Below are 129521 nucleotides of genomic sequence, written 5' to 3'. Positions count from 1 at the left end.
AGAATATGGGATATTTACAAAGTTTCAATCACGAAGAATTTAAATATCTGTAAATATCCCATATCCTTATCTATCTATCTATCTATCTATCTATCTATCTATCTATCTATCTATCTATCTATCTATCTATCTATCAGATAGATAGATAGATAGATAGATAGATAGATAGATAGATAGATAGATAGATAGATAGATAGAATAGGATATGGGATATTTGCAGATATTTTCTTTCTATCTATAGACAGACAGACAGACAGACACAGATAGATAGATAGATAGATAGATAGATAGATAGATAGATAGATAGATAGATAGATAGATAGATAGATAGAGACAAACAAATATAGATAGATAGATAGATAGATAGATAGATAGATAGATAGATAGATAGATAGATAGAATATGGGATATTTACAAAGTTTCAATCACGAAGAATTTAAATATCTGTAAATATCCCATATCCTTATCTATCTATCTATCTATCTATCTATCTATCTATCTATCTATCTATCTATCTATCTATCTATCTATCTATCTATCTATCTATCTATCTATCTATATTTGTTTGTCTCTATCTATCTATCTATCTATCTATCTATCTATCTATCTATATTTGTTTGTCTCTATCTATCTATCTATCTATCTATCTATCTATCTATCTATCTATCTATATTTGTTTGTCTCTATCTATCTATCTATCTATCTATCTATCTATCTATCTATCTATCTATCTATCTATATTTGTTTGTCTCTATCTATCTATCTATCTATCTGATAGATAGATAGATAGATAGATAGATAGATAGATAGATAGATAGATAGATAGATAGATAGAGACAAACAAATATAGATAGATAGATAGATAGATAGATAGATAGATAGATAGAGACAAACAGAGATAGATAGATAGATAGATAGATAGATAGATAGATAGATAGATAGATAGATTAGGATATGGGATATTTACAAAGTTTCAATCATGAAGAATTTAAATATCTGTAAATATCCCATATCCTATTCTATCTATCTATCTATCTATCTATCTATCTATCTATCTATCTATCTATCTATCTATCTATCTATCTATATTTGTTTGTCTCTATCTATCTATCTATCTATCTATCTATCTATCTATCTATCTGATAGATAGATAGATAGATAGATAGATAGATAGATAGATAGATAGATAGATAGATAGATAGATAGATAGATAGGATATGGGATATTTACAAAGTTTCAATCACGAAGAATTTAAATATCTGTAAATATCCCATATCCTTATCTATCTATCTATCTATCTATCTATCTATCTATCTATCTATCTATCTATCTATCTATCTATCTATATTTGTTTCTATCTATCTATCTATCTATCTATCTATCTATCTATCTATCTATCTATCTATCTATCTATCTATCTATCTATATTTGTTTGTCTCTATCTATCTATCTATCTATCTATCTATCTATCTATCTATCTATCTATATTTGTTTGTCTCTATCTATCTATCTATCTATCTATCTATCTATCTATCTATCTATCTATATTTGTTTGTCTCTATCTATCTATCTATCTATCTATCTATCTATCTATCTATCTATCTATATTTGTTTGTCTCTATCTATCTATCTATCTATCTATCTATCTATCTATCTATCTATCTATCTATCTATCTATCTATATTTGTTTGTCTCTATCTATCTATCTATCTATCTATCTATCTATCTATCTATCTATCTATCTATATTTGTTTGTCTCTATCTATCTATCTATCTATCTATCTGATAGATAGATAGATAGATAGATAGATAGATAGATAGATAGATAGATAGATAGAGACAAACAAATATAGATAGATAGATAGATAGATAGATAGATAGATAGATAGATAGATAGATAGATAGAGACAAACAGAGATAGATAGATAGATAGATAGATAGATAGATAGATAGATAGATAGATAGATAGATAGATAGATTAGGATATGGGATATTTACAAAGTTTCAATCATGAAGAATTTAAATATCTGTAAATATCCCATATCCTATTCTATCTATCTATCTATCTATCTATCTATCTATCTATCTATCTATCTATCTATCTATCTATATTTGTTTGTCTCTATCTATCTATCTATCTATCTATCTATCTATCTATCTATCTATCTATCTGATAGATAGATAGATAGATAGATAGATAGATAGATAGATAGATAGATAGATAGATAGGATATGGGATATTTACAAAGTTTCAATCACGAAGAATTTAAATATCTGTAAATATCCCATATCCTTATCTATCTATCTATCTATCTATCTATCTATCTATCTATCTATCTATCTATCTATCTATATTTGTTTCTATCTATCTATCTATCTATCTATCTATCTATCTATCTATCTATCTATCTATCTATCTATCTATCTATCTATATTTGTTTGTCTCTATCTATCTATCTATCTATCTATCTATCTATCTATCTGATAGATAGATAGATAGATAGATAGATAGATAGATAGATAGATAGATAGATAGAGACAAAGAAATAGATAGATAGATAGATAGATAGATAGATAGATAGATAGATAGATAGATAGATAGATAGATAGATAGATAGAATAGGATATGGGATATTTGCAGATATTTTCTTTCTATCTATAGACAGACAGACATAGATAGATAGATAGATAGATAGATAGATAGATAGATAGATAGATAGATAGATAGATAGATAGATAGATAGAGACAAACAGAGATAGATAGATAGATAGATAGATAGATAGATAGATAGATAGATAGATAGATAGATAGATAGATAGATTAGGATATGGGATATTTACAAAGTTTCAATCATGAAGAATTTAAATATCTGTAAATATCCCATATCCTATTCTATCTATCTATCTATCTATCTATCTATCTATCTATCTATCTATCTATCTATCTATCTATCTATCTATCTGATAGATAGATAGATAGATAGATAGATAGATAGATAGATAGATAGATAGATAGATAGAGACAAACAAATATATAGATAGATAGATAGATAGATAGATAGATAGATAGATAGATAGATAGATAGAGACAAACAGAGATAGATAGATAGATAGATAGATAGATAGATAGATAGATAGATAGAGACAAACAAATATAGATAGATAGATAGATAGATAGATAGATAGATAGATAGATAGATAGATAGATAGATAGATAGATTAGGATATGGGATATTTACAAAGTTTCAATCACGAAGAATTTAAATATCTGTAAATATCCCATATCCTATTCTATCTATCTATCTATCTATCTATCTATCTATCTATCTATCTATCTATCTATCTTGCTCTGGGTATGTGTGTGTGCTCATTGCTCACGTGTGTGTGTTCACTGCTTCAGATGGGTTCAATGCAGAGAGGAATTTCACAAGTGTGTGATTAAAGTTGTGCTTTCTTTCTTTCTTTCTTTCCTTCTTTCTTTCTTTGTCTTATCTATCTATGCCTGTCTGTCTATCTATCTATGTCTACATAGATAGATAGACAGACAGACAGATAGACTGCATAAGGTTGTCTCTTTCTTTGTGTACTGTGAGCTATTCTGTGTAAATATCCCCTGCAGTGGGTTTATTGCTGATCGGTTTGCAGTGTAGTAACCGGATTAAATCACCTAATAAAGTCCCTGTTTAACCTGCTGGGCAAATTAATCTATCACTAATCAACACTGTGTGTGTGTATGAGCCCATTCTGAATGACTCACCAACCTGACACTGTTTAAATACAATAATGGCTTGTTACGTATTGTAAAATATACATTCTTTGACACAAAAGCTCAGGAGAGGGATTGCTCTCGACCTGTCCTGTCTCCCAGCCCTGCTCGCCGCCGCCCTTCTTTGTCTGAGATTTTGCTGCAGCGCGCTGACGTCACCAAGCTGCAGTGTGTCACGTGACCGGCTCTTCTCAGCAGTTGCTGATGCACACGCCTGAGCCTTTACAGTCCAGTAATGCCGGAGTAATATTTAATCTCCCGCTGAGTTGAACGAGAACCTGATGGACTTTCTCAGATGGATAGCACACCTTTAAATAGACCCAATTTTTATGATGAGACACTCTTAAACAGGGTGAGGGTTCACATCGGAGAGAAATACAGAATCTTTAATCCTGAGAAAACACCACAGCAGCTGCTGAGCTTTACAGCACTCTTAAACAAATAGGATTAGGATTCACATCGTATTGCATATTTAATGACAGACTGCAGGGTTTGGAAAATAAATAAATAAATAAAAAGCCTTTTGCTCTGATCATATTATAATTGTTCACATGTATGTATAAGAGAGAGAACGACAAAGGGATTATTTTGCCCGAATGACTGAACCATTTCAGCATATTTATTCACTTAAATATTTATAAATCATTTCCAGTGTAATAGGGTTTCCGAAAAGAAAATAAAAACCCTTTTAAAATGACTAATTTCACAGAATTAGAAAAACGTGCTGCAGAAGCAGAACACAGGGTTGCCAGATTGTGCTGTTTCCACATCAATATTCGATTTTCAAGCACGTCCTGAGCTAAAACCGGCCTCCTCTGTGAGCTGAGCTCCTCATCTCATCTCATCATCTCTAGCCGCTTTATCCTGTTCTACAGGGTCGCAGGCAAGCTGGAGTCTATCCCAGCTGACTATGGGCGAAAGGCGGGGTACACCCTGGACAAGTCGCCAGGTCATCGCAGGGCTGACACATAGACACAGACAACCATTCACACTCACATTCACACCTACGGTCAATTTAGAGTCACCAGTTAACCTAACCTGCATGTCTTTGGACTGTGGGGGAAACCGGAGCACCCGGAGGAAACCCACGCGGACACGGGGAGAACATGCAAACTCTGCACAGAAAGGCCCTTGCCGGCCACGGGGCTCGAACCCGGACCTTCTTGCTGTGAGGCGACAGCGCTAACCACTACACCACCGTGGCGCCCGAGCTGAGGTCCTGTCACATAAAAAAAAAATAATGTACAGTGTCAGTCAACAGTTTGGACACACTTTCTAATTCAGTGGGGGTATTTTTTCTTTATTTTTATTAATTAAAAGACACTTTGGGTCTTAATGATGAATGTTGTTTCTCTTCTACTTTGTTGTTCAGTTCCTGACATAATATGGATTACTACAGTTGTGGAATAGGAATATTTACTGTATTGTATTATTTACCATTTACTCTTTGATCTCAAACACATTACAAAGGCAAGAAATTCCATTATTTAACTTTTGACGAGACGTACCTGTTAATTGAAGAGCATTCCAGGTGACAACCGAACAACATAAATGACTTGCTAAACAGTGGCTACACAACTTGGGAACAGGTCACACATTAGAAAGGCTCTCCTTTGGTAGAAATTGTGTCATTTGCGAGGACCATTTTGACCTTGATTGGTTTGAAAGTAACCTACAGGCCGAGCTCTTGGGCTATACCAGGGGCGTGTTTAGCCTATTTTTGGGGGTGCTCAAGCACCCCCAAAAACGAGCTCAGCACCCCCTAGCTCAGCACCCTCAAAACACTGCTTTTGGACGTAATTTTCAAAAATAAGTGCCCTTGGGCACTGCGCAATGAATGTGTGCGCGGGTGTGTGTGTGTTCTTGAATTCATCCGTTACGTGATAGTTCTATGAGCAGTAAAATCCCTCTCCTCCTTGCGTCCCCTCTGATTGGGCTGCCTGTCCGCGCGAGTGCTTGCTACGACATGGTGTTTTTTTTTTAACTGGATTCCACGCCGATGAGGAACTAACGTGGAAATAAACGCGGAATAAACGTGGAAACACTATAGTTCAAGCCAGGTGCCTCTGTCAGCTCTGGGGGCTAAGCACCCCCAAAGATCAGATGCTAGAATCGCCCCTGGGCTATACAGGTCAAGTTAGACTCAAACCCAATGCTGTACCAACAGAGTACAGGTGGATGGGTGTTATAACTTATGCAACATACATGTACATGCATGCATTTTCACTGATAAAACGTAAAAGGCTAATTAAATAATCATATGAACTGAGACGATCACATTCTGAAGCAAATTAAATCATCTTATACCGGTAACTTAAACACACCATACAAGTTACATGTATTAATCTAAATGCAGGTAAACAACGGGGTTTTTTTTTTATCCAAATGAGAGTCGGCGCTTACCCGTCTGTGTTCTCGCTGCTTGAAGGCCGATCTTGTGGCGAATTGTTTTTGAAGCAATCTGACTTTCAGTTGTTCGTTCAGTTCTCCGTTCATTTGCTTCTTCCACATAAGGGCGAGATGGCAGCAATATCCAGTTTAGAAATAAGACGGCTGCTCCATTCATTCTCTATTTTCTTCATACTGAGTACTCCGCCATTACTGCTCAGCTCAGGCAATTACTAAAACCCGAGACGGAACGGAACGTCACTGGTTTTAGCAACAACTGCGGGGAGGTCACTGCCCGACCGATATGTCCCGTCCCGTTCCATCCTGGGTTTTAGCAACAACCCTCGGTTCACTCCGGGAAGACTGGTGCAACTGAACTTTGCTTTAAAATAAATAAATACTTTCCTTTTCTTGTAGTTTTCTTTTTCTTTAATTGTTGATACTGTACTCTCTTTCAATACGGACTCATAGCCAACACTTCTCAACAGATCAGAGGTCTCGTACGAGTCTTCAGTAAAATGTGCAGAGCAGAAGAGGAGAGACCACTTCGTAGCTGCCCAATGTGTCCGTGAACAACTTGCAAAACGCATCCAAATCTTTGCAGTTTGAACATTCTTGGGCCATGAATGCAACGTAAATCCAGCTTCTGTCGTGTTGCTGCACCCGCCATCTATCGCCATGCATCTACAAGGCATGGTGATAAATTAGCTCAAAATGGAGGATCGGAGTTGCTCTGTGTTTTAGTATAGCGGAAATGCTGATGAGACCGATAGCCTTCCTGCAGTGACGTTACGGACGTCAAGGTCATTCACTTGGACTGCTACCAGTGGTGCTTTTGTGGCTGGGGACTGCAGTTGACTTACTGACTTTGGGACTGCGGTTGTCGTGAACGGTTTTGCACTCGGTTTCCGTCGGTGGGGGGTTTATAGTATCAATAAAGCTGACTTTATGTTAGGACTGTTAATGTTATAGTCATGTTGTCTGTTGTTGCCCAAATGAGGATGGGTTCCCTTTTGAGTCTGGTACCTCTTGAGGTTTCTTCCTGATGTCGTCTGAGGGAGTTTTTCCTTGCCACTGTCGCCACCGTCGTGCTCATTGGGGATAGATTAGGGATAAAATTAGCCCAGATTTTAAGTCTTCAAACTCTGTAAAGCTGCTTTGCGACAATGTTTATTGTTAAAAGCGCTATACAAATAAACTTGACTATATGAGTCACTTTAATTGTAAAAATTACAATAATAGATTTAATGCTGGGCGACACGGTGGTGTAGTGGTTAGCGCTGTCGCCTCACAGCAAGAAGGTCCGGGTTCGAGCCCCGTGGCCGGCGAGGGCCTTTCTGTGCGGAGTTTGCGTGTTCTCGCCGTGTCCGCGTGGGTTTCCTCCGGGTGCTCCGGTTTCCCCCACAGTCCAAAGACATGCAGGTTAGGTTAACTGGTGACTCTAAATTGAGCGTAGGTGTGAATGTGAGTGTGAATGGTTGTCTGTGTCTATGTGTCAGCCCTGTGATGACCTGGCGACTTGTCCAGGGTGTACCCTGCCTTTCACCCGTGAGATAATGAGGTCCATGCGGATGAAGAAGAAGGGATTAAAAGTGAGGATTTGGCAACCTGTACAAAAACCCAGGACGGATTATTTATTCATGAGATCCACCCCTTCGGCACCACGAGCCTTTATAAACAGGGCCTGCAGGAGGACGGGACTGTAGTTACTACATCGACTCTTAACGGTCGTGCAGAGTAACGAACTTCACCGGCGCGTGACCCAACCAACCAATCAGGCTTTGCTTTCTTTCTTCGAGCTGATTATTTTTTTAACGTGCCAAAATGGTGAGTAGCGTTTAGAACCTAAAAGTGTGAATTCTGGGCAGTTATTTATTTTAAACAGAGCCGTGTGCGGACTCGCTAGCGTTTGTGATTAAACTGTGAGTGTGTGAGGCGCAGGTGCTGTCCGCGCGCTGGGTTATTGTGAGCCGGAGTGGACAGACGGCGCTGTGGGGCGGCTCTTTCTCCTCGTGTTCGGCGGTTTTGGAAGGGAGGAGAAAGGGGGAAATGAACCGAAATAAAACCCACAGAGCGGCAGCGAAACTCCTAAACAACAAACTAGCGTCAGGTTAATTACATTTCCAGCCGCTTGTGTGTCAAAAACGACCAAGATGACGTCGGCAGAATAGCGTTCTTGTATCGGCGCGCGCTTCCCGCCTTTGTCTCAGTGACGTTGCAGGAATTGAAATTCTCATGGCTTCCGTTATTCAGAGAGAGATAATAATTCCGCTCTAGCAGGTCTGAGAACAGTGCGCGCACTGCCTGCCTGTATCTCTGCTACACTGAGGTTGTTTCTATAACTGATCTCGACACATCAGAGACCTGAGGCAAGGTTTCAGCACGCGCGCGCGCCTGCCGCCATTATGGCTAATATAGATTTCGATACGTCAAGGACAAAGGCGGGAAGCGCGCGCCGGTACCAGACCTACATTTCGCTTACGTCATTCTCAACAGAAAAAAAATGGCCATAAATCCGATTTAAAGAAAGCGGAAACAGCAATTTAACACGACGATCTTCATGTTGAGGTATAACTTCGGTTCCTACCTCCACTAAAGAGAATTATAATTGACCAGTTGTTGTAATGTAAATGTGTGGTTTTCCTGGTTCCGCCATCAGATTTGTATATAAATCTGATTAGCATGTATGCTAGTTCCTTCTAGATAAATGAGCGATAGTGTCAGTATTGTCCCAGACAGAAAATCACCCCAAAGTGCGCTTTGTCACTGAACCGAGAGGAGGCTGGGTGTTCTGGTGTTTCTAACAGGATGTACCAGCCGTGGAAAATTCCGAATAAACGTTGGCTGTTTGCTAGTTCAGTCCATTTGAATCCGAAATCTTGTTGCTAGGCAACAGCACGACCCCTGGGAAGAAATGTGCAAATCCCACAGCAACAGCCGGGTGGAGTCAAAGATGGAGAGACTGGGGGAGGACGAGAGAGGGAGGTGTGAGGGGATAAGTGGCGTGATCGAGGCTAGACCAGCCCTCTGCGGCACATTCAGGGATCCATGCTCGCCTTTCATGAGCTTGGACCTACTTCTGGTGTAACTGCACCACACACTGGTTCTGATTTTTAATGGACAAATTATGGCTTGCGTGATAAATTCGTTCCCCAGAATAAAAAGCCCTTTGGGAGCGGCGGCGTTGTTAATGGGTCAGTTTGATCTGTGTAATATTCATGGAATATTAATATGCATCTGGTTTCAGCATTTCTCAAGCATATGAGTTATATTCATCACTAAAGGTGTGATTCAGCTTGTAACTTTAATATTCATGCCGTAGCACTTGAATATAAATTATATTTCAGGCTCTACAGTCTCAGTTCTGAAATTGTGCTTGCAGAGTACAAACAAGGATGTGGGTTTTCTGGGCACTGCCTTTTTCATTTGCCAGTTTCAAAAGGTGTGGCAGGTCTAAAGAGCCTTGCCTGTACTGACTAGGTGTGGTTTGACGTGATTTTTTTTTTTTTTTTTCCCTCCCCCCTCTCTTTACCGACAGCGTGAGTGTATCTCCATCCACGTTGGTCAGGCTGGTGTTCAGATTGGAAATGCTTGCTGGGAGCTGTACTGTCTCGAGCACGGTATTCAGCCTGATGGCCAGATGCCGAGTGACAAGACCATCGGTGGAGGTGACGATTCTTTCAACACCTTTTTCAGTGAGACAGGAGCTGGCAAGCATGTCCCAAGGGCAGTGTTTGTGGATCTGGAGCCCACTGTGATCGGTAAGTGGAGTATTGTAACTCCATTCTTTCTTAGTCCTTCAGTTGATAACGCCAATGAGAAGTTGCTGATTCATCATCTTTATTGTTCTTCAGATGAGGTTCGCACTGGCACTTACCGCCAGCTCTTCCATCCTGAGCAGCTGATCACTGGAAAAGAGGATGCAGCCAACAACTATGCTCGTGGGCATTACACCATCGGCAAGGAGATCATCGACCTGGTGCTTGACAGAATCCGTAAACTGGTGAGGAGCTGGAACTATATTTTAGACGTGCTATGTTGCAAAATCATACACGATGCCATTTATTTGAACCATCTTTAATTGTCTCTTCTCTGCAGGCTGACCAGTGCACTGGTCTCCAGGGCTTCCTGGTCTTCCACAGCTTTGGAGGTGGAACTGGATCTGGTTTCACCTCCTTGCTGATGGAGCGTCTCTCCGTTGACTATGGCAAGAAGTCTAAGCTGGAGTTCTCCATCTACCCAGCTCCACAGGTGTCCACCGCAGTGGTGGAACCCTATAACTCGATCCTTACCACTCACACCACTCTTGAGCACTCTGACTGTGCTTTCATGGTCGATAACGAGGCCATCTATGACATCTGCCGTAGAAACCTTGATATTGAACGTCCTACCTACACCAACCTTAACAGGTTAATCAGCCAGATCGTTTCCTCCATCACCGCCTCCCTCCGATTTGATGGCGCCCTGAATGTTGATCTGACTGAGTTCCAGACCAACTTGGTGCCCTACCCTCGCATCCACTTCCCTCTGGCCACCTATGCCCCAGTGATCTCGGCTGAGAAAGCTTACCACGAGCAGCTTTCAGTGGCTGAGATCACTAATGCTTGCTTTGAGCCAGCCAATCAGATGGTTAAATGTGACCCACGTCATGGCAAGTACATGGCCTGCTGCTTGCTGTACCGTGGTGACGTTGTACCTAAAGATGTCAATGCTGCCATTGCCACCATTAAAACAAAGCGTACCATCCAGTTTGTGGACTGGTGCCCAACTGGTTTTAAAGTTGGTATTAACTACCAGCCACCCACTGTGGTGCCCGGTGGAGACCTTGCCAAGGTCCAGAGAGCTGTGTGCATGCTGAGCAACACCACAGCTATTGCAGAGGCTTGGGCCAGGCTCGACCACAAGTTCGACCTGATGTATGCCAAGCGTGCCTTTGTGCACTGGTATGTAGGAGAGGGTATGGAGGAGGGAGAGTTCTCTGAGGCCCGAGAGGACATGGCTGCCCTGGAGAAGGATTATGAGGAAGTTGGTGTCGACTCCATTGAGGGAGAAGGAGAGGAGGAAGGAGAGGAGTATTGAGCTTCCTTCTATTAAGTATCAAGTTGCATAAAGAAAAAATGGCTCTCTCACAAGCATAGAATTCAAAGTTGAAGTTTGTTAGATTGTTCGTGTAGGTTTAGTTTCCTTGTTGAAGTCTGGCAATGTCTTGAATAAACATGGCGCCATACTTAATGGTACGTTCCTGCACTCTTAAGAACCACATTCCATTTTCTGTCTGTGATGCGCAATAAATTATTGAATCAGTTCATGTGTCTTGTCCACTTACTCAATGAAAATAATATCGGCAGTATTTAAGAACAATGTTTGCTTAACAGTCTGTGCATTAAATTGCTACTTTTCCATGTGAATTAATGTAATGTGACTAAACGTACTAAAGAAAAATCAAAGTAGGTCTTGAACAAGGCATAACTGGTTTAATTCTAATTAAGATTAGACTAAGTATTAGGATTTTAATGGGGATCATCATATCGTATTGATATTAAATTGGCTGTATGAAAGTGTGCTTGTATTTTATTTTTTTCCCCTCTCATTATACAAAAGTCACAAAGGTAGGCAGAGGTGGAGCTAAATTACCCCTAGATGTGAATACTGCCATGTAATTGACTCATTAGATTAAGTGTAGTGTTATATTAAACATACTTTATACTGGAATCTTATTCAGATTCATAACACCCACTGGGCTAAATGGTTACCAGAAGCAAGATTCCCCCAGGATTTGACTGTATAAGAGCAATTCCAGCGTTATGGACGTGACACTTGAACTCAAAATGGCAACAAATGACCCAGTGCATGTTTTGTCTCCCAGTATTTAAACAGGTGTTGCATATTTTAAGGCTGTACCATACTGGAGAAGTGATAGAACAAGAACAATTCCCATAGTATATCTGGGGCATGCCAGAAAATGCCAATAAAAGATGCGTTATGGATGTGACAGAAAAAGTATCACTTTTCTTGGGTGACTGTACATTTTTATCAAACTCTGTGAAATTGTAAACCTAATGTCGAAATGGAGATATCCGTTTGATAGAGGGGTCCAAGGTGAATATTAAAAAATCTTTGTTTAAAATATTTTGTATTTCATGCAGAGTTTCGGAAGGAAAAGTCAGCGTTCTGGATGTGACGTGTCTGACATCGACATCGCATATGTTTAGAAAATCAGCAATTTAACCACCATAACCCTTTGAAAAACTCTCTAAATATCAGCTAAAACTATCAAAGTTCTTAAATAATATTTAGGATGGCTATTGTTTTGCTGTTTTGTGGATTTTAGCATACATTTCTGTGGCTTGTGGCAATAATATAGAATTGTACATGATCAAAGTTGATTTTAGCTTGGGTTTTACATTATAAGAAAGAAAGACTGACAGTGACATATTAGGTTGGTTACAAATTGGTTCAACTTATTCACATCTGTAAAATACAGGCCTAGGTGATATCTCTGGGAGTGGTTTTGATGTATTACGTTGCTTTATTTTTGCATGGTGAGGTTGACATTTACATGGAATTGCCCATAAACAGGCAAATGCTTGTTTAAACAAAAACTCTCCAAATGCTTGTTGGTGTCCTGTGTGGCCCCTAAAAGCATACTTCCATTTTGCCTGTCCGGTAAGGGGAGGAGAGGAAGACAGTACATACTGTTATGGAAAATAATCTACAATGGAGTGATGCAATATGGCTGAACATAAAGTGGCTTAATTTTCCTATAACAGCATGGCCAAAAGTATTTTTATTCCTCAGCATTGCATTTGAAAATTGCTAATTTATAAACATTGATTTTTGCAATACATGTTAATCTCCATCACTTAAATGTAAGGTGTTTGTTTTTTTGGCACACTGAGAAACATACTGAAGCGGAACAGATCCCCCACCCCCCAAAATAAACCAACAAAAATACATATTTAAAAACTTCTTATAAAAAGAGAGAAGATAAATGAATGAACAAATGAATGTGAGAATATATATATTTTTAATTATGAAAAAGTACATAAAGATAATTTGAGTGTTCAACAACCAGTCAAGCAGAGCCAGTGGCTGTCCCATAGTTAGGTGTTCTCTTTCAGCTCTAATTTTTCTTCTGTGTATCTCAGAAAAGGCTGCCAAATCTTATAGAATTTGCCAGATGAATCTTGCGGTGTATGTTTAATTTATTCCAGTCTCATATAATATAAAATGCTCCTGGTCGGGCGGCACGGTGGTGTAGTGGTTAGCGCTGTCGCCTCACAGCAAGAAGGTCCGGGTTCGAGCCCCGTGGCCGGCGAGGGCCTTTCTGTGCGGAGTTTGCATGTTCTCCCCGTGTGTTTCCTCCGGGTGCTCCGGTTTCCCCCACAGTCCAAAGACATGCAGGTTAGGTTAACTGGTGACTCTAAATTGACCGTAGGTGTGAATGTGAGTGTGAATGGTTGTCTGTGTCTATGTGTCAGCCCTGTGATGACCTGGCGACTTGTCCAGGGTGTACCCCGCCTTTCGCCCGTAGTCAGCTGGGATAGGCTCCAGCTTGCCTGCGACCCTGTAGAACAGGATAAAGCGGCTAGAGATGAGATGGAGGGATGGTATCTTTCTATTTCAGAAAGATTAGGGTAGCGAGCAAGCAGTGTACAGAAAGCCAGGAAGTCACGCTGAGATTTGTTTAAAGTGTAAACATCAGAAGGTACTCCAAAAAGGGCTTTGATGGGACAGGGGGCTATAGTAACCTCTAAGACCTCCGAGAGCATTTTAAAGACCCACTGACAGTCATTTCGTATTAATTTTTAAACAAACAATATATGACTCCAAAGATACATTCTGGTTTTAATTCTTGGTTTAACTGTCCGTTTTAAACATCAGAAGTAATTTTAAATTTCGCGCTGGGAGATTGACCTGGATAAGAACTGGGCTCATTCAGAGATGCCGGAAGTGACGTCACATCAGTGTGTCGTTTTTGTGATATTAAGCTGTGGTTTTGTTGTGATTTCCTTGCGTGAAAAAGTTAAATGGCGTCTAACCGAAAAGGGATTATATGTGTGGCTTACGGGTGTTCTAACACCACGTCGGAAGGAGTGAAACTCCATTCCTTTCCTTGGAAAAAACACCCTGAAATAGCAAAAGAGTGGGAAAGAAACGTTTCCAAAACAGGTGCGAACTGGAAGTCAACAAAATGGTCACATCTCTGTTCAGCACATTTCGAGGAGCACTGTTTCACTTTGTCGTCCAGAACTCGAAGAACGTTTGATCCAACTTATCCACTGGTGTTGGAGGAGTCAGCTGTGCCGACGTTGTTTGACAGGCCCGGGCCGAATCAATCTGTCAAAAGAGAAACAGATGACAGCAGACCCCCCGAAGGGGCGGTCAAAAAGCGAAAGTCCGGTGGTGCCTTTGCCAAAAGAGAACGAGCCAGGGTACATGGCTGTGTGTTGTTATTCAATACATGTATGTTGTTTAAAATTTGTTGTAACGTCACAAATGTGTCTTATACCATTGCATATTACTTATCAATAGGCCAAAGCAGCTAATACCAGTAATGTACAACAACTGAAAGGCCAATACCTTGTTTCATATATTTCAGGGATGCAAACAGCGCGCCTTTTGGCGGATGGCGCCTTTTTCACGGCTGAATCGCGCAGATCCGAATTTTTTTTAGGGGGGGGGGGCGTTGGAGTGTCTGATTATAATTTCAAAGTAAATTCTGTATTAAAATTACTAAATAAGCAAATCCGTTACAGTCCATGAAACAGGAAGGATGAGGAAAAAACAGTTTAAATCAGGAAGCTGCGCACATTTGCGCAGTCCTGCTGCTCAGGCTGCACAAATGTGCGCAGCTTCCCGATTTAAACTGTTTTTTTTTTTTTGAAATTTGAAATTATAATCAGACACTCCAACGCCCCCCCCCTAAAAAAAATTCTGCGCGATTCAGCCGTGAAAAAGGCGCCATCCGCCAAAAGGCACGCTGTTTGCATCCCTGATATTTAGTTAGGATGATATACATGATATATGTGTGGAGTGATAGATACAAGATGTCATCCGGCATGTTTTGAAAGTTTGTGAACCCTTTAGAGTTTTTGATATTTCTGCATAAATATGACCTTAACTTCTGGTAGCTACTGTATCTAGCATGATCTAACAGGAGCTTAGACATGATGTTTTTTAGAGTGGGACCAATAGTGTGACGTGACCAGGACCACATGTTTAAGACATTATGCTGTTTAAACAGAATCTTTAATAGACGTGAGGGCAGACAATCTCGATAGCTTCCCTGCTTCATGTTTTGTTTTCATGCAATCCAGAACGACATACACTGATGTGACGTCACTCGCCCTAGCGGCAAAAACGGGCAAATGGCTCATGGCGCTTGTAGAAGCCAGGGCAAAAAACACAAAATCGGCTCTGAAATTCTTGATTTTCTACAAAGACGACCCTTTATTCAAGTTGAGTTTTGGATATTTTATTTCACAATACAGCAATAAAACAATAAATACACATATTACGTGGTGTAAAAAGTTGTGTCAGTGGGTCTTTAAACAGAGTTCCAGTAAGTTGTCAGCTTGAAACATTTCCAAAACGTATGTAGCTATGAAGATTTTACAACGATTGTACACTGGATCAATGTCTGGGAATTTCTCTGACAACTCCTCTTTGGTCCAGTGAGCCCGGTGTAGCCTGGGTCTTGCACAGATAGAGGATGTGTGGACTCTTAATATTGCATCCCAAGTTTTATCTGGCATAACCTCACCTAAATCCTGCTCCCATCTGCGTCTAATAGTGGCAAGAGATGAGTTTTTTTTGGGGCCGATAGTGTAGTATACAGGTTAGATATTATACCTTTAAATGATTGGACAGGTGTTAATAGAGAGTCAATATCAGAATCCGGAGGAGAAAGCGAGGCTGCTGTTTTCTGATGAAATCTTGCACCTGTAAGTATCAAAAGAAGTGTGCAGTTGTTGAAAAGAGACCGCCTATGAATATAAAGAGTTCCTGCAGTGTCTGCAGGCCCCTATTCTGCCATTGTAGAAACATAGTGTCCCGAAGAGAGGGGGCAAACATATGGTTTTCATGGATTGGGGATTTCATCGAGTCTATGCCATCCATAGTGCTGCCAGACCTGCTTCCATATTCTAACTGTTGATTTGACTAGAATATTTTTTGTAGATGGGGCACTGTCTGAAGAAGTAGATGCATAGATTAATACGGACAATGAAGAGGAAGCACAAGCTCTAGCTTCAGGAATGCACCACGAGGGGGCATCAGCACCTGGATCCTCATATAGCCAATGGAGAACAGGTTAGCTTCCCAACAGTACATCTGAAAATTTGGTAGTGCCAAACCACCTAGGACCTCTGGACGTTGTAAATGAGCTCTGCTCAAGCGCGGGCATTTATTATCCCAGATGAAGCTGGATATTATTGTGTCTAGATGTTTAAAAAAATGACATGGGGATATACACTGGTAGACATTGAAAGGGATAGCTAAATTTGGGCAACACATTCATTTTGATAGCATTTATTCTGCCAGCAAGAGACAGGTGGAGAAGCATCCAGCGTTTAAGATTCTGCTCTAGCTTAGCTACTAGTGGGTCGAAATTCTCATCTCATCTCATTATCTCTAGCCGCTTTATCCTTCTACAGGGTCGCAGGCAAGCTGGAGCCTATCCCAGCTGACTATGGGCGAAAGGCGGGGTACACCCTGGACAAGTCGCCAGGTCATCACAGGGCTGACACATAGACACAGACAACCATTCACACTCACATTCACACCTACGGTCAATTTAGAGTCACCAGTTAACCTAACCTGCATGTCTTTGGACTGTGGGGGAAACCGGAGCACCCGGAGGAAACCCACGCGGACACGGGGAGAACATGCAAACTCCACACAGAAAGGCCCTCGCCGGCCCCGGGGCTCGAACCCAGGACCTTCTTGCTGTGAGGCGACAGCGCTAACCACTACACCACCGTGCCGCCGGGTCGAAATTTTCCTTAAAAAAAAAAGTCTACATATATGAACTGTGTGAACTGACCTTGAGTAACCTTAAAGGGAAATGCATCAAGAGGATAAGGCCAGGCTGAGGAGTTAATAAGGAACACCACTTTTCTGGAGATTTAATTTATATCCTGAAATGTTACCAAAGGTCTCGAGGATGGAGAGGACCCCGAGTATGGAGCTGTCTGGCTGCGAAATGTACAGCATCATATCATCTGCATAGAATGATATTCTTTTCTCTAACTCCTCCCTGAATATGCCAATTAAATGTAGTATCCTGCCTGATTGCAATGAGTAAAGGTTCGACGGCCAACGCAAAAAGTAATGGCGATAGGGGGCAGCCTTGCCTTGTTCCACGGGAGATTGTAAAATGCTCAGAATACAGTGGTGCTTGAAAGTTTGTGAACCCTTTAGAATTTTCTATATTTCTGCATAAATATGACCTAAAACATCATCAGATTTTCACACAAGTCCTAAAAGTAGATAAAGAGAACCCAGTTAAACAAATGAGACAAAATAATAATACTTGGTCATTTATTTATCGAGGAAAATGATTCAATATTACATATCTGAGTGGCAAAAGTATGTGAACCTCTAGGATTAGGAGTTAATTTGAAGGTGAAATTAGAGTTGGGTGTTTTCAATCAATGGGATGACAATCAGGTGTGAGTGGGCACCCTGTTTTATTTAAAGAACAGGGATCTATCAAAGCCTGATCTTCACAACACATCTTTGTGGAAGTGTATCATGGCACGAACAAAGGAGATTTCTGAGGACCTCAGAAAAAGCGTTGTTGATGCTCATCAGGCTGGAAAAGGTTACAAAACCATCTCTAAAGAGTTTGGACTCCACCAATCCACAGTCAGACAGATTGTGTACAAATGGAGGAAATTCAAGACCATTGTTACCCTCCCCAGGAGTAGTTGACCAACAAAGAGCAAGGTGTGTAATAGTCAGCGAGGTCACAAAGGACCCCAGGGTAACTTCTAAGCAACTAAAGGCCTCTCTCACATTGGCTAATGTTAATGTTCGTGAGTCCACCATCAGGAGAACACTGAACAACAATGGTGTGCATGGCAGGGTTGCAAGGAGAAAGCCACTGCTCTCCAAAAAGAACATTGCTGCTTGTCTGCAGTTTGCTAAAGATCACGTGGACAAACCAGAAGGCTATTGGAAAAATGTTTTGTGGACGTATGAGACCAAAATAGAACTTTTTGGTTTAAATGAGAAGCGTTATATTTGGAGAAAGGAAAACACTGCATTCCAGCATAAGAACCTTATCCCATCTGTGAAACATGGTGGTGGTAGTATCATGGTTTGGGCCTGTTTTGCTGCATCTGGGCCAGGACGGCTTGCCATCATTGATGGAACAATGAATTCTGAATTATACCAGTGAATTCTAAAGGACAATGTCAGGACATCTGTCCATGAACTGAATCTCAAGAGAAGGTGGGTCATGCAGCAAGACAACGACCCTAAGCACACAAGTCGTTCTACCAAAGAATGGTTAAAGAAGAATAAAGTTAATGTTTTGGAATGGCCAAGTCAAAGTCCTGACCTTAATCCAATCGAAATGTTGTGGAAGGACCTGAAGCGAGTAGTTCATGTGAGGAAACCCACCAACATCCCAGAGTTGAAGCTGTTCTGTATGGAGGAATGGGCTAAAATTCCTCCAAGCCGGTGTGCAGGACTGATCAACAGTTACCGCAAACATTTAGCTGCAGTTATTGCTGCACAAGCAGGTCACACCAGATACTGAAAGCAAAGATTCACATACTTCTGCCACTCACAGATATGTAATATTGGATTATTTTCCTCACTAAATAAATGACCAAATATAATATTTTTGTCTCATTTGTTTAACTGGGTTCTCTTTATCTACTTTTAGGGCTTGTGTGAAAATCTGATGATGTTTTAGGTCATATTTATGCAGAAATATAGAAAATTCTAAAGGCTTCACAAACTTTCAAGCACCACTGTACATCCCATTTATACAGACTGATGCTAGTGGTGTGGTATACAATAATCTAATCCAGTTCATAAATTGTGTCTCAAAACCAAACTTATTTAAATGTATAAAACAAACTCTCCCACTCCATCTGGTCAAATGCTTTTTCAGCATCCATGGACATAACGAGCTCTGGAGTGGCCAGATCTGAATGATGATAAATTGCATTTAACATTCATCTGATATTTAAAAAAAAAAAAAAAAAAAGAGAATTTTTTTTTTTATAAATCCTGTTTGGTCAGGGGAAATTATTTGGGGTAAAAATCTTTCTAATCTTCGTGCTAACACTTTGGCTAAAATCTTAACATCTACATTCAGCAGTGAGATTGGACGGTAGGATTCGCAGTAGCTAGGATCTTTATTCTTTTTCAGGATGAGGGATATAAAATGCCTCCCTTAACGTTTGGGGTAGTACACCTGGCTCAAGGGATTCATTATTCATGTTAAGCATGTGAGGAATTAATTGGGCTGAAAATTTCTTGAACTCAGATGGGAACCCATCCGGCCCGGACTTTCCCCACTCTGAAGCGATTTGATTGCCACGTTCAGTTCTTCAGTGGTAACTGGATTTTCTAAAATATTTTTGGACCCTTCACTAACAGGGAGCATGTTCAGATTTTGAAAGAAGCTGTCCAATTTGGGATGAGAAGCATGCTCAGACGCATAAAGCGATCTGTAGAAATCCCTGAACATCCATCCATTAGCCATAACTGCTTATCCTGCGCAGGGTTGCGGGCAAGCTGGAGCCTATCCCAGCTGACTATGGGCGAGAAGTGGGGTACACCCTGGACTAGTCGCCAGGTCATCGCAGGGCTGACACATAGACAAACAACCATTCACACTCACATTCACACCTACGGTCAATTTAGAGTCACCAGTTAACCTAACCTGCATGTCTTTGGACTGTGGGGGAAACCGGAGCACCCGGAGGAAACCCACAGAAAGAACATGCAAACTCCACACAGAAAGGCCCTCATTGGCCGCTGGACTCGAACCCAGAACCTCCTTGCTGTGAGGCGACTGTGCTAACCACTACACCACCGTGCCACCATCCCTGAACATATATTATCATATGTACACCCCTCAGCTGTTTGGATAAGCTGTGAGGTAGCCTCCGTTGATGGAGAAGAAACTTATTGGCTTTATCGCCAAATTCATAAAATGTATGTCAGGACCTCCAGAGCATTTTCTCTGCTTCACTGGATGATAAGATGCCAAATTTATTTTTCTCAATCAGTAGCTCTTTCAATAAGTCAGGTGAGGGCAAGTTTGCGTATGCTAATCCTAATTGCGCAATGCGGGCTGTTACGTCTGACAGTTTTTGATTAGCTTGCCTTTTATTATAAGATATATATTAAGTTATTTGACCTCTCAGGTATTTTTTTTTATTTTTATTTACATTTTTTTTTTAATTTTACATAACTTTATCCATAGCATATAAGAGCTTGGCTCCAAATTAAGTGCACCCTAACCCTAAGGTAAGCTTTTAATGACTCCCACAAGGTACTACATGAGATGTCTTGGGTGGAGTTAACTTCACTTAAAAAAAAAAAAATCAATTTGGTCAGCTACAAATTGAACAAATTCCTCATGGGACAAGACAATGGAGCCAAGTCTCCAACGAGGTCTAAGAGTGTGTTGTGCGCAAACCTAAAAGTAGCTGGAACGGGGGAGTGGTCTGATATGACTATGGCATTGTATAAGCAGGCTTCAGCTGAAGTGAGTAATCGATCTGAGAAAATATCTGAGGTCCGTGGGAGAAAAAGGAGTAAATCCACACAGTAGGGTTCTGGCTTCGCCATAGGTCTGAAACAGCATAGTCTTTAAGAAAGGTATTAATTACTTGGGCAGATTTAGATAATTTGGAAATGTTAGTAGAGGACCTGTCCAATACTGGATCGAGGCAGCAGTTAAAATCGCCACCTAAAATTAAAAAGTGGGAGTCTAAGGCTACGTTTACATTAGACCGTATCTGTCTCGTTTTCTTCGCGGATGCACTGTCCGTTTACATTAAACCGCCTGGAAACGCCGGGAAACGGGAATCCGCCAGCATCCACGTATTCAATCCAGATCGTGTCAGCTCCGGTGCTGTGTAAACATTCAGAATACGCGGATACGCTGTGCTGAGCTCTAGCTGGCGTCTCATTGGACAACGTCACTGTGACATCCACCTTCCTGATTCGCTGGCGTTGGTCATGTGACGCGACTGCTGAAAAACGGCACGGACTTCCGCCTTGTATCACCTTTCATTAAAGAGTATAAAAGTATGAAAATACTGATGCAAATACTGCCCATTGTGTAGTTATGATTGTCTTTAGGCTTGCCATCCTTCCACTTGCAAGTGGTAAGTGATGTGCGCTGGGATCACACACACAGCGGCTCAGTCCTGAATCACAGCTTGTGCACTTCACTCGCGTGCTCTGTGAGCTGCGCAAGGCCGGAGTGCGCACCCTCCAGAGGGCACTCGCTGTTCAGGGCGGAGTGATTTGGAGCGCAGGATGCCTGCGGAGCCGAGCGTATCCGTGTATTGGTGTTGCTGTGTGCAGACGAATCGTGTATTGGTGTTGCTGTGTGCACACTAATCGTTTTAAAAACGTTAATCTGATGATCCGCTGATACGGTCTAATGTAAACATGGGCTCAATTAGGTAAACTGTATAACAAATCAGAGAAAAATTTATCATTATCCCAATTGGGTGCATGTAAATTGGCGGTGTATTAATAATACAACCTGTAACAATTACGTAGCGGCCCTGAGGGTCTGCAATGACTTCTGAAGGGGTGAACTGCAGAGGTTTATGATTAATATAGCTGTGCCTCTTGTCCTGCTATTGAAGAGAGAACGATACGATTGTGCTACCTAGCGTCTGCGTATCTTCACATGATACTTTTTTTTTTTTAAAATGTGTTTCCTGCAAATATGCAACTTTTATTCCCAAGCTATCAAGGTGAGAGAGAACCTTATTCAGCTTAGTGGGTTTCCCCAGCCCACAGACGGTCCAGCTAGCAAACGTTATTGATGTTCCAATGAGACTTTGTAACTTACTGGATGAGGTCATAGAATGAAGCTGTTGAATAACATTTCTTACTACCTGTGCATAGTTTGACTCCTGCCCGAGTACTCTGGAAAGTCATCACAGCAGATGTACTTTGCAATATATCAAACAGAAAAGGAAAAATAAGCAAAATTACCAAACAGGAAAAACAAAACACAAACATGACCCACCCTTACACCTCCAAAAAAAACAACCCAGACACTTTCAGAAACTGAGAACGCCAAGAGTTGTGTTTATTACTGAACTAAGTACTCTGAAAAGTAAATATATATCCCCATTGTAGATAACTAACACAAATGGTTCACCTATCCTGATGATTAAGCTTGGTTTTGATGCAAAGCATGTAAAGCTATTATTATAATGCTAGATATAAAAACACTCAAACTCACCCCTTTTTGGTTCCTAAACACAAGGCAAGGCAAGGCAAGTTTATTTATATAGCACATTTCATACACAATGGCAGTTCAATGTGCTTTACAGAAGTAAAAACAAAAACAGTAAACAATAGAGAAATAAAATTACATAAAATAATTTTTTATTCTAAAATAATTAATTAAAAGAATTAAAAGAAAATAAGAATTAAACAATAGTAGAAATAAAATATTAAAATGCCAAAAAGAAAAAGGAGAAAAAGAAAAAGAGAAAAAAAACCTAGCAGAATAAAATAGAATAAAGTTAAAATAAATTTAAAACATGCAGAGAAAAAGATTATAAAAAATGTAAAAATATTAATTATTTAACAGAAAGCATCTGAAAACAGCTTGGTCTTTAACCTAGATTTGAAGCTGCCAACAGCAGGAGCATTTTTGATGTCCTCTGGCAGTTGGTTCCATAACTGTACTGCATAGTAGCTAAAAGCTGCTTCACCACACTTTGTTTTAACAACAGGTTTTACCAGTAAATTTTGCTGCTGCGATCTGGTAGATCTGATTGGGTTAGGCCGCTGCAACATATCAGAGAGGTAATTGGGCCCTGTACCATTTAGAGATTTGTACACCAGCAGCAATGCTTTAAAGTCAATTCTGTAGCTTACTGGAAGCCAGTGAAGGGACCTTAGAATTGGAGTAATGTGCTCTGTTCTTTTTGTTCGTGTGAGAACCCTAGCCGCTGCATTTTGAACCAGCTGAAGTTGTTTGATGGTCTTTTTTGGCAGGCCTGTGAAAAGGCCATTGCAGTAATCAACCCTACTAGAGATGAAGGCATGTATTAGTTTTTCCAGATCATGTTTTGACACAAGTCCTCTTAGTTTGGAAATGTTTTTTAGGTGATAAAATGCCGTTTTAGTGATTGCTTTCATGTGACTGTCAAAGTTTAGCTCGCTGTCAATGAAAACACCAAGATTTTTAACCATTTCTTTAGTTTTAATCCCTTTTGTGTCAAGAATAGTGGTAATCCTGAGTCTTTCATCTTTTTTTCCAAATAGAATTATTTCTGTTTTATCTGTGTTCAGCTGAAGAAAATTTTGTGACATCCAGCTATTGATTTGATCGATACACTGGTAGAGACATTCAAGGGGGGCATAATCATTTGGTGATAGAGCAAAATAAATTTGGGTATCATCTGCATAGCAGTGATACAAAATTGAATTTTTATTGATAATTTGCCCAAGTGGGAGCATATAAAGGTTGAAAAGTAATGGTCCAAGAATCGACCCCTGGGGGACACCACAGGTCAAGGGCATTGACGTTGAGGAACAATTTCCCAGGGTAACAAAGAAGCTTCTATCTTTTAAGTATGATTTTAACCAATTGATAACTTTACCAGTCAATCCAACCCAGTGTTCAAGTCGATATAGCAGTATGTTGTGATCAACAGTATCAAAAGCTGCACTGAGGTCCAGTAATACCAGGACCGATGTTTTGCCTGCATCAGTATTAAGACGTAAACACAGATAGAACATATGTTGGTTATGTGTATATGCAGTATTGTACAAGTCTTATTCACCTAATTTTTGATACTAAATATTAACCTAACCACCATACCCATGTGCCTGTTGAACATCCCATTTCAGGCTACATCCCCACGGCAACAGCAACAAGATTTTTTTTTTTTTAAATAATATCGCGTCCACATGGGCAACGGATCAGTAAAATTTCAGGTACATATGGCAACGCAACGCTTGCTGAAAACGATGCAATACACATGCCACACCTCTACGTGTGCTGTAAGACGGTCCCATCGGAGACACCAGAACAATAGAAGTAGACGCATGCGCATAAACCCCTTCTTCTGTAGCATCAGCCACATAAAGTTTTGATTATTAATCAGTAGTGTAAAACGAAAGACGCGGAAAGAGGAATGAATGGGGGTAGATGGAAGCCGGTACGCCAACATTCTGATATCCTCCAGAATTCTTTAATGGTCCGGAATAAATTGAATGCTACACGTTGATGGATTACTTTGTTCTTCTACGCCCTTTTTGAGGAATGTATTGTTGGACTTTAACCAACATCTGAAGAGGTAAGATTGCTCCTTTTTTTTTTTTCCTATTTTTGCTGGCAGGATTGTTTTTGGAAAGCGCACGGGCGGTGCGTGGTTTGGTACTGCTTCCGCAGTGTTTGGACTAAAGACTCTGCCCTAAGGGCTATTCTCTCACTCTCTCTCTCACTTTGCACCATTACACAATAAATATTCACAGTGAAAATATTTTGTAAGCGCGTTTCATGAACCAAGTTATAGGATTTGTTGACAACTCGCATAGAGTTCGTTGCACTTCTGCCCGGCGTGAAGCACCGACAGTCACGTGGTTGTGACGTCATCATAAACAAATCCGTTCTACTCATCCAGACGACTTCGCAACGGCGCCGTTGCCAGATTTTTCCACTCTGGAACCCGTTCTCAAAAGATTTCGTTTTGGGGCACCCAAAACGCCGGTGCTGTGTGGACGCCAGGCCAAAACGATAAACAATTTTATCAGATTCACCTGAATCCGTTGCCGTGTGAACAGGGCCTCAGATTTAGTCCCCTCTTTGCTGTTATGATAGCCTCCACTCTTCTGGGAAGGCTTTCCACTAGATTTTGGCATCGATGCGCACGTGTTTGCTCATTCAGCCACAAGAGCATTCGTGAGGTCAGGCACTGATGTTGGGCGTGGAGGTCTGGGGCGGAGTTGCCATTAACAGGTGTTGAGAGGAGCTGAGGTCAGGGCTCTGTGCAGGACACTCACAAATTCTTCCACTCCAACTTCCAGCAAAGGGAAATTACAATTCTATAGCACACAAAGACATTCTAGACCAGACCTGGGCATTTTACGGCCCGCGGGCCGCATTTGGACCGGCCCGCGTAAGGTTAATTAGAAATTACAAAATAAACGTATTTTCTAATTTTACCTCATGCATGGACTGAATGTGCATTGCTTTTATTTTGAAGTTGTGTTCAACAAAAACGCAATGCGCGCGACATGAACATGACATGAAACCCCACGAAACCTAATCCCACGAGAACTACTCCCGTAATTTGTCCAGACCAACCACAAACTCGTACGTCATCCTTCAAATGGTCCAGCCAATCACATAGTGTGACGTCACCAGCAGGCGCCGGAGCCCGAACCGATCTGTAGATCTGATACCTACACCGAATCGACGTTGTTGGGAGCAGGTCACAAGAAGACTTTAGCCCCCAAAAAGAAGAAAGGTAGATGCCAAATGCAGGGCTTTCAACAAAACATGGACTGCTAAGTATTTATTTACTGAAGTCAGAGGTAAAGCCGTGTGTTTAGTTTGCGGAGAGCAGATCCGAAAAACACCAAATGAGGTGATTAGACTACAAATGTGGGCATCGTTATTATAATATGATGTATCTTGCTTGACATTTGGAGTAGAAAGACAATATTGTGATGTCTTTATTGTGTTTTGGGGTGAATGTGACTGGAAAAAAAAAAAAGTACAAACGTTCATATTTTGTTAACCATTGTTTTGGGAAATTTGATTGAATAAATGACATTTTTTGTAAAGCAACCTCGTTTTTTCCATACTCTTACCAGTCTTAGCAGCTTGTAAAAACAAATGTTATTTACTGCTTTATATAAAGAAATACAATTAATATTATGCAGAATTTAGTTCAGCCTTTTGGTCTGGCCCGCCACAAAATTTTCTGTTTCTCATGTGGCCCCATGGAAAAAAAAAAAAAAAAAATTGCCCACCCCTGTTCTAGACAACTGTGGACTTCCAACTTTGTGGCAAACATTTAGCGAAGGCCCACATTTGGGTGTGATGGTCAGGTATCCACACTTTGGGCTATATAGTGTAAAGTCGTATAGGAAAGAAGTCCTACAGTACAGCATACATGGAAAATGTCAGAAGAGAGAATATCCATATTCTTTTTAGTTCCTAAAATATTTGACACTTAAAGACACCAGGCACTTCAGACATATGCTATAAACATTTATTTCCGTATTCTGCAGAGATGGCCAATTTCACTTGACATTTATATTTGGGAAACACATTAGGTGATTTAGAAGGGAGGTTGAATGCCATTTAAACACAAGTGAGAAGGATTTCGTCGAGTTTTATGCAGTAGCTATTTAGATAGCCTTCCTGTCACTAGCAAAGAGCTGACAGTTACGTACAAAAGCCTTAAATGTACCGTACAGATGCATATGAAGAAAACTGGCAAAGATAAGCTGAAAAATGAGGCAAGAAGCAAAGGAAATAAGATATCCTACTCTAAAACAGTCAACACAAAATATATAAAGTTGTGACTGTAATGTTAGTTGTAAACTCAAAACCTCCAGCTTTGTGGCCTATTCATTGTATGATGTTATTACTAAGCTAAAATCAGCACTTCAAGCTGCCATAGTGGACCACCAACATTTAGAGTCAAGTAACATGGGGCGTTTGTTTTCCTGAATAAAAGGTTCACTTTAGGTTTTCATCCAAATTCATCCTCATTTTACTTTCACCCTGACTCGATGCCAAGCGTTGCTAAGAACCCCTCTCAAGTTCCAAATAGGTTGCACAGTGTCTGGTTGGGTATTGTAACTACTGTCAACTGCTTTGCAAACAACCTCCAGCTCCTGAGCGCCGTCTGGTAACGGAATTGTTATTTCCCAAAGTTTCCAGGCCCAAGCTCGACCAGGTGGAGGAGAAGGTGCAGAAGTTTCTCCTTCCTCACCGCCTTGAAGTTTGGCTACATGCCATGTCTTCCCTCCATCCAATGAGACGTCAACCCTCACCACCTCCCTCCCTCCACCGCTCCAGGCATAACCTTTAACGGTCACGTCCTCCATATCTCGGTCTACTGAGGAGCCATCGGCCAGATTTGTGATGGCTGACTGAACAGGAAGCTCCTGGATAGCGGGAGCTGATTTAAAGTCCACTGTGTCCCAATCAGTGTTTGGTGAAAAGCCTTTGTAGTCATTCTGCTGCCAGTGACTCTGGCTTTCCTTGTCGCTAATGATTATCTTGCTGAGCCACTTGATGTTTCGGGCTCCAACAATTCCAGGAACAATGACACGGACTGGGAAGCCATGATCCGCTGGGAGATCCTCGCCGTTCATTTCATATGCTAACAGGACATCTCCCTCTTCACTCATGGCCTTGTTTAATGGAATTGATGCTCCATATGCTGTACCTGTTATATCAGTGTCTAAACCTTCAAACTGCATGTGTTGCGCTTTAGCTGCCACTTCTGGGCTAAAGCCGTAATGGTACAGGACATCTCTTAGATAAACACCTGACCATGTAGCATTACCAATTGTTGCAATTCCCCAGTTTAGACCTTTAACCTGCTTTACTTTGTTCATCTCAGAACGACGGTTCCCAGCACACTGGATCGTTGCCATTACTGTATGTTTAGGAAAACGCAACTTAAGATCATCCAAAGTTAGAGACACAGTACCTCCAGGGAGGCCCTCAATTTTCAGCCTGTATGTTTCAGGATCCACACGGGGAACAGGAAGGTGGTTTCGCTTGAAAAAGAGGGCAGAAGGGGTGACGTAACTATCTGTAAGAAGGGCAGGTGGTGGTTCAGCATTAAAGGGTTTTAAACTGTTCACAATGAGAGCAGGATGACGATCAGGGTCAGTAGAATAAGGATCTACAGATTTAACATCCTCCTTCATGTGGTCCTCTGCTTGAAGAATGCCAACTTTATACTCGGACAGAATTTCCAGAACATGCTCTTGCCCATGAACGGCATAAAGTTCCCAAAAGGGTTCTAAAGCCTTACCCGCAGCTAGAAGGATTTTGTCACCGCCAGGATGGATGGCCACGAAGTCAGTGATATCATATATGTCTCCTTTGTACGTAACCCATACACCCTTTTCAATGGAGCAGTGTTTTCTAACTTCTTCCTGGCTATAAACTGGTAGAGAATTTGTCTGAGTCACTGGAACCACTGGTTGCTCAGCCTAGAGAATGAATCGAGAAAGACAAAATGAGAAATTATTTGACAAAATTGAGGCACCACTTTGACAGAAATTACACATGACTCAGTAGTTTGACTTTTTTTTTTTTTTATACTACTACAGTTATTTTTGGTTACAAGTTCATTGCAGTAGAGTCATATTCTTTATATATATATCTCACACATTAAATTTAATGTTATGCTACAAGGTCTCATGAAATTTTCACTCTGTAACCCATTAATGATGAATAATGTGGACAATGATGTACAGTAGCAAGAGAAGCATTCTTGAATATGGGAGGAAAGTTGGATTGTGTGTGTGCCTCCCTCTCATTTGTCATGCTCTTCATGGTTCATTAGATTTCATAACATTAGTTACACTTATGACAGTACAGCAGCATTTAAACCACGGGTTTTCAAAGTGTGGGAGAGTCAGCCCCCCCCCCCAGAGAGCAAATAGACAACAGCGCCCCCTACAGTTTTTGTTGTTGCTATACTTAATGTTCCATTCGTAGTTTAAAAAAAAAATGGTGGTTGTACACATTTAATTTTTTTCTTTTACACATTTTAAACATCTGTGCTTTTTGAAAACAACTTTTTTTACACATTTAAAACATGAGCTTTTTTAAAACCTCTTTTTTTTTTTTTTTACACATTTTAAACATCAGGGCGGCACAGTGGCGTAGTGGTTAGCGCTGTCGCCTCACAGCAAGAAGGTCCGGGTTCGAGCCCCGTGGCCGGCGAGGGCCTTTCTGTGTGGAGTTTGCATGGAAGAAGCGAATGAACAGAGAAGTGAACGAACAACTGAAAGTCAGATCATTTCAAAACAATCGGCTACAAGGTTAGCCTTCAAGAAGCGAGAACACAGATGGGTAAGCTCCGACTCTCATTTGGATATAAAACAAAAACATGTTGTTTACCTGCATTTAGATTAATACATGTAACTTGTATTGTGTGTTTAAGTTACTGGTATAAGATTATTAAATTTGCTTCAGAATGTGATTGTCTCAGTTCATCTGATTATTTAATTCGCCTTTGACGTTTTATCAGTGAAAATGCATGCATGTACATGTACGTTGCGCAATTTATAACACCTATCCTGTTTTAATGAGAGTCAACCCACAATCAATGAAGTCAAATCAGTCTTAGTTGAGTAAGTCGGTAACGGTATTTCTTATTTTCACCATAAATTTTTATTTATATGACTTTGATCTATAGCTGTCAAAGGCCTCGGCCTTAAAAGCGGTTACCGCAGTGACGTCACGCACTCGGGGCTGGCTGGCTCAGCAGGGCAGCTCAAATGCCAACTTTGCGGTCGAGTGTAAATCTCAAAAACAAATATTTTTTTATTCCCATTTATGCAGCATACAAGAGTCAAGGATGGAGATACTATCCACTCAGAAATTAATTTAAAAATAAAGGTTCTGTGTATCTACTTTAACTCTGACAAGACAGAAGTACTTGTACTAGGATCACATGCAGCTAGTAGGTTTTCTGATTACACAGTAACTCTGGACGGCCATTTTGTTTCTTCATGTGCAGCGGTAAAAGACCTCGGGTGATTATTGACCCAAGTCTTTCACTTGAAACTCATACACACACAGTGTTTATGAGGTAAAGGTGTAGATCTGGACGGTCCTCAGACAGAGTGTTTTGGTAAACTGGGATGTATGGATGCTGTCAGTCCCCCACTCACTTGTTCACTCTAGTTTGTTGACAGTGTAGTGGCTGGCTGCTTTATGTCCCGGGGCTCCATCATGCCGGTGTTACTTTCTGGCTCTCCCCTTTTAGTTATGCTGTCATAGTTAGTTTTGCCGGAGTCCCGGCTTGCACTCAACACAAAATGTATACTGTTCCTACTCATCAGGTGACACTGGGCATACCCAACAACCTGTTTTCTCTCTCTTTCTCCCCACCCCTCTCTTTCTGTCCCTCCAAGTTACATGTCAATCCTGAGATCGAGATGCTGACCTCTTCTGCTCCTCGGACCTGCCCGATCCATCCTGATGCCCTGTGTCTGGCTGGAGTCTCATCGCATCGCTCCTGTGGAGGACGGCCCCATGTGGACAGTTGAAAGTCACACTTGGAGGACGCTCTGGACACTTACAGTAATGCTTTTATGTCTGAGGACTACATTTGGCTTGCTAACTTTAGGGCTGCAGTTGTCATGAACAGTTTTGCACTCAAGTTTCCATCAATGAACAGTTTATAACGTCAACAAAACAGACTTCATGTTAAAACTGTTATCATCATGTTGTCTGTGATCACCCAAATGAGGATGGGTTCCCTTTTGAGTCTGGTTCCTCTCGAGGTTTCTTCCTCATGTCGTCTGAGGGTTTTTTTCCTTGCCACTGTCGCCACAGGCTTGCTCATTGGGGATAGATTAGGGATAAAATTGGCTCATGTTAAAGGTCATTAAAATTCCGTAAAGCTGCTTTGCGACAATGTCTATTGTTAAAAGCGCTACAAAAATAAACTTGACTTGACTCTCTCAGGCATTTGACGTTGCTGTGACCTTGACCATTTGGATAAATTCCAAAATCAGTTTGAAACCATGAAAATGTGACACCGTAACTGCCCTAGTGAGAAGAAAGAACAAGGACATTACCACGCAATAATGTTACTGATTAACAGTATATTCCACAAGCCCCACATGCTTGGTGATGTGGCCAAAAGACCGATGGATTACAAAGAAATGTTTCTTTTTTAGTAAATTGATACTAATAAATCATACAAAATATCACCTGGTAAATCCAAAAATTTCACTTTCAGTTTGTGTTTTTAGTTATTGGAATATTAGAGCATGTGTGTTTTGAATTAGTCTCCGAAACGTTTATTTGAACGCACGTTAGGCAGTTTGACTTTATAAAGCATTGTTTTGAGAAGTGGAGGACACGTGTTCATCCTTGAGCCAAATAAAAGCCATTTCTGAATAAAAACTACTTAGGCTGCAGTCTCTCCCCCCCCCCCCCCACTCATTCACTCCTGTGAACATTCCAGATGCTATCAATTATGCTGGTTTAGTGGTTATAGTTTTGAGTTTTAAAATCCCAAGTCTATACGCTGATCTTCCTTGATTGGATTCTGTATTACCTACAAGTAGCTTTTGATTTTTTTTTTTGGTGGGGGGAGGGGGGAATCCAAAAACTCTCTAATAAGAAATTGAGTTCCACTGCGGGCGGCACGGTGGTGTAGTGTTTAGCGCTGTTGCCTCACAGCAAGGTGGTCCAGGTTCGAGCCCCGTGGCCGGCGAGGGCCTTTCTGTGTGGAGTTTGCATGTTCTCCCCGTGTCCGCGTGGGTTTCCTCCGGGTGCTCCGGTTTCCCCCACAGTCCAAAGACATGCAGGTTAGGTTAACTGGTGACTCTAAATTGACCGTAGGTGTGAATGTGAGTGTGAATGGTTGTCTATGTGTCAGCCCTGTGATGACCTGGTGACTTGTCCAGGGTGTACCCCGCCTTTCGACCGTAGTCAGCTGGGATAGGCTCCAGCTTGCCTGCGACCCTGTAGAACAGGATAAGCGGCTACAGATAACAAGATGAGTTCCACTGCCTTTCTCGCATGTGATGGCAGTTCCTTCTAGGGCCTCTTATTACCAGAAAAAAACTAAGATGGAACATTCAGTATGTACACTATATTCAAAAAACACTATTTTCAGAACCATAAGAGCTCAGACAAAAGAACCAAGGATGGACAAATGATAATCATTAACTAGTTCACAGGGTCTGTGGTCACTCCAATGTGTTTGCTCATGGGTATGCTTTGGTTGGCTGGAAGCCTAAATACCTCGGCTAAAAAGTGGTAACTAATGCAATGAAATAACAGCCAGCTGCACTGCCTGGCATGCTAATATTGCGTTGGACTTCCTTTAGCTTTGATTCCAGCATGCATTTTCCATGACATTGTTTTGACAACTGTGTGCAAGGGTCACAACATTTACTTCCCTCCAGAGTTAAGTTAATTTTTCACAGATATCTTGTATTTACGACAGGAAAGTCAAACCACTCTCAACTCTTCTCCAGCACATCCCAAAGACTTTTCCTGGGGTTAAATTCAGGACTCTGCTGTGGCCAATTCATGTGTGAAAATGATTCCTCACGTTTCCTGAACCACGCTCACTATTTGAGCCCTAATTTTATGGCCAGGTCATCAAGGAAGAGAAAATCTATTGATGTGATAACCTGGTCATTCAGTAGACTTCATTTTATGGCCACAAAAAGTTGCTGAGCCTCGACCTGACCAACTGAAGCGACTCCAGATTATAACACTGCCTCCAGAGGCTTGTACAGTGGCCACTATGCATGATGGGTGCATTGCTTCATGTGCTTTCTTTCTTACCTTGACACAGCCATCACTCAGGAATAGAGTAAATCTGGATTCATCGAACCACATGACCTTTTTCCGTTGCTCCAGAGTCCAATCTTTATGCTCCCTAGCAAACTGAAGCCCTTTCTTCTGATTAGCCTCACTAATAAGTGGTTTTCATATGGCTACACAGCTGTTTAGTCCCACCCATGTGAGTTCTTGTCACACTGTGTGTGTGGAAATGCTCTTAATTTCATTACTGAAAACATAGCCGTGAGTTCAGCTGTCAATTTTTTAACGATTAGACTTCAAGCATTTAACTGATCTTCAAATCACTCATTTTTAGTCCGGACCACGTTTTTTCCATGTAGTTCAAGGCTCACCACTATCCTTCCAGGTTTTAATGATGCATTGGACAGTTCCGAACCCAATTCCATTAATTTCAGCAATCTCCTTAGTCTGATCCTTCTGAAACACAGTAATTTTTTTCCCCATGACTTTAGGATACATCTTCTGACATGGTTGTTTAAGAAATGAGAAGCAACTCACTGCATCATCTCATCTCATTATCTCTAGCGGCTTTATCCTTCTACAGGGTCGCAGGCAAGCTGGAGCCTATCCCAGCTGACTACGGGCGAAAGGCGGGGTACACCCTGGACAAGTCGCCAGGTCATCACAGGGCTGACACATAGACACAGACAACCATTCACACTCACATTCACACCTACGGTCAATTTAGAGTCACCAGTTAACCTAACCTGCATGTCTTTGGACTGTGGGGGAAACCGGAGCACCCGGAGGAAACCCACGCGGACACGGGGAGAACATGCAAACTCCGCACAGAAAGGCCCTCGCCGGCCACGGGGGTCGAACCCGGACCTTCTTGCTGTGAGGCGACAGCGCTAACCACTATGCCACCGTACCGCCCCCTCTTAAGTATTTGCTTATTTAAAACAAACACTGAAGTGTATCCCCTGGGATATGTATTTTGTTTCAAATGGCATTGACACTTCCATGTTGAATTGGTGCGACCTCTTTCTTTCTGCTGTAAATGAGCGAATTCCGAAGTGCAAACCACGCAATGTAAATGACCTGCCTTGGATTGACAATGAACTCTTTTCATTGTTAAAAAAGAAAGATGTAACCAGAAAAAAAGCTTTCCAAAAATTACTCGCCGTCATGTAAAATTAAATACGATGAATTACGGAGAACCGCAAAAATAATGATTAGGGAAAAGAAGAAAGAACATGCTGAAAAACTGAAGACGGCTATTTCTGATAACCCGAAGCAATTCTGGTCGTATGTTAAAACTTGCACATCGGACAAACCATCTCCTAGTTTTCTTAGGGATGGCCGTGCGTTCCTAACTGACAGTAGAGACAAAGCAAACTTGTTAAAATTCTTCCACTCTGTATTTAACCCTGCTATTGATGCTTCACCACCTAGTTACCAGGCTTTTTGCAGGGAGCGTGAAGAATTGGATTCCATCATAATTACAGTTCCCGAAGTGACTGACGCCCTGATGAACCTCGACCCAAACAAAGCCTGTGGACCGGACGACATTCCCGGATCGCTTTTAAAATACACGGCTGCAGAAATTGCTCCTTCTTTATACAGGATATTTAACTTGTCGTTAGGTACTATTCCCGCCAACTGGAAGCGTGCCAACATCTCGCCTGTCTTCAAAAAGGATGACCCGACTCTGGCGGAGAACTACAGGCCAATTTCACTTCTTTGTGTTGTCTCAAAAGTCTTGGAACATTGTGTATTCAACCACTGCTGTCCTCATTTGTCACCGTTCTTTTACCACCTCCAGCATGGTTTCCAACGAGGCAAATCTACAGTCACGCAATTGTTAGAGGTGTACCATGACATCTTAGACATGCTAGCCAGTGGTCGGGAAGTTGATGTAATCCATCTTGACCTATCAAAAGCGTTCGACAAAGTACCTCACAATCTACTTCTGTCTAAATTCCAGCTCTTCGGCGTGTCTGGCTCTGTTCTTCAGTGGTTTATAAGTTACCTGTCGGCTAGACATCAGCGAGTTGTCCTCGACAGCATATTCTCTGACTGGCTCCCAGTGACATCAGGGGGTACCTCAGGGCTCTATCCTGGGTCCGCTACTATTCTTAGTCTATGTCAATGACATGTCAAGCTACACTATTCACGGATCAAGTCTTGCCTTATTCGCGGATGATAGCAAGCTATATCGCTCTATCGACTCTGACAGTTCTACCACCTCACTGCAAGCTGACCTGGACAGCCTACACAAATGGAGTGTTGACCACGACATGTCATTTAACACTGCCAAATGTTGCACATGACCAGGGCTCGAAATTAACTTTTTTTCTTTGTGTCCCCCAGTGGTCCCGAATTCTGTGTTGTATTGTCCCGAATGGAAGCAATAGTGTCCCCATTTTTTTCCTCTCTGAAATAACCAGTGGTTAATATTATCATATGAAGTTACTATTATATTTGTAACTATGCAATTTTGAACCCTTTATATCATTTTTACAATAAGTCACAAGACACAAGCGACACATGTCCTATACATCATCTACTTCAAAATTACAGTTATTGCATTTTCAGTTTATTAAACGTTGGCGATCTCACTGTATGAATAGATACCCGTTTATTTAAAGGGGCCAACTAGCTCATTCAGAAAATGTTTCAACTCACTACATCTGCAGTACACTTTAGTTGAAAATAAGACCCCTTTTATGTTCATTTCATCTACTTATACCTTGAATATCTGTGGGCACTTATAAGGCCAACTTATAATTTTCACCATTACCGTTATCCATTTTTATGAACTTTCCGTTATCCATTACCGTTATCCATTTTTATGAACTTTCCGTTATCCATTTTTATGAACTTTCCGTTATCCATTTTTATGAACTTTCCGTTATCCATTTTTATGAACTTTCGCTGCCGGGTGCAAACGTTAGCAACATCAGCATAGTGCCAGGTCCGAGCCTAGTTGTGCTGCTGACTGACTAAACATACGCCGCTTTTCCACTACAAACGCGGCTGAGTCGGGCTGAGCCGTGCCGTGCTGAGTCGGGCTGAGCGGGGCTGCTGGAGTTGCATTTCGACTACAACCGCGCTGAACCGTGCTGGCTGGAAGTGGGTGGACACATTGGGTGGAGTTAGCGAAAGTCGGTGGACGTCAGGTGATGTCGTTAAGCAGCGCAAACAGTGACATCAGTGACCTTTTAAGCGGTAGTCTCACGACCCGAATAGTAAACAATAAACATGGAGTCGTTAGTGTTGCTGGTCTTGGTGCTGTGGCTTGTTGTCACCGACAACGCGGACAGATACTGGCAAGAGCGTATAGATGAGGCGAGGCGCATAAGGCTCCAGAAATTCTCGTAATTCTCCTTCTTCCGGGTTTGCGGTGTTTACAGATCCCAGCGCGCTCGCGGGGCGTGTGTGGGCATGTGAGGACACTCCTCCTCACCAATCAGCGCACAGGGGAGTGTCTGCTCACGCCCCCAACCTCACTCGGCACGGCCTGGCTTGCTTCAGCCCCACTCCAAAACGGTGCGAGTTTTAGGGGCTAAGCAGGGCTGAAACGAGCTGAGTCGTGCTGGTTTTTGGTAGTCGAAACGCGAGCCGTGTCGGGCTGAAGTGAGCTGAAGTGAGCTGAAAAAGGGTAGTGGAAAAGGGCCATTTCTGAACTAGAAAGACACCAAGAAAACTCACTTATTCTGTTGAACGGTATCTTCCGTCAATATCATCCACATCATTGCTGTTGTATTTTATAACGTGTCTAACAGTGTTCATTCAGTTGCTAGCGTTGCCTGCAGACCAGGCGATGACACTTTGGATCCTGAAGGTCCCGGAGACGTTATGTCTGGGCTGTCAGCTTCTTCCCCGCGGTCGGTCCGCTTCAACCACTTAAGCATTTTTGTTCTGGCAAGAGTCGGCGCAGCGTGTGCGGTAGCAATTCCATTCCAAGTCCATATAACGCGGACTCCGGCCGAAGATTCTAGAACAGAATGCGTTGCTCTGTAGCCTACGGATGCAGGTGCATTGAAAGTGTAGCTACTATGTATTTTTCGCTGTTAACGTTTTAAAATTAAAATTGACAAATTAGGTGAATGTCTACGTATGTGTTACGGCTTTGTAAATAATATTAATGTAGAACTTTTTTTCTAGATCTATTTTTTTCCATTGTCCCGGGATTGTCCCAGATATGATAATTTTGTGTCCCGATGACATTTTTTATGGTCCCCGGGACATCGGGACACCGTTAGTTTCGAGCGCTGCACATGACCAAGAGAAAATCTCGTCGCAGACTACAACAAAGTTACCAACTAGATGGTCAGACCTTAGACTCTGTTCCTTCAACCAGAGATCTGGGTGTTATGGTTACTGCTCCACTTTCATGGGCTACACACATAGAACAGATGTGCACAAAGGGCAACAGAGTCCTAGGCCTCGTGAAGCGAGTGTGTGGTAGAGACATTTCTGACGTATCTACTAGAAAACTGATGTATACTGCATTAGTTAGACCAGTCCTAGAATATGCCTCGTGCCTTTGGTCACCCTACACCGCGAAGCATCGAAGGCTAATAGAAAATATTCAACGTCGTGCCACTAAGTTTATATTGAATTATCCGGATAGACATATAAACTACGACGAGAGACTCAAAAGACTCGACTTATTACTGTTGGAATTCAGAAGAGATATACACGATCTAATTCTCCTATATAAAATGAGAGCTGGACTTATTAATGCAACAGTACTTTACAAAGTCATTTTTTCCTAGAACTATTAAACTTTGGAATAATTTGCCTAGTTTTATAAAATATGCCAACACAATCAATTTCAGAATTTATTTTCAATATAAAAGACAAGCGAAAGCTATACATTCTGCCATAGTTAATCAATTATATTGGTATATCCGAAATTAATTCTATACGTAGCTTTATTGTCAATTGACTCTGTTTGGTCGCGTTTTTGAATTGAATGTCAGTTTGGAGATGTGGTCGAGCAGAGTCGGCTGATAATTATATTTTTACATTATACTGTGTTTTGTTTTTTCTTAATTGTTTGAATATAATTTATATTTTTTGTAACTTTGTAAGGGGTTGAATTTCAATTGGGGCTTTGCCCTGTATTCTTCTCCTGGCACTTTTGTTATTTATTGTTATTTATTTGTAAACGCTTATATGTTTATATTTGTGGGAAATTTTAATAAACTAAACTAAACAGCGATTTTTTTTTCGGCCAGGCAGCGCATTTCAATACAAGCGGTCAATTCTGCTTCACCTTATTGTGATGGAGTCCATAAGCAAGTGCAGCTCCAGTTCCAGCTAACAGGCCAGTTAATGCATATCTGGACCTCGATCCTCTAAATCTGGAGTAGTGCTGATCTTGGTTACTGCTCCTCGAATGCAGAGAGAGAAATCTTGACCACGCAGATACTGCAGGGATGGGGCTCTTTAGCTGCCTGCAGAAATATAAGCAATTGGCCTTTCAGTAAAAAAAAAAAAAAAAAAAAAAAAAAAGTGTTCATGACGTGCTTTAAAACACATTAAAAATAACAATATTCTTGAATTTATTGTACGAACTTGTAGAATACCAAGAAATAAAGGTAGTAAAGCCTTCTGGAATGCTAGTCAATCATAAATCCAAGTAACTGAGAAACTAAGCCACACTAATGAAAAGTAAACCTGGAAAAATCATGCAATAACCAGAGACTGGGTAGTTTTAAGAACAGCACATAGCCTTTGACGTACCTTGGAGAAATGTGAAATAAAACATGGGCAAAACCTTTGCAGTGTCTGAGGTTCTGCATTGCACTGGTTAGCTAGAAAAAAAAATAAGTCAATTAAAAAAAAAGTCCCTGCTAATCAGATTTTTAATAAACTTGAAATTATTTCTGTATTTAAACAACACATTGCAGAGACATACAGGGCCGGTGTACTGCACAGTCCGGACTACATGGTGCGTGACTTGTAAAAGCAAAATGACCTACAAGTTCACCCAGTAGCATGGTTATACTTGCATATTTGATGCCAGCAGATGTAGGGGAAAATACACATCGTTAAGTATCATACATCGTTCTCATCAAAACCTTCAGACTAGGAGACCTCAATATCCATGAAAGGAAAATGCCGGGTGGTGTGATCCTGTTATCTCAACATGGTGTTCTCAACACGGCGGCCTCGTGGTGTAGTGGTTAGCGCTGTCGCCTCACAGCAAGAAGGTCCTGGGTTCGAGCCCCGTGGCAGGCGAGGGCCTTTCTGTGTGGAGTTTGCATGTTCTCCCCGTGTCCGCGTGGGTTTCCTCCGGGTGCTCCGGTTTCCCCCACAGTCCAAAGACATGCAGGTTAGGTTAATATGGAACAGCCTTGGGCTGAGGTGCCCTTGAGCGAGGCACCAAACTCTCAACTGCTCTCTGGGTGCTGTTCGCATGGCTGCCCACTGCTCTGGGTACATGTGTGTGTTCACTGCTTCAGATGGGTTAAATGCAGAGAGGAATTTCACAAGTTGTGCTTTCTTTCTTTCAAACGTGATTATTTTCCAATAATATTACATCTCAGGGTGTTTCAATCCTCAAATGTATTGATCTTTAAATTTTTGGTTTATTAAAAGAATGACACACCATCCTTACGATCTGCTTAATGTTGTGGAATGTCTGCAAAATAAGCTTGAGCCTATTGTCACTTGTATTGTAGCGTTTTAGCAGCTACGTGGTCATTCCCTCACCAGCATCTCTTTCTTTCGGTCTTGAAAATAATAATTTAAAATATTCAGCTTGTTACTGAAACTGCAAAGTCCTCTGCCTTGAAGACTTTTAGCTCTATACTACCAACACTGGAGTACAATACCTTCCACAAATCCTAAATAAACGTCTCCTTACAGAAAGCTCCACCATATCAGCAAGTACACACTTTTTTTTTTTTTAAAGCCCCATTTTCTTTCAATTTGGTCATATGCCAGTTTCCAAACAGTAACTAGTTCTTTCCTATTACAGAACAGTTGCCAGCATTCTTCCTCCAAGACATGTGAACCCAGCCTCTCATCTTTTCAACTTGCTGCTCACGTTACGCTACAGGGCCGCTGAATGCTCACAGGAATGTACTAATCACCCATGGCTACAACAGGCTAGTGTTCCTCTCATTTCTATGCAAGAACAACACCATCCCTCCCACCCAGACAGCATGCCTGACAAGTCCCTGTCTAAGTCGTCGCTATAGAAAAATAATATATTCGAGTACGTTTATACATTATAATAAACTACGTGACTTGCCTTGTACGAACAACTGTCAGAGCTTCTATTATAGAAAACAAATCCTTTAAAAATCCTTCTGACTAATCAGAACGAGACGTGCACAGTCTGCTCTGTAAGTATTTGGACAGTGACCGTTTTCATAACTTTGCCTCTGTTCACCACAACAATGGATTTGAAATGAATCCATCAAGCGTAGACTTTCAGCCTTAATTCAAAGCATTTCACACACACACCCTAAATAAATAAATAAATAAATAAATAAATAATCATGACCTGTTTAGGAATTACAGCCATTTTAGCATAGTCCCTCTGTTTTCACACACTCAGAAGTAATTGGATAAAGTGACTGATAGGTTATCTTGCCATTTCATGACAAATTAAGGAGATAAGAGGCCTGGAGTTGATTCCAAGTGTTGGATTTGGCAGTTATTCATGAGAACTTTCAATATGTGGTCCAAAGAGGCGTTGATGCAAATAAAGGAGGACATCATTAGACTGGTAAAAAAAAAAAAAAACACCCACCAGAGAGAAAGCACAAACCTTAGGAGTTGCCACAATCAACAATTTGGTACGGTACATTCTTTAACCTCCTAGGGCTTAGCGGTCACATGCGTGGACAGCACTTTATGGAAATTCGGAACAAGAATCCACATATGTGGACATACTTTTTCTCTAAAAGTACATCTTATCAAAAGATGATGCTTAGTTTTTATTCTAATCAGGTTCTAATAAGCCCAAATAGCAAAGAGAAATAAAAAAACGCATGTAAAAGAAACAGTTTGGGCCTTAGGAGGTTAAAAGAAGGTATGCAGCGGTGAGCTCAGCAACACCAAAAGGCCTAGAAGACAACTGAAGTGGATGACTGTAGGATTTTTTTTCCTTGATAAAGAAAAACTGCTTCACAGTGTCTCACAAAGTGAACATGACTGAAGGAGGTAGGCCTATCATTGTCAAAGTATACGGAGATGTACTGTACTTTCTGCTCAGATTCAGTCAAATGCTGGAAAATTGATAGGACAGTGCTTCACAGTACAGACTCATGATAACCCAAAACATACCAAAAAACATCCCAAGAGCTTCTCAAGGCAAAGAAATGGAACATTCTTAAATGAGAGAGTCAGTCAACCCTACTGAGCTTGCTTTTCACTTCCTGAGGACAAACCTGAAGGCAGAAAGACCCACAAACAGCAACTGAAGGCAGCTGCAGTAAAGCCTAGGTCACAACCGGATGTACGATTTTTGGCGTTTCCCAAATCGCTGCGTTTTTTTTGTTCGTGGAGAAAGACGCACGTTGGCTGTAAGTTTGTCTTGCAACCTGAAAAAAACGTAAGCGCCCATAGAGTTTGTGTGACATGACAAAGAACCTCTGCGGCCAGTCTATGGCTCGAAAATCAGCAGGTCACACGCGCGCTCTCCGTTCGTTTCACGCGTTTTTTGCACGTAGACCGGCCGTAGAAGCACGTGACCGAGGCATAAAGGCTTGGCAAAGCATCTCAAGGGTTTGAGCATTTGGTGATGTCCATGGTTTCCAGTCACTGACTGACTGCAAAGAATTTGTATCCAAGTATTTAAAAAAAAAAAAAAAAAAAAAAAGGTTATATTTATAAAATTGTGTTAGGTTTGTCCAATTATTTTAGACCCTATGAAAATGGCTGCAATTCCTAAATGGTTGATGCAAAATTTGCTGTTCGATTTCATAAAATCAGTGAAATTTAGTTCCCGCTGAAATTTTGTTATTTCTGTAATAGTTCAAAAAATAACAGGCCATTCTGTGGCTGGGAAGTTATTTATTTTGAAGGGATTCCTGAGCAAATAACGTGCATGAAATCGCGGGCTTTGCGCAATCAAGCCGACAGAGGAAGTCCGGTGCGCGCATGTGCAGGTTTTCGTTGACAGCGCACTGACCCACTTGCATCATTTTGCCACGAGATGAGGAGCTAATCATGACATTCACAATGGAACATCAGTACTCAAGTTGTGACAGAAAATATGACCGTGCCAATGGATCCTACACATCAAATGCTGGTTAATATGTTTCGCCCTATCGTAAATATTGTAATTGGTGATGAACAAGCTGCAATTAGCCCAAATATGCATCTTTTTGAGGCAAACTTGAGCCTGGTCACTCATCTTGTTGAAGTATGTTTTTCATTGAGTGTATTCTAGCCAATAACGAAAATTATGTATTAATTTCACAGGGAATATTCTTTTTATGGCCTAAATTAAAAAAAAATCTGAAAGGGAGTCTACCTTTAAATGCCTTGACTTAAAGTTGAAAGTCTACAGTTCTATCACATCTTGATGGCTTCATTTCAAATCCATTGTCATGGTGTACAGAGGCCGAAATAAATAAAACCCCTTATATTTATGGTCTAGAATAAATTTTTACTTTTTTGGTCCATTTCTTCACATTTTGCTGCCCAATATGACCGGTACAGGTAAACATGAAAGATCACCATAATGTCCGACATCTTTCTAAAATGTAGAATCGTTGTGCACTGTAAAAACTGGGATTCGGGTCAATTAATATCTCATCATCTCTAGTCGTTTTATCCTGTTCTACAGGGTCGCAGGCGAGCTGGAGCCTATCCCAGCTGACTAAGGGTGAAAGGCGGGGTACACCCTGGACAAGTCGCCAGGTCATCACAGGGCTGACACATAGACACAGACAACCATTCACACTCACATTCACACCTACGGTCAATTTAGAGTCACCAGTTAACCTAACCTGCATGTCTTTGGACTGTGGGGGAAACCGGAGCACCTGGAGGAAACCCACGCGGACACGGGGAGAACATGCAAACTCCACACAGAAAGGCCCTCGCCGGCCCCGGGGCTCGAACCCGGACCTTCTTGCTGTGAGGTGACAGCGCTAACCAGGGGCGCAGATAGGATTTTTGAACTGGGGGGGACTGAGCTGTCAGCAAATGATTCCATTTTGTATATTAGTGTGTGCGCGTGTGTGTACTGAAGCTTCAATATACATTCGAATTGTGAGTTTTCTAACTGAATGAACATTGGTAGACAAAGGCCTACCTGGTCAACATTGCTCGGTTTTTGAAAAAACGCTGTAATTGTTTTTTGTTTTTTCATTGTTGACCCCACCAGGGATTTCCTGCAGGCCAGGAGGACAATGTTAACATCTTGAATCTCAATTTCAGTTAACAGTTGCTGCTTACTAAAATAACATTATACATAAAAATAACAACATTAAAGATATTCACCTACAGCCTAGAATGCTGTTATTTTACATTTAGCCTACTTCAGGTAAGTCCAAATTCCTTCTTATCATCATCAGACTAGCTACTCAACATTACAAAAACAAGTATTTGTCACATCTGGGAAAGTCAACAGGCATAGGATATTTACATCTTTTGGTTCTTGAAACAAACGCTGTGATTTTTTTCCCCTCTTCTCTGGGTTAATGTGGCAGAAAGATCACCAGCTCAGTCATTAGAAAGTTGTTTATGATCACTATGGTTACCGCGACAGGCAAAGTCCCCAGCTCCCCTTAGGACCCCGGGGTCGAGATGGTGCATTACATTTACATTGGAAGTCGGAACTTGGAGCTCCGAACAACATAACCTCAGAACTGAGCGCTTCCCAGTTTAAAAACTGGGACATCATGGAACATGGAATTCGAAAAAAATGGACAGTTAATGAAATGAAACGAAAACCCCAATGTTTATGCTGGTAGATGCGGGATTTCAATGCTTTTCCGACTTCAAACTTCCAACTTACGAGTACAACTGAATGCACCATTAGTCGTAGCAGAAACACCGTTGCTATCAAATGGATGAGCTGTGCAGTGTTATTAACCGAGAATTACGTGGAAAATTGAACACCTTGCTTTCCCAACTCTGTAAGGATCTGCTCCAGCTTTTCCCCTTCTTGAATTGATGTAATGTGGATTGATCACAGACAAGGCTGCTGCCGCCGCCATTTCAACTTTGTGCTGCAGTGTAAGTTAGCCTAACTAACGGAACATTAATCCTCACTTTTTCTACCCATGTTTGGCGCCTTATGTAGGGACGGTGGCTGGGGGGGGGCCAGATAGGGGTCACTATAAATCTCCCGTCCCCAGTGCCATCTGCGCCCTTGGCGCTAACCACTACACCACCGTGCCGCCCTAACAATAACCTGTAAATAATAAGAGACTTTATGCAGTTTGGAGTCACACTGAACTGAATTCAACCAACTTGAATGATTTAATAATTGCATTTTACTCAGTTTTTGTTTGAATATAATCAGCTGTGAATACGCGAGTAGAATTTAATTGCATTTTCGTGTGAAAGTCAAAGATGCAGGAAATCAATTGAAAGGAAAGGAAATTAATTGATTAATTTTATTCACTGAGCGGTATTTAAAAAAATCACCTTACACTTCCGGTCAAGGCAATTTGTGCCACACCCATCAACATCTGTCACCTGCTTCAGCATTTCACGGACTGCCATTTTCCTAAAGGTAAGACCTGTTTAGTTTGTGTTAGCGGATCAACGATTTGTCACCAAGTTGTGTAGCTGAACATTGTTTTGTGTTAGCGTTAATTTAACATGCTAACTTTACTGCAGTGTAAATCAAAATTAAACTCTATAGGGATTCGAACTCAGTCTGTGTTATCTTTTTATTCAGCTACAAGCCTGAGAAAGACTGAAGAGGTGGTCGGTCAGCTCGGTGTCACAGTTTCATGCGACTTTCTGAAGTATAACGCTGTATACTGTATCTAATGCTCTTATCATACCAGCGGTCACAAACGCAACAGGATGTAATCTGACAGCAGAATACTAAAATACTTTTACCAGCTTTCCTGACCGCCCACCCCCTTCCTTCCTTAACAAGCTAGCAAGCAAGTCGCGACCGCAGAGTGAGGTGAGGCAATTATGAGATACAGTTAAATCACACTGTTCTCAAGTAAACTGTACTCAAGTAATATTTTATTACTCAAGTAACAGGCTGGGCGGCACGGTGGTGTAGTGGTTAGCGCTGTCGCCTCAGAGCAAGAAGGTCCGGGTTCGAGCCCCGTGGCCGGCGAGGGCCTTTCTGTGTGGAGTTTGCATGTTCTCCCCGTGTCTGCGTGGGTTTCCTCCGGGTGCTCCGGTTTCCCCCACAGTCCAAAGACATGCAGGTTAGGTTAACTGGTGACTCTAAATTGACCGTAGGTGTGAATGTGAGTGTGAATGGTTGTCTGTGTCTATGTGTCGGCCCTGTGATGACCTGGCGACTTGTCCAGGGTGTACCCCGCCTTTCGCCCGTAGTCAGCTGGGATAGGCTCCAGCTTGCCTGCGACCCTGTAGAACAGGATAAAGCGGCTACAGATAATGAGATGAGAGGAGTCTGTTAGCGTGTTTTGTGCCTGCTCTGGGTTTCTCAGAAGAGGCTGCTGTTGGGCTTAACTGTAGTAGTTCACACGCCTGTTTCTTTCGACACGATGTGGTTTCATGTCTCTGTTCACGTAACACTGAGGCCACAGCAGGAGGTTCAGATGGTATAACCAGCCTTTTTCACTGTTTCTTTGTCGGAGTAAGCTGTGAAACAGTGGCTGTAGCTCCTGCTGTCAGATTACATCCTGTTGCGTTTGTGACTGCTGGGTTGAGGTCAGTAAATTAGCACATCGTGCAGACTGTGGGCTGCCAGAGATTGTCAGTCTGTCTTTTTGCGACGACCCATCGAACACCGTACAGATTGTGTTAGCATGTCACATTGTATAGCCAATATTTATCCTTTCTAATTAATTTGCCTGATAATATTTCAACCACTAAGAGTCTTCAAGTGTAAATGAAAAGGAGAACACAATTAACAAGGTGTTGCCAGGCAAACCCAACCTCACCTGGCAGCACTTATTTTATACCTATATGTTGATAATGGTAACATTTCTCAATCATCAGCTGTCAGGTTATAGTCCTATGAACATTAACCATTTTAAAAAGTTATAGCCCTTTATCAAGGTCAAACTTCATGGTGCCAAATGAAAGTCCATATGGCACTTCCTACAAGTTGATAATTTTTTTTTTCGCGGTGTGGTTTCCATCAAATCCTGCGCTCTGATTGGCTGGCGAGCGAGTCTGTATCCTCCATTACGGACCCCGGTTACGGACCTCTGGTGACTCGCTAGTTTACAACAAACATAGTAGCAATTTGTCAACATTTATCTTTTTTTTTAAAATAAGATTTATTTATAAGATTATCAAAAATCTTATAAATTTTTGCCAGCATTTCTCAGGAGAATTTTCTCTCATTAATTTTACAGCATGGACAGTGATAACGACAGTGTTCACAGCGAAAGCGAGTTTTACTACCCTGAGGAAGAAGAAATAAAAGAAAACATTTCAGGAGAAAGCTAAAAACCTGTAACTTGCTAACGCTGAGCAAAAACATAGCTGAATCCTGAATGACTCAATTTTGTATAAATAGGGGACTACATAGGCGGCAAAACGTAGGTTTTTTCCTGCCATGGAAGTGCACTTGTATACCGAGGAGAAAGCAGTTTGCATTACAGCCGTAAATGAGGCTCGGCTCGGTTTTCCCTTTCGGGTGCTCTCGTTTTCTGTTAGAATTTGGTAAAGAAAAAAAAAATATATATATATATATATATATATATATATATATATAAAATTTACCAGCTTAAGGTCGGTCTGTCTGGTGAAATACCGTGACCTCGGCCTTAAATACTGACAGTATTTTCAAGACCTCGGTGACTGTATTTCACGATACAGACCTCCCAGCTGGTAAATAACATTTTATACATCAATCAACTGTTTTCAAGTTAAAGCCAGTCCTCTCAATAACTGCCGGCAACCGGCGATTTTGCCGCCTACAAATGCTCCATTGCCGGCTACTCTCAGTGGTTTTTCAAAGAATTGAAATTCATAAGTTTTTACTTCATAATTTATACTTCATAAAAATAAAATTTTGCATTCAGGATCACTCAGAATTCACCATTTAACATCTACATTTTCAAAATTTTCCGGGGGAGGACCCCCAGACCAACAACTGCCGTGTGAACGCAAGTGGGGCTGCACCGGTGCTAACACGCTTCTCTCTAGTAAGCAGGTTTGTGACGTGTGAACGCTCCACAAAATTTACACCGGTGCAAGATATATCGCAACAAAATACATCGGTGCAGCATCGATGCAAAAATGTGCCATGTGAACGCCCCTTATCTCACGGTTTACTATTGTTACTTTTATACCAAATCTGGTGGTGCGATAGGATTGGGCTGGGTGGGACTGGGGTTGTTGTATATTTGTCTGTCTTATGCCAAATACAATAAAAAGACTTGAGATAAGATAAAAAAAAAAAAAAAAAGGCGCAGATAATGTGTATACCACCCTTATCCAAACATGAGGAAATAACACTTCCGAATTTAGAAGGGAAGGGACATGTATCTAAATATTACAACATACTGGTTACATACAGTACAGAATCGACATTAGATAAATTAAACACTTGGAAAATGGATATACAAGAAGACAGACAGACAGAGAGACAGACATCAACGTGGTGGATTGGTATGATGCATGTTTAAAAGCGCAAAAACAGACAATAAATACAAGGTTTAAATTACTTCAATATAAATGGTTAATGAGAATGTACATAACTCCTGTCAAGCTTCATCATACGTCTGACAATATACCGGATGTCTGTACTAAATGTTTGGCTGAGAAAAGTACTTTACTTCACCGTCTATGGGAATGTCCAAAGATCCAAAACTTTTGGAAGGATGTTGCAAAATGCTTATCAGATATATTTAATACCAAAGTCCCTTTAGATGTCAAACTCTGTGTGCTTGGAATACAGCCGAAGAACTTTGTACAAACCTTGAAACGGACTAAACTTCTGGACTTTGGGCTCCTTCAAGCCAGGAGAGCTATTGCATTGTGCTGGAAGAGTATGGATGCTCCATCATCGAGAATGTGGACAAAAGAGCTTTCTGACTCTATTGGACTGGAAAGACTAACTTGCATTGCCAAGGGCAAGCGGAAAGACTTTGTTCAACTCTGGGAACCATATATCTCATCTCATTATCTCTAGCCGCTTGATCCTGTTCTACAGGGTCGCAGGCAAGCTGGAGCCTATCCCAGCTGACTACGGGCGAGAGGCAGGGTACACCCTGGACAAGTCGCCAGGTCATCACAGGGCTGACACATAGACACATACAACCATTCACACTCACATTCACACCTACGGCCAATTTAGAGTCACCAGTTAACCTAACCTGCATGTCTTTGGACTGTGGGGGAAACCGGAGCACCCGGAGGAAACCCACGCGGACACGGGGAGAACATGCAAACTCCGCACAGAAAGGCCCTCGCCGGCCCCGGACCTTCTTGCTGTGAGGCGACAGCGCTAACCACTACACCACCGTGCCGCCGGAACCATATATGAAAATCATAAAAAAAATGGAACTGTATTATATATTATTTATATGCTGGTGCAAATTGAATGTCTGGTGTATGCGGGTGTGTGTGTCTGTATAATGTAGGCATTTCTGTCTGTGTTATTCTGTATGTGCTCCTGAGAGGATGTTATAAGAGAAAATCACAAACATATTGTGGAAAAAAAAAAAGAACCCATCTGAAGCAGCGAACACACACATACCCAGAACAGTGGGCAGCCATGCGAACAGCGCCCGGGGAGCAGTTGGGAGTGAGGTGCCTCGCTCAAGGGCACCTCAGCCCACGGCCGTCCCATATCAACCTAACCGCATGTCTTTGGACTGTGGGGGAAACCGGAGCACCCGGAAAAAACCCATGCAAACTTCATACAGAAAGGTCCATGTCGGCCACTGGGCTCGAACGCAGAACCTTCTTACTGTGAGGCGACCGTGTTAACCACTTACACCACCGTGCCGCCCAATTTAAGTGCAATTTGTCAGGTAAAACACAAATCGTGGACAATTAAGCCAATGGTGTAACACAAAAGATTACACCTTTGTCAACATGATGGACAAATAGAGTGCCAGGATAGAGTTTATCCCTGTTGTACACACTGTACATGGTTACTGTCTTATAGCCACTCTGTATTTTATTTTCATATTTTGGCATTTTGCACTTGGAATATGTTGCATTTCCGTGTTTAGATGCAAATAAATGTTTACCTGCTGTTTCTTTTATGCCTGTTGTTCCACTGACTCAACTTAATTAAAAGTTGTGGGAGCAAAAACACAATTTTGTGTAGAATAGAAATTTTGGCAACAAAGTGACATGCAATATTATTGAATAGTTTTAAAGTCCAGTGACATCATCCATCCATTATCTCTAGCCGCTTTGTCCTGTTCTACAGGGTTGCAGGCAAGCTGGAGCCTATCCCAGCTGACTATGGGCGAGAGGCAGGGTACACCTTGGACAAGTCGCCAGGTTATCGCAGGGCTGACACATAGACAAACAACCACTCACACTCGTCCTGTGACACCAATTAAAACTAAATTTATTTAGGAACGGATATAAAAGAATAGTAAACGTAGTGAATTAAGCAACAACGTGCTTAATACGAGTTGATAATTTGTCAGTGAATCCAAATCATTTTTATCCAGATATTTAGTAAGATTATGTTAATTTCACCCTAATAATTGGTAAATGTGTGTTATTTACCAGCTGGGAGGTCCGTATTGTGAAATACCGTGACCGAGGTCTTGAAAGTATTGACCGAGGCCCTTTGGACTGAGGTCAGTATTCAAGGCCGAGGTCACGGTATTTCACCATACGGACAGACCTTAAGCTGGTAAATAATATATATTTTTTCTTTACCAAATTCTAACAGAAAACGAGAGCGCCCGAAAGGGAAAACCAAGCCGAGCCACCATTTTGAATCCTCATTCACGGCTGTAATGCAAATTGCTTCCTCCTCAGTATACAAGTGCACTTCCATGGCAGGAAAAAAAACAAAACAAAAAAACTACATTTTGCCGCCTATGTCGTCCCGTATTTATACAAAATTGAGTCATTCAGGATTCAGCCATGTTTTTGCTCGACGTTAGCAAGTTACAGGTTTTTAGCTTTCTCCTGAAATGTTTTATTTTATTTTGTCTTCCTCAGGGTAGTAAAACTCGCTTTCGCTGTGAAGACTGTCGTTATCGCTGTCCATGCTGTAAAATTAATGCTATTGTCCTGAGAAATGGAGATTTTTTGTTTTATTTTATTTCTTTTTTCTATTTTTTTTCTGTGTGTTTGTGTAGTTTGATGTTTGAGTGTTTTCTCCACCGGTTGTAGTGTAGCTCTGGACCTAGTTTTGGGCGTCGGTTCCCTCCAGGCCTTGGCTCGCTGTGGGTGAAGCCTGTGCTCTCAGCTGTGGACTGCAGTGAGCTCGTTGCTCATTTTACATCGTGGTTGTCCAGCGCTCTGCGCTTTAATGCTTGGCGTGATGTTCCGAGGGATGTTGTTTGGTGATGTCGCAGCGGCTGTGCAGGCGGTTTGGGACACACCAGCGCTCTGCGTGGCGGAGCTTCTCTGCTCGCTTTGTGGATCCATGGCGTGGTGTTCTGAGCGATGTTGGTGACGGCGTCGCGGCGGCGGTGCTGGAGATGTGGGACTTGTTTTCGTGCGCCTTTTGGTGGGACTGTGGCTGCTACACCATGGGAATTAGATCCTGACCCCTACTTGGTGGACTTTTTACTTTTTATTTTATATATATTTTTTTCCTTTCTTTGTCTGCTATTGTAAAGCGTCCTTGGGTTTCTTGAAAGGCGCTATATAAATTTAACATTATTATTATTATTATTATTATTATTATTAAATGCGAAAATAAATGTTGATAAAAATTGCTACCATGTTTGTTGTTGTCTGAGTCACCAGAGGTCCGTAACCGGAGTCCGTACCGTAGGATACGGACCCACTCGCCAGCCAATCAGAGCACTGGATTTGATGGAAACCAGATTGCGAAAAAAAAAAATAAATATCACCCAGAAATTTAGTAAATTTAAAATTACCTTTGCTCAGATATTTAGTAAATATAAATCCATTTTCCTTGTGAAATTGATTAGGATTTACTAGCCTCAATATTTTTGGGCTATATAGCTCATCATTTGGCATGCTATTTGTAAATCCAACACATTTAACTGTTGCTTTTATTACCATGCACTTTTGTTTTCTGTTTAAATTTGGTTAGTTTATTAAATACTTTTTAATCAAAATTGTAGTCGTAAAATCTATTTAATTATATTACGTGCCACTTTGTGCCACAATTAAGTAACCTGAGGTCAAACTTTTTACAGTGTGATGTGAAAGTTTTGTAGTATAGCTACATGTCCACGTGAAGGATTATATACAGGTCGTACTAATCGCCGTCCGGATACCGCCCGGAAAATTGCCTATACGTTGCATCAGCCATACTCAACAGGAAGAGAGATATTTTTGGTTTTGTGCGTTTTGACACGTGTTACGTTTTAACGAACTCCTCCTAAACGGTTTGTTGGATTCATGCCATATTTGGTATATGTCATCTCAAGATGTTGCTGAAGTTAAATTGTGAAGGGATTTGATGTCGCAAAATGTTGAAATGGCGAACCAATAAGTTTATACATTACGCCAGGCAAACAGGCAGGGAGTCATAAATTCGCCATGCACTGCCTGATATGCCTGAAACTGCACAGGTTATAGGATATCAGGGTCAATCCATGTGAAATCACCAGAGGCCTCGCCACTGACCATCTCAGATTTGCTTCATACTTTCTGGAAATACTGTCAGTGTGCCCAATAAATGGTGTACAAAATTTTAGACTTGTACCTTCATTAGTTTCTGAGATATAGGGGCCTTTTAAAAAAGGGGCGTGGCCCCAATTTCACTGTTGAAACGCGTACTACAGAAAACGGAGCTAACTTCCCTAAGTCATTACTTTTAAACTATTCATGCAAGATACATAAAATTTTCAAGGATTGTTCTTCAATGCCAGACGCCTTTAAATACTAAAATAGAAAGTTCACAGTTCAATATTTGCCAAGTTACGGCTTGCTGAAAATCATAAAAAAAAAATGTGCTTTGGAGCAAATTTGACGCCCCATATATCTCCACATTAAAGCACACCAGAGCTTTCAATTTTTCTTATTTATTACTCATGTTATAGTACTCTTTAGGCAACTAGGTATGTGTTCAAAAGAAATCAAACTTTGATTTATTAGGCTTTAAAAATAAAAAAATAAAAACATTTTGCGCCTATAATTCAAATGCATGACAAGGTCTACCATAAAAACAATTCTACCGCTGGAAAGAGCTTATTTTGATTAGCAAATGCACAAAATATGAAGTTGGTACCCTAAACCAAACTATAAAAATATTAAGGTATCAAGTACGGCATGTTTTACGATAGACGGAAGTGCTGTTTTAAGGCATATAATCTACTAGGAGACAAACTAGCAAAACATCATTTCATTGCCAAACACCAGAGTGGATATTTGAAGAATTTGAAAGAAAATCTGTCAGCGGATGAATGTATTATGCTTTTGGATTTTGCCGAAAACTATTCATTCTGTGTACAGGATTCTGCCCAGGGATACCACTGGGACAACAGCCAATGCACTCTTCATCCATTTGCAGTGTACATTAGAGCAAAGAATGAAGATGGTACAAAAGTAACGAAATCTGCATAATAAGTGACTGCCTTAAGCATGATACAGTGGCCTTGCATGCATTCTTAAAAAAAGGTTTTACCATATGTATGCCATTTACATCCCCAGCTGAAAAAGGTCATTTACTTCAGTGACGGATCAGCAGCCCAATACAAAAACTATAAAAATTTCACAAATCTAATAAAGCATGCAGATGATTTTGGGCTTTTGGTAGAATGGCATTTCTTTGCCACTTCTCATGGTAAAATCACCGTGATGGTAGTGGAGGCACTGTAAAGCGGTCAGCAGCTCGAGCTAGCTTACAGGCAGGCAGTCACGAGTGATCACATACTAACCCCATCTGATCTGGTTTTGTGGGCAGAAAAACAAAGAACATCCATTTCATCTGGGTTGGTACAGGGGAAGTTATGGAGAGTGGAAAAGCATTGGAGACAAGGTTTTCAAGGTCAGCTACTATTCCTGGAACAGGAGACAACCACTCATTCGTTCCAATCATGTCCAACCAGCTGCAGGTCAGCAGGGTGTCAGGTGGTCCTAGCTTCATTGTGGATACAAGTGGGAATCGGCCACAAGTAATGCATAAAACCCCTGTTAAATCAGCAGTCTTTCTGGCAGATACAATTCCTGGTAAATATGTTGTATGTTTGTATGACAGACAGTGGTGGATAGGCAACATTCGTGCATTATCAGAGGAGGAACAAGATGTACAAGTAACATTTATGCATCCTCATGGTCCCTCTCAGACTTACAGCTGGCCCAGGAGAGAGGATAACCGTTGGGGTCTCTCTAGTGCACGTCATGAAAATCATTGATGCCCCACTTACAGTACATAAACTTCCATCTGATGTGGAAAAGCAAATCAATACACTGTTTAAGCTCTTTAAATAAGCCATCCTTAAAAAAAAAATCCGTTTCCTGTCCACCGGGTGAGCAAAAAAAAATTTTCAGTCGGGAGGGAGGGATTTTTTTTTTCTTATATATGGATGGAGAAGAAATCGCAATGCTGTGTTTGCTTTTTCTTTCAGTACTTTATTACAAAAGCAGACACATTTAATAAAATGACAGTTTAATCAACTGAAACTTGTACAAAAACTTCAAGTTAGCATTTTAAATGCTGACTGCAACATTTGCAAAACTTTTACAAAGGTACTTAAAATGTCCGACACACGGACTTTTTGTAGTTCTAAATCGAGCGTTAGGCCGAGTTCGGATGAAATTACACTATTAAAATGATCACTGAATGATTTGTTTTTCTGAATCTTTACTATTTTGTTGTTCGCTAGAATACCATTTTGCGATTTCACACTTAAGCAAATGTTTGAAAACTCCGGATCTCCTTCCTTCATGGTGGCTGCCGTTTTTTTGTGCCGCACGGCGCATGCGCAGAGCTGATTCAGTTCAGAGTGCGCGCGCACTCGGCGGAGGCAGTAGTGTGTCGGGGCCGTCGGAGGGAACAGAAGCAGAGATAACGTTTATTTCGTCTCCGGTAAACCAGTCTTCTCTCGTTCAATTACGTGCTGGCATCAAAAGACACCGTTGGTTGTAAATGAAACCAAACTGAGTCGTTGGAGTGGATTTTCATACACAAATGGAGAAATGTTCGCCGAGTGTTTAATTGTGTAGCCGCCACTGCAGACCGTTGTCGTTGTTAATTCATAGCATGCTCAGCTGCGTGAATGTGTCATGCACCGAAAATAAGAGATTTACAAGCCAGGAACGCCTCATGATGCAATACGCAAGAAAAGAAAGAAGATTTACTGCCATTTTACTTTGTATTTGAGTAAAGTGAATAAATAAATGGTCTGTGGAAAATGCATTTAATCCTGGGAACTGCGTGCACGGGAGTTTATTTTGTGTTTACTCCCCCCCCCGGCGGCTACTTATTTGTCATGGCTGGCTAGTATGAGCCTTAGTGGAAAGCCCTGGGAATGCGGAAATGTCAAGTTCGATTTTAGATTTACAAACCCCCCCAAAAAATGTCGAAAAACCGGCGTTAAAAAAATTTCAACCGCACAAACGGCACTCACCCGGCCGGTGGACCGGAAACAGAACATTTTTTAATAATGGCCTAAAGTATTTTTAAGGTTGTTATTTTTCCTACACTGTAGGTTTGTAATTGTATTGTAATATGCCTTAAAACAGCATTTCCGTCTATCGTAAAACATGCCATACTTGATACCTTTATATTTATAGTTTGGTTTAGGGTACCAACTTCATATTTTGTGCATTTGCTAATCAAAACAAGCTCTTTCCAGTGGTATAATTGTTTTTATGGTAGACCTTGTCATACATTTGAATTATAGGCGCAAAATGTTTTTTTTTTTTTAAGCCTAATATCAAACTTTATGGTTTTTCTTTTGAACACATACCTAGTTGCCTAAAGAGTACTATAACATGAGTAATAAATAAGAAAATTTGAAAGATCTGGTGTGCTTTAATGTGAAGGTATGGGGCATCAAATTTGCTCCAAAGCACATTTTATGATTTTCAGCAAGCCATAACTTGGCAAATATTGAACTGTGAACTTTCTATTTTAGTATTTAAAGGCGTCTGGCATTGAAGAACAATCCTTGAAAATTTCATGCATCTTACATGAATAGTTTAAAAGTAATGACTTATGGAAGTTGGGTCCGTTTTCTGTAGCACGCGTTTCAACAGTGAAATTGGGGCCACGCCCCTTTTTAAAAAAGCCCCTATATCTCAGAAACTAATGAAGGTACAAGTCTAAAATTTTGTACACCATTTATTGGGCACTGACAAGAAAGTATGAAGCAAATCTGAGATGGTCAGTGGCGAACATTTTTCTAAATCTGGTGATTTGGGGCGGAATTACCCATCATGGTTCTGAAGATATCCACATGCCGAAAGACACCCTCTGGTATAGCGCCACCATTTGGGCATGGACAGTAAATGACTCCATTGCCAAAACACGTGTTACATTTTGATGCACTCTTCCCTAGGCGGTTTGTTGAATTCATGCCATATTTGGTATCAGTCATATCACGATGTTGCTGATTTGAAATTGCGAAGGGATTTGCGATATCTGGCAAGCGGTCTTGCATGCCACACAAACAGGAAGCGTGTGTATGAATTTGAACCTTATCAGTGCATATCAGCGTAGTGCTCAATAAAATTCCCAAAGTGGGAGTGCTTTATAAGGTGCAATGCAAGACTTTGTGGACTGAATAAAAGCAGAGCACAAACAACGTGTGGTGTTTGGAGAAGCAGTAAACAAGTATATTTAGTATAGAACAATCCTAAATAATCGTATTAAACAAGTATCTTTGAGAAAATACAAAACAAAATGCCAGAGGAATTCACTGGTGTTCCTAAATGCAAAGCAGTGAAAGTTATTTTATGATGCACCAGAAAGTTGCTGTTTCGGGGTTTTTTTTTGTAAGCACAGCCATGGTGATACAGTAAACACTTAATTGAACACGATAACGCAGAAAAGCACCTTCAAGACGGCAGTAAAGACATGGTCTCTACACAAATGTAGATTTCGGAAAGGACCGAGTCCTCAAATAAAACAGTGTGGAAAATGATGAAAGGAAAACCTTAGAAGATTGTTCCAGAAATCTGCAAGGAAGGGAAATGGAAGAAATGAAACTTCACGACCACACCCTTCATTTTGCCACATTCTGGAAAACCTTGGAATCTTTTAAGATTAGCTTTCTAGTCCTGGATATTTTTGCCAGTGTGTGTTAAAGTAGCTCTTTTGTGGGATCAAATTGGACCACGTATATACATACATACATGCATGCATGCATGCATAGAAACGGTGCCTTCCACAACTATTGGCACCCCTTGTAAAGATAAGTAGAAAAGGTTAGAGGAAAACACACACACACGCACACTTCACCAGAAAGTAAGTATCTTCATCTCATTTCAATTAAGGTTTTAAATTTTTCTCAGTGTCAGATGAAGTGATTTCACAAGTTTTTTTTTAACTAATCTTTATAAGGAGAGCCAATAATTGTGGAGGGGACACACACACACACACACACACACACACACAGAGTATGATAAACACTCCACCCAAGGACGTGTTCCAAATATGTGTTGTAATGGTACACGTTTTAAAGCAATGAAGCTCAAAGTCCAGATTCTGCACAAGCTGCCTGTTGTAGCACAAAGTGTGCCAAAGCTGAATTGTTTGCATCAGATTTTATCGGACTGAAAAGGAAAAATAAAGATTTTAAGTGCATCATCATCAATCCTGTCTATACTATTTTACCAGTATTTTACTATTTTCTGTATACGTTACTATTTATTTTTTATACTTTATTTTTTTCTATAACTCATGAGTCAACAGCACCTTCGATTTCGTTGTACCTTTGAAAAAGTGACGACAATAAAGACTTATCTTATCGGTTTTAAACAACTCCCTTATTGTAGGAGCCAATATTTCATGACACATGCTGTTCAATCGTAGAAAAAGGCGTTTACATGAATCACAGTGTAAACAAGAATTAATTGTGCATAGGGGGCATCATGGCTCAAGTGGATAAGGCGCAATACCATAAATCCGGGGACCTGGGTTCGATTCCAACCCGAGGTCATTTCCCGATCCCTCCCCGTCTCGCTCTCTCCTGCTCATTTCCTGTCTCTATGCTGTCCTATCCAATAAAGGTGAAAAAAGCCCAAAAAATATCTTTAAAAAAAAGAATTAATTGCACATGTGCTACAGTACTAGATAGTGTACACCAGGGGTCACCAAACTTTTTTCTCTGGGGGCCACATTGTCGTTCCTGACTGTGATGGGGGGCCGGGGTCGGGTCAGCTATATAACATAGAATTGTATGACCCAGACAAATATGACCACCAGCAGGCCTCATTGTGTAGTAGAGATTACTAGCCTGGCACAGCCATCTCCACTACTATATCCATACTACTATATCCACACCACTATATCCACACCACTATATCCACACTATTATATCCACACTACTATATCCCCACACTACTATATCCCCACTACTATATCCCCACTACTATATCAACACTTGATTCCTGGCACATATTTGTTTATCTTTACTAGTGGTTTGCAAAAGTAGCCAAATCTTCGGTTCGCCCGGTCATAGCAAGTGCGGAGAGACTCACCGCATTGAGCGCATCCTTCTTGTCGGGACACGCCTCCTCGGCCACAGCAAGCATGCATACTTTAACAAAGTCCCCATCGGTAAACGGCTTTCCATGGGTAGCTAGTAGGTGAGCTACCTTATAGCTGGCTCAGACAGCAGCCTGGTTGATCTGGGTTTGGCGAAGGAATACATTCTGTTGTGCAGCCAGTCCGCATTTCATCCTCCGAATCCTGTCTTCTCTTGTTTGCCCTCGCAAACTCTTTGTGGCGGGTTTCGTAGTGACGACGCAGATTATATTCTTTGAAAACCGACACACTTTCTTTACATACAAGACAAACTGCACGGTCCTTACACTGAACGAAAAAAATAATCGGTGGGCCACTGTTCTTTAAAAACTCTGCACTCTGTGTCAGCTTTTCGCTTACCGCTCGCCATTTTGCTGTCCTGAACACTGACAGTTCTCTGCGCGTGCGCTGCCTGTCACTGCTTGATCGCGAGCATATGACGAAAATTCGGAAAATATGAATAGTTCATTTTATAACCAAATATCAATTTAATTGATAAAATCAACAAAATACAAGATGCAGACATGTTATTATTTGCCAAAAAGCAATTTAAAAAAAAAAAAAAAGGCCATGACCACTTTTGGGGATTGCCTCATAGGGCCGGAGTCGGCCCGCAGTTTGATGACCCCTGGTGTACACTGCCGGCTTGAATTTAATACCTTAATATTATATAATTTGACCTAAAAGGACAAAATTTCATTTATAAATAACTACACAGAGGATAAATATGCTTGACCAAATTAGCTTTGTGAAAGAGGGAAGAGGCTGTTTTTTTTTTGTTGTTGTTGAACTAAACACCTGTTTATGGTGTTTTGTTTACGTCGGCTACAGCACAATCAGGTGTACCAATTACTGTTAGTATCGAGTATCTGTATCCTACATCATATGAGTTTGCTTGTCTATCATGAAGAGTAATGGAATTTATGTAACTATGTTGGATCTAAAATCCCTGAAAAAACTGTGGAAATTGATCAATCGAGTCCAAAGTTATGACTAATTATGTGATCCAAATTTATCATAAATTTGATATAATGATGTTGCACTTGCTATTTATTGAGATTTTAAATGTAAAAAAAGTGTTTAAATGAATTGCAAATATTAGTAAAATTCATGTTCTTTTTTTATCACTTATTTATTTCATGTTCATTGAGTAAACGTGTCACACAGTATTAAACATTTAAAAATGAAATCATGTGCCGAGCGTCATTTTGCACAATATATTTTTTGACAAAAACTACTTTTTCTAAAAGACTAAAAGTGTAAGATATATCATCAAATTGTAATTTATAAGTAAGCATATGATGTCTCTGTTGTGTGTGAATCAGTAGTTATCCGATTGTTTACAAATACTAGGTCTTCTTGTCACCTGATCCTGAACCCATGTAATTTTGCCTAAAAATTCTGTAGTGTCCGTAGGTCTGGGACTAAAATCACAGAATGGATGCCATGTTTGATAATTATGGGTATGTTGCTATTTGTTGTTGGACACTTATCAAACATAAGCACTCAACATAAATTGGATTAATACATAGTGATAAAACCTGAATACTTGTTTGTAGTGTCCGGAGGCCCCAAGCATTCTTGTTCCTATTAGTATTCAGTGATTTACCCATATTTCTCCCGCAAAATTCACCAATTTTGTTACAAATAAGTAAAACAATTTTATATATGAGCAAATGATTATACAATGAAAAGGACAGTAATGGTATGTGTGTCAATTTAATGAAAATTATTTCACATGAGCCCAAATAAAGAATAACTTAACATTTTGAGTCATACAATTAGCAATGTAATTCTCCTATTTTATATTAAACTTTGGTCAAATATCTGTAACATTCTGCATTCTCTGCAATTCTTTTACCTTGCGCAATACCAGAAAAATTCAGTTGAAATCGAGCCATTTGAGGCGAATTGGTCCGCCTCTGAAAAAACTTGGCATTTGGATTTCCCGGCAAACATTGATTTTCGTGACGTCGCGTGCGGGACGCCTCCCTCTGAATCCTACATCAGCGCAGGTTTGTTTATGAGAAAACGACCTGGTGGTTTTCTGCAAAATTTCTTCAACGTTATCACGTAATTATTAAAATGGTTAACAGATGTATCGTAGGAGGGTGTAGCAAACCAATCATGATGGGATTAGTACTCATCGTTTACCAAAAGACCGGACAATGAGAGAGAAATGGGAGCGCTTGGTCTACACAGGCTGTGCACTGAAACCGTGCAAAGCTCTCGCAGCCTGCTGGTGCTTCCGCAGATAACGTCACGAATCTGGCTCCAGACTCCCTTGGGATTTTTCCAGATGCATTTTGTTATTATTTCCCCTCCTAGAACTGCCACCTTATTGTGGTGGAGGGGTTTGTGTGCTTGAATGATCCTAGGAGCTATGTTGTTGGGGGCATTATGCCCCTGTTAGGGTTTCCCAAGGCAGACAGGTCCTAGGTGACAGGCCAGACCAAGAGCAGTTCACCAAAAACCCCTATGGAGAAAAAATCCAGGACCGTGACGTCGCCCGGTATGACGCAGCCGGGGCCCCACCCTGGAGCCAGACCCGGGGTTGGGGCTCGTATGTGAGCGCTTGGTGGCCGGGCCTTTGCCCATGGGGCCCGGCCGGGCTCAGCCTGAAGAGGTGACGTGGGCCCGACCTCCTGTGGGTTCACCACCCACAGAGGTAGCAGTAGGGGTTTGGTGCAGTGTGGATTGGGTGGCAGTCGAAGGCAGGGGCCTCAACGACCTGATCCCCAGACACAGCGGCTGGCTGTTGGGACATGGAATGTCACTCCGCTGGGGGGGGGGGGGGGGGGGGGGGGGAAGAGCCTGAGCTTGTGCGGGAGGTTGAGAGGTACCGGCTAGAGATAGTCGGGCTCACCTCCACGCACAGCTTGGGCTCTGGAACCCAGCTCCTCGAGAGGGGCTGGACTTTCCACTTCTCTGGAGTCACCCGTGGAGAGCAGCGGCGGGCTGGTGTGGGCTTGCTTATAGCTCCCCAGCTCAGCCGCCATGTGTTGGAGTTTACCCCAGTGAACGAGAGGGTCGCCTCTCTGCGCCTTCGGATTGGGGAGAGGGCTCTTGCTGTTGTTTGTGCCTACGGGCCAAATAGCAGTATAGAGTATCCGGCCTTCTTGGAGTCCCTGGGAGAGGTACTGAGGGGTGCTCAGACTGGGGACTCCATTGTGCTACTGGGGGACTTCAATGCTCACGTGGGCGACGACAGTGACACCTGGAGGGGCGTGGTTGGGAGGAACGGCCTCTCCGATCTGAACCCGAGTGGTGTTTTGTTATTGGACTTCTGCGCTAGTCACGGTTTGTCCATAACGAACACCATGTTCGAGCATAGGGGTGTCCATAAGTGCACGTGGCACCAGGACACCTTAGGTCGGAGGTCGATGATCGACTTTGTAGTCGTTTCATCTGATCTCCGGCCCTATGTCTTGGACACTCGGGTGAAGAGAGGGGCTGAGCTGTCAACTGATCACCACCTGGTGGTGAGTTGGATCCGCTGGCGGAGGAGGAAGCTGGACAGACCTGGCAGGCCCAAACGTATGGTGAGGGTTTGCTGGGAACGTCTGGCCGAGCACTCTGTTGGGGAGGTCTTTAACTCCCACCTCCGGGAGAGCTTTTCCCAGCTTCCGAGGGAGGCGGGGGACATTGAGTCTGAGTGGACCATGTTCTCTACCTCCATTGTGGACGCAGCTGTTCGGAGCTGTGGCCTCAAGGTCTCCGGTGCCTGTCGTGGCGGCAATCCCCGAACCCGGTGGTGGACACCGGAAGTAAGGGATGCCGTCAAGCTGAAGGAGGAGTCCTATCGGGCCATGTTGACCTCCAGGACTCCTGAGGCAGCCGACGGGTATCGGCAGGCCAGGCGTGCTGCAGCTCGGGCAGTTGCGGAGGCAAAAACTCGGAACTGGGAGGAGTTCGGGGAGGCCATGGAGAAGGACTATCGGTCGGCCTCGAAGAAATTCCGGCAAACCGTCCGGCGCCTCAGGAGGGGGAAGCAGTACTCGGCCAACACTGTTTACAGTGCGGGTGGGGAGCTGTTGACCTTGACTGGGGACATTGTCGGGCGGTGGAAGGAATACTTTGAGGATCTCCTCAATCCCACCGTCATGTCTTCCACTGAGGAGACTGAGGCTGATGACTCAGAGGTGGACTCGTCCATTACCCAAGCCGAAGTCACTGAGGTGGTTTGCAAGCTCCTCGGTGGCAAGGCACCGGGGGTGGATGAGATCCGCCCTGAGTATCTCAAGTCTCTGGATGTTGTGGGGCTGTCTTGGTTGACACGACTCTGCAACATCGCGTGGCAGTCGGGGACAGTGCCTCTGGAGTGGCAGACTGGGGTGGTGGTCCCTCTTTTTAAGAAAGGGGACCGGAGAGTGTGCTCCAATTATAGGGGAATCACACTTCTCAGCCTCCCAGGGAAAGTTTACTCCAGGGTACTGGAGAGGAGAATTCGACCAATAGTCGAACCTCGGATCCAGGAGGAACAATGCGGTTTTCGTCCTGGTCGCGGAACACTGGACCAGCTCTATACCCTTCATAGGGTGCTCGAGGGTTCATGGGAGTTTGCCCAACCAGTCCACATGTGCTTTGTGGATCTGGAGAAGGCATTCGACCGTGTCCCCCGTGGTATTCTGTGGGGGGTGCTTTGGGAGTATGGGGTTCGGGGCTCTTTGCTAAGGGCTGTCCGGTCCCTGTACGAACGGAGCAGGAGTCTGGTTCGCATTGCCGGCAGTAAGTCAGACCTGTTCCCAGTGCATGTTGGACTCCGGCAGGGCTGCCCTTTGTCACTGGTTCTGTTCATAATTTTTATGGACAGAATTTCTAGGCGCAGCCAGGGGCCGGAAGGAATCCTGTTTGGGAACCACAGGATTTCATCTCTGCTTTTTGCGGATGATGTTGTCCTGTTGGCTTCTTCAAACCAGGACCTTCAGCATGCACTGGGGCGGTTTGCAGTCGAGTGTGAAGCGGCTGGGATGAGAATCAGCACCTCCAAGTCCGAGGCCATGGTTCTCGACCGGAAAAGGGTGGCTTGCCCTCTCCAGGTTGGTGGAGAAGTCCTGCCTCAAGTGGAGGAGTTTAAGTATCTCGGGATCTTGTTCACGAGTGAGGAAAGGATGGAGCGTGAGATCGACAGGCGGATCGGTGCAGCCTCCGCAGTGATGCGGTCGCTTTACTCGGGAGGAGCTCGGAGTAGAGCCGCTGCTCCTCCACATCGAGAGGAACCAGCTGAGGTGGCTCGGGCATCTTTTTCGGATGCCTCCTGGACACCTCCCTGGGGAGGTGTTCCAGGCATGTCCCCCTGGGAGGAGGCCCCAGGGAAGACCCAGGACACGCTGGAGGGACTATGTCTCTCGGCTGGCCTGGGAATGCCTCGGTGTTCTTCCCGAGGAGCTGGCCGAGGTGTCTGGGGAAAGAGAAGTTTGGGCTTCCATGCTTAGACTGCTGCCTCCGCGACCCGGTCCCGGATAAGCGGAAGAAGACGAGACGATTTTGTTATTTTATTTTTTTCTGCTGTAGACAGATGGCCTTGTGCAAAATTACCCTTCTGAATGAGTGTGTATGGGACATACTTTCATATAAAATAAAAACAAAATTGGTCCAGAATATGCACTTTAACTTTGACCTAGCCAGAAAATTCTAGGCTCTGCTCCGCCCCAGGCAGTGTTTGGCTATGCCTGAGATGCCCTGTTTGGGTCCACTCAAGACTGTGACCTGGGATAACTTTGACCATAGTTGATATGTATCTGAATCTTTGTCTCATCTCATCTCATTATCTCTAGCAGCTTTATCCTGTTCTACAGGGTCGCAGGCAAGCTGGAGCCTATCCCAGCTGACCACGGGCGAAAGGCGGGGTACACCCTGGACAAGTCACCAGGTCATCACAGGGCTGACACAGACACAGACAACCATTCACACTCACACCTTCGGTCAATTTAGAGTCACCAGTTAACCTAACCTGCATGTCTTTGGACTGTGGAGGAAACTGGAGCACCCGGAGGAAACCCACGCGGACACGGGGAGAACATGCAAACTCCACACAGAAAGGCCCTCGCCGGCCACGGGGCTCGAACCCGGACCTTCTTGCTGTGAGGCGACAGCACTAACCACTACACCACCGTGCCGCCCTGAATCTTTGTAACATTGGTAAATAAATTTAAAAAACAAACAAACAAACAAACAAACAAAAACACATCTGTATACATTAGTTGTGAGTATTTGATTTAGACCGGTTGTCTGTAGTGTCTGTAGGTACCTTAATAGGAATTGCTATTTTACTCAAATGACATTAGTGAATTTAATACTACTTTTGTACTTGAAAAATATAAACAGTTAAGGGTTTATATGAAACAAGATCAAAAGAGAGGATACCATTCAGATTCCAGAATCTAAAGCAATTTGGGTTTCGAAATTTCAATTCTAATGAATAGTATTCAGTATCCATGAGGAGAGTTATAATTTAAGGGGAAAAATTAACTTTAATTTAACTTTATTTCGTACACACAGGAAAAGTGTTTGTGTTTCAGTGAGCGGGGTGAGACTATGGAACAGGTTCACCATAGACTTGAAGCAGTGTCTAAACATGAAACAGTTTAAAATGAGGTTTAAAGACACTATTTGCAAGAGGTACAGGGAGGAGGGAGGTGATGAGTAGCACTAAGTATTACGAGAACACTGTTACTTTTCGTGTCTTTGTGCGTGTGTACTGGATGTGAAGGTGTATGCTTATAATAGATATATTTTATATGGGTATATGCATGTAGGTATGTACTGTAGTGTCTCCTCCTACTCAAGCGAGTAGGACGCTTCTTTGCTTTGCTCCTGCTTTCTTGATCTTTATTTCTAGACTTTACTTTCTTATTTAATTTCCACTATTTTTTCTTTTTATTTTTCATCTTTATAAGTTAGCTTTTAAAACAAAATGCCAGGGGGCAAAAAATCCTGCAGAAAATGCATGGAACTAGAACAGAGGATTTCTATCCTGGAATCAAAGATTGATGCTCTGCCAAAGACGGACGAATTAAAAGCGATAGCTCAGGAAAGGAGTACAGAAACAGTGGCTGAGAATGCAGAGATTGCACTCCGACAGACCGATGGCATTGCAGATCGAGTGGATGAATTCATCGATCAAGCTGGGAAAAATGTGAGTACAGAAAACTGGCAAATGATGGGTGGCAAGCCCAAAAATAAAAACAGAAGAGTAATTACCTCAACACCAGCTCGTTCTACAAATTACAATAGGATTTACAATCTTATGGAAAATCCACAGCCCATATGGCTTCAGAACAAGTTTGAATGCCTCAGGGATGTGGAAGGGGATTTTTCAAGCGGACAAACACATCGTAAAAAGAGATCGCACCAAGATCGAAGAGCTGTGGGAAGAGGCAAAAAGCAGCTCGTAACACCACCTGATCCCACAGCCCTTGTTCTTGGTGATTCCACTGTAAGACATTTAAAAGGTCATGGGATGATTATTTGCTGCCTTCCAAATGCATCCATCTCTGACACCAAAGACAGCATTTTGAAACTCATGTCCGAGCATAAAACTATCAAACGTATTGTTGTGCATGTGGGAGCAAATGATGTTTTCAGAGAACAGCTGTTTGTCCAAGATGATTTCAGAAAACTTTTTTCTGATCTCTATAAGACTGGAATACAATCTTTTATTAGTGGCCCACTCCCAGCGAGAGGAAGTTTTGCATTTTCTTGACTCTTCAGTCTTAACACCTGGCTTGGAAAAACTTGTTTTTCATTTGGTATGAACTTCATAGACAATTTTAACCTTTTCTGGAATCGCAGAGAATTCTTCAAGCCAAATAGCACTGAACTCAGCTGGATTGGAGCCAAAGTCTTAGTAGACCATTACAGACTTGCAATCTTTTCTCAGCCAGCATTGAGGAAAACAGTTGATAAGATGTCGCAGACTGACATAGTTACAAAAAACAATACCTCTGCAAAGCCAAAACAATCATCTCCGCAAGTCGTCATCAAGGACACAGACATCTGACCTGCCAGACTGCCAAGATTCAAAGACAGACTGCCAAAAATCAGAGACAAACTGCCATACAAAGAACTCCCCAATTTCTCGCTCTTCTGACTTCACTGTACTATCTCCGTCTCCCACCCGCATGGATTTCCCCAATAGTATGCAAAGATTGCTCCCAATGGCTACACTCTCTTTTTCCAGCCCAAATCTGTCACGACAAGCAGTGTACCCAGTTCATCAAAACTGTGTTCGCCCAGGACTTTCAGCTGGCTACAAATCTTTTTCACCATCTAAAAGATACATGTCATCTCTAATCCTTTCACCCTCAAACCAAATGGAACATTTAGAAAGTCTTGTTTGATGTACTCTGGGTCCCTGCAAATGGGTGTAGTTTTGAAAACCAGCTGGGACCCAATATGCCTATGCCATTCTCTATTCCTGTGTTGATAAGAAATAGAAAACATAGAGCACATTTAACCCAGGGGGTAAACCAATCTAATCTCCTTCCTGTTTTAAAACAACATCAGAGTGCACAAGCAGATATTACTTCTAGACTTTCTGTAAAGCTAGCTCTTCTGAACGTTAGATCACTTTCAAACAAGTCATTTTTAATTAATGATCTTATCTGCAAACACAATCTTGATTTTTTGCTTCTAACTGAAACTTGGCTGGATCAAGCAAATAGTGCTACCACCCTTATTGAAGCAACTCCCCCAAATTTTAATTTTTTGAATGTTACCCGGCAAGGGAAAGGTGGAGGGATCGCAAATATATTCAAAGTCTCTTTTCAATGTAAACAATCCTCACTTGGTGATTTTACATCCTTTGAACACTTATGTGCACTTGTTACATGCTCTCCTAACATATTATTATTAACTATTTATAGGCCTCCGAGACATTCAGCCAAAGTCTTTCTTGAAGAGTTTGGTGAACTGTTGTCAGTCATTTGCTTAGAGTTTGATTGTCTTATTATATCTGGGGATTTTAACTTGCATGTAGATAATCCTGAAAACACTTATGCCAAAGAACTACCTGCACTTAGACAACTTCAACCTAGTACAACATGTACAGGGGCTGACCCACTCTCGTGGTCATACCCTTGACCTCGTCATCACAAAGGGTCTTACTGTTTCTACTACTGTTGTTGACCTGGCCTTATCTGATCATTTTTGTGTTTTCTCTGATGTTTCTATGTCTCCTCACATTCAGAACAGCTCAACGACTATGGGTAGGAGAGTCATAAAAGACAACACATGTGTTCTCTTTGAGCAAGCTCTCTCTCAGTACTCAACCAAAATGTCAGACTCTGTAGATGATTTACTGGAAATTTTTAATTTAAATATGACCCAAATTATGGATGATATTGCTCCATTCAAAATCAAAAGAGTCAATGATAAGCAGAAAGCACCATGGAAGCAGTACCTGGCTGTTAAACTGCTAAAGAGAGAATGTAGAAAGACTGAAAGAAAATGGCGCAAATCTAAACTTCACATCCATTATCAAATCCATAAAGAGATGCTTTGTAATTATAATTATGAAATTCGTAAAGCAAGACAGTCTTTCTTCTCCAACATCATCAGCAGGAATATGAACAATGCCCGTGTGCTATTTTCAACAGTAGAGAAGCTAACTAATCCCCCACCACAATTAGCACCTGAACTTCGCTCAGTTAATAAATGCAATGAGTTTGCATCCTTCTTTAAAAGGTAAAATTGATAAAATACGGCAGAATATTGCTCATAATATATCTCAGTTGCAAAAAATTGAAAAACTGCAATCACCAATGACACAGATAGATAACTTCAACACAATGTCAGAATTTTGTTTAATTGATTATGCAGGGATGAGAATGAAAAATATTTAAAAAGTCTGAAAAAACCAGGGCGGGGCCCATGGCCCAGGGGGGCGGGGCCCATGGCCCAGGGGCTAATGATTTTTGGCCATTTTATTTATTTATTTATTTTCTTTATTATTAGACAGGGAGATTATTATTAGACACGGAGATTATTATTAGACAGGGAGATTATTATTAGACAGGGAGATTCTTTTGTGTAATCTGAGCTGAAGTGGGTTTTGTGCTTTGGTTTTTTGGGGCGCGCGCGTGCTCTCTCTGCCATGCCGATCCTGTAGGCTGCGCTGACTCAGCTGAAAACTCCGGTCCTCGAGAAAAGAGATAAAAGCCCGCCCACACTGAACGCTGATTGGCTTATTTTGCTGAGTAACCCAATCAGGATGCTCTTTGTCTGGCATGCGCTACATGAACAAGCACACAGTCTCCCTCGCACGCGCACATTCTAAGATGCGTGATGCAGACCTTAATGTTGCGCGCGCACGCTCAAAAACGATCATTTTGGTCTGAAAAAGTTGGAAATCCACCGATCAGCGGAAAATTCTCATCCCTGATTATGAGACTCTTGAAAAAACTGTACAAAATCTCAGTTCCGCAACATCTGAATTGGACATTCTGCCCACCAACTTTTTTAAGTCTGTTCTTCATCTTATAATTACAGATGTGCTTCAAATTATAAATACATCCCTAGAGACTGGCGTTGTTCCTGTGTCCCTGAAAAAAGCCGTTGTAAAGCCCCTACTTAAAAAAATAATCTGGATCCTTCAGTATTAAATAACTACAGGCCAATATCAAATCGGGAAAATCCTTGAAAAAATTGTCTTGAATCAATTGACTGCCTTCTTGATATCAAACAGCCGTTTTGATAATTTTCAGTCAGGATTTCGTGCCAATCATAGCACTGAAACAGCACTGATTAAAGTTATAAATGACATACGTCTTAATACTGATGCAGGCAAAACATCGGTCCTGGTATTACTGGACTTCAGTGCAGCTTTTGATACTGTTGATCACAACATACTGCTATATCGACTTGAACATTGGGTTGGGTTGACTGGTAAAGTTATCAATTGGGTAAATGCATACTTAAAAGATAGAAGCTTCTTTGTTACCATGGGAAATTGTTCCTCAACGTCAAATGTCCTTGACCTGTGGTGTCCCCCAGAGGTCGATTCTTGGACCATTACTATTCAACCTTTATATGCTCCCACTTGGGCAAATTATCAATAACAATTCAATTTTGTATCACTGCTATGCAGATGACACCCAAATTTATTTTGCTTTATCACCTAATGATTATGCCCCCCTTGAATGTCTCTACCAGTGTATCGATCAAATCAACAACTGGATGTCACAATTTTCTTCAGCTGAACACAGATAAAACAGAAGTAATTCTATTTGGAAAAAAGATGAAAGACTCAGGATTACCACTATTCTTGACACAAAAGGGATTAAAACTAAAGAAATGGTTAAAAATCTTGGTGTTTTCATTGACTTACTGTATATATAGGAATGTATATGTACAGGAAGGGACAGAGCAGGCTGTACTTCCTGAGGAGGCTGTGGTCCTTTAACATCTGCAGGAAACTCCTGTGGATGTTCTATCAGTCCTTGGTCGCCAGTGTCCTGTTTTACACCGTGGTGTGCACATCCAAGGAGGACACATCCAGGCTAGACAAACTGATCAGGCGGCCCAGCTCTGTGGTCGGCGTGAAGCTGGACTCTCTGGTGACGGTGGCAGAGAAGACGACTATGGACAAAATACTGAACATCATGGACGATGCCAGTCACCCTCTGCACACTGTCATCAGCAACCAGAGGAGCCTGTTCAGTGACAGAATGCTCCTTCCCAAGTGCAGGACGAACAGACTTAAAAACTCCTTTGTCCCTGACGCCATCAGACTGTACAACTCCTCTCTGGGGGGGAGGAGGGGTAACAGGAGGACAGAGGACAGGAAGGAGCAGTAGCCAAGCCTGACAATAAACAATACTGGACAATGTGCAATACCTCTTCCGTTGGCCCTTCCCCATATCTTATTCTGACTTATATTTGTATATGGGTGGCACGGTGGTGTAGTGGTTAGCGCTGTCGCCTCACAGCAAGAAGGTCCGGGTTCAAGCCCTGTGACCGACGAGGGCCTTTCTGTGTGGAGTTTGCATGTTCTCCCCGTGGGTTTCCTCCGGGTGCTCCGGTTTCCCCCACAGTCCAAAGACATGCAGGTTAGGTTAACTGGTGACTCTAAATTGACCGTAGGTGTGAATGTGAGTGTGAATGGTTGTCTGTGTCTATGTGTCAGCCCTGTTATGACCTGGCGACTTGTCCAGGGTGTACCCCGCCTTTCGCCCGTAGTCAGCTGGGATAGGCTGGAAAAGTAGAACAGGATAAAGCGGCTAGTGATGATGAGATAATGACATTGTGATACGGATTTATAAGCATTTATTTCACATGTTCTGTTTTAAAGTTTATGAATTCATGTTATTTTACATAATCATTGGCATTTATTGATAAGTAAAACTTCATTATGAGTATGTAGTGTCTGTAGGCCCTCAATCAGGGTATCTGCACATTTTTCAAGTACAAATTTAGAGACTTTTAAGACCTTTTCAAGACCTCTAAATGGAAAAATTAAGACTGTACCATGGCAAAGAAAATGATAAATACGACAACTTAAAACTGTTTTCTGCAATAGCTTTTTTTTTTTTTACTAACTTTAAGAAGAATGCATACAATTGGTGAACAACAGGGGGCATCAATGGCAACTGTTAGACATGCAAACAGCTGAAGCAAAGTCGTGTGTTTTGGGTCTGCAGAACTACTGTAGCAGCAAGGAGAAGACTGGTGTTTACTGGAGAAAACACCATGAATCATTTCAAAAACGAAAACAATAAACGGCAAGTAGAACCAGCTGAACAACCTTAGCCGGCATTATTTCAATCCCCAAAGATTATCTTTGATGTGTGATTTTGTGTCCGGCAGCAAAATCAGTCTGAGTGTGGTACAGTATACAGCTGGCTGAGGAAGTTCTCGAGTATCTTCTGCATTATAGCAGGTAACAGCGTAAACCCGTTTATGCAGTCATACAATCATCAGAGCGTTACATTAAACACAGAAAAACAACTGTCACCTTTTCATAACCATTATTATCAATATTAATCAATGTGTTGTAATAACTAAACTAATTATCAGTGCAATTGTTATATCAATGTTCATTATTCAAAAATAATCATTAATTATCTATAATCCATGAATAATTGTTTGTATTACTACTACTACTACTACTATTACTTTTTTAATAAGAATAAAAAAATTAACTCAATTTTATAACATTTTAATAATCACTACTTATTAGTTATATTAATCGAGTAGCAATTATAATTCAGTATTATTAATTACTAAATTAATAAGCAGTGATTATCAAAATGTAATTTAATAATTAATAAGTAGTGATTATAATTTACTACTTATTATACTAATAATTAATAAGTAGTGATTATTAAAATGCTATAAAATTGAGTTATAAGATTAGTTAAAATTATTATTAAAAATCAGTAACTATTATTATTAGTAGTAGTAGTAGTGATAATTATTCATGGATTATAGATTTGTTTTTAATAGTGAACATTGATATAACAATTGTACTGATAACATTAACAACAAGTATTACTAGTAGTATTATTATTTTTTATTATTAGTAGTAGTAGAGAGTTATTTTATCAATGTTCACTATTTAAAAAATTATCTATAATCCATGAGTATTTGTTTGTATTCTACCAATTACTACTTTTTAATAATTATTTGTAATAATTTTTAATAACTTAATTTTATAACATTTAATAATCCCTCGTACTTATTAATCACTAATTTATAAGTAGTAATGATTAATAATCAATAATAATTACTACTACTAATTATTATTATATTAAAAACACTGTTGTAGACGATAGGTAATAAATAGGGTTGGGAAGATTCACCGATTTGCATCGGGGAATCGATGCGAACCATACGATGTGGTTGCATCGGTTGGCAAACGTCTGAATCGGTTAAAAATTCGAATGAGATCGAGATGCATCGCGACTAAAATATCTGCATCGATACGAACCGAATAATATCTATTATTTAACTTTTTAGAAACTGGCCTGTTTCTGGGTTGAGTTATCTATGCAGCCGTCATTGGCTGATTCAGCCCAACTCTCGTCTCGCGCGAAGAGGCGGGCCAAGCAAACAGCAGAAGAACAGCGGTCAGATTTTGAGTCAGAGGCGGCCAGCGAAACATGGAAGAATCTGAAGTGATACATTCACCGGTTGGCTTTAAATCAATAGTTTGGAAAAGTTTTGGCTTTTACAAGCGAGGTGGAGAGCTGGACAAATCTTTGTCAACGGGTTAATTTTTTGTTAATTTACTAGTTATTATATTGGATGGGATCCACTATCCTAAAATCTCATGGCTTTTTTCTTTTTATTATTAGTATAAATCTAATTCTTTATTAAACCTCTTTCAAAAACTTAATGCAGCGTGAGCTGCTTAGGCTAACATAAAAATGTGGCAGAAAGTTAATTGTTCATTATTCAGGTCTGAATTTTGAAATTGTGTAATTCCTGTTTTTTAAAATAAAAGGCACAGCCAGTGGTAATGCTTTAAGTGCCAGTACTTGAGAAATACTATGTATTCCATGGTATAATTTTCTTCTGCATCGCATCGTATCGAATCTCACTGCATCGCATTGTGTTAAAATGAAATCGTACAGTATCGCACTGTATCGCAGTAGGTTGGAAAATCGTATCGCATCTTACCATTGGTAATTTCATGAATCGTTAATGTATCGAATCGTTGGCAGTGCATCGAGATGCGTATCGTATCGTGTTGATGAAGATTCCCATCCCTAGTAATAAAACAAACTTTTTGTACAAATTTATATTGTACTATATTTAGAATTATTGTATTTTCTGTAGTTCTTTTTAATTGAGTTTTGAAATAAAGGTTGTTTATATATTTATATTAAACTTAGTACAATAAACAATGTTAATTATGTTAAAAAAATGCTAATCATTATTATTAGGCCAAAAAAAAAAAAAAGTGTGTTTCCGGTAACATGAAATACTAAAATAAGGTCGGTAGGTAGGAAAAAGTTTCTTAATTTTTTTTTTTTCGAAAAAATTAACACAAGTAAACATCTTACAAAATAGTATTTTGGCACAGAATCCTTTATACCACACGTCATAATAAAAGTGTTTTAAATCTTTAAACAAATAAAAAAAAATATATATATATATATATATATATATATATATATATATATATATATCGCGAGAGTTCGAGTTATGATCTACGGAAGCGATATTTCATGATATTTTCATGTAATAATGTGAAAACACCTTATCAAGAAATAATGTGAAAATAACGCCCTAGGCTAGGCTACTTCCATTAAAAGCAGACGGCCTAGCCTACTGTAGAACTTGGGTCGAGCAAAAACACCGAGCACAGACATGGCTGAATCCTGAATGACTCCTATTTGTATAAATAGGGGACTACATAGGATGTAAAATGTAGTGTTTTTCCCTGCCATGGAAGCGCACTTGTATACTGAAGAGGAAGCAATTTGCATTACAGCCTTGAATGAGGATTCAAAATGGCGGCTCGGCTCAGTTTTCCCTTCCTCCTTCAGTATATAAGTGCGCTTCCATGTTTATGCAGGAGGGCTGATAGAAGTGGCGAAACATTTTACTTTTTATCGTTTCTTTCACAACTTGAATGCGTTGAAACAAAAAATTATGACAAACTAACGCCGCTTACACTAAAAGATCGAGGGAAATTTGTAATAAAAACTTTATGGTCGGCAATTTCGACGCGGAAATTCTCAATCGGTCGAGTTACCGGAAACACACTATTTTTTTTTAATTTGGCCTTAGTAGTAGTATAGATAGTTTTCACTGACGTCACGGCATTCCGGGGAACGCCCCCCCAGCCGCCATCTTGCGGGGCAAACAAAACGGATAATCCTTGCGGTTGATTCTCGCAAGCCATAGATTTTTCCTTTGTATGCTGAGTTTCTTTGTTTGCTCGCCTTCGTGCTCCCGTACAGTGGGAATTCCATAAAAGCTCAGCTTGACTTCATCATCTGACCTATTACGACAGCCGTGAATACAACAGGTGTGCACCATTGCTAGCTTTAAATAGCCTGCTTGGGTTCTTTTGAAGACTTTGTACTCGTGCGTTACAATGTGTGCTCAGTCACCCGTACGGTAAGCTTGACCCGCAAGATGGCCGCCACTAGGGAATCCCAGACTCTGTGACGTCATGTGAAAACTAAGTCCCATTTTCCACCTGACTCTTGTGCGCATGCGCGAACCCCCCCTGCGTTTCACTCTGGAGCGCTTGACCTCTAACACACACACGCGCGCGCCTCGTGTCCGTGAAAAGCCAGTTTCCCAGTGGGCGTGTCCCCAGCGCTGCGGTACCGTCTTTAAACACATTTGTGCAATCCAGCGCTTTTTATCACAAACGATTCTTCTCCTTATTTTGGGGGTATTTGTCATCCCCCAACCACTTGTCATTAAGCAGACATCTTCCCATAATTATCAACGCTTTCTAGCGCCCATGTAAGCTACACTACTGTTCAAAAGTTTGGGGTCACCCAGACAATTTTGTGTTTTCCATGAAAAGTCACAATTATTTACCACCATAAGTTGTAAAATGAATAGAAAATATAGTCAAGACATTTTTCTGGCCATTTTGAGCATTTAATCGACCCCACAAATGTGATGCTCCAGAAACTCAATCTGCTCAAAGGAAGGTCAGTTTTATAGCTTCTCTAAAGAGCTCAACTGTTTTCAGCTGTGCTAACATGATTGTACAAGGGTTTTCTAATCATCCATTAGCCTTCTGAGGCAATGAGCAAACACATTGTACCATTAGAACACTGGAGTGAGAGTTGCTGGAAATGGGCCTCTATACACCTATGGAGATATTGCACCAAAAACCAGACATTTGCAGCTAGAATAGTCATTTACCACATTAGCAATGTATAGAGTGCATTTCTGATTAGTTTAAAGTGATCTTCATTGAAAAGAACAGTGCTTTTCTTTCAAAAATAAGGACATTTCAAAGTGACCCCAAACTTTTGAACGGTAGTGTACCTGCGTACATAGACATATAAACATAGACGCTGCATTCTGCGTAGAATCATACGTCATCCTTGCCGTCATATTGGATGTGGCAAAGTGGAGATTCTTCAGCCGTCTCTGGCATAGCGTCTAGACAGTAGCCGAGAATAAAGATGCCTCATTCACGTGCTGCGTTTAACTGTACCAACAGGTTTACCATCCAAACGAGATTGCATGGGATTACCTTTCACAGGTGAGACTGGAAAAATACTTTTCATTGTATTTGGTCATTATAACGTAATTTTACGAACAGATTTTTCTGACTTTGTGGCTAATATGAAGGATTTTGACAGAACAGGTCAGACAGTCAGGATCAGAGAGGGAGACGTTCCTTCAGTCTTCAGTTTCCCAGCTCATCTCCACCGGGTAGGTGTATAGTTATAAGCAGTGAGAATTAGAGAATACAGTGCCACACTATGATGAATGTTTTTGAACGTATGATGAATGTTTTTAACCTTTCTGAATGTGAAGGAATCAGTGATGTATTTTGTTTTGGTATGACGTTAGAACCTGGCTGAACTCAGTTTGGCGGTCATTCAGCTCACTTTATTCAACGAGAGTAGGTCTGTGTGGTGACTCAATAAATAAAACAGTACATTTTTATTTTCATTCACTATTTCCAGTTTTTCCACCATTTCCATCATTTATCATATTCAGTCTTGTAGGTTGGTTATTGTGGCCTCAGGTTTTGGTAGCTTGCTACGGTATGCTGACTGATTAGCTTACCTGAGCTATCTGTCGCGTATCTGTCGCTAGTTTGCAGTGTACAGGGTATTTCGCACACTATTTATAACCATCACATTAAAAGTTATATGTGTTGTTTTGATGCCTGTTTGTTTCCCAAATATATACGCGTGTGTCTTAATGGGTGAATAAAAGGCATCGAGTTAAATATTATTGTAGAAAGGGGCTTTATGAAGTTCAGTCCATTTACTTGCATTGGTTTACGGGGAAGATTTGCCACATCAAATATGGCGGACACTCTGACATATCCCAGCAACGGGGCCACCAGCTCAATGAGGCGTCTATGTTTATATGTCTATGATGGTGCGTTCATGTGCTATGGGAATTATGGTAAATACCAAACGCCGACATGGAAAGCACACATGAACGCCCCCTCTTGTGGTATTTTCCACTGGGCAACTCGTAGAAAATTTTGATACGCAAGTTGCCGAGATGGGCGGCACGGTGGTGTAGTGGTTAGCGCTGTTGCCTCACAGCAACAAGTTCCGGGTTCGAGGCCCGTGGCCGGCGAGGGCCTTTCTGTGCGGAGTTTGCATGTTGTCCCCGTGTCCGCGTGGGTTTCCTCCAGGTGCTCCGGTTTCCCCCACAGTCCAAAGACATGCAGGTTAGGTTAACTGGTGACTCTAAATTGACCGTAGGTGTGAATGTGAGTGTGAATGGTTGTCTGTGTCTATGTGTCAGCCCTGTGATGACCTGGCGACTTGTCCAGGGTGTACCCCGCCTTTCGCCCGTAGTCAGCTGGGATAGACTCCAGCTTGCCTGCGACCCTGTAGAAGGATAAAGCGGCTAGAGATAATGAGATGAGATGAATGAATATGTATATTATAGCCTAATACAAAATATTCTGTGGCTGTCCAAAGAACGCCAACAATGATCTAGATACTGGCTACTCTCATTGTGGCTACAGCCAAATTTCCAAAAACTGCATGGCATTCAATGTGTTAAGAAAATCTCGACTTGTCATGATCAGGAAATATTCAGCATTATTTACCTTTTGACTTTTGATAACTCATATTCCTGCTGCAGCTGATGAACAAGGCAATCTATAATTGTTTTAGTCAAACAAACAGGCCCGATTCTGAATCTGGTCCACCATCTTTAATTTGTCAACAACAACAAAAGCATGTGAACACAACACACTGGTAAATACCACTTCCCAACTGGAAAATATCATCTTCCCATACAGAGCCGGCCCGTGGCATAGGCAATATAGGCAAATGCTAAGGGCGCTGCGTCCATCCAGGGGCACAGAAACGGGGGGGGAGAAAAATGATGACTTCCACTATTCTGAAAACGAGTCAGCATTATAATGTCTTAGCTTAATTTAATTGTACAGCAAAGCATGTAGTCAGGGTGCGATTTGTCAAAAAAAAGCGGGGTGTGGTGTGGTGGTTGTTAATCATGAAACAATAAGCGCTCAACAGTGGCTCGCCCTGTCTATAGTGTGTCTTCGGGCACGCGCAAGTGCGCATCCGCAGCTATTCTCTGTTTTGGCCATGTAATCATAGCCGGCGATTGCTATAGGCGACCTAGGCAATTGCTGAGAGCGCAAAGTGTGCCCAGGGGCGCCAAGGGCGACCAAAACCCCACCAAAAAGGAGGGATGGAGTTATTGAATGGAGATGTTACCAAGTGCATCAGTGGTGTACAGTGTTTTTAACCACTGTGCTGCCGAACTCTAGTACCGCGGAACACTAGTGTGCCGTGAGAGATCACCAAGTGTACCGTGGAAAATTATAGAATGACTGTATATTGTAAATATTGGCAACAGCAGCGTTTTAGTTTCAGTCAACATTTTCTATTGGTGATGTGCCTTGAGATTTTTTCATTGAAAAAAGTGCGCCCTGGCTCAAAAAGGTTGAAAAACAAGTGTAGCCTACGCAGTAGTGGTCGGTGATTTCCTTATGCCTACTAAAAATGCACAAATGATAGGTTATAAGGGTGGGCGGGGGGAGCGGTGTTCATCGGGGAATGAGAATGGCTATCCACTGCAAAAAGTAGCCCAGACTACAAGTGCTTAAATGAAGAAATCCAAACTCTCGGGCGTGCAAGGGCGCAAACGAAGGCTACAGGAAGAAACAAATAGAGCCAAGTATAGAGGTAAGTCTGATCTAATCTCTCATATCAACCATTATAGTGGCAAATTAATATTTTAGACGCCTGAATCAATGTCTGCCTAGCTAACTAGATGCAAACAGCAATAGACTTCAATAACAAAGTACCCATAATAGCACTTTTGTTTGAAAATACAGCCCACTGATGTCCTAACAGAGTGCTCAAGTTTGCACAGTTTAGAATTGTAGACTTTTTTATTCATTTAATTTGTTAATTCTTCAGAGATGACTTAACTTTTAATAGCAAAAAAGAAACTAAAAATAATTTCTTGTTTATTGTCCATGTACTACACTTTGAACAGGGTGTGGAAGAGTTTTTGCCCATTATATGGAGATATGTATTGAATTTGTGTGCTCATTTTACTTTGTGACACTTTATGTTAATAATGATAACAACAATAACAATAATGAAAAAGATAAAAATGACTTCTTGTTTATTGCCCATGCACCGTACATTGTTTAATAGTAATAGAATAGAGTGATTAGATTAAAGGAACAGTCCACCGTACTTCCATAATGAAATATGCTCTTATCTGAATTGAGACGAGCTGCTCCGTACCTCTCCGAGCTTTGCGCGACCTCCCAGTCAGTCAGACGCGCTGTCACGCCTGTTAGCAATGTAGCTAGGCTCAGTATGGCCAATGGTATTTTTTGGGGCTGTAGTTAGATGCGACCAAACTCTTCCGTGTTTTTCCTGTTTACATAGGTTTATATGACCTTATGTGTGCAGCACATTGATATCTGAGCTCCGTATCAATGCGCTGCCGAAGTGCGCAGAAGCTGTTAGTATGCCTGTCATTATAGTGCGGACTTTCCATAGCATAGAAAATCGCTACGTTTCAATTTGTGTAACTGAACTTGTTTCATATCACTGGTCATATAAACCTATGTAAACAGGAAAAACGTGGAAGAGTTTGGTCGCATCTAACTACAGCCCCAAAAAATACCGTTGGCCATGCTGAGCCTAGCTACATTGCTAACAGGCGTGACAGCGCGTCTGACTGTGTCTGACTGACTGGGAGGTCGCGCAAAGCTCGGAGAGGTACGGAGCAGCTCGTCTCAATTCAGATAAGAGCATATTTCATTATGGAAGTACGGTGGACTGTTCCTTTAAAGTGTTATTTAGATGTTATTAGAGGGGTTTTTTTCTGGGGGGGGGGGCAAAACTCAATCTCGCCTAGGGCAGCCAAAGACTTAAGGGCCCCATACACGTTCAAAAAAGTCGTCAAAATTTTGATGTAAAATGTCCACACACGATTCAATGTTTTTTCTATCAAAAATTCAGTATTGTCAAAAACTTTGACATGGACGCAGCAGTGGCCGTAGCACTTGTGTTCGCTTTGGACAATGAACCGCCTCGGCATCGACGGAAATGGTCGAAAGACTGGTTTTTGAAATGGCGAACGTACGGTCACATCAACCTCCTCAGAGAACTTCGTCTCAAAGAACCAGAGGACTTCCGTAATTTCCTTAGGATGGATGCCCCATCCTTCGATGAATTATTGGACCTTGTCAAGCCATTGATATTGAAAGAAGACACTGACTACGTTTACATGCACGTCCAAATCGAGCTGCTGTTGGTAATCGAGCAAAGGGTCCCAGCAGGGGTGCCAGAGAAATCCAATCCTACATGCACAAGTGAAATCGGGCTATTGTGCAAGGTGCATTGTGCACCCGAGCCACACGTGGCGCTACACGCCCCATCGTGTTGGTACACTTCCGGTTGTCGTCATGAAGAAGAGCTATAGTGTTGCCAGATACTGCTGACGTTTTCCTGCCCAAAACATGTTCAAATCCGCTAAAATGCACTTAAACCCCCCAATCTGGCAACACTAGCAGTTCCGTGTTCAAGCTGTTAGGCTTGCTCTAACAGACTATGGCTACAAACTGTCCGGCGCAGACCACTGTTTTGTAAGACAACTTATTTTGCACAATAATATTTTTCTAAAGTCCATTTTTTGCTTACAAAAAAATATTTTTTTTTGCTTACAATTTAACTTATGTCTTAATAAACACACAAAAAGTTCAGTTGTTTTGTTTTTATTGACATTCTTCAGATGTTGGACATATATATACACACACACACACACAGACAAATACAATGACTTGTTTATGTACACAATTCACAGCTATGCAACAGCTGTACAGATGTATTTGGTGATACAGTAAGTGAGCTAAATTTTAACAGTGCAAACAATGCCACAAAAAGAAAAGATTCATGCCGTTGTCATGCCGACCGAGGCTGTTGTGTTTCCCGCTTGTGGTCTCGTCACTCGTCACTTCCGGAAGTAGCTCGACAACTAGCTCGATAGGGTATACATGCGCAAAATAGCTCGGTAGAAATCGCATAAACTAGGTTGTGTAGCTCGATTCCGAGAAATCAAGTTCGGTTCAATTTCAGCCGAATTAAGGTGTATACATGGCATTTTGAACTTCGATTTCAGTCGAGCAACGGCAGAAATTCGATTCTCTCTATGTGCATGTAAACGTAGTGACTGTGATGAGTTCATCTATACCACCAAGTGAACGCTTGTCCATCAAACCCCCCACACACGGATCAATAATTTGACGACTCTTCAAAAAATATCAAAGTGATTTGATATGTCAAAATTTGGGTTCAAAATTTTGACATCAAATTTTTGACATCAAAACACCCTACACACGATCAAACTTTGTATCAAAATTTTGATATCAAAATTGATATCACTTTTTTGAACGTGTATGGGGCCCTTTAGAGCCGGCCCTGTTCCCATAGCACATGAACGCAGCATGAGTGTACCTGCGTATCTCTCTCTTCACAACCACCGCACCGCACCGCACCTCCTCCAGTAGCCTCCTAGCGTTAGTTCTTGATCTACGGAACGACCAGAACCAATGCTGCCCCCAAACGGTGCGCTGGTCACTCTTAAAATTACGGTTAAAAAATTACCCCAAACCGGATGGAGACAGTTCACTCGTTCGGTCCAAGATTAAAATTAATACATCCCTTTCGAAAATTCCAGTCATTCCAAACAATTTAAGACGTTTTTAGGCCTTGAAAACCGTACCATATCCCTAATATATTCAGTAGCAAAAATAAATCACTTTACTTCTTGAAACTGCTTCATCAAATTCTGCCCATTTCTGCAGCACAGTGCTGCACCTGACTGCTGTAGCTGTGTATTTACTCTTCAGGACATCACAGAACCTCATTCTACTATCTGAGCATGCTATAAATGTACAGTATCGGAGATAAACAACAACTTACCGTGTAAATAAACCGTTATTGAACAGCTTAGAGATCAGCAGAGAGTAAAATACTGATAGTTTTAGACTGAAGCGCAGTGAAACTCCACGCACACCGTTCTCACGAGTGAAATGCCGGACAGACTGCTGTGGTGTTAGCACAGTACTGCTAATAACAAGGTTATCATGTTAACTTCATGAAAAATATACATATATACCGAATAAACTGAATTTAAAAAGTCAATTACCTCTGAGGTATCTGTCCCAAACCTAAGAGCGCATGCGCAGACACACAGAGAGCAGCTGACCTCGCAGTGAACAATGAGCGCGAGCAGCTCGAATCAGCACTACAAATGTCTGACGTCGTCGCGAGATGCTTTTTTCTTCTTTTTTTAGCTACGCCACGCCCTTCCAAGCCGCTACGTTTGGATTGGCCCAGAAGTCGCTATAGTAACGACAGGGCGTGGCAAAATGTCCACCTGTGGAACTGGTTCGGTTTGAAATTCAAGATAGTTTTATTATCTGTCTGCAGGTTTGAGTTTTACAAAGATACACCTTAACTCAAAGTACACATCCCACTGGCCAAATGTTCCTCCAATACAAGTGAAAGTTGTCCAGTCAAATTACTCACTTTTTGTTTATAAATGCCTTGAGACCTCAAGAATGGCACAGGAATAGTTTTAAACCTTAACAAGAAATCTCATCTCATCTCATTATCTGTAGCCGCTTTATCCTGTTCTACAGGGTCGCAGGCAAGCTGGAGCCTATCCCAGCCGGGGCTTTGAACCGGTTCAAGGAACGAAAACCGGGAACTTTTTCTATTTCACATGGAACAGAAACGAAACCAGAAACTTTATTATTTTTTATGTTCCGGAACAGAAACACTTATTAAAAATAATGGTAACCGGTTAATACCGGTTTTTATTTCGTTCCTCAAAGTTTCCGTAGCCTACAAATAAAAAAGTCATTCTTCTCCTGTGCAAGTTTCTATGACCCGCTGGGGTTCACTTCCTGTGTGACATTCGCTGACTGAATGGAGAGAGCGGGAGGGTGGACTACTACCATGTCTCCACATCTTAAATAAGAGGTAAATATTGCAGTCTATCGTTATTCGAAAACGTCAATTTCAAACACGATATCAATATATTTGTCCACGTTAATGAGAGGCTCGTGAACATTAAATGATGTTAACCTCTGTTAGCCTATCAATGCATAGGGCCTGACTAGCCTTTGGTAACACACTAAACGAATTATCTTTCATTTTTGGCACTTTTTCTATTTGTGTAGATGGGAAGACATACTGAGAATCCAAATCGCCAACATTTGAAATAATAATTGTTTTGAATTATTTCTTGTCTTATTTAATGAAGGTTGTAATAGAATTAGCCTATATTTGGCTTAAGCTGGATGAGACAGAGACATAATTTTATAGCCATTTGTTAAATAGCTGACAGGGAACGTAATTAACCGTTCCGGGAACGAAATTTTTTTGTTCTAACCGGTTCGGGAACGTCTATTTAATGGTGGAACCCAAAACCGGAAACGTTAAAATTCCGTTTCTGTTTGGAACGAACCAATAGGAAAAAAATTCTGGTTCAAAGCCCTGATCCCAGCTGACTACGGGCGAAAGGCGGGGTACACCCTGGACAAGTCGCCAGGTCATAACAGGGCTGACACATAGACACAGACAACCATACACACTCACATTCACACCTACGGTCAATTTAGAGTCACCAGTTAGCCTAACCTGCATGTCTTTGGACTGTGGAGGAAACTGGAGCACCCGGAGGAAACCCACGTGGACACGGGGAGAACACGCAAACTCCACACAGAAAGGCCCTCGCCGGCCACGGGGCTCGAACCCGGACCTTCTTGCTGTGAGGCGACAGCGCTAACCACTACACCACCGTGCCGCCCAAGAAGAAATCTAATATAGTAATTTTTACGATTAAAGTGATTCATACACATAGCGGTCACAAGTATAAGATGTAGTGAGACCAGCTGTGATGTATGGATTGGAGACCATACTCTTAACGAAGAGACAGGAGGCGGAGTTGAGGATTGCGATGGGAGGTTGGAATACGAATATGAATACTTTATTGTCCACAATGTGGAAATTTGTCTTCAGTTTCACCACAGACATTTAAATAATTAAACATTAAAATCTCATCTCATCTCATTATCTCTAGCCACTTTATCCTGTTCTACAGGGTCGCAGGCAAGCTGGAGCCTATCCCAGCTGACTACGGGCGAAAGGCGGGGTACACCCTGGACAAGTCGCCAGGTCATCACAGGGCTGACACATAGACACAGACAACCATTCACACTCACATTCACACCTACGGTCAATTTAGAGTCACCAGTTAACCTAACCTGCATGTCTTTGGACTGTGGGGGAAACCGGAGCACCCGGAGGAAACCCACGCGGACACGGGGAGAACATGCAAACTCCACACAGAAAGGCCCTCGCCGGCCACGGGGCTCGAACCCGGACCCTCTTGCTGTGAGGCGACAGCGCTAACCACTACACCACCGTGCCGCCCCAACATTAAAATCACAATACACAAATCAAGCATTCAAGCACTGCATTTTGTAAAAACAGAAGAAGAGAATACAGGATAAGGAACGAGCACATCAGAGGGATGGACAGCACATGTGGCGAGCTTGGGAATTAAGCTAAGAGAGATGAGACTGAGATGGTAGGGGCACATCCTGAGAAGAGATGCAGAGCATGTTGGAAGGAGAATATTGAGGATGGAGCTGCCAGGCACACGAAAACGAGGAAGGCCAAAGAGGAGATACGTGGATGTGGTGAGAGAGGACATGAAAGTGGTAGAGAAGGCAGAGCAATGTAGACAAAAGATCCGCTGTGGCGACTCCTAATCGGGAGCAGCCAGAAGAAGAAGAATACAGGTAGCGGTCAGAGTGAATGACCTTGACGTCTGTAACGTCACCACAGGAAGGCTATCGGTTTCATCGGCATTTCCGCTATACTAAAACACAGAGCAACTCTGATCCTCTATTTTGAGCTAATTTATCGCCATGCCTTGTAGATGCATGGCGATAGATGGCCGGTGCAGCAACATGACAGAAGGTGGATTTACGTTGCATTCATGGCCCAAGAATGTTCAAACTGCAAAGATTTGGACGCGTTTTGCAAGAAGTTCACGAACACATTGGGCGCCTATGAAGTGTAGGGTGACCAGATTTCCCGAGTCTAAAACCGGGACACTTTACGCGTGACCGTGATACTCATGCACGCACACACGTTTTGATGTAAACATGCGCCGGCTCAAACCATGGCTCAGACAGGTGCTTTTATCATTTTGTAGAAGCTCACTTTTATCAACATTTCAGAGAATAATCAAGTATTTTCTTATCTACATGTACTTCTATCACAATTCAGTTAAAGTAAGAAAATCAGACAACAGATGTGATGATAGGGAATAGGCCAATAGCCTAAATTTCAACCGATTTATTTCACCTTTGTGAAAATGCATTGCTTGCATATTAACATCAACATTTTATGCGATTAACTTTTTTTTTTTCACAATAGGCTATGCATTGTTTGCATTAAGGCTATGCATTATTTATTTTCTTTCTTTTTCTATTTTCATTTTTTATTTATTTTTTTCTGTGTGTTTGTGTAGTTTGATGTTTGAGTGTTTTTGTCCGCCGGTTGTAGTGTAGCTCCAGACCCAGTTTTGGGCGTCGGTTCCCTCCAGGCCTTGGTTCACCGTGGGTGAGGCCTGTGTTCTCAGCTGTGGACTGCAGTGAGCCTGTTGCTCATTTTACATCGTGGTTGTCCAGCGCTCTGTGCTTTAGTGCTTGGCGTGATGTTCCGAGCGATGTTGCTCGGTGGCGTCGCAGCGGCTGTGCAGGCGGTTTGGGACACACCAGCGCTCTGCGTGGCGGAGCTTCTCTGCTCGCTTTGTGGATCCATGGCGTGGTGTTCGAGCGATGTTGTTGACGGCGTCGGTGCTGGAGATGTGGGACTCGTTTTCGTGCGCCTTTTGGTGGGACTGTGGCTGCTACACCACGGGAATTACATCCTGACCCCTACTCGGTGGACTTTTTAGTTTTTTTTATTATTATTATTTTTTTCTTTGTCTATAATTGTAAAGCGTCCTTGGGTTTCTTGAAAGGCGCTATATAAATTTAACTTATTATTATTATTATTGTAACAGGAACGAGCGCATGAGCCTAATCGTTGTCACCTCCGAACCTTTACCCAAAATGCCTCTGTTTAATCTTAACCAGTGTCAGCTATTAACTATTTTGAAAATGTGAACCCTGAGTTGACAACAGCATCAAACAAGCCAAGACAATCTGTGATACAGATTAAAGACAGATGAAACAGATGAAAAACAACAAAAAATGTTTCAGAAACACAGCCACCCAACCCACCCACCCTAAAGAAGATGCCATTTTATTGCATATATTTACATGATGAGTGAATTTGCTCCAGTAGCGCTTTATTGCCCGAGAGCCTGCTGTGAAACTGCGAGCAAGTATCGTCAAAATTGGCCCAGGTAATGAGCAAGGCTTTGAGAGTAGGCACGGTCATGCGATTCCTCTAGTCAGTCCAGGTGTTGCTCATGAGTGAAAATATTCGCTCAACTGGAGCATTGGCGCCAGGAAGGCACATGGCAAACTGGCAAAGCTGGCTGATATTGCTGTAAGGAATCTCCCTACTCTTGAAGTGCACGAACATCTCCGCCCGGCCCTCATCCGTTCGGCATTGTCACGTAGTAGTTGACAACCGCTAGCGAAAAAAATGTTATAACGCGGCCTCTATATTGCAACATTGTGCAAATAGATACATTGTAAGGTTGTCTGCGCACACACGCACATTGATGCTGAATTGCTAGAAGCTTTATTGACATCTCGTTGGCTATATATGATCGCTGTAACCAGGACAGTTTGTTAGTGTTTGGTGTAAACCGGGACATTTCAGTGTCCCGACGGACCTTTGTTGGGACTGGGGACACGCAACTCAAAATCGGGACTGTCCCGGTCAAACCAGGACGTCCGGTCACGTTAATGAAGTGGTCTCTCCTCTGCTCTGCACGTTTTACTGAAGACTCGTACGAGACCTCTGATCTGTTGAGGAGCGTTGGCTATAAGCCCGTATTGAAAGAGGGTGCAGTATCAACAATTAAAGGAAAAGAAAACTACAAGAAAAGGAAAGTATTTTATTTATTTTTTTAAAAAGCAAGGTTCAGTTGCACCAGTTCTCCCGGAGTGAGCCGAGGGTTGTTGCTAAAACCTGAGATGGAACAGGACGGGACATATCGCTCAGGCAGTGACGTCCCAGTGGTTGTTGCTAAAATCGGTGATGTTCCGTCTCAGGTTTTTGTAATTGCCTGAGCTGAGCAGTAATGGCGGAGTACTCAGTATGAAGAAAATAGAGAATGAATGGAGCAGCCGTCTTATTTCTAAACTGGATATTGCTGCCATCTCACCCTTATGTGGAAGAAGCGAATGAACGGAGGACTGAACGAACAACTGAAAGTCAGATTGTTTCAAAACAATCTGCCACAAGATCAGCCTTCAAGAAGCGAGAACACAGACGGGTAAGCTCCGACTCTCATTTGGATATAAAACAACACGTTGTTTACCTGCATTTAGATTCAGACATGTAACTTGTATTGTGTGTTTAAGTTACCAGTATAAGATTATTTAATTTGCTTCAGAATGTGATTGTCTCAGTTCATCTGATTATTTAATTAGCCTTTTACGTTTTATCAGTGAAAATGCATGCATGTACATGTATGTTGCGCAAGTTATAACACTTATCCTGTTTTAATGAGAGTCAACCCACAATCAATGAAGTCAAATCAGTCTTAGTTGAGCAAGTCGGTAATGGTATTTCTTACTTTCACCACAAATGTTTATTTATATGACTTTGGTCTATAGCTGTCAAAGGCCTCGGCCTTAAAACCGGTTCCTGCTGTGACGTCACACGCTCAGGGCTGGCTGGCTCAGCGGTGCAGCTCGAATGCCAACTTTGCGGTCAATTTTAACTCTCAAAAATATATTTTTTTTAATTTCCATTTATGCAGCATACAAGAGTCAAGGATGGAGACACTATCCACTCAGAAATTTATTTAAAAATAAAGGCTCTGCATATCTGCTTTAAGTATTAAAAGTACATTTTCTGTCAACGCATTGTTGTATTATTGCCACAACGCTTACAAAGCCTAATGTTGTTACCAAAGACAGAAATGTGAATTCACAAAATGAACGCATGCTGTGCCATCATGGTGGCTTAACGTTGAACTACCTAGTCAGTGAAACTCCACCTGACATGCTAGCAAACACTTTTCAAACTCAAAGGTAGCTAACGCTACTAGAAAAGAAACATTTCTGTATTTTGTTTATTTGGCAGGATTATGCTAAAACATGTTTCTGAAAGGACTTCAGATAAGTTAACGTTATTCATGTTAGCGTAACTCCTGTTTTTACATGCTAACTAACAGTGTCCAAGTTAACTAGCTATGTGTTAACGTTAGCCGTGGACAAGTTGATGGTAACTTGATGGGCAAATCCATAGAAAGTCATTTGACTAACCAGACTGTATAGCTATTGCAACATTACCGCTAGCTCTAAAAGCACAGACAACTTCACTGAGCTTTCTCTTGGAATAAAACCTTTACATCCCTCAATATGCTTCCGCAGGTTGGACGGTGAGTTTTTGGAGACCATGATGTGGTTTGTTTCCGGCGAACAAAGCAAACATTTAAAACAAAATGAATCTTTAATCCTTTCAGAAAACCGAAACATGGGTTCTAGGTAAAGCTATGGGTGCATGCATTCTCCAGAAGAACCGCCTCCTTGCATTCTGCCATCAACTCATCATGTCCAAATAATGCTGCGGAGAAATCATTGAACTTGATTTTATCCAGTCTATGGACGTGACATGACCCTAGTGATTACTGATCGGCTGTCTCAGTGTCACCTGGGAAAAAAAACAATCACGTTTTAGAAAAGAAAAAAGCGTCCACTTTCAAAGCTGCTTCATAGTAATGAGTAACAAGGACCTTGACAGAAATGCAGTGGAGTGAAAAGTATGATATTTGCCTTTCAAATGTAGTGAAGTTAAAGTCATGAGTTTCCAAAAAAAAAAAAAAAACACAAGTACAGATACTCAAGAAGTGTACTTAAGTACAGTACTCAAGTAAATGTACTTCGTTACTGTCCACCTCTGCAAGGATGATGCACTGTGATTATCTCATCTCATCTCATTATCTCTAGCCGCTTTATCCTGATCTACAGGGTCGCAGGCAAGCTGGAGCCTATCCCAGCTGACTACGGGCGAAAGGCGGGGTACACCCTGGACAAGTCGCCAGGTCATCACAGGGCTGACATAGACACAGACAACCATTCACACTCACATTCACACCTACGGTCAATTTAGAGTCACCAGTTAACCTAACCTGCATGTCTTTGGACTGTGGGGGAAACCAGAGCACCCGGAGGAAACCCACGCGGACACGGGGAGAACATGCAAACTCTGCACAGAAAGGCCCTCGCCGGCCACGGGGCTCGAACCCGGACCTTCTTGCTGTGAGGCGACAGCGCTAACCACTACACCACCGTGCCACCCTCTCTCAGATTGTTTTGGACTGAAATGAAAATTAGTCTTCAGCTTAGCATTAGTTTGTTGTTATGAAGCACTTTCTCAGTATATTTAAATAATATTGGCTGGCTTTGAGTGGTCTATCAGATATATTCCATTCAGCTAGTGTGACGCACTCAAAAGATGGGACCATTTTTGTGTTTATTTTGGGAATTATTGTTTGTTTATTATTTTTGAGCACTGCTTTTCGCTAGCTAAATGGGAGAAAAGCATTTTCGGTCGTGAATGTAATGCCCAAAGTAATTAATATTACTTTTCTGGAGAGGAGAATCCTTAGATTAGTAGGCGATGCGCTGTGCCCGGGATTTCTAAGGTGGGAGGTTCCGCCCTCTCCCCAGAGGAAAACTGGAAAGAGAGACATGTGGTTCCTGCCTTCATTCTTCTTGACATTTTATGTACATTTTACAGGATCATACACTTAAAAATAAATAAATAAATAAAAATCACAAATAACTACTGGGTGGCACGGTGGTGTAGTGGTTAGCGCTGTCGCCTCACAGCAAGAAGGTCCGGGTTCGAGCCCCGTGGCCGGCGAGGGCCTTTCTGTGTGGAGTTTGCATGTTCTCCCCGTGTCCGCGTGGGTTTCCTCCGGGTGCTCCGGTTTCCCCCACAGTCCAAAGACATGCAGGTTAGGTTAACTGGTGACTCTAAATTGACCGTAGGTGTGAATGTGAGTGTGAACGGTTGTCTATGTGTCAGCCCTGTGATGACCTGGCGACTTGTCCAGGGTGTACCCCGCCTTTCGCCCGTAGTCAGCTGGGATAGGCTCCAGCTTGCCTGCGACCCTGTAGAACAGGATAAAGCGGCTAGAGATAATGAGATGAGACAAATAACTACCTCCTAAAGCTAAACTTTATGTATCGTGACCGTAATGAGTCTTTGTCAGTAAAACTGATTGTAAAAGCTTTGTGCGATAGCGCTCACATTATTGTTGTCATTGTGTACGGTTAAACTAGCGAAATTTTCAATGCTATAGCTCTGAGCACTTAAGTTATTTCTGTTCTGTTTGTAGATTTTCTGTTTCGAGAGTTTGACCCAGGCTAATATTTGAAGTTGATTGACATTCCCTGTGTGACGTATCGAGTGTTTTGAGACATAAAAACAGCCTTAGACTTAGTTGAGCAAGTCGGTAACGGTATTTCTTACTCTCACCATAAATTTTTATTTATATGACTTTGGTCTATAGCTGGAAAAGGCCTCGGCGTTAAAACCGGTTACCGCTGTGACGTCACGCACTCAGGGCTGGCTGGCTCAGCGGGGCAGCTCGAATGCCAACTTTGCGGTCGATTTTAACTCTCAAAAATATCTATTTTTATTCCCATTTATGCAGCATACAAGAGTCAAGGATGGCGATACTATCCCCTCAGAAATTTATTTAAAAATAAAGGCTCTGCTTATCTCCTTTACAAACACACGTCTGTTCATTTATGTTTCTCGGTGTATTTTAAGTATATGTGTGTATTTTCTACTCAGATAACATTATATGAGGAGTGTAGCTTCTAGCTGGGTTAATTTTCTGACCAATTCCTTTCCATCTCAAGAAGACATTCTCAGAATACTCATTCTAGTAAACATTCACTTGTCATTCCTCATTTTGGTGCTTTTGGTAAGTTTTCATTTTGTATCACTGGTGCTCAGTTATGGAACAGTCTTCCTTCTATTTTAGTCAGTTCTAGTCAATCTTTGTTAAATTTTAAGAAAAATGTTAAGTCTTATATGTGCAACCCCAATTCCAAAAAAGTTGGGACAAAAGTACAAATTGTAAATAAAAACGGAATGCAATGATGTGGAAGTTTCAAAATTCCACATTTTATTCAGAATAGAACATAGATGACATATCAAATGTTTAAACTGAGAAAATGTATCATTTAAAGAGAAAAATTAGGTGATTTTAAATTTCATGACAACATCTCAAAAAAGTTGGGACAAGGCCATGTTTACCACTGTGAGACATCCCCTTTTCTCTTTACAACAGTCTGTAAACGTCTGGGGACTGAGGAGACAAGTTGCTCAAGTTTAGGGATAGGAATGTTAACCCATTCTTGTCTAATGTAGGATTCTAGTTGCTCAACTGTCTTAGGTCTTTTTTGTCGTATCTTCCGTTTTATGATGCGCCAAATGTTTTCTATGGGTGAAAGATCTGGACTGCAGGCTGGCCAGTTCAGTACCCGGACCCTTCTTCTACGCAGCCATGATGCTGTAATTGATGCAGTATGTGGTTTGGCATTGTCATGTTGGAAAATGCAAGGCCTTCCCTGAAAGAGACGTCGTCTGGATGGGAGCATATGTTGCTCTAGAACCTGGATATACCTTTCAGCATTGATGGTGTCTTTCCAGATGTGTAAGCTGCCCATGGCACACGCACTAATGCAACCCCATACCATCAGAGATGCAGGCTTCTGAACTGAGCGCTGATAACAACTTGGGTCGTCCTTCCCCTCTTTAGTCCGAATGACACGGCGTCCCTGATTTCCATAAAGAACTTCAAATTTTGATTCGTCTGACCACAGAACAGTTTTCCACTTTGCCACAGTCCATCTTAAATGAGCCTTGGCCCAGAGAAGACGTCTGCGCTTCTGGATCATGTTTAGATACGGCTTCTTCTTTGAACTATAGAGTTTTAGCTGGCAACGGCGGATGGCACGGTGAATTGTGTTCACAGATAATGTTCTCTGGAAATATTCCTGAGCCCATTTTGTGATTTCCAATACAGAAGCATGCCTGTATGTGATGCAGTGCCGTCTAAGGGCCCGAAGATCACGGGCACCCAGTATGGTTTTCCGGCCTTGACCCTTACGCACAGAGATTCTTCCAGATTCTCTGAATCTTTTGATGATATTATGCACTGTAGATGATGATATGTTCAAACTCTTTGCAATTTTACACTGTCGAACTCCTTTCTGATATTGCTCCACTATTTGTCGGCGCAGAATTAGGGGGATTGGTGATCCTCTTCCCATCTTTACTTCTGAGAGCTGCTGCCACTCCAAGATGCTCTTTTTATACCCAGTCATGTTAATGACCTATTGCCAATTGACCTAATGAGTTGCAATTTGGTCCTCCAGCTGTTCCTTTTTTGTACCTTTAACTTTTCCAGCCTCTTATTGCCCCATCCCAACTTTTTTGAGATGTGTTGCTGTCATGAAATTTCAAATGAGCCAATATTTGGCATGAAATTTCAAAATGTCTCACTTTCGACATTTGATATGTTGTCTATGTTCTATTGTGAATACAATATTAGTTTTTGAGATTTGTAAATTATTGCATTCCATTTTTATTTACAATTTGTACTTTGTCCCAACTTTTTTGGAATCAGGGTTGTATAATGTTATGACTTCTAATGATTTTTTAAAAAATTAATTTTCGTATATGTTTATTAGTATTAGGTTGTGGCAGCGGGGGCGTGGTCAAGCGTCAGTTTGTGACCAGAGGGCGGAGTCAGGGAAGGTAAGTGGCAGAATCACTGCACCTGATGTCAGTTAACGTGTGTTTTGTGTGTCTTCCCCAGTGACCGCGCCCTATATAAGGAGAGAGAGGGCAGAGGAAGGGAGGTCTCTCCCCAACCAGACGTCTTGTGGCTGGGAGAGTGGGAAATAAGTACACTGAAGAGTGGAAAATAAAAGAGTTTTGTTGAACTCAGTTCTGGCCTGCCGTCCTTCTGTGCTCCACCCACCCGTCAGAATTGCTACATAGGTTTATATCTGTCCCTGACAATATCTCCAGTACTTTATGTATTTTTTTATCCATCCATCCATCCATCCATTATCTGTAGCCGCTTATCCTGTTCTACAGAGTCAAAGTCTACTTTATTGTTAATACTGCAATATGTACAGGACATACAGATTGAAACTGCGTTACTCTCAAACCTATGATGCAGCAATAAACATTAAACAAACATGAAGCATAAAATTTCGGACTGATGCACAGTAATCGTAAAGATTATTACGAGAGATATGAAATATATAAAAGACATCTCCAAGATAAATCTAAAAAAGTCCCTGATATTGACATTAGAACAATAAAGTGACAGGTACTTAACAGGGGCGGCACGGTGGTGTAGTGGTTAGCGCTGTCGCCTCACAGCAAGAAGGTCCGGGTTTGAGCCCCGTGGCTGGTGAGGGCCTTTCTGTGCGGAGTTTGCATGTTCTCCCCGTGTCCGCGTGGGTTTCCTCCGGGTGCTCCGGTTTCCACCACAGTCCAAAGACATGCAGGTTAGGTTAACTGGTGACTCTAAATTGACCGTAGGTGTGAATGTGAATGGTTGTCTGTGTCTATGTGTCAGCCCTGTGATGACCTGGCGACTTGTCCAGGGTGTACCCCGCCTTTCGCCCGTAGTCAGCTGGGATAGGCTCCAGCTTGCCTGCGACCCTGTAGAACAGGATAAAGCGGCTAGAGATGATGAGATGAGGTACTTAACAGATAAAAGTCTGTGGGTATGGCTAGTGCAATTCTAAAAGGTAGTGCAAATTGGATGAGCTTATAGACTGCCTGAAGTGATGTGTGCATAACCAGTTCTTGATGATGGCAAAGTCTGGTATTGATGAGGGGGGTGTCAGGATACTGAGTGTGTGTATTGATGGGGAGAGATGCAAGATCCAAAGTTTGTGTCCCCCTCGGTCTGCTGGCTCTAGCTCGAGACTCCGCAGTCTCCTCCCTCGCAGGCAAGCTGGAGCCTATCCCAGCTGACCATGGGCGAGAGGCGGGGTACACCCTGGACAAGTCACCAGGTCATCGCAGGGCTGAAACATAGAGACAAACAACCATTCACACTCACACCTACGGTCAATTTAGAGTCACCAGTTAACCTAACCTGCATGTCTTTGGACTGTGGGGGAAACCGGAGCACCCGGAGGAAACCCACGCGGACACGGGGAGAACATGCAAACTCCGCACAGAAAGGTTCTTCTTGCTATGAGGCGACAGTGCTAACCACTACACCACCGTGCCACCCTACGTATAAACATGAGTATAAAAAAACCTCATGTATAAACAGGAGTATTTTTTATACTCATGTTTATTTTTAGATTATTTTGTTACGTTTATCATTTGTATGTACTGTATTATTGCCAAATAAATACAATCAAATAAAAAAATTGCACTACGTGGTAGTAGCTATGTGATCAGCACAGAGGCTGAGAAAGTACACTTGAACAAATACTAAAATGTCACATGTAACCAAGCAATGGTTATTGAGTGTGGTGAACATGAGTTAATGGAGAAGAAAAAAAAACAAACGATGTACCTTATTGCAACAATGAAAGGACACTAAACCAAACCATGAACATTGGAACAAGGATACCGTCACGCACCAGGGAAGAATTTGAATGTTTATTTCATATTTTCTGACATTCTGTAATAAATGAGAGGAAGCTTGGGAAGAGAAACGTGTGGTTCCTGTCTTCGTTCCTCCTGACATTTCATGTGTATTTTACAGGGAATTGGAGACTCTGAACCAACAACCTTTTTGTTATTCTTGTTCGAACATTGTTACACGTAACACTAGCATGATATTGAGCAAGTCAAAGACAAGTTCAGTATCATGCTAGCTGAATGGGATGGATCTGACAGACCATGAAAAAACCCAGCCAATATTATTATACATACATACATACATACTCTTCATATCAGTAATCTCGAAGGACAACGCTAGCTTACCTGCAACTCAGTGCTGTTAACGCGGCAGTCCAGTTACAGTGGTGCTTGAAAGTTTGTGAACCCTTTAGAATTTTCTATATTTCTGCATAAATATGATCTAAAACATCATCAGATTTTCACACAAGTCCTAAAAGTAGATAAAGAGAACCCAGTTAAACAAATGAGAAAATTATAATACTTGGTCATTTATTTATTGAGGGAAGGCAAGGCAAGGCAAGTTTATTTATATAGCACATTTCATACACAGTGGCAGTTCAATGTGCTTTATAGAAGTAAAAGCAAAACAGTAAACAATAGAGAATAAAATTACATAAAATAAATGGGAAGAAATATAATAAGAATTAAACAATAGTACAAATAAAATAATAAAATGAAGTAGAAGTTCAAATAGGGGGGAAAAAAAACAAGAAAAAAAACCCAGCAGAATAAAATAGAATAAAAGTTAAGTAAAATTTGAAACATGCAGAGACTGTAAAAGTAAAGATTATAAAACATGTAAAGAAGACAATATTAATTATTTAACAGAAAGCATCTGAAAACAGCTTGGTCTTTAACCTAGATTTGAAGCTGCCAACAGCAGGAGCATTTTTAATGTCCTCTGGCAGTTGGTTCCATAGCTGTACTGCATAGTAGCTAAAAGCTGCTTCACCACACTTTGTTTGAACAACAGGTTTTAATAGTAAATTTTTCTGCTGCGATCTGGTAGATCTGATTGGGTTAGGCCGCTGCAACATAAAGAGGTAATTGGGTCCTGTACCATTTAGAGATTTGTACACCAGTGTTCAAAGGATGTAAAATCACCAAGTGAGGATTGTTTACATTGAAAAGAGACTTTGAATATATTTGCGATCCCTCCACCTTTCCCTTGCCGGGTAACATTCAAAAAATTAAAATTTGGGGGAGCTGCTTCAATAAGGGTGGTAGCACTATTTGCTTGATCCAGCCAAGTTTCAGTTAGAAGCAAAAAATCAAGATTGTGTTTGCAGATAAGATCATTAATTAAAAATGACTTGTTTGAAAGTGATCTAACGTTCAGAAGAGCTAGCTTTACAGAAAGTCTAGAAGTAATATCTGCTTGTGCACTCTGATGTTGTTTTAAAACAGGAAGGAGATTAGATTGGTTTACCCCCTGGGTTAAATGTGCTCTATGTTTTCTATTTCTTATCAACACAGGAATAGAGAATGGCATAGGCATATTGGGTCCCAGCTGGTTTTCAAAACTACACCCATTTGCAGGGACCCAGAGTACATCAAACAAGACTTTCTAAATGTTCCATTTGGTTTGAGGGTGAAAGGATTGGAGATGACATGTATCTTTTAGATGGTGAAAAAGATTTGTAGCCAGCTGAAAGTCCTGGGCGAACACAGTTTTGATGAACTGGGTACACTGCTTGTCGCGACAGATTTGGGCTGGAAAAAGAGAGTGTAGTCATTGGGAGCAATCTTTGCATACTATTAGGGAAATCCATGCGGGTGGGAGACGGAGATGGTGCAGTGAAGTCAGAAGAGCGAGAAATTGGTGAGTTCTTTGTATGGCAGTTTGTCTCTGATTTTTGTCTGTGTTCAAGTCTGTGTGTCCTTGATGACGACTTGCAAAGATGATTGTTTTGGCTTTGCAGAGGTATTGTTTTTTGTAACTATGTCAGTCTGCGACATCTTATCAACTGTTTTCCTCAATGCTGGCTGAGAAAAGATTGCAAGTCTGTAATGGTCTACTAAGACTTTGGCTCCAATCCAGCTGAGTTCAGTGCTATTTGGCTTGAAGAATTCTCTGCGATTCCAGAAAAGGTTAAAATTGTCTATGAAGTTCATACCAAATGAAAAACAAGTTTTTCCAAGCCAGGTGTTAAGACTGAAGAGTCAAGAAAATGCAAAACTTCCTCTCGCTGGGAGTGGGCCACTAATAAAAGATTGTATTCCAGTCTTATAGAGATCAGAAAAAAGTTTTCTGAAATCATCTTGGACAAACAGCTGTTCTCTGAAAACATCATTTGCTCCCACATGCACAACAATACGTTTGTTAGTTTTATGCTCGGACATGAGTTTCAAAATGCTGTCTTTGGTGTCAGAGATGGATGCATTTGGAAGGCAGCAAATAATCATCCCATGACCTTTTAAATGTCTTACAGTGGAATCACCAAGAACAAGGGTTGTGGGATCAGGTGGTGTTACGAGCTGCTTTTTGCCTCTTCCCACAGCTCTTCGATCTTGGTGCAATCTCTTTTTACGATGTGTTTGTCCGCTTGAAAAATCCTCTTCCACATCCCTGAGGCATTCAAATTTGTTCTGAAGCCTTATGGGCTGTGGATTTTCCATAGGATTGTAAATCCTATTGTAATTTGTAGAACGAGCTGGTGTTGAGGTAATTACTCTTGTTTTTATTTTTGGGCTTGCCACCCATCATTTGCCAGTTTTCTGTACTCACATTTTGCCCAGCTTGATCGATGAATTCATCCACTCGATCTGCAATGCCATCAGTCTGTCGGAGTGCAATCTCAGCCACTGTTTCTGTACTCCTTTCCTGAGCTATCGCTTTTAATTCGTCCGTCTTTGGCAGAGCATCAATCTTTGATTCCAGAATAGAAATCCTCTGTTCTAGTTCCATGCATTTTCTACAGGATTTTTTGCCCCCTGGCATTTTGTTTTAAAAGCTAACTTATCTTATAAAGATGAAAAATAAAATGAAAAAATAGTGGAAATTAAATTAAAATTAAATTAAAAGCTTATAAAGATGAAAAATAAAATGAAAAAAAAATAGTGGAAATTAAATAAGAAAGTAAAGTATAGAAATAAAGATCAAGAAAGCAGGAGCAAAGCAAAGAAGCGTCCTACTCGCTTGAGTAGGAGGAGCAAAAAACATGGACAGGGAAATTATCCAATATTACATATCTGTGAGTGGCAAAAGTATGTGAACCTTTGCTTTCAGTATCTGGTGGGACCCCCTTGTGCAGCAATAACTGCAACTAAACATTTCCGGTAACTGTTAATCAGTCCTGCACACCAGCTTGCAGGAATTTTAGCCCATTCCTCCGTACAGAACAGCTTCAACTCTGGGATGTTGGTGGGTTTCCTCACATGAACTGCTCGCTTCAGGTCCTTCCACAACATTTCGATTGGATTAAGGTCAGGACTTTGACTTGGCCATTCCAAAACATTAACTTTATTCTTCTTTAACCATTCTTTGGTAGAACGACTTGTGTGCTTAGGGTCGTTGTCTTGCTGCATGACCCACCTTCTCTTGAGATTCAGTTCATGGACAGATGTCCTGACATTTTCCTTTAGAATTCGCTGGTATAATTCAGAATTCATTGTTCCATCAGTGATGGCAAGTTGTCCTGGCCCAGATGCAGCAAAACAGGCCCATACCATGATACTACCACCACCATGTTTCACAGATGGGATAAGGTTCTTATGCAGGAATGCAGTGTTTTCCTTTCTCCAAACATGACACTTCTCATTTACACCAAAAAGTTCTATTTTGGTCTCATCCATCCACAAAACATTTTTCCAATAGCCTTCTGGCTTGTCCACGTGATCTTTAGCAAACTGCAGACGAGCAGCAATGTTCTTTTTGGAGAGCAGTGGCTTTCTCTTTGCAACCCTGCCATGCACACCATTGTTGTTCAGTGTTCTCCTGATGGTAGACTCATGAACATTAGCCAATGTGAGAGAGGCCTTCAGTTGCTTAGAAGTTACCCTGGGGTCCTTTGGGACCTCGTCGACTATTACACACCTTGTTCTTGGAGTGATCTTTGTTGGTCGACCACTCCTGGGGAGGGTAACAATGGTCTGGAATTTCCTCCATTTGTACACAATCTGTCTGACTGTGGATTGGTGGAGTCCAAAGTCTTTAGAGATGGTTTTGTAACCTTTTCCAGCCTGATGAGCATCAACAATGCTTTTTCTGAGGTCCTCAGAAATCTCTTTTGTTCGTGACATGATGCACTTCTACAAACATGTGCTGTGAAGATCAGACTTTGATAGATCCCTGTTCTTTAAATACTGTAAAACAGGGTGCCCACTCACACCTGATTGTCATCCCATTGATTGAAAACACCTGACTCTAATTTCACCTTCAAATTAACTGCTAATCCTAGAGGTTCACATACTTTTGCCACTCACAGATATGTAATAGTGGATCATCTTCCTCAATAAATAAATGACCAAGTAAAATATTTTTGTCTCATTTGTTGAACTGGGTTCTCTTTATCTACTTTTAGGACTTGTGTGAAAATCTGATTATGTTTTAGGTCATATTTACGCAGAAATATAGAAAATTCTCAAGGGTTCACAAACTTTCAAGCACCACCGTAGCTTCCAGCCGGCGTATCAGTAGCGTTAGTGAAGGCTGACACGAGCTTACCCGCAACTCAGTGCTGTTAGCATGGTAGTTCAGTTACCTTCTAGCTGGTGTAGTGTTAGCGCAGGCCAATGCTCGTGTAGTCAAGCCGAATATGATTATTATTTCCCGTGTAATTTACTTACCGTAGTTACTTTTAAAATCAACATCGACAACTACACACAACAGAGCAACCTGGCAGCCAAAATTCTCTCAAAATCTTCCGCTTTTAACGAAGCAAACCTTGCGGCCATGTTTGGTTACAAACTGTTACAGTTGCTTGCTAGCGCGGAAGTTTTACGTCTCCAACGTGTCTCTTTTCCAGTTTTTCTATGTCCGTTGGTACGTTTTTCTTTTGTTAATATGTGTGAAAAATATATAATGAAGTTTTGGTAGGCTTTCGGGTGTCCAGCGCATCTTGAGTTTCAGTTTATTTATTTAGTGCTTAAAGTAAACCAAGCACTGGATTAGTCTCGTCTTCTGTCTTTCCCGGCCGACAAAGAAATGATTCTGCGCATGCTCAGCAGAAAAGTTTTGTTATTGGATCTTCATACGAGTGCTGATGTGTGACGTCATGTTGTCTTGACAATGTGCAATATTATAACAATATCACATGTTCATTCTCCATCGGGAAGAGTGATGTAATACATGGAGGATAAGCGATATGATAGCAATATTACATGCCATCAATAAAACCACTAGAAGGGAATAGAATGCATGTTTTTATTCCATGAAAAAAGTGGCCTGTATGTATAATAATTATTTGGAAGCATAATATTGTATGTTATATAGATAGATATTGTATCTTCCGCTTCAGTGTTCTGCCTGATGGCAGGTCCGACTCTGACGTCCATTGGAGTTTCTAAAGAACATTACAGTCGTGGTTTCCCATTGCCTTCTACTGGATTATTATATAGAGTTTTCTCCTCTCAACTATTCACGCCTATGGGCTATTTAGAGTTAACCTAACCACATGTCTTTGGACTGTGGGGGAAACCAGAGTACCCAGAAGAAACCCATGCAAACTTCACACAGAAAGGCCCCTGTCGGCCACTGGGCTCAAACCCAGAACCTTCTTGCTGCGAGGTGACAGTGCTAACTACTACATCACCATGCCACCCCAGGTATTGTAGAATACAGATATTTTAAACATATTGTGTATAATAGTTATAATCGTGATTGTAGATTGCATATTATATTGTGTAATATCTATATTGTCCATTACATATACATTTTTCTTATATTACACATGCGTAACTTGCATCATAAATATATTCACACTTTTTTTCCCCTCTCTTTCTCTTCTGTATTGCTAGAGAGACATCAGCTGCTGGGACCAAATTCCTTGTGTGTGTCAACATGCTTGGCCAATAAATATGATTCTGATTATTTAATTAAATCTAAGTCTAAAGTCCCTCCCGCACCATATGGCGCATTAGGCGGTGCTGATCTCTGTTTCTGTAGCCCTTGGCCTCTCGCTTATTACACAGCTAGGGTTACAGTAAGGGGCTGGTCCTCTTGTAACCACGAGAGTTTGACTCCACGCTCACATCTGTATCGCAGTGTGCCTTAGCAGATGGCAGTAGGTACCACTTTTATGATGGTCTTTGGTATGACCCGACCACGAGTAGAACTCGCGATCTCCCAATCGAGAGGCGGACACGCTAACCACTAGGCCAACTTGCGGTTATTTAATTAAATGCATTGATTAAACACATAAGTAAATAAATAAAGAGTTAAATGATATGGTAAATAGAGGAAGCCTTTATTTGTCACCCAAATATTATCGCACAGTGAAATTCTTTTCTTCACTTTGTTAGGAAGTTGGGGGTCAGAGTGCAGGGCCAGTCAGATACAGTGTCCCTGGGTTGAGGGCCTTACTCAAGGACCCAATAGTGTCAGCTTGGCAGTGCTAGGACTTGAACCTTCAACCTTCTGATCAGCAATCTGGAGCCTTAACCATTGAGCCAAGACTGTCCTACAAATAATAAATACCTTACTTAAACCAAGTCACAAATAATTAAATATGGTTTGAAATGTTTTAACTTTAAAAAAAAAATTTTCTTCATCTTTTTCTTCCTTCAATATGGCTGATATGGAGAAAATTGAAATTGTTCATCATCTTATCTAATTTCAGATAGGAAATGGAAACCTTATCAAAAGAAATCTTTGTGGTTGCATCACTAACAGATAAGGAGATGAAATAGTATTTGCAAATGTTATAACTATGCCGTAATTAACTATGCTACATCCAATATTGCCATCCATGACTACCAGTGGCATCGTTAGGCCCGATCATTCAGGACTATAGCCCCAGGTATTTTGAGGCTAGCCCCGGGTATTTTCCCCTTCAAAAAAAGTAAGAGATTACTTTTAGGTTCTAGAAGCCACTGAAATTTTATTGTGGCACTTTATTGTGATGTTTGTGGAACACATACAGTCACCTCCAAAAGTAATGGAATGGCAAAACCAGTTCTATTGTTTTTGTATACACTGAAGAAATTTGGGTTTGAGATCAAAAGATGAATTCAAGACAATAGATCAGAATTTCAACTTGTATATATTTTACATCTAGGTGTGTTAAACAACTTAGAACATGGCATTTTTTGTTTGAACGCACTCATTTTGTGATCTAAAACATTGGAACATGTGACTAACAGGTGTTTCTCTTATTGTCCTTTTTGATTAAACATTTAATAACTCTGAATGTCTACTGGTTGATTTGAAGCCTGCATTTCATCTGTGGAGACGGCGTTTGTCATTAAAAAGGACAAAACAAAATGAAAACCAGTGAGCTGTCTGTGAGAGAAAAGCAAAACTGAGAAAAGAGGGAAAATTAATGAAAGCATTGGGCATAGCCAATACAAGCTCCATCAGTCAGGCACGGTGGCGGTAGTGTCATGGCTTGGGCTTGCATGGCTGGGTCTCTTGCATTCTCTCTCTCTCTCTCATTGTCAAGTTACATGTCAAGCCTGAGATACCAGTGATGTTGGCCTCTCCTGCTCTTCAGACCTTCCTGATCCATCTTGATACCCTACTTCTGGCTGGAGTCTCATCACGTCACTCCTGTTAAGGATGGCCCCATATGACTATCGAGCCACTGAGAAGGTGGATATGGACACTTACAGTTTTGCTACGATGGTTTAGGACTACAATTGGCATGCAACTTTAGGGCTGCAGTTGTCAGGTTATTTATAACCACACTCTCATCACCCAAATGAGGATGGGTTTGCTTTTGAGTCTGCTTCCTCTCACAGTTTCTTCCTTGTGTTGTCTAAAGGAGTTTTTCGTCGCCCCAGGCTTGCTCATCAGGGATAAATCAATTTATCAGGGATAAAATTAGTGAATGTGTTTAAAGTCTTTATTTTTATGTAAAGCTGCTTTGCGACAATATCTGTTGTTAAAAGCGCTATAATAATAAACTGACTTGACATTTAAATATAAAGATCAGGAAATGAAAGCTGGAATTCTGAACTATCTTCTCATATTCATCTTTTGATCTCAAAACCCAAATACCTTCAGGGTATGTGTGTAGTAAAACAAACAAAAAAAACCCAAACACATTGGCCTTGCTGTTCCAACACTTTTAGAGGGGACTGTATGTATGTTTTTCTCTCTCTCACACACACACACACACACACATACACACATACACAAACAAACAAACAAACAAACAAACAAACAAACAAACAAACAAGCAAACAAGCAAACAAACAGTTGTGGTCAGAAGTTTACATACAGTGACATGAATGTCATCTTGGATGTGATTGTCATGGCAATATTTGGGCTTTCAGTAATTTCTTTGAACTGTTCTTTTTCTGTGGCAGAATGATTATACAGCGTACATCTTTAATTAAAAAAACCCACTAGAATTTGGTGCACAAGTTTTAATTTTCTTTGGGTTTTCTGAAATCAACATGCTCTGGGGCTGTTTTGCTGCCAGTGGAACTGGTTCATTGCACAAAGTAGATGGAATAATGAAGGAGGAGGACTACCTCAGAATTCTTCAGCATAAACCATCAGAAACTTGAACACGACTTGGGAGTTACAACAGGACAATGAACCCAAACACGCATCAGAGCTGGTTGTGGAGGATAAAGCAGGCTAACATTAAGCTTAAAACAAGTCCCGACTTCAACCCTGTTGAAAATATATGGACCGTGCTTATAAGTCGAGTCCATGCCAAGAACCCCCCCCCCACACACACACACACAAATTTAATTGAACTCTACCAATTCTACCATGAAGAGTCGTGAAATATCCAACCAGAATTCTGCCAGAAGCTTGTTCATGGTAAACAAAACTGTTTGGTCAAGTTGAATCTTGCGAAGAGACATTTTACCCAAATATTAGGTGTGCTGTACGTAAATTTTTGACCACATGTTGATTTTAGAAAACCCAAAGAAAATTAAAACTTGTGCACCAAATTCTAGTAGTGGTGTTTTGTTTTTTTAATTAAAGATGTATGCTGTACGTTCTGCCACAGAAAAAGAATAGTTCAAAGAAATAACTGAAAGCCCAAATATTGCCATGACACTCATGTCACTGTATGTAAACTTCTGACCACAACTGGATTTATGTATAATTTCTGTAACTTGACAGATACACACACACACACACACACACATTATATTTTATATGGATAAATCAAATAAAATTTTTACAGGATAATTTGTAACTTTCATTAACTTAAAGATGTGCTTTTGGGACTTTATTATTCTTCCAGTTTTACATCATGGAGGTTAAACACTGCCAAAATGATTAGTCTCTAGCAGTTCTTAAAACCAACCAGCCTGAGAGTTGTAGTGCTTACAAAAATCCACTAAATCCCAATACACACAAGCTAAATCCTACAGTGGTGCTTGAAAGTTTGTGAACCCTTTAAAATTTTCTACAATTCTGTATAAATATGACCTAAAACGTCATCAGATTTTCACACAAGTCCGAAGAGAACCCAGTTAAATAAATGAGACAGAAATATTATACTTGGCCATTTATTTAGTGAGGAAAATGATCCAATATTACATATCTGTGAGTGGCAAAAGTATGCGAACCTTTGCTTTCAGTATCTGGTGTGACCCCCTTGTGCAGCAATAACTGCAACTAAACGTTTCCGGTAACTGTTGATCAGTCCTGCACACCAGCTTGGAGGAATTTTAGCCCATTCCTCCATACAGAACAGCTTCAACTCTGGGATGTTGGTGGGTTTCCTCACATGAACTGCTCGCTTCAGGTCCTTCCACAACATTTCAATTGGATTAAAGTCAGGACTTTGACTTGGCCATTCCAAAACATTAACTTTATTCTTCTTTAACCATTCTTTGGTAGAACGACTTGTGTGCTTAGGGTCGTTGTCTTGCTGCACAACTCACCTTCTCTTGAGATTCAGTTCATGGACAGATGTCCTGATATTTTCCTTTAGAATTCGCTGGTATAATTCAGAATTCATTGTTCCATCAATGATGGCAAGCCGTCCTGGCCCAGATGCAGCAAAACAGGCTCAAACCACGATACTACCACCACCATGTTTCACAGATGGGATAAGTTTCTTATGTTGGAATGTAGTGTTTTCCATTCTCCTAACATAACATTTCTCATTTAAACCAAAAAGTTCTATTTTGGTTTCATCCATCCACAAAACTTTCTTCCAATAGCTTTCTGGTTTGTCCACGTGATCTTTAGCAAACTGCAGACGAGCAGCAATGTTCTTTTTGGAGAGCAGTGGCTTTCTCTTTGCAACCCTGCCATGCACACCATTATTGTTCAGTGTTCTCCTGATGGTGGACTCATGAACATTAACATTAGCCAATGTGAGAGAGGCCTTCAGTTGCTTAGAAGTTACCCTGGGGTCCTTTGTGACCTTGCCGACTATTACACGCCTTGCTCTTGGAGTGATCTTTGTTGTTTGACTACTCCTGGGGAGGGTAACAATGGTCTTGAATTTCCTCCATTTGCACACAATCTGTCTGACTGTGGATTGGTGGAGTCCAAACTCTTTAGAGATGGTTTTGTAACCTTTTCCAGCCTGATGAGCATCAACAATGCTTTTTCTGAGGTCCTCAGAAATCTCCTTTGTTCGTGCCATGATACACTTCCACAAACATGTGTTGTGAAGATCAGACTTTGATAGATCCCTGTTCTTGAAATAAAACAGGGTGCCCACTCACACCTGATTGTCATCCCATTGATTGAAAACACCTGACTCTAATTTCACCTTCAAATTAACTGCGAATCCTCGAGGTTCGCATACTTTTGCCACTCACAGATAATATTGGATCATTTTCCTCAATAAATAAATGACCAAGTATAATATATTTGTCTCATTTGTTTAACTGGGTTCTCTTTATCTACTTTTAGGACTTGTGTGAAAATCTGATGTTGTTTTAGGTCACATTTATGCAGAAATATAGAAAATTCTAAAGGGTTCACAAACTTCCAAGCACCACTGTGTATAATTCAATAGAAAAGGAGAGTAAAAACTCATGTATACAGAAAAGATGGTTTAAAATTTAAAAGAAAAACTGCCCTGAAGTTTGTTTCATTACTGTGGCGAGCGCTCGGCTGCTGACAGGTAAGCAAAAATACGTTAGTTAGTATAAAAGTACTGTAAAAGGAGTGTGAAAAGTGAAACAGCCATCCTTTATAATGTGCAAGTGTGCATTTGCAAGACTTGTATCTTAGATAAGTCTTCTTTATGAGGCACTAAATGTTTTATGGCCATCTCTAACTCACTGTTTGCTTATGATAAAGTGGGAAAGTTCAGTGATAAATGCACAATTTCTGATAAGTATTACATATTACCTTATTAATATAGAAGCAATTATTTGAATGAATGGAAGAAATGTGAACGACTCAAGTGGATCTTTTCATTTAGTTTTAAACCCTTTTTGACATTCAAACAGCCAAAGTCCAACAAAGAGAATAAGTGACTTGATTCGTGTCTGTTTAGAGATAATACAGTTACAGAAATCACACCGTTCTATTCACATTTACTTTACAACTTGGCTCTCAGTAATTACGCTTCTGATAACTATAAATTTCAGAATTTACAGAAAGCTACTTCTCAGATCTCATCTTGGATAGGACATGGAGAACTAAAACCATGACATCAATCGCTCGATGTCACTCGTGACAAAATCGATGAATTGTTTTGATAAATTTGTGTCCTTTTTGTTTGTGAATGTGTCAATGTCATAAAAAGAAAATCACAGCTTGACCTGAAGATGTGCAGTTTATCTTCTCGTGTTGAAAAACTCGCATTTTTTTCAATTATATGCACCAACTAGGTCTCTAAGATCACAAGAGAAAAACTTGCTAGTAATACCAGCTGTCAAAACGAAGTGTGGTGAAGCAGCCTTTAGTTGCTATGCTGCTAAGCTTTGGAACCAACTTCCAGATGATATCAAAAATGCTCCTACTGTTGTTAGTTTTAAATCCAGGCTCAAGACAAAGCTGTTTTCAGATGCTTTCACTTGATTAATTTTTACCTAAGTAATTAATTTCCTTTAACATAAATTCTTTTAATTTTGATTTTAATGATTTTACTTTCTTTATTTTAATTTCTTTTTAATCTTGGATTTTAATGATTTTACTTTTACTTTAATTCTTTGTTACTGTGATCCTCGTAGATTTTGTCTGCGGGACGATTTTTGGTGATCCTCGTAGATTGTGTCTGCGGGACGATTTTATTTGGTGATCCTCGTAGATTGTGTCTGCGGGACGATTTTTGGTGATCCTCGTGGAAGAGCCACGGGAAGAGCGCGCTTTATGTGATCCTCGTAGATTGTGTCTGCGGGACGATTTTTGGTGATCCTCGTAGATTTTGTCTGCAGGACGAATTTATTTGGTGATCCTCGTAGATTGTGTCTGCAGGACGATTTTATTTGGTGATCCTCGTAGATTGTGTCTGCGGGAAATCATCACCCCTCCAGTACCATGCTTGATGGTTGGTATGAGGCGTTTGTGCTGATATGCTGTTTGGTTTTCACCAAACATAGTGCTGTGCATTATGGCCAAACATGTCCACTTTGGTCTCATCTGTCCAAAGGACATTGTTCCAGAAGGCTTGTGGCTTGTTCAGATGCATCTTTGCAAACCTAGGCTGTGCTGCCATGTTCTTTTTAGATAGAAGAGGCTTTCTTCTGGCAACCCTTCCAAAAAAGCCATACTTGCGCAGTCCTTTTCTAATTGTATGGTCATGAACTTTAAAGGATATGGGACATGAAACATAAATGCACGCTATATCAGTTTCTTTCCATTAAAAATATGAATTAATTGCATCAACAAATACAAAATCATTTATTAAATTCAGCAAAATCGTTATATTCGTGATGATTATATGGCATTTCTGCTCGACTTCCGATATGCATATTTTACAACCGGAAGAGCCGCTGTCACATGATCATACGTCACAAAAACTTTCGGGCACAGCACAAGCGGGTAGATGAATGGAGAAGTGGAGGACAAAAAAATTGTTTTATAGTCTTTAACGTTCATTGAACATCATGGTATATTGTGCTGCTTATGGTTGCAATAATTCCAATGGGAAATGCCCTGGAGTAAGTTTTTTTGCATTCCCCAAGGACCCGAAGCTGAGGAAAGTGTGGGCTCACTACTGCCATAGAAAAAACTTTGTACCTACTGTTTCCCACAAACTGTGTTCGGACCATTTCACTCAGGATTCTTTCAACATTAATACTCAGGTACTGAGCGATATTAATTCATGAAACAGGAAGTATAAGGATGAGAAAAAAAAACAGTTTAAATCGGGAAGCTGCGCACATTTGCGCCAGGCTGCACAAATGTGCGCAGCTTCCCGATTTAAACTGTTTTTTTCTCATCCTCATACTTCCTGTTTCATGTTTCATGAATTAATATCGCTATTTAAAAAAAAAAATTGGATCTGCGCGATTCAGCCGTGAAAAAGGCGGCATCTGCCGAAAGGCGCGCTGTTTGCATCCCTGCACAGAGGCCAGGGGACAGGGCAGGAATATTTTTGCTGATATGAGTGATCTGGTGCGATTTCACGACCCCCCTGTTGAAGACCTCTGCGCTAAGCGACTGAAAGCCGAGGTAAGGATTAGTATTATAATTTTGGGTGTATCAATTATTGATTATCATAATTCTGACTCGTTTCGCCATTTTGAATGTTTTCATCTCGGACTCTGGAAGCATTGTATCTCAATCAATCTCGAAAAATATCAGCAAAAAAAACCTAGCTTGCAACGGACTTTAGCTAGATCTATGATGAACTTTCAATGTATGATACAAAAATAATACTTCTTTCAACAGATCATTAGCCTTTGAGCAGAATTGTTTTTAACTTACCAGGAAGTGTTATCCAGCCGACCGCTTTCAGTTTCATGGGGATTGAATGAACTCACTCTCTCAGAATCATCTGACCCGTCAGAGTAAAGACAAGATCTATGTTCATGTGAATTTCCAGCTATCGGTTCGAATTGATAGGGTCTAACTTCACATCTCTGTGAAACATCGGGAATGTCACTGTCGATGGTGTCCATTTCGGTAACCTGTTTACATTAGATTCCCAAGCGCTGGCTCCTTGGAAAGTTTTTGTGACGTCACGGGTCACGTGACCACCTAGCTCATTAACGAATCATTGTTTTATGCTGATGTATAAAAAAAGTTGAATAATGTGATGATTTTCACATTTTTGACGCCCTGCAGTGATTTAGATGGCATTTCTTATGTCCTTTATACATAATTATACCCAGAAAAAAATCCATGTCCCATGTCCTTTAACATTTAACATGCTAACTGTGGCCTGTAGAGTCCTAGATGTAGTTCTTGGGTTTTTTGCAGTTTCTCTGAGCATTGCACAGTCTAACCTTGGAGTAAATTTGCTGGGATGTCCACTCCTGGGAAGATTGGCAATTGTTTGGAAATGGCCTTATAACCCTTCCCAGACTGATGTGCAGCAACAGTTACTTCTCTAAGATCATTACTGATGTCTTTCCTCCTTGGCACTGTGTTAACATAAACCTGAGTGCTCCAGACCAGCAAACTGCCAAAACTTCTGCTTTTTAAGAGGTGGCCACACTTGCTGATGACCAATTAATTAAACTCATTTGATCAGCAACACCTAGCTGCTAATTGCCTTCATAATTTCTATGGAAGCATTAAGGGTGTACTTGATTTTTCCATACACTGCTGCTGCATTTTTGGCTTACTTTGTTAAACAAGTAACGACAAGGTGAATATGTCATGTGTTACTGGTCATCTGAAGTTGTATTTACCCAATTTTAAGACCTGGTAAGGACCAGGTGATTTTTTTTATTATGTCCTGACACTTAAAACCTAGACTTGAAAGAGGGTGTACTTTCTTTTTCACACGACTGTACAGCCGTCTCCCAACCATCTCTGACAGAATACTTTGCACTCCCTGATAAAGAGAATACACATTCACTTGTTCATACGTCATGTTCAGGAAGAAACTAATGTTAATGGCGCTAAAACAGCCACCGTCAAATGGTGCGGTCGGAGTCTTGTTCTCGGACTTGACTCGATTTTTTTTTAATGACTCGGACTTGAACACTGGGGACTCTCGAGTGGACTCAGACTCGAGGTTTAGTGACTCGACTACAACACTGCCAGAACCTATTGCCCAACCCAAAACGATTCCAGCTCAGAGGCAGAACGACGACGACCCTCCATTCCACATTCTGACATTTTATACAGAACACAAGGTGGAATAAGATTCCTGCCTTGAACAGGCTGCGTAAAAGGGGTTTCCTCACAGAGTGGTGAACACTTTCCCATCTTTCCTTTTGAGACACTCAGCCTCTCTAGGATGCAATCATGTTACTGACCTGTTGCCAATTAACTTATTTTTTTAAACATTACACAACTTTTGCAGCCTTTTGTTCTTTCAATGAAATATAGGGTTTCTATTATTATTTGCAAATCATCACATTCTTTTTTTTAATTTATGTGTTTTATAGTGTCCCAACTTTTTGGGGTTGAATAATACAGGGTGGCGGCACGGTGGTGTAGTGGTTAGCGCTGTCGCCTCACAGCAAGAAGGTCCGGGTTCGAGCCCCGTGGCCGGCGAGGGCCTTTCTGTGTGGAGTTTGCATGTTCTCCCCGTGTCCGCATGGGTTTCCTCCGGGTGCTCCGGTTTCCCCCACAGTCCAAAGACATGCAGGTTAGGTTAACTGGTGACTCTAAATTGACCGTAGGTGTGAATGGTTGTCTGTGTCTATGTGTCAGCCCTGTGATGACCTGGCGACTTGTCCAGGGTGTACCCCGCCTTTCACCCATAGTCAGCTGGGATAGGCTCCAGCTTGCCTGCGACCCTGTAGAACAGGATAAAGCGGCTAAAGATAATGAGATGAGATAATACAGGGTCAGAGGTTTGTTAAGGTACTCACTTGCCCCTTTTCCACCAAAGTAGTTCCAGGGCTGGTTCGGGGCCAGTGCTTAGTTTGGAACCGGGTTTTCTGTTTCTACTGACAAAGAACTGGCTCTGGGGCCAGAAAAACCGGTTCCAGGCTAGCACCAACTCTCTGCTGGGCCAGAGGAAAGAACCGCTTACGTCAGCGGGGGGGCGGAGTTGTTAAGACCAACAACAATAACAAGACCGCGAAAAATCGGCATTTTTAAGCGACGAGAAGCAGCAGCTGTACAAACGTGAAGTCATCCATTATTATTATTGTTGTTGCCGCTGCTGCTTCTTCCGTGTTGTTTTTGCTTTGATATTCACACCAAGGTTTATGCAAACGTAGCACCGTAACTGACGTATACAGCGACGTAATGACGTGGCTCCGCTTAGCACCACGAGCTATGGAAAAGCAAACTGGTTGTCAGCTGGCTCGCAAGTTGAACGAGTTGTGAACCAGCACCAGCACTGGCCCCGAACCAGCCCTGGAACTGATTTGGTGGAAAAGGGGTAACTGTGACATCAGTACTGCCAAAGCTAATACTGCAAGAACGATTAACATCCGGTATGCCTTAAAATGTTTACTCTGAAGGTTTAAATATTTATTTTCAAAACAGGCAAATGAACACACGGGGAAGCTTAGCTGTTGCTTCTCATATTCGAATGACTGTATTTTAAAACTGTAGCTTTGTCATTCAATTTCCTGAAGGAAAATAGTGCAGTGTAAAGATTACATCAGGGCCTAAAACCTAATTCAAACATCAACACTTATAACATCAAAGCCAGACAAACGTTGATAAAGATCTCTGTTAGTTTTCCAAACTGACGTGTCTGTATTGGCTACATGACAGATAATCGCTATATGTTGTACTGTATGGTGCAGTCTGAATGTACCATCATATGTAAATCGTGAAATGAACCTTCAGTCCAAATCCTCTGTTCTGGCTCTGAAGGGGTTTCTCACACGGAGCGTTTGAAAGCCCTTATAACCTTTCTAGGTTTCAGAACGCTTGTCTGCAGGACAATCTACTGAGGCAGCAGTCCACTCTCCTGCTCGCACACGCAGTGCACAAGTCCTGAGCTGACTGATCAGGTGCAGGTTTGAGAAATCACTGCTGGTTCATCTTCGCTGTCTCGGCTTTGATGAGGGAGATCAGCTCCTGATTTATGAGGAAAACGAAGCGAAGCCCGGCAATCTGGACAAAAGAAAGGTGCATTCAGTATCACGACACTTCAAGAGATTTTTCAGAATATTTCAGATGACACCAAGAGTGTAAAACGGTATGAAACTCTACCATCCGTCATTTTCATTTCGGTGCTTACACAAATTGTTGGGGAAGAGAACTGATAACCCGTAAAGAGATTAACAAATACAGAATTAGGTGCTGATATTCACACAGTTTCTACTGTATAGTTTGAATTTGACACAGAGATGCTGTTGATTGGGGCGGCACGGTGGTGTAGAGGTTAGCACTGTTGCCTCACAGCAAGAAGGTCCGGGTTCGAGCCCAGCCTTTCTGTGCGGAGTTTGCATGTTCTCCCCGTGTCCGCGTGGGTTTCCTCCGGGTGCTCCGGTTTCCCCCACAGTCCAAAGACATGCAGGTTAGGTTAACTGGTGACTCTAAATTGACCGTAGGTGTGAATGTGAGTGTGAATGGTTGTCTGTGTCTATGTGTCAGCCCTGTGATGACCTGGCGACTTGTCCAGGGTGTACCCCGCCTTTCGCCCGTAGTCAGCTGGGATAGGCTCCAGCTTGCCCGATACCCTGTCCGACAGGATAAGCGTCTACAGATAATGGATGGATGCTGTTGATTGTTAACAGGATCTCTGTGAGTGTTCATAATATTTCTTAAAAGCTACGGTCACACACTTGACGGTCATGCCTTCGCTCACTCGATGGTCACGCTCGCTCACAGGACCCAGTCGTTAATGGGAAACGCCTGATGCTGATTTGAGCGCAATCACCACGCGTAGTAATCTGTGGTTGGTAGAAGAGAGCAACTGGACTTGCTTGAAAAGTCTTGAAGACGTTTCGCCTCTCGTCCGAAAGGCATCCTCAGTTCTGTCTGTCTAATAGGGAGTATCAAGTATTCATCCTCTCATGGATCATCATAGAATCCGAATCAGAATGCTGATGGCTGCATTGTAGGTGGCTGATAGATGTCTTAGACACCCACCTCTGTTCAGTGATGGTCATTCCAGGTTGACAAAAATGAACGATCCTCTCTGGCTAAGATGTCCGCCAGTTTTCTGGAAGTCCTCTCATACTCCCGCACCAGTCGAAGGGAACTTATCCCAAAGTGCGCAGAAACATATCTGTGAAGATACTCAGTCATTCTGATTCGGATTCTATGATGATCCATGAGAGGATAAATACTTGATACTCCCTATTAGACAGACAGAACTGAGGATGCCTTTCGGACGAGAAGCGAAACGTCTTCAAGACTTTTCAAGCGAGTCCAGTTGCTCTCTTCTACCAACCACAGATTACTATGTACCTGGATGACTGAGTATCTTCACAGACACCACGCATATTATAAGGACACCGAGGCTTTGCGAAGTATTTTCATTATCATGGTCACGTTTGTTTCTAGCCATGTTTATGACTCTGCTTTTGGTTTCATTTGTGCTTTGTAAAGATCACGCCTGCTAATAAACACTCTTCCTGCACTTAGACCCGTTTACTGCCGCATACCTGACCGAGTATTTCCAAACTCTCTGTGAAAACAGTGTCCTTATATGAGCGTGCTGATTGCGCTCAGATCAGCATCAAGTGTTTCCTATCACAACTGGGTCCAAAGCGCGCGCACAATGCGCTCCGAAGGATCCCTGAATGTAAATGCACTCAAGTCTTGGTGAAGGTGAGGCTATGCCGAGCCGCTGTGTTGATGAGGCTCCCACGAGCATCGGGGACATGGACAAATACATCAAGAGGCTCGAAGAAGGTTCCCGGAGCTTTGGGAAATATTTCCAAACCCATCTGCGAGTATTCGCTCTTAGTTTGGCGACGAAAACATCGCCACCAAATTTCAATGCATGCAATGAAATTTTTCAATATTTTTGGCTGCTCAGCAGGGTGCATCAGTTGCCCTCACTTTCATAAAATCTGATGCATTTTTGTTTGGGTGTTCCTTTTCACCAATAAAGACATCCTGTAAAAATTTTTGACCATATTCAAAAGTCTAATGGTGGCACCATGAGGTTCATTTTTTGCCAAAAAAGCGCTTATTTTATGTTTTCGCGTAAGGTTTGAATCACAATGTTGGACTCCATTTATTGATTTCTTGTGACCCAGAGATCATGTTAAGAACCTTTGCAAGGGATTGAGAAGCATTAATGTGATTCATAATACATTTGTATTGTTTAAAAGTAGTTGAACAATGATTCAATGAACAGCTAAAACTCAAACTGTGCTTGATAATATATTTAGAATATGTACTAAAAATGTGTATCTAAGATATTTGGTATACTCTATAAGGTGCCATAATGTTTCATGAAAAGTGATCGAAATTTTGTCATAAAACAGCAGCTTTGTCCATAACTTTCAGCTCCTGGTGCCACCATTAAACTTTTTGTTGGGTCAAATTTTATTATATGTAGATTATGATCAGAATATGAATCAGAATCAGTAGGTTAAATCAGGATATATGTAGGTATATGTAAGTTTAGTGAAATAGTAATTCTTAGCTTATTCTGTGTCAAAATTTAGTTTGAAATGACCTTAGGTCCGGCTGGACATTGTTTGGGAACATTTTGTTTATGAATGGGTATTTTGAACAGAGAAGTGTCTGAAGGTCTGTTTTAGTGTCAGATCGACCCATACACACTCTGAAATGGTAGAATTAAAGTTCATGATCCTGTTAATTCATTCAGTTGAACCTTAGGTCATAGCTTCATAAAAGCTATGAAATATACTGAAATATATTGAAATATACTATTGTAGTGATTAATGTTAGTTTTATAGGTCCCGTAATTAATGAATGCATTCTGTGATTAGTTTTATAGTTCTAGATTAGTTCCATAATGACATTATAATTATAATTAAGATCTTATGATTCTAAGGATTTTTAGTTTAAAAGCATTGACCTAATTTAGTTATGAGTTTAATCCTGTTAGTTGTTCAATTGTTCTCTCTCTTTCAGACATATTCTCATTGTTCTTGTGGTTAAGTTGTTCTTATTTTTCTTTTATGTTTATTCTCTTATAAAATTCCTTGTTTTAGCATTATTAAAGACATACTGTTATTTGTTATTTTACTTATGATGATAGAATCAAGATGTAATTTACTGACTTAAAACACATTCATGTGTTAAGAATTATTCCTGTTAATTAGTAAGATCCTTTCTGTGCAAACTAGTGTTTTTTGACCTTCTTCGTAGGCAAGACATTATCTATGTTTAACATTCCAAACTATTCCACGAAGAATCAGACATAATATTGATTATAAGCCAAAACTCTGATATCTATCTGTACCTTACTGTCAGCAAATATGTTTTTATATTATGATTGATTCAAGATCATCACACCCATTACACACACACACACGAAGACAAAACATAAACACAGAAACACTATAAGATGCTTCCAAAAATGTTTTCATTTGGACGAAGTGACTGAGCGAATAAACTGGCATGTGAACAACTCTCACGTGTTCCCTTGTCTGTGTTCGAGCTGTTGATTCGTCCACCTCGGGCCCGAGGGAAAGGCGTTCACGAAGAAATCCAGGGTCTCTTTCTGGGTGAACCCCAACAGTCAAAAATATTTCACCCAGTGTGTTTTCTTACCAAAAGGAACATAACAAAAATGCATCATGAGCGGAGGAACCATTTTTACGGGGCAACTGATGCACCCTACTGCTCATGCGGCGGAAACAACTAAAAAACAACTCGTGAAGCTAGGAGAACAATCATCGTGTATTGCACGATTGGTGGCGATGCTACTAGTTTTTCATCGCCAAATATTCGCAAACCCATCGCGAGCGGTAGTGTGGCCAGGGCCAAAGAAACATGCAGCTGCTCACTGATTTAGAAGTACAGTCAATAACTTCCATTTAGGCTTGTAGTACTCGAGTCCAGGACTCGGACTCGAGTCGGACTTGTGCCCTAATTTTAAGGACTTGTGACTCGACTTGGACTTGAGAACTGATGTCCGAGTCTTGTGCATCAAGTCTTGTAAACACAGTGTTGGCACTTGGTGGTATGTATACAGCCATCATGATCACTACTGTAAACTCCCGCGGCAGACAAAACAGCCGACATCTCAAGGCCTCTGCATGCTCTTGCGACAAGGCTTTCGCAGATAGCTTTTCGCAGACAGTTGTAATTTATCGTTGAGCGGGGAGTAATAGGCGTGCGCGATGTTATTCACCGCCACAACGCAAGGGGGCACGAAGTCGCGAAATCGCTAGGAGTAGTTGGTGGGTGTGGTTAGTGGAGTGTTTATCCTCCGGTTACTTATAATGACTAGAACTGGAGTCGTATAGATGTACGTACTTCCTCACTTCCTTGATCAACCGCTCTTCGTGCTGCTCCATCTTCGCTCGTGTTTTTAAAAATGGCGGTCGTGAAAACAAACCAAACCGGGAAAGTAGGGAAACGGAAGTGCGTGTACAGCGGATGTAGAGTGGACCAATCAGAGCCCTCTTGTCTGCGAGGCTTCTGCAGTGGTCACAATTTTTGGGAGGTGCGCGCAGAGCGTCTGCGAAGGTGGGGGGGCTACGCAGACGCTGTCTGCGACGCCATCTGCGAGGACTGGGTTGTCAGCATAAATTGGCCTTCACTGTGACGTACCCGACATCTGCTGAACAATGTGTATCGGTGACGGTTGCATTTGTACACCGCTGGTTGTTGGTGTATATGCACAGTCCCCCTGTCTTGCTCTTACCGGAGTTGCTTGTCCTATCGGCCCGGTGCGCTGTGCAGCCTGCTAACTGAATAGCCTTGTCGGGAATCCCAGTGTGAAGCCAGGTCTCAGTGATGAACATTAACGAGCAGTCCCATACCTCCCTCTGTGCTGCCGGTGATCAGCTCCAGTTTGTTCATCTTATTGCCGAGGGATCTAGCATTTCTAAGGTAGATGCTAGGCAGAGCGGGCTTGAACGGAGCTCGCCTTAGCCTAGTTAGCACGCCAGCCCTGCTTCTGTCTCTTTTCCCTGCGCTGCCTCCTGCATCTGCTTCTCGGTAGTAGTGATCCACTGGGATCCCGGTGGTTGTACGATCCCCTGCGGGATCTGGTCGCGTTGAAAGGTCTAATATAATACACTACATGCCGTTCCAGTCTTTAAAAGATGTTCTCGGCTGTATGTGGTTTTGCTGACCGACACATGAACAAACAACAACAACGGAAATCCACCGGAGGGAAAAAAAACAAAAAAACAACCCATTTGTCATGCATGCTACTAATCCCTATAGCCATTTGATTCTGTTCTATGAGTGGCATCTTGCTAATGAGCTAGTAAAGATAGAGAGTTATCTAGCGATCAATCAAACTAGCAAATTTAAATGAGCATATGTAGATGTAACGCACAGATGTTTGCATAGGTGCCTGCCAAAATACTTGATGCGAATTTTTGCAGGGAAAAGAAATAAAGAAAATAAATCCTTGCATTTCAGAGCAGGAAGACGAAATTTCACAACCATCCATGTTGACTTACCTCCAGCACAGAGTTGTTGTTAAGTTTCCATTTGTTACCAGTCAGGACTGGTCTGCCATCGATATAGATCGGTCTACGGCCCTCGTTCACAATGAAGAAATCGCCATTGTTTTTGAGCTTGATGATCCCTATAGCCCAAATAAAACACCATCACAAATTTGAGATTAACAAATGATCTTCAAAAGGCCATAATATTCAATGCCAAGAAAATCAGGCAGCCATTTCTTATATTAGGTTTAAAAAAAACAAACAAAAAAAAGATACAGTGGGGCAAAAAAGTATTTAGTCAGCCACCAATTATGCAAGTTCTCCCACTTAAAAAGATGAGAGAGGCCTGTAATTTTCATCATAGGTACTGTAAGGTTTTATTCCTTTTTAAGGATAAATGTAAGTATTTATTCTTGACCAAGAAGGCAGTAATTTATTTTGTGACAAAATTGTAAGGATTTATTTTTAATATTGTTCTGTTCTGTTCTATTTTACTATTTCAGCTAGAAGGCATTGAATTCTGTGTAACTTGACCAAGTTACTGTGTGACCTTCTGTCTAAGCTAGACACATTGCTCGAGACGTAATACTGATATCTTTTAGAACATCTGCTGATATGAAATGTGTATTGTTGATCATGGAAGTTTTATATTAGCCTTATTGCTGCACAAGGTGTTAAGACTTTATGATTTTAATATTTTAGAGCTTTTTAAGATCCTTTATTATTTTAATAACTATATAATACTATAACAGTGATTTTAAACTATTCCTGTGTAACCTGACCTTCCTCCAGTGGAGAAAACACACACTTCTTTGCTAGACTAGACATAAACATGGTGTCTTGTTTAAAATTGTTGTAAAAACATCTCGCACGCTTTGACGTGCGTAAATGCTGAAATTGCTGAATCGCTGATATGAAATATTATTTTGCTTATGATTGAAGGTTTCATTCACACACACACACACATTAATGGAATTAAGGAATTCCAGTGGAATTAAGATGTGATTTGCTGACTTAGCACAAGATATCCACACATTCACATACGCAACACACACACATCCTACACCCACCCCTCTACACGCACGTACATAGCCAAGGTCACACACAAACACATACGCACACATTCACACCCACAATCCACACACACCCCTCTCATACACACACACCCATTCTACCCCCCCCCCCCCCCCCCCCCATCAAACACATACAGACACAACACACAAACACAGAAGATAAACAGCTCTTGGGATATTATAAAAGATTGTGTGAAATATTTTATCTTTGGTGAAAGGACTGTGAATAAATGGCCAATCTGTGAAGCCAATCTCTGGTTTTCTGGTCTGTTTTTTTCGCGGTGTTTTCGCTCCAGAATTCTGCAGGTGGCACGAGGGCATTGGTCTCGAGAAGTTGACCGTTCCAGCTGGGGGAACCTTTTCAATTTGGTGGCCCGTACGGGGATACTTCCAATCAAGTAAGGGGTCTCTTTTAATTGATTAGTTGGGGGGGGACTTGCGAATAAAGATTGTGAACTACTTTGTGGGGTTCCTTTCTTTTTTCTGCGACTCACCCCCAGACGTCTGGGTGACACGAGGGGACTGGTCTCGAGATGGTGAGGGCCAGAGATGGAAAAAAAGAAACCTAACAGGTACACTTCAACTATGAGAGACAGAATGGGGGGAAAGAATCCAGGAAATCACATTGTAGGATTTTAATAAATTAATTGGTAAATTCCTCGGTAAAATAAGTATTTGGTCACCTACAAACAAGCAAGATTTCTGGCTCTCACAGACCTGTAACTTCTTCCTTAAGAGGCTCCTCTGTCCTCCACTCGTTACCTGTATTAATGGCACCTGTTTGAACTCATTATCAGTATAAAAGACACCTGTCCACAACCTCAAACAGTCACACTCCAAACTCCACTATGGCCAAGACCAAAGAGCTGTCAAAGGACACCAGAAACAAAATTGTAGACCTGCACCAGGCTGGGAAGACTGAATCTGCAATCGGTAAGCAGCTCGGTGTGAAGAAATCAACTGTGGGAGCAATTATTAGAAAATGGAAGACATACAAGACCACTGATAATCTCCCTCGATCTGGGGCTCCATGCAAGATCTCACCCCGTGGGGTCAAAATGATCACAAGAACGGTGAGCAAAAATCCCAGAACCACACAGGGGGACCTAGTGAATGACCTGCAGAGAGCTGGGACCAAAGTAACAAAGGCTACCATCAGTAACACACTACGCCGCCAGGGACTCAAATCCTGCAGTGCCAGACGTGTCCCCCTGCTTAAGCCAGTACATGTCCAGGCCCGTCTGAAGTTTGCTAGAGAACATTTGGATGATCCAGAAGAGGATTGGGAGAATGTCATATGGTCAGATGAAACCAAAATAGAACTTTTTGGTAAAAACTCAACTTGTCGTGTCTGGAGGAGAAAGAATGCCGAGTTGCATCCAAAGAACACCATACCTACTGTGAAGCATGGGGGTGGAAACATCATGCTTTGGGGCTGTTTTTCTGCAAAGGGACCAGGACGACTGATCCGTGTAAAGGAAAGAATGAATGGGGCCATGCGCATACCTGCCAACCTTGGGAAAAAATTTTGAGTAGCAACTTATCGCGGTGGTGCAGTGCAGCACGGCGTGAGGTCAGGCACATTTGCTGATCAGTATTGATTGTAATGAGTGAGCATGTGAACAATGTATTACTAAGCACAGAGTTCCCACTCACCACCATATCTAGTTATTCAACATACAAGTAGACTATGAAGAAAACAAGAAGTCTTTTAATGAAAAGGCATGAATATATTTCCAATGCTTTCACCAAGACATTTGGCACAAGGCAACTGTGCCCGAAAAATATGTCCTTTATACAGACCTTAAACTTAAAGAAAAAGGGATAAATGTACTGCCTTTGGCATATTGTGTCTTAAATACATTGGGAATTATAAACAACAAAGAATCCCAAATAGCATGCTATGTCCCTTTTGACATTTAGCATTATATTGTATAGATAACAGAAAAACCAAAGGACTATAGCCTATGTCTTTTAAAACAGACGCCGGCAGTCTGCAAAACACACACGCACAAAATCCTTTGTACATAAATTTAGTTTTGACCGTAAAAGAGATTCTCGCTACACTTTGAACTAGGCTACACTAAACATCGAAAGTGAATATTCCAGAGTACCTATATAAATATATATTTTTTAATCTTAATATTTAGTAAATGCAAACTGATAACCACACGCAGAAAAATTCACTGAAAATAAATTATAGGCTACTCTGGCCTATCCAATAACATAGCCTTTATAATATTCATATTCACTGACCTGGCCTAATTTGGAAAAAATAATGGCCTATGTATATAAATGCAAGCATTTCTATGTTAGCAATATTATTACTTGTATTTCCTTGATGGCTAATGTCAAAATCATAATTGCACACTGTGCAAAACGCATGATTAGGCAGTTTAGAGGGGCGGAGGCATGGCTATTGATCTTGATACTTCGTTAGGAACTTCTGAGGGGCATAGACTCGCTTCTTTTTAGATTTGCTTCCCTCTCTCTCTCTCTCTCTGTCTGTCAGTATCCTCATCTGACGTCATGTGTATTATTAACTGCAAGGCACGCACATACACAAACACACATCATCATCCACCACACGCACTTGCGCGAAAACACTTGGTGCGCTGCTCATTCAATCTCACATGCACGAGTAGCCTAGTTCAGAAGATTTTAACGAGTCTATCGGTTGACTGGATGGAAACGTCAGTACTATATTTTCACTTTAGGCTATGCAATATTTTTTGGATTGAGAAGCCTGGGTCAAATATCAAAACAAGCTGGAACAAATATTTCCTTCAGATAAGGTGGAACACCGTGCTTTGAACTATGACGTTAGGACAGGTGTCCTTGCTTTATTCACAATACCCTTGCCCTGCCCATTTACCTTCGAAACGGTGTTTAGCACCGTCCTCCCTTGTAAAACCAGTCACAGTATGAAGATCGACCGAGAGGGATGAAAATCAATTTCGTTTTGACGGCTCCTCGGCTCTCCGCTTAGCCTCATAGCTTAGGCCTAGTTCAAGAGTTTAAAACTAGCGCTGTGATTGGTCGAAGTCTTCTTTTCTCTACAGGTTGCTGGTCAATGCGGTTACACCCATAGACGAGTTGCCTAGTGTGCAAACGCACAGACAGTTGAACTGGAATATTAAAGATCTTTGAACTCAAAGCCATCAATGGCTTTTTGTGTATTCTGAAGTGTTAAATCGTAGCAGTGTAGTTTGATGTCTAATTGCGTATCTGCTACGCAAAATGCGTAAAGGTTAGCAGGTCTGCATGCGTCGTGAGATTTTGAGTGAAAACCTGCTTCCATCAGCAAGGGCATTGAAGATGAAACGTGGCTGGGTCTTTCAGCATGACAATGATCCCAAACACACCGCCCGGGCAACGAAGGAGTGGCTTCGTAAGAAGCATTTCAAGGTCCTGGAGTGGCCTAGCCAGTCTCCAGATCTCAACCCCATAGAAAATCTTTGGAGGGAGTTGAAAGTCCGTGTTGCCCAGCGACAGCCCCAAAACATCACTGCTCTAGAGGAGATCTGCATGGAGGAATGGGCCAAAATACCAGCAACAGTGTGTGAAAACCTTGTGAAGACTTACAGAAAACGTTTGACCTCTGTCATTACCAACAAAGGGTATATAACAAAGTATTGAGATGAACTTTTGTTATTGACCAAATACTTATTTTCCACCATAATTTGCAAATCAATTCTTTAAAAATCAGAATGTGATTTTCTGGATTTTTTTTTTCATTCTGTCTCTCATAGTTGAAGTGTACCTATGATGAAAATTACAGGCCTCTCTCATCTTTTTAAGTGGGAGAACTTGGACAATTGGTGACTGACTAAATACTTTTTTTGCCCCACTGTATATCATAGAGGGATCTTTTATTTCAGTTCAGTACCCTGTTGCCTGGAGATCTTCCACGCTGGTCCCTCTAAAGACAGATCCACGTCTATCTGTTTGTCCTTGGTGGCACGGCCAAGGGTGATCTAAGAGGAGGCAGACAGTTTAATTGTTTTTCCAGGGTTACAGAACCAATCATGTAAATTTAAATCAATTTTTATTCAAGCTAAATCCACAGGGGGAAATGGAGGTCATGTCAGAAAAAAGTTAAATAAAAACTGAATCGAAAATGAACAGAAATAAACTACATTATGACAGAGGGAGAAGAGCGTGTCAAACTGACCTCTCGGGATCTCATAAGGTATCGGACCATGCGTCCTCTTAATGCAGCTAACGTCTGGTTATCAAAATCCGGCGAGTTCATACCTGCATACCAATGGCAGAATACATAATGCGAGGGTAAGAAGATTCAGTCTGGTTGTACAAAGGTTGCATGAAGTCACAAAACGATTTTTCATGTTGAAATGTCACGAGTATCTGTTTTGTGGATTGACATGGCTGCTAAGGCGTGACTGACCGGTGATGCTGTCCACCAAGACCTGCCAGCGTGGGAGCTCCTGCTCCAACTGCCTGATCTCCCTCTTCTGGTGCCGATCTGCAACCATCAGCTCTACACCGAGAATAGGGATAGAATTAATAAGAGAGTCAGGGACAAAAGAGAGCAAAAATAAGCAAGCACGATTGATAAAAGAAGGTATGAACAGTGTGATGAGAAACTCACCGTGTTCCAGTACTTCATCTCTGTTATCCCTAATATGAACAAATCCAGTCAGTATAACAATGTTCAAAAAAAAAAAGACTTAGCAAAAGACAAAGTGCATTTGAGGTGAAAATAAGCTCAACTATTTTATTTCTAAACATTGTAGAAATATTATTCAAGCCACACTATTAGAAAGAGCACATTTACAGTAGATGTGTGTTCCAGATTTGTACACTGCCCAGCAAAAAAAGTTGCGTACACTGATATTTCATTGGACCTATGATTTATGGAATGCGTTCACCTTGGCATTGTTTCAACAATCTTATGCAACAAACATTTATTTCCATCCAGATATGCATTAATCCCCTTGAGACCTGGTCGTCACAATGGGAGAGATGAACTACTCCATAAAGCCTTCTCCAGCGCATCCCAAAGATTTTCAATGGGGTTAAAGGTCAGGACTCTGTGGTGGCCAATTCATGTGTGAAGATGATTCCTCATGCTCCCTGAACCACTCTTTCACTATAGGGGTGTTCACACGGCAACTTTTACTCCGGTGTAGCACCGGGGCTGCCCCGGTAGAGCGTTCACACGGTACAAAGTTATACCGGTGTAGCCCCTGAAAGCTGCTTAAACCGGTGCAAATCTAACCCTGCTCGGGAGGTGGTTTAAGAAATTTACTCCGGAGTAAATGCTAGTTTGCGGGGCAGCACCGATATAAAATGGGACGTCTGAACGCTACAGGGGTAGACTCGCTACGCGTGAGGAGAGTTGATTACATACGGGCATTGCATAATTTGCATCCTGGTATGGGGTGTGTGTGTGTGTGTGTGTAATAAAAATAATAATAATAATAATAATAATAATTGTGAGGGAAGTTGATTTCAGAAAGCGAGCACACCTTGATGAAATTGCCAAAGTACAAGTTTGTTAATAATCAAGGCCATAACTCTAGTAAAATTTGCCCAAATTAAACGAAATTTCAATATGTGTATTGCCATCATATAACAAAGCCTTTTGCCAAGTTTGGTGAAATTCCTCCACAAATTGTAAGAGGAGTTGATTTCAGAAGAACGTACATCCTCATGAAATTGTCAAAGTACTTAATCAAGGGGTAAAATTTTCACAAACGAAATTAAATCGCAATATGCGTATTACCGTCATATAACAAGGCCTTTAGCCAAGCTTCAAGAAATTCAGCCAAAAATTGTGAGAAGAGTTGATGTCAGAAGGCAAGCTCACCTTCATGAAATTATGAAAGTACAAGGTTGTTAATCAAGGGCCACGACTCTGGTAAAACGTGACTGAACTGAACAATGTGTGTATTACCAACATATAACAATGCCTCTTGTCTTAGACCCTGCATTTCGCTTGTGGGAGAGAAATGGCATACAGACGTTCAACGAATTATACACAGGTAGAGTTTTTGGTAGCTTCACAGATCTATCAGCTTCACGTGATTTGCCCAAAACACATTCAGGGGCTTCAAAGTTTGGGAGAATAGCAGGGTACAAATAATTTACAGCAGGGTGCAAAATGGTAAAATGTCTGCCAGCGGCAGACATAGCTTAATGCACGCAAAGCGTGCGGGCGGGCGGGCGGGGGGGGGGGGGGGGGCGGGGGGGGGGGGCGGGGGGGGGGGTGCGCGCCCCCCTTTTGGCACGGAAAATTTTATGAAATGCACTGAGAAATGGTGGCCTCCAGTAACTTTTTTAACAGTGAAAATAAAGGGTAATCAATACTATTTGGAAACTTGAAATATGAAACCATACCTCAGTCATTTTATCAAATTTCAGAAATATTTGCAAACAAACACAAAGTAGTCCGATTGAAATCCACATATGGATGATATAATAATTTTAAGTCTGATGTGCACTCTGACTAAGCTAAGGTGACAAGTTTCTCCAGATTCTCTAATACTATTGAAGAATATGGTGAAATCTTGAATGTGCATTATTGATCAGGTTATTGTGTCTGAACAGCGCCAAGGTCTGCAATGATGTCAGACACACACCCACACACAGCTGCATATCCAACATGTATTTGGGATTAAAAGTTAGATTTAAAGCCATGATTTAAGTTAGTTTTATAGCTACACGTGATTTAGGATTGTTAGATTTAACCAGTCTCTTCAGTGTTGAATTTGAAATTGAAATGATTGAATGTTAGATTTAATGTTAGATTTAAAGCTGCATTAAGTGATTCATGTTAGTTTTATAGATTTATATTAGCCTTATTGCTGCACAAGGTGTTAAGACTTTATGATTTTAATATTTTAAAGCTTTTTAAGATCCTTTATTATTTTAGACTATTACATATACTATAACAGTGATTTTAAACTATTCCTGTGTAACCTGACCTTCGTCCAGTGGAGAAGACACTTCTTTGTTAGACTAAACTTAGTCTTTGTTTAAAATTGTCATAATTGATCCAAGGTTTCACTCACATACACAAGTATAAAACCCCTGTATACTCTCATCTCAGGGGGGACTTGCGAATAAAGATTGCGAACTAAAGATTGTGGGGTTCCTTTCTTTTTTCTGCGACTCACCCCCAGACGTCTGGGTGACACGAGGGGACTGATCTCGAGATGGTGAGGGCCAGAGGTGAAGAAACCTAACACACATACATACATATATATATATATTTTTTTTTTTTGTGTGTGTGGGGGGGTATTTATTCTTTACAGTTTATTTGTCTTGTTTTTGCTTTGTTCTTGTTTTATTTTCCTTTATTGTTAATGTTTTAGATGTCCTTGCTTGTGATTTGTGTGCCTGTGATGTAATTTGCATGCCTGTTTTGTGAAGGGATGGGAATGGTTGGGTGGGTGGGCAGGACGGGGTGGGAGTTTGTGCTCTTTGACTTTCATACGAAGGTTTGTACTGTAAAATTTTATATATTTGTGCTTTAAAAATGAATAAATAAACCTTGACCAAAAAAACCACCACCACCAACAACAAAACAATGCCTCGTCATGTTTAGTGAAATTCCTCCAAAAATTGTGAGAGGAGTTGATTTCAGAAGGAAAATACGCACTCATGAAATTGTCAAATAATTATAATTTTGTTAATCAAAGGCTGTAACTCTGATAAAACGTGACCAAATTTAACGGAATTGCAATATGTGTATACTACTGACATATAACAAAGAATCCTGCCAAGTTTCATGAAATTCCTCCAAAAGTTGTGAGAGGAGTTGATTTCAGAAGGTGTGCACCCTTCCCGGGACAGACGGATGGACATCGCCACGACATAATCCCCCTTCGGCCAGCGGGGGGATATTAAAAATCATCGCAGAAACACACTTTTTATTACTGCTTACATAATATATATGATTTATTTCTGGAGAAAGTGTGTAATGTTAATGATTAACTGTGTATTTTAACATAAATCATTCTGTTTCTACGTATGCGACTGATAAACATGCCTGTCTATCAGTAGGAAATGGGGAGTTTGAGTAAGACGTGGGGAGTTTTAAGATTTTTATTTAAGAAAAGTATTTGTTCAACAGTCTTAAGGCTCAATCTTTTCCTTTTCTTATGAACAATCTCCCCTGTACAGAACATCACCTGATCACATGACTTTGGCACGTCAATACAAGCTTCTGGAGCTTCAGGTTCTCCATGAAGAAGAAGCAGCAGCCTTTATTTGTCACACAGTGAAATTGTCTTTCACCCATCTGAAGCAGTGAGCACACACAAGTGAGCAATGAGCGCGCACACATACCCAGAACATGTGGGCAGCTATGCTACAGCGCCCAGGGAGCAGCCGGAGATTAGGCGCCTTGCTCAAGGGCACTTCAGCCCAACCTCAGGCCATGGCTGCCCCATGTTCACCAAACCACATGTCTTTGAACTGTGGGCGCACCCGGAGAACATGCAAACTCCACGCAGAAAGGCCCCCACTGGGCTCGAACCCAGAACCTTCTTGCTGTGAGGCGACAGTGCCAACCACGACACAGCTGTGCCGTTACATCACTAGCTTGTACAGTGGTCACTTTGCAGGATGGGTGCATCACTTCATGTGCTTCCCTTCTTACCCTGACACACCCATCACTCTGGACTCATCGGACCACATGACCTTTTTCCGTTGCTCCAGAGTCCAATCTTTATGCTCCCCATCAAACTGAAGCCCTTTCTTCTGATTAGCCTCACTAATAAGTGGTTTTCTTATGGCCACACAGCTGTTTAGTCCCACCCGTGCGAGTTCTTGTCACACTGTGTGTGTGGAAATGCTCTTACTTTCACTATTGAAGACATAGCCGCGAGTTCTACTGTCAAGTTTTTTCATGATTAGACTTCACCAAGGGGGGCGGCACGGTGGTGTAGTGGTTAGCGCTGTCGCCTCACAGCAAGAAGGTCCTGGGTTCGAGCCCCGGGGCCGGCGAGGGCCTTTCTGTGTGGAGTTTGCATGTTCTCCCCGTGTCCGCGTGGGTTTCCTCCGGGTGCTCCGGTTTCCCCCACAGTCCAAAGACATGCAGGTTAGGTTAACTGGTGACTCTAATGCCGCTTTTCCACTACAAACGCGTCTGAGTCGGGCTGAGCCGTGCCGTGCTGAGCGGGGCTGTTGGAGTTGCATTTCGACTACAACCGCGCTGAACCGTGCTGGCTGGAAGTGGGTGGACACATTGGGTGGAGTTAGCGAAAGTGGGTGGACGTCAGGTGATGTCGTTAAGCAGCGCAAACAGTGACATCAGTGAGCTTTTAAGCGGTAGTCTCACGACCCGAATAGTAAACAATAAACATGGAGGACATGGAGTCGTTAGTGTTGCTGGTCTTGGTGCTGTGGCTTGTTGTCACCGACAACGCGGACAGATACTGGCAAGAGCGTATAGATGAGGCGAGGCGCATAAGGCTTCAGAAATTCTCGTAATTCGTAATTCTTCTCCTTCAGGGTTTGCGGTGTTTACAGATCCCAGCGCGCTCGCGGGGCGTGTGTGGGCATGTGAGGACACTCCTCCTCACCAATCAGTGCACAGGGGAGTGTCTGCTCACGCCCCCAACCTCACTCGGCTCGCTTTGGCTCGCTTCAGCCCCACTCCAAAACGGTGCGAGTTTTAGGGGCTAAGCAGGGCTGAAGCGAGCTGAGTCGTGCTGGTTTTTGGTAGTCGAAACGCGAGCCGTGTCGGGCTGAAGTGAGCTGAAGCGAGCTGAAAAAGGGTAGTGGAAAAGGGCCATTAATTGACCGTAGGTGTGAATGTGAGTGCGAATGGTTGTCTGTGTCTATGTGTCAGCCCTGTGATGACCTGGCGACTTGTCCAGGGTGTACCCCGCCTTTTGCCCGCAGTCAGCTGGGATAGGCTCCAGCTTGCCTGCGACCCTGTAGAAGGATAAAGCGGCTAGAGATAATGAGATGAGATGAGACTTCACCAAGGGTTCAGTCAGTCAAGATTTTTTTTTCAACCACATTTCCTCTGTGAAGTTGACTGTTCACCACTACCCTTCCAGGTTTTAATAGTGTGCTGGACAGTTCTTAAACCAATTCCAGTAATTTCCTTAGTTGTTTTCTCTGCTTGACGCTGGTGTTTAGTTTGATCCTTCTGAAAGACAGTAATGTCTTTTCCAGGACCACGGGACACGTCTCCTGACGTGGTTTTTAAAGGTCCCATGGCATGGTGGTTTGTTGATGCTTTAAACGGGCTCGTGGAGGCTTCCGGATGTTATATCCGCAGCCTTTCTCGAAATGAACCCTCGGCACGTAAATATAGCCTCCTGGGAGAAAGCCCCATTTCAGCGCTTTTCCCAGTGCATCGTTTTGCTAATGAGAAGCAGGAGGTGGGGAAGGGTAGAGGGTGGGGGCGGGCCATGGGGGGAGGGGGAGGGGCTTGACCAAGCTGCGCACACACATACTCGCTGCTATCAGTGCCTGTAGCCACGCTGCTAAGACAAAACCCCGTTCTCCCTCGGACTCCTTTCGTAAACTCAACGTGACACAGAGAACAGAGAGTGAGAGTGTTCGGAGTGGTAGTTTATGAACGTATAATACCCTAGGCTTGAACACGCACTCCATAACCAAAGAGGATAGAAGCAGCAACTACAGCAACATATCACTTATCCAACAGAAGACATGCATTGCGGAGCAATAGTCAAACATAAGCTCATAAGTTACAGTCAATTTCCAGACTAAACTCAGTTTAACAGAGCATGCTGCATGCTCTTTAGTTTTGTAGCGCAGATTACCTGGCTAACTGCAGGAAGCGGTTAGCTGCACAGCTAATGTAGCCATTGCTAGGCTAACGCACCGATTTTAAAACACGGCAAAACGACCAGTTATACACTTACTTGTTCGGTGTTTGTGGCTGATGCGGCAGGGATGCTTGGTACGGACCCAGGCCTCAGTGACAGTTGATGTGCAAAACCTGCCCTGTACTGTCCCAAGTTGTGGAAACATTCCTCAGGAAAATGCTTCCGACAAACATACACTGTCTTAGGTAGACTCGATGGCGTATTATTGAAGTAAATAAAATTAAGCCACTGCGTCTTCAGGGGCTCTCCCGTCGGCAGTAAAAACAGACTCTTTTCTGTGTTGTCACATCCATGTACAGCGCAATTTCCATGTTTCGCTCGCTTAGGTGCGCAGAATTCGGAATTCCCTTTACTGTCTATCTGCGCATCTCAGAATGACACAGGACAATGGGCGAACTAGATTTTTTTTTTTCCCCCAGCCACGGTACGCCGGAAATCCGGCACGGCGCCGGAACGCTATCACCCCTGCATGTTGTTGTGTCCTCCCTCTATGGTCTCCTCACTACAACTGGGCGGGGCAATCCATACAGTGGGTGGGAATCCAGAGGGGGGGGGCGTGGGGATCATCTCCCTTGCTGACGTAGGCAAGGGAAGAGCTTATCAACGCGCCGTTTTGACGCGCCATTCTCAAATGTTGGGCATAGTTTGGTTTACACATTATGAAATTTCTAGCCACTGGGGTGACTTAAGAAGGTCAGAGGAACTCATTTTAACGTTAAAAAACCTCAGAAAGTGAAAATTTCATGCCATGGGACCTTTAAAGAAATGAGAAGCTACTCACTGCACCAGTTAAGGCTAAAAGAACTGTTGCCAGCTGAAACATATTAATCGCGGCAGTAATTATCTAGTCAAGGGCTCCTAAATATTTCCTTATTAAAATCCAAATGGCAACTTTTTCTTGGCTAGGCAGTGTATGCACAGAGTGTGATGTGTTATTTACTTCAGCTTGGAATCGTCGACCATCTGCTCAGCATCTGAGAAGTTAAGGACCTGATCTGCTTTGGGCAGAGGCTGAACTGGAAAAAAAGAAAGTG

General features: G+C 41.6%; 3 protein-coding genes across 4 annotated transcripts in view; 1 reads left to right on the top strand and 2 right to left on the bottom strand.

Annotated features, from left to right (window-relative positions):
* Nucleotides 1-7833: 7833 nt before the first annotated feature.
* On the top strand, nt 7834-11458 carry LOC132874315 (tubulin alpha-1B chain). The gene is made up of 4 exons (XM_060910395.1): nt 7834-7981; nt 9693-9915; nt 10009-10157; nt 10253-11458. The coding sequence occupies exons 1-4, from the start codon at nt 7979-7981 to the stop codon at nt 11231-11233; spliced, it is 1356 nt and encodes a 451-aa protein (XP_060766378.1). The 5' UTR covers nt 7834-7978; the 3' UTR covers nt 11234-11458.
* A 15138-nt stretch (nt 11459-26596) lies between these two features.
* Nucleotides 26597-81238, bottom strand: suox (sulfite oxidase). Of its 2 annotated transcripts, none has more exons than XM_060910916.1 (4): nt 81154-81238; nt 38625-38695; nt 38155-38335; nt 26597-28576 (listed from the first exon to the last, which is right to left on the bottom strand). In XM_060910916.1, the coding sequence occupies exons 2-4, from the start codon at nt 38681-38683 to the stop codon at nt 27113-27115; spliced, it is 1704 nt and encodes a 567-aa protein (XP_060766899.1). In that variant the 5' UTR covers nt 38684-38695; nt 81154-81238; the 3' UTR covers nt 26597-27112. The 2 variants fall into 2 exon arrangements, with proteins under 2 accessions (XP_060766899.1, XP_060766901.1); XM_060910918.1 differs by lacking the exon at nt 81154-81238 and adding an exon at nt 80928-81127.
* Nucleotides 81239-110519: 29281 nt separating this feature from the next.
* The window catches only part of mcrs1 (microspherule protein 1), a 60462-nt gene continuing 41460 nt past the window's right edge, over nt 110520-129521 (bottom strand). The window contains exons 8-14 of the mRNA XM_060910949.1: nt 129428-129503; nt 122265-122293; nt 122061-122153; nt 121827-121909; nt 121542-121629; nt 116592-116719; nt 110520-111135 (exon numbers count right to left, since the gene is read on the bottom strand). Coding sequence (XP_060766932.1) covers nt 111049-111135; nt 116592-116719; nt 121542-121629; nt 121827-121909; nt 122061-122153; nt 122265-122293; nt 129428-129503 — 584 coding nt within the window. The 3' untranslated portion in view covers nt 110520-111048. The remainder of the gene's footprint in view (nt 111136-116591; nt 116720-121541; nt 121630-121826; nt 121910-122060; nt 122154-122264; nt 122294-129427; nt 129504-129521) is intronic.

This window comes from Neoarius graeffei, chromosome 26, assembly GCF_027579695.1.
Source record: "Neoarius graeffei isolate fNeoGra1 chromosome 26, fNeoGra1.pri, whole genome shotgun sequence".
NCBI classification, from domain to species: Eukaryota; Metazoa; Chordata; class Actinopteri; order Siluriformes; family Ariidae; genus Neoarius; species Neoarius graeffei.
Note: the sequence above shows the minus strand (reverse complement) of the source record. Positions and strands in the feature narration are given on the sequence as shown.

Bases quoted from the DNA above. Each gene is read 5' to 3' on its own strand.
- LOC132874315 (XM_060910395.1), top strand. The intron at 9,916-10,008 runs GTAAGTGGAGTA...ATTGTTCTTCAG, and splicing joins TCTGGAGCCCACTGTGATCG to ATGAGGTTCGCACTGGCACT. The intron at 10,158-10,252 runs GTGAGGAGCTGG...TCTTCTCTGCAG, and splicing joins TTGACAGAATCCGTAAACTG to GCTGACCAGTGCACTGGTCT.
- suox (XM_060910916.1), bottom strand. From the start codon at position 38,683: ATGCAGAACCTCAGACACTGCAAAGGTTTTGCCCATGTTTTATTTCAC. The intron at 38,336-38,624 runs GTACGTCAAAGG...ATATTTCTGCAG, and splicing joins TTATTTCACATTTCTCCAAG to GCAGCTAAAGAGCCCCATCC. The intron at 28,577-38,154 runs GTGAAGCAGAAT...TTCATTCTCTAG, and splicing joins ATGGACTCCATCACAATAAG to GCTGAGCAACCAGTGGTTCC.